At 41.5% G+C, this 144,179-nt stretch overlaps 2 protein-coding genes across 3 annotated transcripts; both read left to right on the top strand.

Annotated features, from left to right (window-relative positions):
- The first annotated feature begins 56,445 nt into the window (after nt 1-56,445).
- LOC124290600 (mucin-5AC-like) lies at nt 56,446-68,161 on the top strand. 2 transcript variants are annotated; one of them, XM_046727359.1, is made up of 3 exons: nt 56,446-56,523; nt 58,692-58,838; nt 63,227-68,161. In XM_046727359.1, exons 2-3 carry the CDS (start codon nt 58,714-58,716, stop codon nt 66,480-66,482), a joined length of 3,381 nt encoding a protein of 1,126 aa, XP_046583315.1. In that variant the 5' UTR covers nt 56,446-56,523; nt 58,692-58,713; the 3' UTR covers nt 66,483-68,161. The 2 variants fall into 2 exon arrangements, with proteins under 2 accessions (XP_046583315.1, XP_046583316.1); XM_046727360.1 differs by lacking the exon at nt 56,446-56,523 and adding an exon at nt 56,536-56,888.
- A 12,432-nt stretch (nt 68,162-80,593) lies between these two features.
- Nucleotides 80,594-142,064, top strand: LOC124290649 (epithelial cell-transforming sequence 2 oncogene-like). Its single transcript, XM_046727436.1, is given in 27 exon segments — nt 80,594-80,703; nt 87,341-87,533; nt 87,861-87,896; nt 89,112-89,351; nt 91,486-91,623; nt 92,207-92,300; nt 92,738-92,937; nt 92,939-92,983; nt 93,458-93,597; nt 96,188-96,317; nt 98,619-98,630; nt 98,633-98,736; nt 98,851-99,035; nt 99,882-99,971; nt 102,459-102,641; nt 103,117-103,220; nt 103,749-103,841; nt 104,328-104,487; nt 105,533-105,723; nt 106,532-106,677; nt 106,998-107,066; nt 110,903-111,127; nt 112,187-112,343; nt 112,559-112,624; nt 114,415-114,506; nt 121,979-122,151; nt 141,483-142,064. Coding segments are annotated over 26 exon segments (3,492 nt in total). The 5' UTR covers nt 80,594-80,703; nt 87,341; the 3' UTR covers nt 141,710-142,064.
- Nucleotides 142,065-144,179: the final 2,115 nt, after the last annotated feature.

Raw genomic sequence — 144,179 nt, 5'->3', positions numbered from 1 at the left:
GTGACGATACCAGTGTTCCTGAAACACACTGGTTGTACATCTGACAAACATATACTGAGTATATTTATCACACTTCGATTTATAATTGGAAAATGAATGGCGTTGCTTTACGGGGCAAGTGTATTCGATGCTGACGTATATGTGACACAGATGTCATTGTTGTTTTGGACTTAAAATTTCAACACTTTCGGCGACCGGTATTTAAACATTTCGAAAAACAATATTTATCATTTGACCAAACATATTTTTCGAGTGTAAAATTTCTTCTGCCCGGTTGTCGTCACTGTTTGGTCGTTGCATCCATATTTCTTCACGGTAATTAAATACATTTGCAGTATAGTGTTTATGAGCTCTTAAGGGTAAGAACGTCATAAAGTAGGGTTGGGTATTGCCAAAATCTTCGTATTGCGGTATATTGTGATATGTGTTGGCCTATTGTAATATGTATTGCAATATATTGTGAAAGTATATAACACATGGTTTTAGGTAATAAAATTACTGTTTCCTTTCTCTTGAAACAATGCCACTGGCCACAGTCAGGACTCAGATGTGATTGTACAAGAGATCAATTGAAAATGTTTCCAAATTGAAGACTTCACTTTAAAGTTTGGAACTCGAGAAAAAGCGATTGCAGCGGCGTCCACCATTTTGGTTTGCCGGTACCAATGTATTTTTTATATACATGGTTTAAAAGTCACGCAAATGCAGTTATATGAACAGTAAACATTTTCAAAACTATTAATGTATGATAATATAAAGAAAATACAAATGTTGTTAGTAGTTTTGACTACATCACGAAAATTACCGATCGTGTCGGGTGAACCGGTTCGCGGAACGTGTACCGCAATATATCGTATTGTGAAGTTCGAATTGCAATATACCGGTTAACCGGTATTATCGCCCACCCCTATCATTTAGGTCATAAGAAGCGCACATAGTGGTGACTGATAGTATAGGGTGGAAGTACTGGTTAGCCCAGTTTGCAATGGCCTTGTATTCCTGGGCACTAAAATAACCTGTGGGGTAGCCTAGCGGTTAAAGTGTTCGCACGTCACGCCGAAGACCGGGCCTAGATTTTCTCCTAGTGTTAAGATGGTCGTCAGTGCCATACATTAACATTAACTTACGACCATCTTAGCTCTAAGAGAGCTTCGAAAATCTTGCCCTGGATTCGATTCCCCACATGGGCAAAATGTGTGAAACCCATTCCTGGTGTCCCCCGCCGTGATATTGATGGAATATTGATCAAAACAGGCATAAAACCATACTTACTCACGTGATACTAATCTTCGGTATTTGTACTGAACGTACTCATGCGGACATTTCCAAAATCAACATTTTTAAATAATAACATATACTTTAAAAAGTCTTTCTTCGTGTGATACTTTAATGATAAACATTTTTTCAAATAATAACATATACTTTAAAAGTCTTTCTTCGTGTGATACTTTCCCTGGGTTATATTCAGTTTTATGATGAAAATGATTAAATACGAAATTTCAAATTAACAAGTTTGGCTGGAGGTAACTGACTTTCAAATAACGCCGAGATATAAGTTCTGCATGTGGGTATTTTCATCTTTCCCTGGGTTATATTCAGTTCATGTTTAGAAACAACATTGGCGCTGTTTATTAGAACATTATATTGAATTAATTTTCTATCATGAAATGATTGAATAATTCCGGTACTAAACGCTGATTGGGGGCGTTTTGTCCCCCTCTGTCAAAAATTTCATTTCAGCTTTAATTCATTTTAAAGGTGGTGTTTTCCATTGTTGTTTGGAAGGATCGCAGTCTGACAGGAAACCGTACACCTCCCTGACATCAAAGTCTGTGGAATAATAACGTCTTTAGCCCCTAACAGTTCGCCATCAAAGATAGATGACGCCTTCGCCTAACTTGGCGTGTTTCGCTTCCTCGCTCCAGTGTTCCCTATGGTAGTTAAACAATGCATTGGTGCGAGCGCTTTGTACGGTATCGGAGACCGTTAAACCTGGTTTCAACGAAAGGGGTAGGGCTGGGTTGGGCAGGCAGCGTTAGGGGTAGGGAATAGGTGGGGAGACTTAGAAGGGTAACCGAAATTAAGGAAGAACATAAGGGTACAATTGATCTTGAAGTCGGACAGGGTTTGGGTGGAGTGTTTGGTTTTGGTAGGGGGGTGAACTAGTTTCGGCGACAATGCCAATGGGGTGGAGAACGGGTGGAGAAGAGGTCTTGGGAAAAGAAAGGGATAGGGGGATTTAGGTTGGATTATTGGGGGAGAGGGTGAATGGCGACATGAAAATTTGTGGGCGGGTACAGATAAAAATGTTTGGAAGAATATATTATTTGTCGCGTTAATCGCGGGAGGGAGAAAGACGAAAAAGTAATTTAAAATGACTGAATTGAGACAGAATCACAAAAGAGGTCTTAGATCACTTAAAAACCGCTACTGTGGCGGGACGTAGGGATGCTACGGCAAAAGTCAATACTAAAGGATAAATGAATATTGCTTTGTAATGATGGTGTGTGTGCTTCTATTGCTAGAGTACAACGTGGTCGATGGCAAAATAACATAGATCTATTTGTGTTTTCCTCAGACCTAATAGGAAACATAAATAGAATATAACAAAATTACTTTAAATTATTTTATTTATGTTGATTTTCCACGTAATAATGCACGCTCTGATCTGTTAAATCTTACAAAGTCACTACTTTGAACATTAAACAATAAACTCTAACATACCTCAGTCTCTACCACGTTGATCCTAAGCGTTTGCCTTTCGGGCAATAATGCTTTGAATTTCATATAAAAATGATAGAAATTACTCAATATGCATATAATGGGACAACGTTTAAAGAGAAAGCAGCATACTAATTTATTAAGCGGCATGCATGTTCGCCGAGGCTATATACACACGAGGCTGTTATGTAATAATGGATGTACAAGGTGCAGGAGACTGGTATGCGAGTTGTTAGCATAAGACTTGATTGGTCCATTATAATGAAGCCACTCAGCTGTATGGTAATAGCTGGGGGTTATCAATCTACCGTCTTGGTCACGTGACAGCCCCGAGCACCCCTCCATACATCCGCTTGTCCCCTTTTTTCCAAATGGTGACTTATGACGTCACCTGTGATGATGACACACAGGCGTAGACCATTAATCATACGAAACAAGAGGCCAGTTGTCTCACTGGCTTTTTGTTGCAATTTTTTAAGGTTTCCGTTGAAAGGAAATTTATGAATTTGTCAGCGGAGCCCTGCCACATTTCATAATCTGCCCACCCAGTGTAGGCCCCATCAACAGCAGCTACGCTCGCACTTGATGTCCACCTCATCCCATCTCACGGCCATCAGCATCATCATCATCATAGCCTTAATATTCATCTACATCCTGTCCACTTCCCAAACCCACTCAAAGCACGTCGTAACTTCAATCTAACACCAACATCAATCTCAGCACAGACATCAACACCATTACCAACACCAACAAATTCAACCGAACATCAACGCCAACAAGTAACAGAAAACATTGACACTAACAACCAGCAACAACAACTACCAACCAGCACCACAACTAATACCAACATCAATCCGAACATCAATCCCAAACCAACACTAACATAAATTCCAACAGCAACACCAACATCAACATCAACACCATCATCAACACAACGTCAACACCAACATCATCAACACCAACATCAACACCATCAACACCAACATCATCAACACCAACATCAACACCATCATCAACACCATCATCAACACAACGTCAACGTCAACATCAACACCATCAACACCAACATCAACTGATACCAACAGTAACACCAACACCAAAATCAATCCAAAACCAACACCAGTATCAACATGAATCCCATTTTCTGTTCTCAATCCTCACCCCACGTCCACACCCCACCAACATCATCCCCACTCTCGCAGTCACACCCTTCTCGTCAACCATCCCGATCTCTTTTGGTTGAGGCCCTTGAAGGTCCGGGTTAGAATATTGATCTTCAGTAACCCATGCTTGTCGTAAGAGGCGACTAACGGGATCGGGTGGTCCGGCTCGCTGACTTGGTTGACATCGATTCCCAATTGCGCAGATCGATGTTTATGCTGATCACTGGATTGTCTGGTCCAGGCTCGATTATTTACAGACCACCGCCATATAGCTGGAATGTTGCTGAGTGCGGCGTAAAACTAAACTCACTCATCACTCTTTTGGTTGATCTACAAACCCTTGTTCTACCGTACATCATGACTGGCTTAATGGCTAGTCATTTCAATGCTCGGTTTCTCTAAAGGAACCCTATTGCATCAAACTCATTGTATTAGGTGGACAAACCCATATATCACACAGCACATGTAGACAGATAGCTCGGTGACGCCTGGCCACCTACAGCGTATATATACATAAGAATTTATTGGGTGGAATGAAAAGTTACCGAATATTATACCACCTCTACAGGAGGTTATGATTTATGCATATGCACTGTATGATATAATCATATCGACATAGGTAATATATTGTTAATATTTGATTTAAAACCATTTTTCTGTGAAATGAAAGGCAGTATGTTCATATCATACTGGGACCAGCAGCTGTGCCGGTTGATATTCGCATGTGAGCTTTTTTATGACAGACTCTAAAAGCAGTGGATTCGAAATACTGTGTACATTTCCAAGCAGGGGGAAAGGGAGGGGTGCATTTTGTAGCTACGAACTAACCTAAACACGTTCGACCCACATTTCTTTGATAAAACAGGTATCATGTCAACGATTTTTTAAGAGGACACTCTACAGACAACTTCATTTAACCTAAGAAGATGGAATTCGTTGTAGATGTGTGTATGTAATAGGAATGTCGAGCAGGTGTAAACATTTAATTCCCCGTTAATATATCTAAATCTGTAAGAAAAACTAAACGAAATTGTCTGTCTGTTCTTGCAGTGAAATTGTTACCTTTGTGTACAATATATATATATATATATATATATATATTTCCTTAGGTTATAATTCCCATCGGACAGTTTCCCAAAGGAAAATGTGTCCATGATATATTTAGTTTGGCAGTTTGTGTTCCGGATGAAACTGTTCCCGTGGCAACCGATCATCATGGACAAATACACATGATATACGCCAGACAGAAAGTAAACTGATGGGATTAAGAAATTACAAACCTTTGTTTGATAGCAGCCAAAAATGAAATGCCCCCCACAAAATAGTTTTCTGACAAAGGGGGCGGGGTAGCCTAGTGGTTTAAAGCGTTTTCTCGTCACGCCGAAGACCCGGGTTCAATTCCCCACGGTGTCCTTCAAAATAACCTTTTGATAAAACTTCTCATTTTAAGGTAAAATCCCATTTTCAAGAGTATCCATTATCTCTTTTTGCACAAATGATCTGTTTCCGGGTTTTTTTCGTGTTTTTTTTGTGTGTGTGTGTGTTGTGTGTGTGTGTGTGTGTGTGTGTGTGTGTGTGTGTGTGTGTGTGTTGTGTGTTGTTGTGTTTGTTGTTTGTTGTTGTTGTTGGGGTTTTGTTTGTTGTTGTTTTTTTTTTTTGTTTTGTTTGGTTTTTGTTTTTCGAGGGGGTGGGGTGGGGTGGGGGTTTGTGTCTGTTCTTTTAACACCACGCATGTTAAGTAGTTTGCTTTTCACGTGTCTTTATAATTACCTTATTTAACAGAAAATCTGTAACCGGTTTTCAACTGTATTATTGTATCCGGCTCTCAAACAAATAAACGTCTAAACACTTACACTTAAGCCATGTCTGCGGAAAAGTAGAGTTTCATTGAAAAAGTCGCCGGTTGTCACGGTAATGTTCAAATGTTTGGATGAAAAACATCGTAGCTGTGGTGGCGGATTGAGGTTTTATGTCTACTTTGTCTCAAGCCTTGCCGCTCCCAAGAAGAAATATAGCACCTTTGCTTGTCCTTGCATATATTGATAATGTTTATGCCCACTTAATTTCAAGTCTGTACGTTAAAATTCCCTTGGAGAAGTGTAGTATCCGGGTCCCTGTCGAGAGCTCATGATAATGTCCACTCTATGCATGTCATTGCAGGCGCCCCCGTCACTGAAGGCGAGACAGTGCGCCCATCTTGGCCTCATTAGTAATAACATGGGCTTGCTCGCTACTTCTTGTAATTACTGACCTCCGACAATATGTCCCGGTGTAAAACGACCATCTACAGAATATGGATTAAATAGGGGGCAGGGAAGTATTGCCATAAATTGGTCTGGGTTGTTGTGTCGTGTTGACGTCGGCATGTTCCGAGTCGTTTCGGCTGTCAAGGATGTATTGTGACTGGTTCTATTTAAGCACTCCGCGGACGCTGGACATAGAGTCGTGTATAGATGAGCAAATGGCCGTGCTAATCCGTGTCCACGTGGACGGTCCCGCCTCTGGTGATATATGAAGGATAATCCGTGTTAATTCCCCCTCCTCTAATCACTTGTTGTGGCTGACCCCCACCTGAACTGTCCCTCGCCCTCGACTGATAATACATACCCTCAAGATAGCTGGACTTAACTCGTCAAAATTTCTCTTTTTATCATCACTTATGCTGTGAAGTTTGCCGCACTCGCGACCTCAAAGACTCATCAAAGAGGGTTGTGTAGGTGATAGGCGTCATCGTGTAGTGCACATCTAGACAGAAGGAATCTATTTTTTTACAAAAGCATGAAAATCTCACACTGCACAATGTATGCATTACATTTAACACCTTTACTTATTTGAACGTTAGTGTTACAGGAGGAGACAGAATAGTTCAGTAAGGTGTCACGTACTTTACGACAATGTAATATACAGAGGAAAACAAAATTGTCGTACCTTGTACTGGAGCCACCCTGTTGCTAACGGGAGGCCGTAAATACTTAATACTTACCTGCCAACATGTCTGCTGGCCGGCCTGCCTACCTACCTCCATCCATCCATCCAGACACCACCTAGACGTGTCACGTATCATGTATATGAATCATAATAAAATCTGTTGTCCGTGCCGAATCATGCTACAACCGTTGTCACTGTCACTAGCGTAAATGTAGGTTCCCAGATAATACACGTTGTGGGAAGGTTGTAGATTGGTAACGTCATGACACAACGTTGTGGGAAGGTTGTAGATTGGTAACGTCATGACACAACGTTGTGGGAAGGTTGTAGATTGGTAACGTCATGACACAACGTTGTGGGAAGGTTGTAGATTGGTAACGTCATGACACAACGTTGTGGGAAGGTTGTAGATTGGTAACGTCATGATACAACGTTGTGGGAAGGTTGTAGATTGGTAACGTCACGACACAACGTTGTGGGAAGGTTGTAGATTGGTAACGTCATGACACAACGTTAGCATTACGTCATTTTATAACGTTATGTCACAACGTAATGACAACGTTGCACTTTTGCGTTGAGGAGACGTTATGGGCTCCTTACAACGTTACAACAACGTTTCTATAACGTCGTGTCACGATAGTTTTCTGTAGATTAATACTTTTCACTTGAGATTCTTTCTTCACTATTCAGCTACAACTTCAGAAAACGCACGACCAAAACAACATGCAAACTGACGAATAAACATTGAAGTGACTTTCGGCTTTGTTTCTTATGTACTGTTCACTACTGGGAAAACTATTCAAATGTTAACGTTAAATAGAACGTTAAGACGACGTAAAACACGTTAGCATCAAATAACTTAACCTTGTGGCGACGTAAAAGTGACGTATCATAACGTCAGGCCACAACGTTGTGACAACGTAAATGGGAGTCCACATAATAACGTTGTTAACGAAAGCATAACGTTGTGACAACGATGTGACAACGTAAAATTGTTAGCTGGGTTGTTGTGTTGTTATGGTGTATGAAGAAACCCGTGTAACTATTGATAATACTGAATAACTCCATGTCCAAACAATACTCCAGGTGTAATTTGTGGGTAACTTTACACGCGTACGCACGCACGCACGTACGCATTCGCTGGGTACCTTTCTTCGTGTTAAGGTAAACTTGTTCAGAGAAGACCGGGAAACATTTGAACTTGCAACTACCTGCCCCATGTTTGAAATGTGCATTTGTGCCAAGAGAAAAAGTATTTATGTTTAAAGATCGGATCTTTCTACAGTGCCCATTACGATTTTTCAAGCAATTTTACCAAATTATACATGATAAAATATTTTTTTCAAAATATAATCGTAAAAATTATTCGTTGAATGTCGACTTCTCGCCAGATGAAGGTCATTTTCTTGATATAATAACACTTACTGAAATGCATTTCAGGTGGAAATGAAAACATATGATAATATCAAATGAGAGTTATAGTTTTTCGTTTCTCCACTGTTTGTGAAAGCTTGTGTACGATACCCTGACTGCATGGAATCTCGATAACATCAATCATGTTGGACATAAATGTCAATCATATGCATGTTTCTAAGGAATGGGGAATTTCAAAATGTGTTGTGCTTAAACATCATAAACCCTACCCTAATAAAACTACATTAGCACGTTAATATTAACCGAATAAAACCGCAAGTTTGTCACATTCGGATCGGCCTTCAAAGCTCTCCTCTAAAAACTACCTCTAAGTCAAACACATTGCCCCAGCACGTGGCAAATCGTTTTTATGAATAGCCGATCACTGAATATTCTCTTTTGTGCGAATATTTCTCAAGCGTCTTCAAACGCAATTTCAGTATCTGAATAGGGAAGCAACATAAATATAAGATATAATACGTTAGTGAACTACTAATGTTTCATAAAGCTTTACAATAATTATTGGGCCTGTCGTCTAGAAGTGAAATAGGCCGGTGTATTTTCGAACTCCCATTTCTATAACAATGTTTTATTGCTATACTTATCTATGCATGAGGACGCGCCAACGTTTGTTATTACAGAAAAGTGAGACTTTGATACAGTTGAAAGGCTCTCATTTTCTTGAGCCCGAAACACGGCAGTCATGCATACACGATGTCTAACTTATTTCTCTGTATATAGTAGGTATAAATGTGACGTAGTCCGTGCCCGCCACGCGAGGCTCACGAGCTCGGGTCTAGCTGGAGGGCAAAGGGAATGGCGCCAGACGTGCGACGGGATTACAGAATATATTACACACTGACATCTCAGGTTTTCTGCTAAAAACCTACAGACATCCATGAGTCATGGCTCGGGACATACAGGTGGCTGCGTGGAGCTTGGTGACGACACGCTGCAAAGAGCTTATATCAATATAGGCCTGAAGCGAGTTGTCGTGTGAGATGGGTGGGTTAGACATGAATATATTTCACAAAAGAGGCGTGGTTACGTTACACCTCTATGTCGGGAATTTATTTTAATACATTGGGTAATCCATAGAAAAAGACATAAAAGTTATTTGTTATTCAAATCAAAATTTATTTTTTAAATAATGGTGTAATTATGTATCCTGATACACACAAATAACGGATATTCAAATATTTATAATATTTGTTAAAACTGCCACAAAAATTAAATATATTGTTGTTTTGTGACAAGGCATGATATATTGTTCTGTGCATTTTGTCGGTCATCTTCCTTGACACAAGGGGCGGTGGGGTAGCCTAGTGGTTAAAGCGTCCGCTCGTCACGCCGAAGACCCGGGTTTGATTCCCCACATGGGTACAATGTGTGAAACCCATTTCCGGTGACCCCCGCCGTGATATTGCTGGAATATTGCTAAAATCGGCGTAAAACTAAACTCACTCACTCACTCCTTGACACAATAGTAAATATTGACTGATAAAATAGTGTTCATATCAAATTATTGATAAAGTTGATATATTATGTGTGTCAGCGTACTTCGTTGGAAAGAAACATGTTAATGATGATGTCACCTAGTTGTTCCCGATGATGCACACAGACACACCGAAAGGCAAAAGAATCTTCCCACTCATTTTGAATGGCAGTAAAAGATTATCAAAGACATATATAAATTTAATTATCAGAGCCGGTATATTGGAATACTTCATGTTTCATAATATCACATTAGTAAGGAGTTAACCAAACCAACAATGACCCTCTAAGAAAAGACGTTTGAACACAGGTGGAGTCCAAAAAGACATTTTCAACATGGCATAGAAATAACAGGGTTTTTTTCTGTACAGCTCTATGTGTTGAGCTGTTTATATATGCTTGCCGTAAGAGGCGACCAATGGGATCGAGTGGTCAGGCTCGCTGACGTGGTTGACACATGTCATCTTATCCTAATTGCATAGATCGATGTTCATGCTGTTGATCACTGGATTGACTGTTCCAGACTCGAGTGTTTACAGACCGCCTCCATATAGTTGGAATATTGCTGAGTACGACGTCAAGCAACAAACATACAAATCTGTTTGGGATTTATAATGGGAAGTTATTTTTGCGCTTCAGTATATTCGAAATAGAGGCCAAACAACCATGATGTATGCACCACGCAGGTGCAGCTTCAGTGCTTGTTTGGTGTGTGACTTGTAGACATTAGATAAGTGTTATAGTTCTTTAATCTAAATATTTGATGCTTAAAGTAACTAAAGTATATATTATTTTCTAAAATGCAATGCATTTTGTATGTTTGCATATTTTCTATGTATATGTGAATATTTTCTCGTACTGTCTGACAGCTCTTAGTCATGGAAAACTAGGAGGAGCGGAAGCATGTTGATGTTAGAGTCACGTACTTTAGGCAACCAGCTTTAATAGCTGACGTGACACTTAAACCTGCAGGTGTAGCTGAAAGATTAATCCATAGAGTTAACTTCGGGAATGTGTTTTGTGATTGTAAATATCTTTAAGGTTGACTAAATACAATGTCTGTTTCTGGGGAGATATTTACTATCTAACGAGCACAAGCGTGGAAACCAGTTTATCATATGATGTCATTCTTAAATTCTTTCGTCCAAAAAATATACTCAGCTCTTACAAACAATTCCCAACTCTCGCAAGTTAATGTGTTCATTAACATATCGCATTTAAAGGTGCACGGACAATTGACAACAGCTGGTTCCAAATGAAACTGGTTTTTTGACAATGATGTAACTACCACACAGGCAAGAAAAACAACAAAAAACAACAACACACCATTGCTAACACACTGCTTCTTTATCTGTGACCTCCGTTCACGGCAATCTATTGACCCGACTGCTAGAGTTACTGCCCTTTACCAAGGGACGTTACTCCATTCCATGAGACGTCACGTTTGTTTCTGTCTCTCTGACCAATCATGACATAACACAGAGGTTGTAAAGTCCTGACATTGACACCCGTGAAAATCCGGGATAGAATTGGTCTTAAAGCAACCCATACTTGTCGTAAGAGGCGCCTAACGGGATCGGGTGGTCAGGCTCACTGACTTGGTTGTCATCGTATCCCAATTGCATAGATCGATGCTCATGCTGTTGATCAGTGGATTGTCTGGCCCAGACTCGAGTATGTACAGACCGCCGCCATATAGCTGGAATATTGCTGAGTGTGGCGTAAATCACCAAACCAATCATCCTGACATTCAAACTAATCCCGCTGGTGTCTTCGTTAATATAACATTGCTACACAATATTGATATTTCCAGACTCAGATAACAGTTGCAGTATATACACTGATGTTAGATATCTTAGCCTATAATTTGATAATGATTGCAGTTATTCCACTATTTTTTTTGCGATGGGTAATTGAGACAAGATCGGCGACAGACAAGGGTGACGCCATATTTGTAACACCGAAAGGGTCGAGTGCCTATCTGGCCGTTTATATTTGAATATTTATCCATATAAACTCCAACGGATACCTCTTATATGGGTTGGCTATATCCTGCCGAGGAACCAACGCTTCGTATGTTAAAGGCCATTTAAGATGTTCCCCGCAAGTAAGTCTAAACATGTGAATAAAAAATAATGATAATTATAATCATAAGAGGAATGCATATCAAAAGGTGATAACGAACAGACATAATAAATAAATTTGGACTTGAACATGTTAGGAATGTACGGCCTGGCTCAGCTCCAACCTGTACCACTGGGCTAATGTTTGTATCGTTTAATGAAATGATATTTGGTGTCTTTTGTGTAAAATCACAGCCATCTCAATTTCTTCAAATATTGCCCGACTTTTCATCCATGCACACACAAGTTGACAGGTAGGAGGTGAGAAGAGGACAGTGTATACTTCATTACTTCAGGACACTGCTGTCTGTCTGGAATGTACATTACATGGATCGGGAGTCGGCGTGTGTGGCTTGGTTGGGGAAGCGGTCAAGTTGATATTATCTGGACAGTAGAGGGATTCAGCCTTATGCTGGTCCGCGGAGGTGTGTAGGTATGACAGGTAGATTGGACGCTGTCAACCTACCTGTCAGGTTACCTCAGGTGTACCTGCGAGTTGGACAAACGACTATTTCATGGGACGATCATAAAGCGCGCTATTTCAGCCTTGAGTAAGCATTGATAGGTTTGTGGTCAGTTTGTGGGAGGCGGGCTGACGACTTGACAGTGGGGAGGGAAACTCATCCCCCTCACATCCCTCACCACACACGGGGATGCCCTCCCCTCACTCTCACCCCACGCTAATACATCGACCCACCCACACTGATACTGCTTTAAGTGTTTCCTATCTGGTTTTAGATCCATTAAACGCGGGGATCAAGATATTGGGTGTTTTAAACCAGGTTAAAACTCAAACCATCACCCTGTTCCCATTGATCACTTCCTGTGAAACCTAGACTATGTCCTCTGCATGCTTCTTGTAATATATCCACAACACAGAAATTATTCCCAGGCTGGTAACTTCTTTAAGTTCTGTATTTTCACAAGCAGTAACCTTTTGTTAATGTAATACCTTATAAAATGCAAAATGTCAAGTAAAAAGAGGCATATACACATCTGTCTCAAGTAATAATATTAATATTCACCACCTCCACCACCATCATCATTATCATCATCATCATCATCATCATAACAATAATATACTCATGCCAATAATGGTTGTCATCCCCTCCCACCCCAACCCCACATCACACCCCACACCCCTCTCCAATAAAAAAAATTGAAGGGGGTGACAACCATTATTGGCATGAGTATACTTGTGAAAATATTTATGTCATTGAGATTTTCTTTCCATTTCCTCATCATCTTTCTGTCACGAATGTGACTGACAAGAGTAAAGAGAAACATGGACAAATATGGGACCACGCTTATTGTATTTTACTCTTGTATCCAAGTTACCAAGCACCCAAGTACCAAGTAGCTTCCAATCTCTTGACTGACACTGGGAGAGTACCGGGTTTTGCTGCCAGGAACACAGCCCTTCTGGCACTCTGGGTAATGCAGTGCTTCGGAGTCTTTACATTCTCCGTCAAGTCCTTGGTGGGAGGGCGGTGGGGTAGCCTAGTGGTTAAAGCGTTGGCTCGTCACGCCGAAGACCCGGGTTCGATTCCCCACATGGGCACAATGTGTTAAGCCCATTTCTGGTGTCCCCCGCCGTGATATTGCTGGAATATTGCTAAAAGCGGCGTAAAACTAAACTCAGTCAGTCAGGAGCCTTGGTGGGAGAAGTCCTTCCTGGGAGTAGACCTTCCTGGGAGAAGTCCTTCCTGGGAGTAGACCTTCCTGGGAGAAGTCCCATACTGTCTGTGCTACGTGTCCCTGAGCTGCTGATGAGCCTTACCAGTCTGATTGTGCCAGGATCACCTGACCCTGTTTACTGCAGTCATTTATCTTCATCTGTAAATTTAAAACAATAATCATAATGACATTTGTATTGCCACAGTCCGTTCGCAAATTCCACTCATGGCGCTGCAGTGGCAAATATCCTATGCACCAAATGGAGAACACAGTTTATATTAGGAAGGGGTATTTCTCGATCAGACGTGTTTCCAATCCATTCCTGAAGGATTGAAAGGTGGGTCACAGCTTCTGTTCAAGTGGCATTTGGTTCAAATGTGTACCGGCCCAGAACTTGTATCATGACTGATATTTGTTCTAAATCTTCGTTCTTGCTTGGATGACACTGCACAGATATGCACGATGTTTTACCGAGCAAAATAATTTTATTAGAAATTTATTTAACATGCATATTTATGAAGGTATTTTATACTATCTGTTCGTTGTATATGTTGCACTAGGAATGGATGGGTGTTTCATAAGTTATATAAGTCTTAGTACAGAAGTTACTTGAGGGTGTGTACTGAATAAACAGTTACAGCTCATGCAATGGTGTATGGAAAGTGTTTATATATATTTCACCTTATCCACTATATCAATGTGGTTTTGCAGCTCGGGGCTTTTTGAAAATCAGACCGATACAAACCGTCGGGCAAATGAGTGAGTGAGTTTAGTTTTACACCGCTTTTAGCAATATTCCAGAAATTTCACTGGGGACACTACAAATGGGCTTGACACATTGTACCCTTGTAGGGAATCGAACCCGGGTCTTTGGAGACGAGCGAACGCTTTAACCCACCGCACCTACGTGAAAATGAAAGTATACACTCATGGTTGATGGTGTAAAACAAAAGTCTGACACAGGTACCATGGCTGTGGAGTTTCAGTTTAAACTTCTTGTGACTATTTTCAGTCTGTTGACGATTTGATAACGTGTGTCATGGTTCAGTCAAATCAAATCTATTTTTCAAGTTTACAGTTTATTTTCCCAGGCTGTTCAGTTCGTAAATTCCGCATTTCAAACGGGTTATTATCTGTTGATATGGTATGCAGTCATATCTGTCAGGTTCAGAATACTTGTGAAAAAAACGTATTCACTCGCATTCATCACAAAATGAAATCCACATCAGCCTGCGACACACGGAACAAACGCATGTCAACATGTATTCAGTTTTTGTCTGACACTTTCTGTGAAATTATTGTAGACTTTCGCCCATATTTACCCCTAAAACCTCCAAAATTATTTTCCGTGTTTACTTAGCACTGGTTGTATGATTGAACTCTGGTCAATCTGACAAGCCCAATTATTTCGTTGATAAAAACTGTAATATGATTTCTGAATCGCTTATGGGAGAGATTTATTTTCTGTTTATTTAGTGAGAAGATCTAGATGTGTCCGGTAGATGTGACCCCTCCCTGACCCCAGCCCACCCCCGCACTGACCCATCAGCTAGCAGTTAGTTTGACCGGAGATGAATCTGATTCATAAAACAAACCGAGACCATATACTGTTTTCGGCGCGGTAGTTGGCACGCGCAGATCACCGAGACTGTAGACTTGTGCAGTGTACACTTATCACACCGTCACACATGAGTGACCTCCCCTTGCCACGCGACCTCATCCATCATCAAAGTCACGTGGTATCACCTGTTATATCTACGTCACGTGATATGGACGACGCCTCTCTTTCCCCGATATAATAGTGAGCTCGCAACCTGTGCAATCTACATTTGAAGAATAACAAAAAAAACTTCAATGAATACATCTACATATATATAAATATATATGATGGTCACAATAGCATGTTTGTGTCACAAACATCAGAGCCATGGTATCTTTCGTTTAATTTTTTATATATTTAAATGCATTCCCAGTTACCACATAGTAGTCAGCTGTAATGTATATATTTAAAAAGGAAGTTGTGATATATAATTATATTTTAATGGGTTTGTCTGAGCCTGGGACATCTTATACTTGTTCAAAAGGTATGTTCAGCTATTTACCGTAACTAACAGAGCCTTTCAGTTATTTTTATGGATGGAACGGGTGCCCGAAGTGCAGAAGGTTGGTTTTCAATGCCAGCCATATCAAAACACGTTGAAAGATGGTACTTGGTGTTACCCTGCCTGGTGCTTGGCATTAAGAGGACAAAACCAAGACTGATCGGCTCGGTGTCAGTATAGTGTGTTTGAGTGGAGTATCTGTGTAAACTGGGTTAATGTATCTGAATGGGCCGACACTGTAGATCGACACAAGTCCAGACTTATACATGCAGACACAGGTAAATATAAGGAATGAAAGGCGATTACGTCATCAGCTGGGACAACTCGGAGATCCTTCTCCAAGTGAAAAGGCAGGGGAGAGAACTCTCTACAGCGACCACTAACCCGCCTGTTTTTAATAATTCGACAATCAGCTAAATCTAATATTTTAATTTTTGGATTCTTGTTTATTTCTGTTGGAGGTTGCTAGAAATTGTTATTCAGTTAGGCATGACTATATGTTCATGAAGGCTATTGTCCCCGCCACTTAGTACACAAACACATAATCGCGATTATTAATAGTTGCATGTGCGCCCATACTCATAGTCCTACTATAGTGGACAATTTCAGATTTTCTTTTAAACTGAGTCGAGTTTTTGAAAGTTTCTAAAATAATTTTTTTCAGATATGTGTCTAACAGTAGATCTTTCATAATGTACACCTACATGTCAGTATATATGAAAATGTGAACATTGAATTAAATATTCCGCTCTGCTGTAAGGTGTCTGTTTGTCAGAAGGACTTTGAAACCAGGCTGACATTTACTGCACGCGCAAAAACCAAACAACGCACGAGCGTCTTGTAAACACCATCGCTCAGACATCTCGTCTTACGGTCTTTGTTAAAACCACACTGACATCAAAGTAAAAGACAAAAAGCCTTTCTGCAACGTATTCAGACTGTAACTCACACTTACTGTTTTCCCCCTGCGTAGACAGGATATCATCTAGAATCTTTTTATGAGTTCACCACATTAACTTTTGAAATTTATCATCGTAATAAACAAGCATGTGGCCTATAATTGGGGTGCAATGGGGGAGTAGTTTGTGGTTACAGTTATGAATGTGGAGCGCGTGTTGCTAAGTAATCGCCTCACCATCCAGCGTTCTATCCGCCACGCGGCACTGCCAGTCTGTAGCTACCTGTTCAAGTTTTTTCCATACAACGCTCGGCTTTGTCACTTGTTACACCACCACATCTCGCTGTAACATATTAAAATTACTCGATTACGCCTTTCCACGATATGCCTATTTCAGGGGACATTTGATGAGGGATAGGACGCGCTGTGTGCCCCCTAAGGCAAACCACGCCCCAGAAGCCAAGACAGAGTCCCAATGCCTTGTTCTTGCCACCACGCGCCGTTACGCACGAGCGAGCTCGTTGTATGGCTCCACACTAGCGCTCATCTTTAACTAGACTCTTTACAACTTCAATCACATCATTCTCAACATAGCCTAAAATTCGAATCTTTTTTTCCTAAACGGTTGTGTAAGACGGACGAGCGAGCCTGGTTACAAGCGTGCCTAACGCTACCAGTAGGGGCGACCATGCAGGAGACATGGGCACTAGACTTCACTGTGCAGCAAAGGCCGGGTGGTACCCTGGGGCAGAGGGAAGGGCTACCTGCTGTCCCAGCAGAATATTATGGAAAGCATATCCGTGTTTGCTAAGTTATGACATAGTGCTGTACTATAATATACGTGTGTATCTTTATAATATAGTGTTGTATAACATACGTGTGTATTTTATAATATAGTGCTATGTTATAATACACGTGTGTATTTTTATAATATAGTGTTGTATAACATACGTGTGTATTTTATAATATAGTGCTATGTTATGATATACGTGTGTATTTTTATAATGTAGTGCTATGTTATAATATACGTGTGTATTTTTATAATGTAGTGCTATGTTATAATACACGTGTGTATTTTTATAATATAGTGTTATGTTATATAATATACGTGTTATAATATACGTGTATTTATAGTGCTTTTTATATATAGTGTTATGCAATACGTGTATTTATATAATATAGTGTATTTGTGGCCGTATTTTTATAATGTAAAATAGTAGTTGTGTCGAATCGATAATCAGTCTATTTTCAATAACAAAACTAAGCTTTGAAAAATATATAGTATAAAAATTAACGGACATCCATCTCAATAAACTGTTTAAGTGCATAACCTCTTGATAATGGTTATGAAAATTGAAACGAAATATTCATTGAATAATTAAAACAAAGTATGTGTTCTAGATTTGTAGGAAATTTCAAACGATTATTTATTGTTTAAAGACCAAGCTGTAATTGACTACGATAACTCATTGACTGATGGGAAGTCTTAATTGCCGTGTATGTTAATTAGGCGGACCAGAGGTTTCACCCTTACACCCTTTCACCTGGTGAGTGTCTGGGTGGTGGTTGTGAGTGTGGGTGGGTGTGAGGATAGAAGGGTGGGTGTGTGGGTGTGTGGGTGAGTTTGACGCATGCAAGAATGTACTTATGTGTGCAAGAATTGTGATGTATGTGCAAAATACATTTTTATTTATCTTAAATGTTTTTACTGTGATATGTGGCTCATAGGCCAAATGGCCGGATGCTATGTAAACGTTTTAATCGTGTCATCATGTACCGCATATTAGCATGTGACACAATAATAAAATATCTTTCTTCTTTTTCCTTTCACGGGCTTACACGTACGTAGCTGACTGAGTACCACACCGTGTGGCCATATTTGTCAGTTTGTTGTGATGTCAGTCAGTCACACTGTACACATGATAAAATGTGAAAAATAAGGATATGATGTGAATGTATACAGTTATGAAAATATGTAGATAAGCGTTATACATTCTGCGTTTTATTGTGGTCAGTTTTTCATCACATGTAGTTTCCGAAATACGAGGAGTTGGAAGACACGTGTGGGCTTCAGTATCTACGTAACGTCACCTGCTTTGTAACAGCCCTGTGTGTTGTACCTTCTATATCGTGCAAAGCCGGATTTAGAGAGGGGTGCCGTGGCCCCGCCCTTCAAATAAATACATATATTATCACTGATAGGTATAGTTTGACAGAATACATTATTTTGCGTTTGTGTTGTCAGATTTTATCATTACCTCATTTGTCACCAAAATTTCGGCATTGTTAATTTATCGCATACATACTGTAAGTATATGTATTTGTATATGTGGGTTTGACTGCGTGCTGGGTGTATGTATTTTTGTTCATGACGGTACGACTGTAGATGTAGACGTGAGCTTCTGTATGTGTTGGTACGACTGGTTGCGGGTGTATATATTTGTACATGTGAATTTAACTGTGGTTGTGGGTGTATGTATTTGTATGTGTAAGTATGAGTGGTGAATGTGAAAATGAATGTAGATACATAATACCTGTGCACGTGTATCTTTGTGCGAGCGCCACTGTGTTTTACCACTGATACTATGTGTGCACGTGCGTGTGCGTGCGCTCGCGTGTGTGTCTGCGTGTGTGTCATGCTTTTGTATAATTTTATGTAATTTATTAATTTTAATTATTTTATCCATCTCACGTATTTTAATGATTTTAAGTCTCTTATAGCCTTCTTGTGCATGCACAGCTCTATATATTTATGTGTATACTAGGGGTGTCACGATTGATTCACTCTCACTTCGATTCGATACGACTATCGATTCAATTCGTTCGATTCGATTAATTTCGATACGATTCACCAAAGCTGAGGACAAAGTCAAATTTGTTGTAATATCAGTTTAATTTGGCAAACTTTGGAAAATTGGCACAATTAGAGCACTGTCAAGACAAGTTGTCAACAAATACTCACTGAACAAGTGATCATGAAATTAAGTTTCAGTCACGAACTCTGGTGTCAAGTGTTCATTGTGACTGTAATGTCACTGTAAGTCATTTGGAATGATCATGTTCTGTGCAAGTAATTTTCACTTGAAAGACATGCCCTCTGGGCACTTACAATGCCTCCAGTGTGAAGCCCATTTCTGGTGTCCCCCGCCGTGATATTGCTGGAATATTGCTAAAAGCGGCGTAAAACTAAACTCAGTCAGTCAGTACAATGCCTCCAGCAGTGGAAAATACCCTCTCACTGGCCACACTTGTAGCAGCGAATTTGCAACATGATTTCTTACGAATTAAGGTGAAATAAACCCTCAGTATTAGAAAGTAAGTGCTTTATGAATCGAATCGAAATGGATGCATTTGAAATCGAGATCGAATCGTACATCTATTGATTTGATTTTCGATGAACCGAACCGAATCGTGACACCCCTAGTGTATACATTATCTGTATGTACAAGATGAGACTAACATAAACAAACAACAACAACAACAACTACTACTACTAGTACTACTACTACTACTACTACAACATGTATATACAAGGTCAAGTATAGAAATTGTGCATCCCCCCTCTCCTCAAAATGCTGCATCAGCCCTGTAGAGCGATATATGGCAGGGATTCTCAACAAGAGGCATCATAAATACGATACGTGTCAGTGTCTTGTTAACATAGATATAGCTTCCACAACTACTGGTCTAATGTTAAGTATTATCGATTTATGAAATAATTCAAATATTCATTTAAAGTTTAGGATAACTAAATCTCTGAAAGAACTTGGCCATTTTAAGTTCAAGCTATGTTCATTAATTTGGCATATAAAGTCATAAAAGGATACAAATTGAAATTGGTTTTTACATAGAATTAAAAGCGTCATAAAGAAGTTGCTACTATGACAACAGTCGCTGGAACACCGGTGACCCAAAACACAACAACTACACTCGTAGCAACTACACCACCAATAAATAAACCGTTTTGATTGTGTCATTTTAACCATCATAAACCATGGATGTCTATTTTCTATGTCTTGGCAGTTTAGAAGATTGTTATTATCGCACAAGCTGGTCAAACGTTTTCTACTTGACCTCGACCACACCTGATTGATTTTACCAGATGGTCATAGGTTTTCTGTTTCTATATTTCCCGTGATACCTACAACAGAATAAGGGTTTGTTTGACTACTACACCAACACCAGCCCACGTCGCGTGTCACTGATCCCGCAGGTGACATTTCTAAAGGTATTTTTCTTCCGGTTTCACCCTGACGAATTCATTCATCTATATTTGCATCAGATATACACCCAAGCCAGCCGTGACTCAATGTAGGAGCAGAGCGAGAAACAAACTGGCCCGTTTGTGTCCAGTGGACCAAGACTTACCAAATCTAATCCATTCATTGATAATACCATTCATTTGTTTGTTACGTTAAGACATAACGTTGTAGAACAGTTATTCTCGAAACGTTCGTAGCCCTAAGAATTCTTAAACTTTGATCGCAGCCAATGTGTTAAGAATGGGCTTAAGAAGATCGTAGGGAAACGAACGTTTCGAGAATAGCTAGCCAGGGTTCCGATCCACAAAGCATTCGTAGCGCTACGACATCCGTAAGTCTATGATAAACTATAGAGTTACGACCGGTCGTAACGTTACGAACGCTTTGTGGATCGCGGCCCTGGTGTAAATGACGTGAGTTTTCATCATTCTGAATCTGATTCTTTGTTGGTTTGCAAATAAACATTTTAAATGATAATCTCACCGAACTGTATATCTTCGTGCAACACAGTACACCATCCGCCCTCGTGATTCGGCATTTCAATTAGTTAGCTACCTGTACTAGTTTGTTTGCTCAACAATATTCCAGCTGTTAGGCGATGGTCTGTAAATAATGAAGTCTGGACCAGACAATCCAGTGACCGTTTTGTATACGAACGTCTTTATGGATTGGTAGGTCAGGTGACTTTGTTGACAACGTGTAAACGAATCCAGTCGTCGTTGTCATTTTCAATCACTGGATTGTCTGATCGAGATTTTTAATAGGCCGTCGTCATACAGCTAATATATTTCGGAATGCGTCGGTATACCAAACAACATTGACAGAATACAAAATTGACAAAAACGTTACAAGGATTTAATAAGACAAATAGGTGCATGGTTTTACATCCATGATTTAGACATACATGACTATTCCAGAAAATGTAGACTAATGCTTAATCTGAATATATACAACTTTGATAAAAACTATTCCTTTTGAATTGAAAATAAGCCCCAAGTGGACGGGAGATTCAGAACCTGAGGAGATCTAGACTTGCTTCATTTAGGGCTTTGGCATTGCAGGTAGGGTCAGGAAGAAGGGTGAATAATGTGGTTCGGGGACTGAGACACGCTACAGATGATGCACAATTGGATTGTTTCCTCCAAGGTTTATTTAAAAGATTGACGGTGATGAACTATTTTAGTCCACCAGATGACCATTTGGCAAGTTGCAATATATTATTATCGTTCTGTTTCATAATAGCATACTTATAAACGGATTTAATCCATCATGCCTCGCACAATATGTCATCACACTTCGCACAATATCTCGTCATGCGACGCACGATATCGCATAATATCTCGCACAATATACCTCCCACCAAATATCTTGCCTCACACAATATCTCGTCATGTCTCGCACAATATCTCGTCATGCCAGGAACAATATATCATGCCATGCATATCATTATTCGCACAATATCGCATCATATCTTGCACAATATACCTAAAACAATATTATGCCTCGCACAATATCCCGTCATACCTCGCACAATATAGCATCATATCACGCACAATAGATCATACTCCTACAATATATCATCAGGCACGGCACCAAATATATCATCGAACAGACCACGTGATCTCCCTCACTTATCCCAGATCGTTCTTGTTGATCCCTGTTTCATTTTGTGAGTGAGTTTGGTTTTACGCCGCTTTTGGCAATATTTCCAGCAATATATATAACGGCGGGGGACACCAGAAAGGGCTTTGAAATCCAACTCATCTACGGCATTTGCAAAGAAACTGTCAACGGCATAAGAGAATAAAATTACATATTATTGTATTAACGTATATAAAGAACCATCAAGCAGCTTTGATCATGATTAGGTTCTCAAGGGACTTTAACACTCGTCCCCAGCTGCAGTGGGAAACCATCACCTCCTAGCATCAGCAGCCACGACACACTGCCTTGTCGTCAACAACTGCTTCGGGCTGCAGTGGTTCACGTAAGACGCAATTAAGTGCAAATCAGAACGTGTATTTCTGTAACAAGCTCACAATGTCTCCTTCGTGGGTATTTAATCCGTGCCATCAGCGCCCTCTTATGGCAAGTGTCGCTCCGAGCCCATGCCCAATCACGTGATCTGCTTTCTGTGACTAATGAGAGAAATTACGACTTTTGTGACACATTCAAGAGCCCCATAAATAAATAGATAAATTATACATGATGTTGAATTCCCCCTCTCGATAACTGTGCCGTGGCCCTCCTCGTACACCTTTCCCAGGGGTAGCCCTGTGCCAATTACAATTCCGCTCTACTGTATTTTTAATTTTCTCTTTCAACACCGTCAGCTCCCTCTGTAAGGCCTTGGGGATTGAACTGTAAATTTAAAGTTGATTTGCATCATGTCAAAACCCAATTTATCGTGTGAATGGCAAGTAGTTTTCGATTGTGCGTCGACTTAGACGGTGTATAAATCCATCGACGTCGGCTGTCACTCAAACGATTTCCCATAATACCGTGCGACGACGGGAGGTTGTAATGGAGAGTCAACGCTCGCTTCAAGGGTCTCTGTAGCAAAGATCTCTCTACCGTTTCGTCACCTTTAAAATAGCTTTCAAACTTGTTTATATTCTTTAGAAAAGCTTTAATAAAACGGAACATAGTGGGTCGGAACTGCTTATTAGCATAGCAATTAAAACAGCACACGCGATGAGGAAGACCGGGAGAGGGTATATTTGGGGAACCTCTCCCGCTGTTCCCCTCGGTCCGAGTTTCGTCACGTGGTATGAGTACCCCCACTCAGGGCGGGGGCATTGCGTCGTAACGGGGGAATACAAACATTGAAAAAAAAGAAATATTTGTCACATTGAAAGTAGACATGTTAACAAAGTGAATGTAGCTGAGAGTCCCCGTCGCCGCTAGATGGCGCGGTTACAGCCGTACTGAGCAAACATTGCCACGACGACGCATACAACGAACAAGATGGAGACGCGGCCGTTCCAGAATAGAAGGCGACCTGTGGACAACGCGCCCTCCTTCTTATTGTCAGTTAACATATGTTTCGTACAACACAAAACCCTGGCAATGTTAGAAGAAAGACTTGAGATCAGGACACTGCAGAATCTACTTGCCATGTAAACACACCCTTATACAAGTCTCGCCCTTTCAAATCTCGTAACGACGAGATTTGTTGTAATCGTTTGACTTCACTTGTTACCAGATTGATATCGTAGTTGGGATCTTGCTTCACGCGGACATAAAATATTGAAAATTATATAAAATTGGTGTTTATTCACAAATCGGCCAACTCTATGTTTTCTCCATGGTGGTTCAGATTTAAAATAGGCCTAAGAAACCAATGTTAGTCTCAAGAAAGGACCAATTGTATTTGCTGGTTAGGTCCAGTTACTTTACAAGTGGTGGTTCACCATACATTGCTGCGAAGGTCGTTGCTCCTAGTGTCAATCACTAGATTGTCTGGTCTAAATCGATTATTTACATACCGTCGTTATATAGCTGAAATAGTGCTGAGTATGGAACAACGAACAAGTCATGTTTCATTACTGTCATACAAATCAGGGAGAGAGAGAGAGTTTATTCGCATAATGGCCTCATGGCCCAGAAAATACATACTTTTTTGTTTGTGCGCATTCAATACATATACATAAATATAGTACATCAATATATAGTCATACAAATCATGTCTGTCAGCAATCGTGATAGTATGAAATTCTTGAGTGATTCTTGTTTTGGTGTGGTTGAATGAAAAGCGACGCTGGTGGTTTCCACACGATGTATGTCCACAACGGTGTCAAACTGAGCGTTAATCCCACTTTAGTCAGACACGCCACGACATAACGACATGATTAATACGACAGCATTCATTATTTTGTGATTTTCCGATAGGACTCCATTCCCAGCCTGTTGCACTGGTCCTGATAGAGATACCATTACATTGTATCAGAAAGTTGTGATTTATTAGCGGTAACCGCTCTGCCACAGAAAATACTGTTGTGTTCAGTAATCAAGTAACGTCATGCCAACATCGGTAACCTGAAATAATTTTGTTTTTGTTTTTTCATAACCAGCAATGTATATTATATGTCATGAATAAGTGATAATTGTGTTTTAATTATGTTCGATTTTTTGGTTGCATGTGACCTTTAAGAAAGCACAATAGCGGGGCCTTGTCAGACGTAAGATGAAGCTGAGAAAACGTGATGGGGTTAGGTTATATTTTGACTCCAATTTTTCATGCTTTGCTATAAGACACTGGGAAAGAAGATAAAAATGTTTTTGAAACAAAGGCACTGAGGTAAGGTAATGGTTGGGACGAGTTATCACTTCTCTTGACCCCTCTGACATTGACCGTGTTATATAGTTGCTCGGCACGAGGTAAGAGGGTAGATAGCGTGAGTCTGCACGTGCGACAGCGTCACTGACGCCATCTAGTGGCCACAAGCACATGGCTCCTGAAATCTCCTCAGTCGGTTGAGGGGCCTCTCCACCCTCGATACGGGTTGACGGTGAAACGAATACGAGATTTGAAATCAGCACTCAGTAAATCATTTTCCGATTTAACAGTCTATTACAACATAAATTTACAATTGCTGCATAGTTGAGTAGCTTTATTTTAGCATTGTTGTTGAATGTGTAGGTAAATATGGGTTAATTTTCGTTTGCCTTCTTAGCCTAAAGTAGATATTTTACATAACAAGGATCCGATAAATCTAAACGCCAGAATCTAGTTTTCGAACTTTTATCAAGCATAATAGATTGGGTCGTTCATAAATAATTTATACAAAAATGTACATGAAATATGTGTGCAAATAAAATTATATTTGGCATTCGTAAAGATTAATTTCATCAAGTCAAGTATACGTTACGTCTACATCCTGCTAGCTAATATGTGACCACATCTGTGTAACTGGTTAAGTTTTAAGCCGTAATCTAATACACACGCACATTATGGCACTTTTAAAAATAAACTGCCGACGATAATTGGTTGTTTAAGTTAACATAGAATGTATATGAGTCTTTGTAAAAAGAAATTTTATGGCCATGTAACATTTACAAAATGCAATTTAATTCTTTTATGTATTTGCTCTTTAAACAGCGTCCATTACCATGAACATTTGGAAATGTTACCCAACCATATAAACCGATATATAAGTAGTTGGTGTTCAGATGGCTGACGCGCCAGGTGGACCCCTACAACAAACAAAAGTTTTAAACGCTCTCTTTTTCTTAAATTCTAAACGATGATTGTAAAGAAAAATGCATAAATGTTTTTAATGTGAAAATTGCTTTTCAGATTTCTGCATAAAACTTACAAACCATGTTCTTGAAAGGATGTTAAAATCATGTAAATTGTTCCATGCAATTATTGTTTCTTTTCAAATTCGTTTAAATAGCGATTTTTCAAAATGAAAAAAATATCAACAAAGAAAATACACAAAAGTGAAATATAAAATAAGAACCGTTTTAACTGAGAACCCTTTATGTTTGTCACTGAGACACCAATGCACTGGTGCCTGTTGTTTATGATTGAAAAGTGATATGTTTTGCATACAAAGATTCAAATAGTCTCCGAACAACTGAGTAATAAATAATCTTACGTGAGAGGCACGTGACGTTATCCAAATTGATTGGCTTTTCAACATTGATAGGAAATCAAACATAGCTAAATCAAATTTATTTGCAAATTTATTTTGTCTTCAATTTTCGCGTCCACACCCCTCTTCCTACCGTCTCTAACCCGTATGCTTCCTCCATGCCATTGGACAAAGCCATCTGCTCTGTCGGATATTCATTACGTCAAATTAACAAGCATTCATACAAAGCCCTCAAAATAAATTGAGCATCGAGGACTCGCCTATTAAGTTCTATCAACAAGTCTGTTTACTTGAACATATCGATTTCTAGCGAAAATAGCTCGACTTAGAAATCTCTCTCTCTTACGGCCCAGAGACACTTGTTGAAAGAGGTGCTCGAACAGTCACGTGACTTGTACACGAGTCGAACCAGCTGTATGAAAATGAAGTGGTTTTATCTTACCCCTCCCCCGTCCGGGAATACCCCTCCCGCTATAGTACCACTGCATTGGAAACCTGGGCAGCCTTACCCTAGCTGCCTCAAACCGGACCCAGGTCCCTGAGGGTGGGGACGGGAGGTGAGGGGAAGAGAATGATCTCCTGCTCCGCTTCCCTTTGCACGCGACCGCCTCGTGCCCTACATTTGCCCAGCTCGGTCATCCTCACCCCCCTTCCTATCTTGTCTTCTACAATGTGAGCCTATACATCCTGCAACTCACCCCAACCCCTAGATTCCATATCAAACTACACATAAATCGCAGCTATGCATTCTACTTAGACCCTTGTGACGTCGTATGTAACACAAATAACGATTTTCTGGAATCTGTTTATGCATTCTATTACCTGTTTATTTTGGGGGAAATGAAATTTTGAATCTTCTGAAATAATAATATATAAATGTTATTCAAGGTGTACAGCTTGGTCGCCATGGCGGACTATATCGACTACAGTGGCCAGAGCTATGGTGTGGTAGACGTCAACGCAAAAATATAAAAGTGTCAGTCGACCTCTAAATGCCTAACCACACACCCCACCCCTCCTCTGTTGCCCCTATCTCCTGCTACCTCTCCCCAGTGTGGCTTCTGGTTTACCAACCTCTTAAACTCTGCAGAAATTCAGCCATTTCTGTTTCTTTCTCAAGCCAAAACTGACATAATGTTAATGTTTATCACACAGCAGAATTATAAAGGCAGATAGCTTCTGGGTGTCTGTCAGTTGTGGCTTTAATTATATGATAGTGACCGGCCTCCATGCCCGGGAACGCTACATATTAGGTTGTGTTGAGTGTATGTGTCTGGGGCAGACTTTTAACAACATATCAAATCGTACATAACGTTTGGCATGACAAAACTTATAGTTTTACAATATATTTCTCTGAAATGTCTGAATTTGCATTGTTTACTGTCTTGACATTAACCTATATTTCTATTTCAAAATTCTTAATAAATTATAGTCTTTAATATTTTCACGTTAGCACAATGCCGAACGGAGTCTTGTTCTTGTATTCGTTATGCATTGTATCAAATTAAATCTTACACTGGGATTTGAAGGCATAATTACCCTGTACTGAATAGGGTGGTTTCTAGTAGCAATAAATCAAAAGTGATTTTATTCATGTATTGAACTGCTATGAATATAGATGATGCAATTTATGATACCCCGAACGTCCCCGCGCCAACCGCCACCTTTTCCTCGGCCCTGGTTGACCTCTGACCTCACGAGCCAGGCACGCGCCCTGGCCTACCGCCTCCCTCTCTGGCGCTGTGCCAAGCATGTCACGTGACGCCCATCTATCTATTTGTACCTACCCTACAGAAAGGTTAGAGACGCTTGCGCGGAACCGGTTTCTGCCCCGCGTGCTAGCCACGCGCTCGGTTATAAATAAATGTCGCGCCCGCTTACCTCTCAACGCTCACATATCACTGTTGTATCTTTCAGAACTGGTTTATCAAACGAAGACCCCTGCGGGTTTATCGGGCGAGGGAGATAGGCTTGCGATACTACAGGTTTGTCTTAATAGTCGATACATTGGAGATTGTGTGGTCAAAATGACTGCTATGTAAGGTTCTGAATAAAGACGGTACCATCAAATTTCAGTTGTTGCCTGTATGAAAGGTGGAGTGTCTTGCAGAGCTATATCTATACGCCGAACATTGTCACACTGTCGACCACATGTTTAGCTGCTCTCGGCTCGACTGGGGCACATCAATGACTCTTTCACTCTCATTTTCAGTTTGTTTCATTCTTAGAAGAACCCACCAACGGTGGTACATGAGAAAAGAACAATATAATGATCACTTACTCTTCAATCCCTCTGACACAAGGTCCGATTGATAAATGGAGGACAGAGCTATTCAGAAAGTGTGAATATATAAATACATGTATACTCATGGTAACGAATAAAGGAACACATGAAAGTACAAGTGTTCCTTATTCATTTCCAGAATTCCACCCAGAGTGCAGGACATACCTTGTGAAGAAACCTGGAAAAGAATAAAGGAAAACTTGTACTTTCATGTGTTCCCTTATTCTTTTCCATGAGTATATATATATATGCCTTTAGTACCTTACAATACATTTGATATACACGTCGAACAACAGTGAGTGAGTGAGTGAGTTTAGTTTTACTCGGCACTCAGCAATATCCCAGCTATATGGCGGCGGTCTGTAAATAATCGAGTCTGGACCAGACAATCCAGTGATCAACAGGATGAACATCGATCTGCGCAATTGGGAACCGATGACATGTGTCAACCAAGTCAGCGAAACTGACCACCCGATCCCGTTAGTCGCCTCTTACGACAAGCATAGTCGCCTTTTATGGCAAGCACATTGGTTGCTGAAGACCTATTCTACCCCGGATCTTCACAGGTCCCGAACAACAGGATGTCACAATTCTTTTCTTAACTGCCTAAATGGAAATAATCTTATTTCTTTGAAAAATGTTTTAACTCAAAGTTTTGGTTTAAATTTTGCTGTATGTTATGCACATGGGAGATGAATCTTTCATGTAAATAATGAATGAAATGGTAGAGGTACCTTTGTATTTAATGTCTCTTAAAAAAGAACCGTAAATATCTTAATGAGACTTTCTGTCAGTGTTTGTGTGTATTCCGGGTGATGTTGAGAGCGTTCATGTGGCAGGTTTGTTGGGATCAAGGTATTTGTTCATTGTTTGTTTGAACATATCATATTCAGTATTGAAAGGGATTGGGCACAATTCAACTTATTAAAGCCCGTTCCCGACAATTGCATGAACAGATTACATATGATGCACAATGAACAGAGGCAAGACATATTACGCATTAACTGAAACGCTTACTATGTACAATGAATTTATGGACGAGACTAAAAATATTTATAGTTTGTGGCAGACTAAGGCTGCCGTACAGAATGGTGTTAATATCTAAGCTAACTTTTAGGATTTCAAAGCTTTGTATCAGATCAAACCGGCAACTGACATACCTTTGTACATTTTAAAAAGAAATGATTGGCGTCTACTGCCGGAGCACCACAAAGGCAAGCTTTACTTTCAGATAAATTGACACGAAAAAGATCAGCATTTAAAGAAGTACATGAATGTCGTAACTTAATGTGTAGAAAATTAGTCTCCCTTTCACCAATTAGGAAATATTTAGAACTTTTGTCATGGTGTGCTTTCAGATTATTTAGATTTGAATGATGGTAATGAATTGGTACATTTTATTGTGGAGGAGAGATTATTCCATAAGCAATCACAATCATAGATAAATGACTTTTGAAGAAATGTGGTTCGAAACTTTGGAATAGCCAAATTAGACTTGTTACGCAAATTGCATTGAGAAATAGTTTCAGTAGATGGTGGAAGTAAGTCTATAAGATGATCAGGAGCTTGTATGTTAACAATTTCGTAAAAATGTACAAAGTGTCTTATGTGTACGTCTAATTTTTAAAGGTAACCAACCAGTTTCACCGTACAAACTAGCTCTTGAAGCGAAACATGGGACTATGAATTAAGCCATGCTGACATGTACCACTTACTCTTTATAGTCTAAAAATCGCACTTGAATTGAAATAAATGAGACAAAAATATTTAAAATCTGACATTCCATTTCAATTTGCCCATTAGCCCAGATAGAAAGCTTTGGAAGCCTCGAGACCGTATACCTTTGACGTCAGACTATTAAGGTGCCAGAAGGACATGAGTGAGTGGATGAGTATGGTTTTACGCCGCTTTTAGCAATATTCCAGCAATATCACGGCGGGGGACACCAGAAATGGGCTTCACACACTGTACCCATGTGGAGTAGGACAAGTGTTAAAATGTTTCACGTTAATGTTTCAGTATATTTAGTTAAATATCGCTGTCGCAAGTCTTCACGAGCTGACAAACGCGGGTTCTTGACACAAGATAGCTTTAACTATGGCAATGACGCAGTTTCTTGATGCAGACACGTCTTATCTTAATACTGATAATTATTTGGGGACTGGTTTCAGAGTGTGAAAAGATTGACGTAGGGTATTTGTTTTTTTGGCTTTTGTATTTTGTTTTTTTGTTTTTTTCATGGGAGGTTGGGCGTTGTTTGTTCTGTTTTTGTTGTTTTTAAGAGGGTAAATGAAAAATTATGACAGTTCCTTTCATTTCGTGGGATGCGGCAGGTGTTACAGAAGAGGGAGAGGTTTGGGAGCAGCAAAATATGGGATAGGTCTGAGGTCATCCCATCGGTCCTCACCCGACCCCCATGTTGACAAACAGTAGTCATTAATGACCTTTTCAAGGATCATGTTCGTGGGTTCACCGTTTTTATTCAAATGTTTCCCCAAACCCAACATTTACACCAGCTTCAAGTACCATGACGACATTTCCATCAACGTCAAATCCAGAATCCGTGTCAGTTAAATACGTATGTCCGTGGATCTAAACAAATCGTGTCATGGCCGACCACTGCTCGCTCATGCGCACAACACCTTAACATGGTCCAAGACATCTGACACTTTGATGGTTGATTTGACCACAGCACGTGTAACGGGTGACCGTGTGTGTTGTACGTTGGTATGTAAACTACGCGCACCTGTCCGTTCCCTTCACACGGCCACGGCATGTCGAATATACTACAATCGCTAGTCAAAATTTGTATAATTAAAGATGTTGATGAAAGACAAGCGCGACAACTCAAACATGTATCTGGACAATGTTTATGCGCTTAGGTTTCACTTCACCATTAATAGACGTCTAATATGAGACCATTTGTATGCCATGTAGTATGTTCATTGACCTCTTATATCAAGGACCTTCGCGGCAAATCCACCGTTTGAAACTGAGCTTCGTCTAGAAAGTTGTCTCTCTTCAGAGTAACCGAAATGGAATATGTTAACGTTGAGTCATTTTTATTGGGGTGTTATTGGCAAAATTGTCTATAATACATATAGATGCGGGTAGATCTTCTTGCATGTGGTGAACAAAATGAACAGTAGCTGGAATGTCCTGAAACGCCAGGTAACCATATGGAATTGCGTGGTGAGAGATTATCATGGCAATAACAGTGATATACATTACAGTTTGGGGTAGGTTGTCATGACACTACTTGTCGTAAACATAATAAGGTGTTGGAGTAACGATGACGAAGTGTAGATTACCTTGGCAGTAAACGCAGTAACCTTGACGAAGATTAGGGTAGAGCGTCTTGTCACTACACGCGGCAAACATGGCGATGTGTTGGGGGTATCTTCCCATAAGACAGACCTCCCAAAAGACAGACTGCTTAAAACAACACATTTTATGGTTGGTTGCATAAGGCTTAATTAAGCTGTACCCTTGATAATAATGGTATGTGCCCAGATAAAAAGACAACATTAGGTATTAACTATAGTTTTATCGTTGATGTAATGAATTATTATTTTTAAATTAAGACATATTGCATCAACGTATATGAACATCAACATATATTTTCACATTTACTTGTGAATATTATCAAAAACAATAATTTATATATATGTACATCAACATATATTTTCACATGTACTTGTGACTATTATCAAAAACAATAATTTATATATATGTACATCAACATATATTTTCACATGTACTTGTGACTATTATCAAAAACAACAATATATATACATGTACCTATCAAGCATATGAGACCAGGCACCATATTATTTTACGTCATATGTTTGTCAGTTCACATATAACACTTATTAGAAAGTCACTTCAACATCATCAGTGGCACTGGTAGGGAACTTGGTTACAGTGAGAGTGGAGTCTTTGTGACTTGTCACAGTCTTTGCAATGATATGTGTTATGATAAGATAAATGGTAATTATGGCTTTAGTTTGTGGTATTAAAGACTATAATATTCACAATGTATTCACTTGTAAACCAGGAGAGATAGGAATGTGTTGTTGGTGACTCTGGGTGAGCTCATTAATTACATAGGGGTGGACAGCATGGCTCAGCTAATTAGTGTACTCATTGAGTCTGTCTTATGGGAGGTCTGTCTCTTGGGAGTGAACTGTGTTGGGTAGACTGTCTTGGTACTACACACAGGTAACGTAAAGAAGAGTAGGGTAGAGTTGACACTACACGTGGCAAATATGGCGATGTGTTGGGTAGACTGTCTTGGAACTGCAGACAGTAAACTTAACGAAGATGAGGGTAGAGCGTTTTGACGCTACATCTGGCAAACATGGCCATGTGCTGGGTAAACTGTCTTGGAACTGCAGACAGTAAACTTAACGAAAATGAGGGTAGAGCGTCTTGTCACTACACGTGGCAAACATGGCCATGTGTTGGGTAGACTGTCTTGGAACTGCAGACAGTAAACTTAACGAAGACGAGGGTAGAGCGTCTTGACACTACATGTGGCAAACATGGCGATGTGTTGAGTTGACTTCTTGGAACTGCAGACAGTTAACGGAAAGAAGAGTAGGGTAGAGTGTCTTGTCACTACACGTGACAAACGTGGCGATGTGTTCAGTAGACTGTCTCGGAACTGCAGACAGTAAACTTAACGAAGAGCAGGGTAGAGTGTCTTGTCACTACACGTGGCAAACATGGCGATGTGTTGAGTTGACTTCTTGGAACTGCAGACAGTTAACGGAAAGAAGAGTAGGGTAGAGTGTCTTGTCACTACATGTGGCAAACATGGCGATGTGTTGAGCAGACTTCTCGCAACTGCAGACAGTAAACTTAACGAAGAGCAGGGTAGAGTGTCTTGACACTACACGTGGCAAACATGGCGATGTGTTGAGTTGACTTCTCGCAACTGCAGACAGTAAACTTAACGAAGAGCAGGGTAGAGTGTCTTGACACCCTGCACAGCGAATTGCTGGCAATTGAGCCGCCCGTGCCCATACTGTTCAGTAGACGTACGGATTAGAACTGGCCTTCTGCAACCTCCACCGAAACGACAACGTACGGATTAGAACTGGCCTTCTGTAACCTCCATCGAAACGACAGATAGTGTTTAGCAGTAAATTCGTTTCACGGTTCAATCACCTACACACGATGTGCCTCCATTTAACATTTGTTTTCAACATTTTTTTAGCTTAATTTTTTATTTTTATTTAACAGTGTCCCTATATGCAGTGTAGACGATAACGACCCTTGCCTATTCGGCTAATACACACATTGCATGTAACGAAGTTCATGATCCCTGTATTTCTGTGACGCTCCAGCTAACACAAAACACCTTTCTACATTAGGCGCGTTATCAATCGGAAAGACTGCTCAGGTAAATCCACCAATTAACGCACAGTTAACTCAAACCGCAGGCACAACCAAACATTATCAAACCTCATACCACAAAAAGCTGAAAAGGAACTATCGACCAGAAGGAATTATAAGATGTAATGAACCTAACGATGTGTGCAGGCAACCATCTCTTGGTTTACGTATTCCTCTTGACTTCATCAGCGTGCTGAAAGTCATCATGAGGTATCGAATTGGGAAAGTACTTAGGGAAAGGTTTCAAAGACGAAGGTGCATCTGCAAAGGGATAAACAAACATGAACGATCATTTTGTAAACGTTTCAACCGGGCCTAATGTAGCGGCGCAAGAGACGGCGACCGACGCCTTCGGAGAAAGCCACCACCTCCACGATCAAGCCTAGCGGAGTATGTATGACAGACACGGTCGCTGGTTACACAAGACCCAGACTTTTAATTATAGGCTGGGGGTTTAAGATTTTAGGAACACAATTATATTAAAACATGGCGTTTTTTAGAACCTCTTTCATTCATACAAACTGAGCACCGATGGTATTATTTGCCCTAATGATTTGACGGAGGATGGAGAAATGGGTAATACGGTTCAGGATAAAGCTTTCTTCCTCAAAAGACGTTTTTTTCTTCAGAAGTAGAGAGATGCAATAATTGAAGTAATCATGTTCAACAGAGATTCAAATCACGAACTGGAAAGCACCTCTATTCCAATGGCGACTTACAATACACGGGTCTTTGATACACAGATGTCAAATCAATATCGACTTTCTTCACATGCCATTAAATCAATTCACAAATTATAGATGTGATTAAATGAACATTTAGAGTCACGATATTGACGATTAAAGCAATAAAATGAAATAATATTGCTTTAATTCTAATTATTAGTTATTAGTTCTTTTTTTATGATATTTTCCTTGTCACCATGTTATTTTGTGTGTTTCCATTGCCTCCTTAAGCATTGTTCACATTTAAATCTTTTTCTGCACTTTGTAGACCCACCATGACGATCAGACAATACTTGAGTTGAATCTAACGTGGGAGGTCATGTGTCCTTATTTAAGTAATATCTATCATCATTGTGACACGAGACACCAAGAATGGCCTTCAGACATGACGAGAGACCGCTTTAACTCTTAGGATGACTTGAACAGTCGGTTACAATGGTTTCTTATGGCAGAAGTTCTTATTTGCAACTGGATTATATCTTTGGCAAGGAACATTTCGAGAATATTTTTTTCTGTAATCAAGGTTATACACCGAGCCTGTTTCCATGGGGATCTATCATCATGTCCTTCGACATACTTCATGGACCTGGTTCACTGATGACCTTCACAGATGACATTCACCTCGACCTCCGTAGGTGTGGTTCACATACGACCTATATTGGTGAGGGTTCACATACGACCTTCATAGATGCCCTTCATTGGTGTGATTCGCAGATGACCTTCATTGACATGGCACACAAATGACCTTCGTATATGACCTTCATAGCTGATCTTTATATATGACCTCAGATGTGTTTCTGTGACTACAAAAATTACCCCAAATTACCTCAGGAATTTGTGTCAATAGATTGGTTCATTTTGTCAGGTAGGTCAGCAAAGCATCAAACCAGGCCTTGTTGTTTCCCATTAGCCTGTATTTGGTATGCATGCATGCCCTCTCCATGCCTAGGGTAACCGTGGTGTAATTACGATAGAAGGCAATCCCCATCTTTCTCCAGACGGAAGCAGTACTACATTTTACTTTTTTCCAGTTGTGAATTTACCCAAAACCGACATCCAGAGTGCCCTCGAGGTCAGTTGGCTAGAGCGTCTTCACGCTCTTGCCGGAGATCGGAAAGTCAGGGTTCGATCCACTGCACCGTTACACTGAAAGACATTAAAGGCACTGTATCACACCACTCTTCTCTAAAAATAAATGATACATTTCTCTCAATAGTGATATCAGCCCTCAAGTACCTACCATATAAATTATTCCTCAAAACATTACGTATTTAGATTACAATATTAAATTAAAAAATTCGAATGAATTAATGCAACGTTGCATTAAATCGACTCTCGCGCCCTCTACCGGCCGAAAATTATTTCAAGCGACCCCCCTAAAGTTACGCCCCTTGGAGCGCTCTTTACGAATATCTTGCGCACAACTTGTGATTAAAGCCAGTTTGGCAAACACTGACAAACCCGCGTGCGACAGTTTCCAATGTACGGATCATTTCATATATGGCAAGTGTTCTCTGTTTGGAAGCTGTTCGCCTTGAAGTATCAATTATCGATTTCAGACAAGTCGTAAGGGATAATAAACTTTTCATTGCATCAATAGGAGGCTAAAGTGAGTGCATATGCCCCACTATATACAATATGGGCCAAAATATTGTCGAAAATGCCTTGAAGAGATGGTACTTTGTTACGTTGAATGGCGCTTGGAATCAAAGGGATGAAACATGGATAGTTATGCTCGACGTATGGTGTCTGAGTGCGGTGTCAACGTTAAAACTGCGACATGGTGTGGTGAGGTGAAATTGGGTTTAACGTCGTGCTTGAGAATATTTCGCTCATATGACGACGTGCATGCGTGTGTATGTGTATGTGCGGCTGCTTGTACTAGCCCAGACTTAAGCTGGTTTTATAGTGCTAGCCCACTGAGATACCATGCCGCAGTGAAGTATGAATACCCCACTCAGACACATTATACTGACTCCGAGCCGACCAGTCCTTGTTGTACCCATTAATGCCGAGCGCCAGGCAGGGACCAACAAGTACCATATTTTAACGTCTTTTGGTATGACGCGGTCGGGGATCGAACCCGCGATCTTCCGCTCTCCGGGCGGACGCTCTAACCACTACACCACGGAGGCGGTTACTGTGGCATGGTGCGTGCGTGTGCGTGTGCGCGCGCCCGCGCCGCGTGTCTCACACACACACACATCTGTCTGCACAAGCACGTAGCTCTGTAAGTGCAATAGGATCTAGAACGCGACGTTTAACCACTGTTCACCTCAACAAACCGCTTGTAAAACGTCCGCTTGATGGCTATCTTTTCTCCCGGTGTAGTTCAGATAGTTTGCCTCCCCCCTGTGTGGTCGTTTATAGTCCCTTCTGTCAACATTTCGTTAAGAGTAAAGTATATCGTTTGATATGTGATAGACATGTTTTCCAAGACATGCACCATATCAACGGAGCTACGCCAAGATCACATGTGGGGTTCACTTCTCTGCACCGAAAATAATACTTCGCTTAAAGTGGTGTCATAACCAACGCTATGGTCTGCTATCTTCTTTCATTTCTGGGATAATGTCACAGTCTTCAAGTTGACATTGTTTTTTGTGGCCTTCTCGCGCAGTCACAAAATATTTTGCGCGGGTGTATTTCCTTTGAAAATAAAGCAAAGCTTGTTGTCTCACGGCACACGCTAGAAAAGAGTGCATTTCACATATTCTGGCTATTTGGGGCACGTGCACTGAGGCATCGCGAGATTCGACGATACAGTGTCTGCAACGACAGGAAACGGCATCAATGGAAACAATTAGAGAACACATCAGCTCTTTTTTCGCTTCCTCTTGTGCAGGCTCACCCAAGCAACACATAGTGGGAGACATGCATCCGATACATCAATTCCCCTGTCTTTCACCACAATACACACATTGTAGTGCACGTGAGGTAGGTAGTATGGGGGAGGTGAACAGAATCGCCAGGTGTACTCGACGCTGAGAGCCAACAACTATCACGCATCCCAAGGTTGGGATAATACCCTGGGATGCTTAATAGATTGCGAATGAATGAATACGCCTAATGGTGTGATATTGGTTTCAATTAGGCTAAACAGTCCGCCTTAATTCAGCTGTCACTTTTCATCATACCATCACTTTAGAGATGGTTATTTATTCTGCAGATAAAACATGCCTTGAAATGATAGATGATTCGGCGCTTCCCTTGGAGAGTTGGAGAACAATGTATGTCTATTTTATATTCAAGCCCCACCCTCTCTTGGAAAGTAAAGGTGCGAAATTTGCAATTTCTTTAGGGAACGAGATACTTAATAAACATAGCGTATTTTTGTCTCCCACAAAGGTAGCGATTACCATAAAGCAGTTGTCTATGATGGGTTGTCTTTTTGCCGGCCAGAAACAAAATCATAATTACCACCCCCATGAAAAGATGAGAGTGTGTGTTTTGTGATTTGTTTGTGTTGTGTGTGTGTGTTTGTTTTGTGTTTGTTTGTTGATGCTGTGTGTGCGTGCGTGCGTGCGTGCGCGCGTGTGTGTGTGTGTGCGTGCGTGCGTGCGCGCGCGCGGACGTGTGAGTGTATTTTCGCCAATATTAATAATAATGTTATTAATAAAATGATGGCAATGATTATTTCATGTGCAACACGGCAACGGTGGTTTAAACGACTAAACGTATATTTACTTCTATATCCCTTATACGTTGTTTACAGTTATATGTAAATTCAAAAATGTAATTGGAAATATACCTTAATCGTCAAGGATTTTGTTTAGAGAAACATTCCGTATGCACACTCAAAATAACTTCAGGTTCTAGTTGCTACCAACACTTTGTAATAATCATATATAATCACAGATGAGGTACATATGGTGTGTGTTTTCAACCCAAGTCCTCAAAACCAAATATCGAGAAACATGTTTTGATCAACTTACTGAACAACAAACACGAGTTCCAAGTTGGCGCCTGTGTGGCGTGATCATTATATGGCGCTTCTTTCACTTGCGTCACGAAAACAGTAAAACCGGATTTCTTTAGCAGAGCCACGATTGCTATCTGAGATTGATGAGATTTTTGGGGGGACTAGTCGGTAATAAAGGAAATATAATATCCGCGCAACAATATCAGTTTCACATATCGCAAGGAATTCGAAGATGTTTTTTCTTGACAGAATTCAATGCGCCACAAGACGCGTGAGTAAACGAAAGCCTTTCAGTGCCCTCACAAAGAAACCATTCCTGTTTGTTTAGATTTTGGTCCAAAACTTAAATGCGATCATTAACAGATTTTTCAGACTTAAGGTACCCATTATCTCATGTTTAAATGTACGACACCTGTTGCACATTACAGAGTTCTGGACATTCTGTCTATATGTTTGTATTGTATGTAACAGAGACAGAAGTACTGTATTGATAACGTCAAGCATAGAGACACCAGACGTATTATTCCTGAAGCATGCTACAGGTATATAACGGTGGTGCCCAGACGCTACAGGTATATAACGGTGGTGCCCAGACACTACAGTTATATTGTAGTGGTGCCCAGACACTACATGGATAGTGTAGTGGTGCCCAGACGCTACAGGTATATAACGGTGGTGCCCAGACACTACAGCTATATTGTAGTGGTGCCCAGACACTACATGGATAGTGTAGTGGTGCCCAGACGCTACAGGTATATAACGGTGGTGCCCAGACACTACAGCTATATTGTAGTGGTGCCCAGACACTACAGTTATATTGTAGTGGTGCCCAGACACTACATGGATAGTGTAGTGGTGCCCAGACACTACAGGTATATAACGGTGGTGGTGCCCAGACACTACAGGTATATTGTAGTGGTGCCCAGACACTACATGGATAGTGTAGTGGTGCCCAGACACTACAGGTATATAACGGTGGTGCCCAGACACTACAGGTATATTGTAGTGGTGCCCAGACACTACATGGATAGTGTAGTGGTGCCCAGACGCTACAGGTATATAACGGTGGTGCCCAGACACTACAGGTATATTGTAGTGGTGCCCAGACACTACAGATATATTGTAGTGGTGCCCAGACACTACAGGTATATAACGGTGGTGCCCAGACACTACAGGTATATTGTAGTGGTGCCCAGACACTACAGGTATATTGTAGTGGTGCCCAGACACTACATGTATATAACGGTGGTGCCCAGACACTACAGGTTATATTGTAGTGGTGCCCAGACACTACATGGATAGTGTAGTGGTGCCCAGACACTACAGGTATATAACGGTGGTGCCCAGACACTACAGTGCATATATTGTAGTGGTGCCCAGACACTACAGGTATATTGTAGTGGTGCCCAGACACTACAGCTATATTGTAGTGGTGCCCAGACACTACATGGATAGTGTAGTGGTGCCCAGACACTACAGGTATATTGTAGTGGTGCCCAGACACTACAGGTATATTGTAGTGGTGCCCAGACACTACAGCTATATTGTAGTGGTATTGGTGCCCAGATATATACTACAGGTATATTACGTAGTGGTGCCCAGACACTACAGCTATATTGTAGTGGTGCCCAGACACTACAGCTATATTGTAGTGGTGCCCAGACACTACAGGTATATAACGGTGGTGCCCAGACACTACAGCTATATTGTAGTGGTGCCCAGACACTACAGCTACATATTGTAGTGGTGCCCAGACACTACAGCTATGCCTATATTGTAGTGGTGCCCAGACACTACAGCTATATTGTAGTGGTGCCCAGACACTACAGCTATATTGTAGTGGTGCCCAGACACTACAGCTATATTGTAGTGGTGCCTAGACACTACAGGTATATAACGGTGGTGCCCAGACACTACAGCTATATTGTAGTGGTGCCCAGACACTACAGCTATATTGTAGTGGTGCCCAGACACTACAGCTATATTTTGTCGTGGTGCCCAGACACTACAGCTACTAGTATATTGTAGTGGTGCCTGGACACTACAGCTATATTGTATTTGTGCCCAGACACTATAGCTATATTGTAGTGGTGCCCAGACACTACATGGATAGTGTAGTGGTGCCTAGACACTAAAGGTATATAACGGACACTACAGCCCAGACATATTGTATATTGTAGTGTGCCCCGACACTACAGCACTATATTGTAGTGGTGCCCAGACACTACAGCTATATTGTAGTGGTGCCCAGACACTACAGGTATATTGTAGTGGTGGTGAGTGGTGCCCAGACACTGCCCAGACACTACAGCTATATTGTAGTGGTGCCCAGACACTACAGACACTATATTGTAGTGGTGCCCAGACACTACAGGACACTATATATATGTGTAGTGGTGCCCAGACACTACAGACATTACAGTGCTATATATGTGGTAGTGGTGCCCAGACACTACAGCTATATTGTAGTGGTGCCCAGACACTACAGCTATATTGTAGTGGTGCCCAGACACTACAGCTATTGTAGTGGTGCCCAGACACTACAGTATTGTATTGTACACTACATGTAGTGGTGCCCAGACACTACAGGTATATTGTAGTGGTGCCCAGACACTACAGGTATATTGTAGTGGTGCCCAGACACTACAGGTATATTGTAGTGGTGCCCAGACACTACATGTATATTGTAGTGGTGCCCAGACACTACAGCTATATTGTAGTGGTGCCCAGACACTACAGGTATATTGTAGTGGTGCCCAGACACTACAGGTATATTGTAGTGGTGCCCAGACACTACATGTATATTGTAGTGGTGCCTAGACACTATATGTATATTGTAGTGGTGCCCAGACACTACAGGTATATTGTAGTGGTGCCCAGACACTACATGTATATTGTAGTGGTGCCTAGACACTATATGTATATTGTAGTGGTGCCCAGACACTACAGGTATATTGTAGTGGTGCCCAGACACTACATGTATATTGTAGTGGTGCCTAGACACTATATGTATATTGTAGTGGTGCCCAGACACTACAGCTATATTGTAGTGGTGCCCAGACACTACATGTATATTGTAGTGGTGCCCAGACACTACAGCTATATTGTAGTGGTGCCTTGGACTCTATAGGTATATTGTAGCGTAACCCAAGACTCTGCAGGTATATTGTAGCGTAACCCAAGACTCTACAGGTATATTGTTACGGCGCCCAGACACTAGGAAATATTTTGTAATGTACCAGCACATAGTAGCCTACTCTCCTCGTTGTTCACTGGGGAATATTGTAGCGGAGCCCTAGACTCTACAGGTATATTGTAGCGGAGCCCTAGACTCTACAGGTATATTTTAGCCGTCCTGGTAGATACTACTTGTACATTACTCTTGTACCCTAAACGCTGCAAGTGTACTGCTATGGTGTCCCCCATGCAACTAGTAAACACTATAGAAACCTGAGGCTCTGACCCACACTTACTATACAAACGCCTATCGGGTTGAGTTCTCGGATAACATTAAAGGTGCACTGCGGACCTGCTGTCCACAAGATGTCAAGTACAACTTAAACACTCTCAGGTGTTCCTCGCGGTCGCGATTTTATGTTTAATGTATGTTTGGGGTTTAGTCGGTGGGTCGAAAGCTATGCAACATTTCAGCGTGAATAATAAACGTGAGCGAGATTGTCATCTATGAGCGGACAGTTTGTCTCACTGCAATTAGGGAGCGGCTTGAGGGTAATACTTGTCCCGGTTGGAGGCAGGTTCGACAGACCTCCCCCGTGGCCAATCCCGGTCATTGTTGAGGGTCCTCGGTCAATCCACCCTGCAACACAATGGCATCATATTGTCAATATTGGCGCGCACAAACCACGCGTAGGGTAGAATCTATTCACATTTGGTACAAATTCATTGCTGGGCATTTGCAATGAATGTGAAAGGCGACTTGTTGACAGACCAATGCAATATTTGCGGTTTTTATGACTGACACAGGCTGAATACCTTTTATCCCCCCGAACCCCTGCCCGCCACTCCATCTACCCCCACCCCCTACCCCTCTCCCAAGGCACGCGCCATGCTCCCTAATCTTTTATCTCGTCATTCATCCCGTTCACAGACCGAGTCCACTTCGTTCTCTCTCTTTCACCGACCTGACCCCCTCCTGGTCCTGTCTCCCCCTCCCGCCCAATACCCGACCCCCAACTTGTGTTTGAGGGGAGTTGTGAAGCCAGCCACGCGACTGTCGGGATTTAAAGCCACTAGCACTGTGTTATGGGGAGGCTCTTATTCCGTTGATTCGTCGGCTGCACGCTACATTGCAGCTATTTTCGTCACATCGAACACGCACCTGTATGCAAATGAGCTGCTCGCTTCGTGGCCTACTTGTGCGCATGCCAGCACGGAAAACTACACTGTCATATTTTCAAACGGTTTCTATGAATTTGAAATAATTTTCAAAATTATTCCACTTTTACTACACATATGAAGAGTAATGAACCGTGGTACTAAAACTCTAATCCGCATATTTCATATGAAACATTCGGAAATCGTTCAGCAAAGATGTCAATTTCGTTGCATTTAGTTAAATATTTGAATATATTTTTTTCCTGAAAGGAATATATATTTATGTCATATAATCCTACATAGTTCAGAATTTTACTCAAAGTCTAGCCCTAAGGCGACTCTTATTTGATTTACATACGAACTTACACAGCTGTCTCGTGAACTCAGGACTACCGTTATTAAACTACAAAATAATACCTTATAAGGATATGAGCTGGACGATATAGTGCCCACTCATCTACTTATGCTGCACTTAATTGTACACATTTTACATCAACATGCAATCTTGTTTTTTTCCGAAACACGAAAAAATGTTGCGAAAAGGAAATAATTTTTGGGACAGAAAATATAAACCTGAAATTCTTCGGAATCATGGGAAACAGAATACAATTGTATTCGGAAAAGTGTTAACGAAATTTTTATGTAACGTACATATAGAATTGTATAAAATATCATAGACGAACATTTGGTGCACAGTTTTATTTACAGGTGTAAAGTTTTGTTTCAAAATTGTCAGGCAGTGTAAAAAAATGTCGCGAAAAGGAGCATTTACAACGACAATGACGGTTTTGTGCCAACTGGGCAGAAAATGTGTATATTTTATTGACTGCATGCATGACTGCACGGAAACAGAAGTTTATGATGACATCCTCGGAAAATCGTGTTAACGATACTGTATAATTAACAAGATGTGGATTTTATGTTGCAATCGGTAATATTATTTTTGAAGGTGCAGGGGATTACGTGCAGAAACGCATTAAATGGTGACATATTTTGATTTACTCAACTCGGTTCGTGGTCGGCCATAGAGGTGTTCAGGTTGTTGGACCACGTGACCTAACGGCACGCGAGAGGCAGGTGTGTCGGGCACACGCGAGTCAGGGTTGAGTGGCGAAAGGCGCGCGACTGTCACAGCCGAACAAGAGGATGAGTCCCGAAATCTGATTGGCCAAATATAATGATTACATAGCCAATGGGACGTTTTGGCGTTGTGCAGCGATGTAAGTGTGTAAGGAGGGTAGAGACGAGGGTGGGGCTTGATTATTACACTACTAAATGTAAAGGTATGTACGAGCAGGGGACGCTATCTAGGATGAATCTGGCCCCTCCCCATTGTGATTGAAACCAGATAATTGATGGCACGGACATGGCGTGTGCCTCGGTGCAATCACTCACGAGCTCTTTGTCCATACCCACAACGTACATACACCTCTCTGGCCTTTTATCTGCTAAGATTTCAGGTCATCACTGAAATTAAATCCGCTTCTATACTGGTTATATCACCTGTGACTGCAAGCGCTTCTACCCATCTCTTTCATCACAGCTTCCGAGTACTGCCGGACAAGAGCGTCTGGAGCCAAGTCTGTGGTCACAGGGCAGGTGCTTGGTCGAGAGAAGGGTGGCAGGTGTGGGTCGGGCCTGCTTTGTCAGGGGGCTATACCGTTAGAGATTCCTTCAGTCGGAGGATCAAACGGAATCAAAATTTCATTACCGTATGGCGATAGTAATTTATATCGAAAACAGCTCAATTGATCATAAAGAAATTAAAAATTCACAGTCAAGCGGAACGCGACAATGGGTGCTTGGTAGCGTTAATGTCTTGTTGTAGCTGGGGTGTTTACAGGGAGGTTACCTAGACGAGTAAGGATGCAATATCAAAGACCCGGGTGAGCATCACACGCGGATTTTACACTTGTCCAGGTGTAACACCAGCAGTTAATGAGCGTCACCAGCATCGACGCATTCTTACAGTGGCGCTCAGAAATGTGAGAAAAATATTTACATTTGCGGTTCTTCGGAAAAGCAGAACAAGCTGATCAGAACATAACCGTTCAAGTGTCCATATGGGGGAAGATTTCCTTTGTCCCTCAAATGAGAGGGGCGCGCATTTTTAACGCATTCATGTATGATCTTTATAAAGTACGTGTCCTCATGTGTATAACTGTTTTGGGCTGTTCGGTAGTAGGGATTAGCCAGGGCTCACCACTTGTACAAAGTGGTTTGAGCGCGAAGACTATGAAACTTTAAGCACGTGAATCAATAAAAATATTTCAGTTAAGACTGAGATAAAAATACTAAACTTAAATACGAAATTACGACAAGGGACTCAATTGTAGATTCGGTGCATCGTGCGAATATGAGTCTCGAAGTTTTATATATACACATTTAAATATATTTGCGTATGGATACGTGTGAGACCGAGGGTATGGTTCGAGATAGATGTGACAATTTGGAGACTGGAGTTTGAGACAGAGATCCTGGGATGTACATGTCTAGTGTATATGAGAGTAAATCAACCGCCATATGGCCGAGTACAGCATTAGACAATGAACAAAAAAATACGAGTGCTAGTCTTAGTGAAAAGCCGATTTGTTCAAGTGGAAATATCTCCTGAATACTGCCCACAGAATTTATGACAGCTACAATACCGAAGCAGTGGATTTGTAAAATGCGTGGCATATAAATGCTGCAGTGCTGCCATTGCTATGCCATCGCTTTTTCCGGTATCACTGTATCACGGGGTGTTATCACTATTATGACATCACTGCCGTGCAGCTACTACTGTTATCACAATTGACATCACTTCTGTGTTTCCACTGTTGTTATCACTATTATGACATCACTGCTTTGCTACCACTGTTGTGTTATCACTATTTCAACATCACTGCTCTGCAGCTACTACTGTTATCACTATTGACATCACTGCTGTGCTACCACTGTTGTGTTATCACTATTACAACATCACTGCTCTGCAGCTACTACTGTTATCACTATTGACATCACTGCTGTGCTACCACTGTTGTGTTATCACTATTATGACATCACTGTTGTGCTGCCACTGTTGTGTCATCACTATTACAACATCACTGCTGTGCAGCTACTACTGTTATCACCATTGACATCACTTCTCTGTTTCCACTGTTGTGTTATCACTATTATGACATCACTGTTGTGCTGCCACTGTTGTGTCATCACTATTACAACATCACTGCTGTGCAGCTACTACTGTTATCACCATTGACATCACTTCTCTGTTTCCACTGTTGTGTTATCACTATTATGACATCACTGTTGTGCTGCCACTGTTGTGTCATCACTATTACAACATCACTGCTGTGCAGCTACTACTGTTATCACCATTGACATCACTTCTCTGTTTCCACTGTTGTGTTATCACTATTATGACATCACTGTTGTGCTACCACTATGTTGTGTCATCACTATTACAACATCACTGCTGTGCAGCTACTACTGTTATCACCATTGACATCACTTCTGTTTCCACTGTTGTGTTATCACTATTATCACTCTGACATCACTGTTGTGTGTTATCACTATTATGACATCACTGCCACTGTTGTGTTATCACTATTACAGCATCACTGCTCTGCAGCTACTACTGTTATCACCATTGACATCACTTCTGTTTCCACTGTTGTGTTATCACTATTATGACATCACTGTTGTGCTGCCACTGTTGTGTCATCACTATTATGACATCACTGTTGTGCTGCCACTGTTGTGTCATCACTATTACAACATCACTGCTCTGCAGCTACTACTGTTATCACTATATGACATCACTTGACACACTTCTCTGTATTCCACTGTTGTGTCATCACTATTATGACATCACTGTTGTGCTGCCACTGTTGTGTTATCACTATTACAACATCACTGCTGTGCAGCTACTACTGTTATCACCATTGACATCACTTCTCTGTTTCCACTGTTGTGTTATCACTATTATGACATCACTGCTGTGCTGCCACTGTTGTGTCATCACTATTATGACATCACTGCTGTGCTGCCACTGTTGTGTCATCACTATTACAACATCACTGCTGTGCAGCTACTACTGTTATCACTATTGACATCACTTCTCTGTTTCCACTGTTGTGTTATCACTATTATGACATCACTGCTGCTCTGCCACTGTTGTGTTATTACTATTATGACCACTGCTGTGTTACCACTGTTGTGTTATCACTATTATGACATCACTTCTGTTTAAGTTTAGTGGTTATAGTTTTCACTCGTCACACCGAAGACCCGGATTCGATTCCCCACATGGGCACCATGTATGAAGCCCATGTCACGTGTCCCCCGTCGTCATATTGCTGGAATATTGCTAAAAGAGGTGTACTTTCACTTTGGACCAGTCCTTACTACTCTAATCCAATATGAAGCAAGTCTCCATTTACCGGAGGTTTAGTTGGAATCCCCGATTTCACTGACGCTTTTTTCTAATTGGAATTTAATTGCCTCATTCAGTCAAAAATCACTGTTTTCTAAAGACATAGTATTAGTGTGTGTACCTCAAATCCGTATAGAAACACTATTTCATGAACAGTACGACTACCAAATGGACTCCTTGTAATGCTTGATTTCTTGATACTAAAATAATTTATTCAGAAGTAACCTTCTGAAGCTTGTTCCATATTTCAGCTTTTGTTGTCTGTAATCAAGAGTGTTTAATTTATATGCTCAATTTCTGATTCTGTGGAACCCTGGCCCCGGAGTCTTTTGTCCTGCAACAGGGAAGCAGACATAGCAGGGTCACTTACAAAACAAGCTTGCAGCAGTGAGGGATGCCTCATTCACACAATGGGGCCTACTCTCCTTCCCAGAGTCCTTTGTATTCCCATAACTTACCTCGAAGCTGACATACTCTCAGCTGAGTTATGTGGCCTATATACTGATTAGTGGGTGAGTGTGACTTCACACCGCTTTTAGCAATATTCAGCAATATCACGACGGGGGACACGGAAATGGGCCTCACACATTGCACCCAATCGGGGAATCGAACCCAGGTCTTCAGTCCGACGAGCGAACGTTTTAACCACTAGGCTACTCCACCGCCCGTATACTGATTAAACTGGTGTGCCAGTCTTGTACCTCTGCAAATTGACAGAGAGATGTGAAAATATTACACATATTATTCCGACCATTTAACAAATCACATAATTTGGGTCTATTTTATTTTTGAAACGTCTGCTCATTGAATAAACTAGTCATTAAATTACAGCTTTCAGTCATGTCCTTAAAGGTAAAAAGCTTTTTCCTTCTTTTCATCCTTTGTTCATTTTGGTTGAAAGTTCCACGTCAAGACATCGAATCCGTGTGAAGAAATAGGGCAACTGACATTGATACGTATAGACACTATCGACAAACAAGAAGGGAACAGGTGAAATGAGACGGAAGGTATAATGACAATAAATATCTGTAAAATTAATTTTAATTGATATTAATTAGATCAATATCTTGTGTGTCTAAAATGTTGAGCGATGCATGTACGAGACCGTGATAACCTGCATCTGGTTGCCCATGGTATTGCCCGCCATTCCACCTGAAGAAGAGTGGGTGAGTATGGTTTTACGCCGCATTTAGCAATTTATATTCCCGCAACATCACGGGGCACCAGGCATGGAATTCACATATCGTACTCATGTGGGAATAGAACCCGGGTCTTCGGCATGACGAGCGAACGCTTTAACCACTAGGCTATCCCACCGCCCCATTCCACCTGAAGAACTTCGGGTCTTCGGCGTGACGAGCGAAAGCTTTAATCACTAGGCTATCACACCTGAAGAACTACCCAAAGCTGGTAAACGTTGACGGGTCCCGTGTCTCTGGCACCCGGTCTCATCCCGAGAACATCCAGGAAAGGCTGTGTTGGGGATATGTTGGGAGTCTTAGTGGGCCAGTACGCTTTTTAGTGTGACCTCGTTTAGTCGATGGCGACCTGGGAATGACATTGTAATTTTACAAAAATCTCGTTCAAAATATTTACTGTTTATTTTATGGAATGGAACAACTTATGTTATCATTACGGTGCAAAATTCTAGATTCTGGAACCGACATTAATCTTGATTTGGTTCGAATTTCTATTTCGGGAAGCCATTCGTTTTGCGTTTGTTTGAAACAGGTTCTCGCAAGGGACGTGGTCAAAGGGAGAGCACTCTTGCTTAAAAGTCGGCGAACGGCGGGGAATGAATACAAAAATAAAACAAAAAACGCCAAACAGTGAGAGAAAAAATATGTTATCGTTTTTCATTTGGATTTCAAATAAAACATTTACATATATTTCTACATACAAAAAAATTAATCCTTTAATTCAATAAACTTCAGTCGGTTACATTAACTGGGATTACACAAGCATCTTTGACCATGTTACACAGTAGACTTCGTTTTGCCGACACTAAGTTGGTATGTCGTGTATATATTTACAATCGGATTTTCATATTTTGTAAAGTTCTTTTTGAACATATGACACATTAAAAACTATTTCTATTCTACATAGTCATATTTTTAACCGAACCATTTTCAACATCGATCAGGGTCTACCCTTTTAGGAGCCAAGCGTTGTTGTCGACAAGCCATACGAGTTGTGTTTCTGGAACATAGGCTACACAGAGTAGATTATGTTCCTGTACAAGTACAACTATATCCCGTTAAATGACTTTGATGTTTGTGACAGTCCGCATCTGTGGAGCGAAAGATGCGGACGTATAATATATACGTGCAAGTCGATTTTCCAACATGGAAACGAAACTGGAGAGGCTCGTCTCTCAGTCTCCCTTGATGCAGAAGAGTTACCCCCCTTACAAGTTTCATTTCTGGGTTGCCCTCAGCATCTTTTCTCAACTAAACACGCCAGAAACTGGAGAGAATTAGAGATCCGTACTAGCATTGCAAATACGGTACTCTCATCTACGGTATATGGAAATGATGTACTAGTGACGGACGGAGGAAACATGGTCCTACATAGTGCCACTGCAGAGCCGACGTCAATGAGCGCGCGTGGGTTCGCACAGTGATTACTAGTACGCTCAGCGCTCAGCACTCGAGGCACTGTTACTGAACACGCCTCTCGAACCGATTCTAGGAAACCAGTCGTCACATCGCTAAATTGCAGGAAAAGCTTATGGGTGCTACTAAAATGGAACGGATTTTCCAATTATGCTATTCGAAATTATGCACTGAAGTAGTGCAATTGTGCTCTATTACGTGTAGCCTTGTTTTCAATTGAATTGAATTGATCAATAAAACCACAGAATGTGTTTAAATTAGAGATTTATAGCATATTCGATTTCCGCATTAACTATGAAGTAAAGCGGGACAATTATTTCGGATTACCCACAGTCACGTGGCTCGTAATTTGCTACAGCTATGTTCATTGGTCATTTGGAATTGCCACAATAACAAAGAGACTAAGTATCATTGGCTGAAAGTTCATTTTTGAATAATCCAAGTGTTTTTTGTAGGGTGAAATTTGACGTGAGAGGCAAATCCAGCCAGGTTAAAAGGTTTGCGCCTCCAACTAATAAGCTTCAGCCAGTACTGTGTCGGGCGACTATTGTAGGCTAGTTAGGACGGTGGATCGAATAGGAAGCAGTCTAAATATACATGATTAGGAATTCCGATACTTTCTCAAACCGTCCCGAGGAACAGATAAACGAAGTTATGGCCTGTCTACATTTTATGGAGCTTCTTTGAATTCACACACGCGCCCACGGTTTTCCAAACTTGTATAACAGTTTTGTGTGTTTGTTGTTTAACGCCGTAATCAGCAATATTCCAGCTGTATGGCGGCGGTCTGTAAATGATCAAGTCTGGCCCACGCAATCCTTTTATCAACAACATGGACATCGATCCACGCAGTTGGGATACGATGACATGTGTCAACCAAGTCACCTGACCACCCGATCTCAGAATAGCAGTGTAATGTTAAATTCATGTGTTTTATTTGGATACTGGTTTGTCATTGATATAAAAGTGTACATTTTTGCGCATCTATACTGATGGCCATGGAATTAAACAAGAAAATTGTGCAGCAAGTCTCCGTTGGTACATTTAACATTTCAGTATTTCTGGGATTCGGGGTTTAGCAGCGACATTTCCTAAAAAGAATGGCATTAATAGCCGAGATTTCAAAATTTGTCTGCCTTTGTCATGACAGGACTCGTTGGTTATGGGTTTGGGTTTTCCGTGCGATAATGACCGCACTCGGTAAAGATTATGGCTCCTCCAAAACCTTATCAATGTCTGTCCGGAGAAAGGCAGGACATACAAAAAGATGTTAAAGTTTGAGTTCTTATGCATTAAAGTAATTAACATAATCTGTACATGGTCAAATTAAATTTGCCAGATCCTCATCCCTGTGTACAGCGTTAAACCAGCAGCTTGCATTCAGCCCACACTAACCTTTTTATTAATATAACTTTATTTATAAAAAGCATACGCTGTGTCGTTAATCAAAGACTTTTGCAAACAACTTGACGTTTTTAATTCTAAATACACTCGTTTATTTACAAACCGAACATGCTAACAAACATATGTTTCTATTATTTAAATTATTATGCAAAGGCAAGTCTTCGTTTTGCTTAAAAAACCTACACGAAACAAAAAAATAGCCAAACTCTAACTGACCATTTTCCCCACCCTTTACCTCTCATACGCTGGTACCCGTGAAGATCCGGGTTAGAATTGATCTTCAGTAACCTATGCTTGTAAGAGGCTACTGACGGGATCGGGTGGTCAGACTCGCAGATTTGGCAGACACATGTCGTCGTATCCCAATTGCGTAGAACGATGCTCATGATGTTGATCACTGGATTGTCTGGTCCAGACTCGATTATTTAAAGACCGACGCCATATACATGTAGCTGGAATATTGCTGGATGCGACGTAAAACTAAACTCACTCACTCATACGCTTGTACCCCAATGGTTTCCTGGGTAGAACTGGTCCCTTTTCAGGGGTTTATAACAAGGACATTGTTAATTGTTGTGGCAATAACGTATTGCAGGACAATGTCTTGCATGGACACATGTCAAGCCAATTTTCAACATGTTTAGATGGATTCGACTAACGGGATCGGGTGGTCAGGCTTGTGTTGTTTCTGCAGAACAATATTGATATTTTTAAATGTTTGTTGTTTGACGCCGTACTCTTGACGCAGTTATATGACGGCAGTCTCTAAATAATAAGAGTTTGCACCAGACAACCCAGTGATCAACAACATGAGCATCGATCTTGGCAGTTGGGATACCCGTGAAGATCCGGGTTAGAATTGGTCTTCAGCAACCCATACTTGTTGCAAAAGGCGACTAAAGGGATCGGGTGGTCAGGCCCGCGGACTTGCTTGACACATGTCATCGTGTCCCAATTACGTAGATCGATGCTCATGCTGTTGATCACCGAATTGTCTGGTCCAGACTCGATTATTTAAAGGCCGCCGCCATATAACTGGAATATTGCTCAGTGTGGCGTTAAACAACAAACAAACAAATCTGTTTGGGATTTATAAAGGGAAGGTTTCTTGCCGTCAAAATCGCACTTGGGATGGGATTACGTTTGTCAATCAAGTCAGCTAGCCTGACCACCCTGAAACTGAAGACCAACTCTAACCCAAGTCTAACATATATTAATTGATTAGATAGTAATTCAATAATTGGAAGTTTAAAAAAAAAGAAGAAAATATTCTGTTCGTATCTAGTCCTCTTGTCGCTGTATGTCTGGATCTCGTTTGTTTCTCGGTGTGTCAACATGAAAGCTTGTTAGTTGCAGCAAATCGGTAAACGTCACAGACTTGCATCCATGGGAGCTTTCATCACCCATTACGATGACTGACTGACTGAGTGACTTTGGTTTTACGCCGCTTTTAGCAATATTCCAGCAATATCACGGCGGGGGACACCAGAAATGGGCTTCACACATTGTACCCATTTAGGGAATCGAACCCGGGTCTTCGGCGTGACGAGCGGACGCTTTAACCACTAGGCTACCCACCGCCCCCGATCATGATGTGATAGAACTGGAATACTGGTGAAATGGTGCTGAATACTCCCAGATTTCACCCATTCATTGTAAGCATTATATAGATTATATGGGACGTGGACTGTATCTCTATGGTAGTATCAAATCTTGTATATTTGATTATCTATATGGTTTTGCTTTCTCCACATCCTTCAGTTCAGATACCCCCTGAGTTAAACAAACCACATTCCCCCTTAAAACCAGTATGATCAATTTCGTAAACCTCTCGAACAGAAAAGTGCCCTTTCCCAGACTCCACCCACTAAAGTATTAAACCCACGATAAATGTACAATGTTCATTTGTTTTTAATAGGTTTTGTATATTTTCTAAGCTGTGTACTTAATAATGAAACCCTCCGAAACTGCGTTCAGTATATCGTGGAGGCCTATATTATTTTATGATTCGTTATGTTTTGTTACCTTGGCTTTTTTTAAGTTTTTTTTTTTTTAGAATGACTGCGAAAACCTCCAGAATCAGCCACGTCGTCGGTGACAGCTTGCTACGACGTCCTTGTTCAGGCATTACGTGGAGGATACCTGACAACGGTAACTGATACAAGCAAAGCTTTGAGGGGATTGTCTGCCTCAGTCACCAAATAATCCTAAAAATGGATAGAAGAATTTTGAAACGAAACGTATACCTGCCAAGCCCTCCCCGCAATGCTAAAGCCCTTAATGAAGTAAGTCTAGATTCAGGGACTAAGCGTTTGTCTAGTGATGCCTGACCACTTTCCGTTAATACACGAACGCGTCGAACCGCCCAGGGCGACCCGTACTTGTTAGAATGTTGTTTTCTTCTTGAAATAGATATTCGCCAATATCAAACGAACTGACATAATACGTGTTAAAAATGTTAGAGCACTTCCAGCACTGTCAAAGTTATGATTTTAGAAAAGTCTATACGGATAACACGTTTTCACTATGAAACTAACGCGTTTGCATACTCACTGTGGAAGCAGGTATTTAAACATAATCCACTAAAGAGTTACACCTGCTTCATTTAATGTATTGATGTATTCAGGGCAGTGTTATGAATATTCTTGACAGCAGTGCAGGCTTTGGAAACTCTCAACACCTCAAATCAGAAACAGAAATACAATCACAGGTGTATCGGGATGCGGACAGATTGAATTGTACAAGATGTACATACGTACCACATCATATTGTCATATTACATGCACATTGGACAAGACATCCGAAATTTTTGTAGGTGGTGAAAGTCAATTAAAAATCATATCTGAATGATTGGAAGGGCTTAGACATTACATTTGCCCAAATACCATTATGTAATGACGGGAATCGTAGTATTTCACGCAGAGAGATAGGTAGGGGGGGTATCACATGCATACGTATATCGGCACGTGAATTTAATACTTTTTTGATCACCTTACTGACTTATGTTAATGTACGGTGTATGACGTTGGTGTGCTTTTATGTTATCAATTTAAACCGTATTTAAAATTACTAAGTAGATATTACTAGTTCCAAGATGCTTTCTGTTGACGCTATTGATATTTTGCGCGCCCTGAGCAGGATATTGACCCTGGAAAGGCGCGCCTTGAGCAGGATATTGACCCTGGAAAGGCGCTATACAAATGCTATATTATTATTATTATTATTACCAGCTTGGTAGCCTGTTACCTGGTATTTCTTGGAGAAAGCAAAAATCTTTTGATTGCCTTTCACAAGTAACTATCCCATTTCATCCGACAGTCACATTTCTCCTCAACTCCATGTCGTTTTCATCATATTCAATGTCTGTGCTTCCTTAAAAGAAATGGAAAATAAAACTTTAACGACCATATCCTTTACCAAAGATAGCCAGGGCTAACCAGTGCGCAATCTTATATCGGGGTCAAAAGTAGACAAAATCGCCATCAGACATTATATTCTTTTATTGAAACAGTTGTATACTTCAACACGAGAGTTGTGTTTTATGAAGAAATATGGAGCGAAAACCGCCTATCATTTCCCAGCGCATGCCCCCCTCCAACCCCAACAATGTTATTCAACTCTCATTAAATCGATAACCCAGCGCTGATGAGTCCCATTCAAGCTGGACGTTCGGTAAAACGAGGTTCCGCGGTACGAACGAAGCATGTGTTCCGTTTGTCAGTGCAAACCTGAAATCTCGTCCAGCTAACAGGACGAAAAGGGGCCACGTTTGTGATCACACACAGACTATTTCATTTGCTGATATTCACCTTTAATTAGGCCTGAAATTACATAAACAGGTTATTTCACAGCAAGGTTGATACTTGTCAACATACAGGTACGCGTGGTTGTCACTCACGGTAAAACATTTTATATTGGGCATCTGAAATTTGGAAGACTAAATCTTTATAATATAATATATGGCCATGTGGTTGTTGATTAAGGTTTATCATTTATCTACTTGTCACGAGGAATTTGAAAGACATGAAAGAAACACGTTATTTTTTTTCTTTGTTTTTAATCACTTATCACCCAATGATGGATAAATATAGGTAGCCATGAAACGTTGTCGTGACAGAAAAAATAATCACCAAAAGGCTCCATATCAGGTGTTCAGAAATTCATTAGTCACTTTATAACTATATTTTTCCCAAAGGGTTCGATAAAATAATATTACATAATAATCCTGATCAATTCATGACTCCATTTATCATGATTCAGTGAAAATTATTGTTCAAAATATGTTTACAAACTGTTTTCATTCCACAATGTAAATAATCATTACAAATCAAGCAAAAGCAAACAAAGCCCCGCACCCTGACAGGCTATCAACCACTGACTATAGATCTACCACAGCGTATTAAAGATTATGATCTACAATACTTAATAGACATCTGCATACATCCTCCATGGCTTCCAGCCGCCTTTCCGGTTATATATACACATCGCCACCCACCCACTGCATACGACGCGACTGAGAACCTGACAGCCCAGGACGGGAGACGGTATCTGCCGACACGGGATTGAGCGTCCGCCATTTTGTTTACACGACACAATACATCAACCTGGTTGAGCGGCTATCGAGACACCATGGCTTGTTCCGCAATGTCCTGCCCACGAGGGTTATGCTATTAATAGCTGATCGGGCCCTGCTGACCATGGGTGGCTGCGCATTGTTCACCAAATTGCCCTGTACACGGTATGTCCACTTGAAGTTAAATTTGTTTCACTCTCGAAGACACAGCCGCATAGCTTCCCTAAACTACTTCCTCTGTTCTCACTGCGCATGTGAGCCGGTGTTCGTAGGCTCGATTACCCATACAAGGCGTGTTGCATTCAAGTGTGATAGCTTAGCTGTTCCAACGAGTTATGATCATGCGTACAGCGGATTTCCGCCTGACAAATGCATGATGGTTACAGGAATGGACGCCATTTTACCGAATGTTCCCGAAGTTTTTGTGTTCTGAATTCATACTAATACATACTTTAACAGATTTTGAAGTAAGTCCATAGTTTTGCAGAACTGACTTGAAGGTTCTTATTGTTTAAATGTGCCACAAGATAACATGTTTCAGACATCTGCTTGTGATTTTTAGAGAACCTATCTCTGCCATGTGGAAGACCAATGGCAATATCATATTTCGTTCATATATTTCGACATAGTTATAACCAAGTTACCAACATACTAAAATTTAAACTTGCGCGTCGTCAAGAACGGACTGTGAATTTATATTTCTCATTCAAAGTCAGTTTGCCTGTCTGAAATGCCGTTAAGATTATACCGGAAGTTCAACAGTTCAACAAATGGTTACCCACAAATGGGGGATACTTTTCAGATGAACCGTTAACCTGGACGCAGCTGACACGTAAGAATTTGTTACTTGTGTAAGAAAATTAATTGGAAAATTCAAAACAACAGAAATATATGTGTAAGAAGGGCAACCATTTTGAATATTTCCAGAGTAAAATGCAAGATCATATTTTTATTAGCTTGTTATGAAGTACCACCAAATTATATATTGTATGAACTGTACCCGCTTTTAAATTCATCAAATCACTAAAATTTGATACATAATTGTTTATTACCTCCGCAAATCCGAAACATGTTAAAGTATAGGAAATTAATTTTCAGTGTTTCTATATTAGCACCATGGGGATCATCTTTAGTTATGTAAGTGAAATTTCGCTTTTGATTCATTGGCTTTATGTCACGTAAATATCATCATAATATATACTTCACAACCGAGACGATGCAATTAAAACAGATATCAATTCAGAGAAAGTAACATATTCTGATTCACACGTGCTGTGTTATTTTCGAGTGTGCCTCGAAACGATTTGTCAGTTATGTACATGTTTGGACCATAGATATTAGCGCACCCTTACGTAGACATTTTGATTTAAAGAAAATCAAATGCTCAAGGGCAGTCATGGTACACACCGTCGACTGGGTAGACTGTCAGTGGTCATAAGATTCAGTTAGTTTTTCATTTAACATTATGTTTAACTTTCGCCTCAACGGTCATGGCGGAATGGTGTTCCCAGCATGCTCGAATCCAAAGATCGTTTACCAATATATGCATAGCATTACGGAATATTGTTGAAGTTATTTTTGAACAGTGAGGTGCATTCCTGAATTGTTGCCGTAATATTTTACAAGCAATTGCACAATCAAAGTTTTCTGTATTTTTCATGTCACATTTGTCGTGTCTCTCATATATGTCTATCACCCGTGAAGATCCCGGTTAGAATTGTCTTCAACAACCCATGCTTGTTGTAAGAGACGACTAACGGGATCGGATGGTCAAGCTCGCTGACTTGGTTGACACATGTCATCGAATCCCAATTACATAGATCGATGCTCATGATGTTGACCACTGGATTGTCTGGTCCAGACCCGATTAATTACATACCACGGCTGTTTAGCTGGAATATTGCTGAGTGCGGCGTTAAACAACAAGCAAACAAATTTATCTGTCTGTCTTCATACATAAGTGTGATAGGTAGCCATATTTAAAGTCGTGCTTCGTCCCAGTTCACACTTCAAACATACCAGGTTTCATTGCCAGTGACTTTCTACTAACCAGGTAGGTGTGCCCCATCTTACTGGAAGAAACCTAGTAATCAACGATATTCCAGCTGCATCACGGATGCTTGTAAATTGTAGTGTCGCGCCACAGACCCGGGTTCGACTTTCAAAATGAGTACAATGTGTGAAGCCAATTTCTGGTGCCCCCTGCCGTGATGCACCTGGAATATCGTTGATTGCCAAACGCGGGGTAAATCCTTATTCACTTACTGCATTTATCTGCATGTAATCTTTAAGAAATGAATTGCCTGTCGGGTGGTTCTACGGCCATATAGATATTTGGTCGGTGGCACACGTTCAGTTCACAACTTCACACCTAGGACTATGCCTGCCGTGTATGTTCAACCGTTAGAATCTGGATCAGTGAAACTAAAGGCTGATGCAGTGAGCACGGATGAGGATGAACAACTTGACGAAGACTCAACCTGGTCACGGTCTGTCGAGGTGATCGTTGATCCAAGTGAAAATCATACACATCATCCATTTTGTCCATACAATACACCCAACGACAAGTCGTTTTATACCACTAAAGTCACATCAGTATATACTATACTCTGTCATTTCTTTTTTCTCTCTTCAGCTGAGTTGAGTTTTTTTTATCTATGACGTCCACCTCTGTGACTGCACCAATGAGCACAATGACCATGCTGACCCATGGCAAAGTAGCGGCAAAAACAACAGCGTCCACGTCATCTTCCACAGCGATGTCATCATCTGCAAAACCATCGTAAGTGCCTTGTCAGTGAAGTTTGGTTCAACGCCGCTTTGAACAGTATTTCAGTCATTTCACGGGGCGGTGGGGTAGCCTAGTGGTTAAAGCGTTCGCTCGTCATGCCGAAGACCCGGGTTCGATTCCCCACATGGGCACATTGTGTGAAGCGCATTTCTGGTGTCCCCCGCCGTGATATTGCTGGAATATTGCTAAAAGCGGCATCAAACTAAACTTACTCACTCACTCCCTCATATCACGGCGACTTAACTTTATATTGAAGTTAATAGAGATTTGCTGACTGACCATGAGACATAACTGGGTATAACTGGGACTCGAACTCACAGTTGAAGGATTCTGACACGTCTAAGGACCGCAACTTTGCATAGCGAATTCCAGGCCTTCGACTTCTGATCGGGGTTTGCCTCCGGACATGAGAGGATAGAACACTATTGCAGGGGGAAACGTCATCATTACATGTTTTCATGTATTATTTTATTGAAAAGTAAATAACACGATTCTTACACCCATTATAATATTCATTGGAAATAGTGAGAGCTTAGTTTTACGCTGCTTTTAGCAATATTCCAGCCTGCAGGACACTACAAATGGGCTTCACACATTGTACCCTTGTAGGGAATCGAACCCGAGAAGCTTTAACCTCAGGCGATACCGCCGGCCCTAATTTGCAATAATTGTCTATTGTTCGCAAGTTGCGGAGACAGCCACAAATGTGATACGGTTAGAACAGCCAGGTAATCAACAAGCGTGTGCAGTGAAATTTCAGTTTAACACGTACAACTCGCACACCAGGCTGTTCTACCAGCAAGTGGTCTTCCCTCCTAAGAAATAGCGAAAAGTGACAACAAAATAATGACCGTTTGTTAAACAACTCTTTTATTCGGGTGTCCAAGATTATGAGACAACTCAACAGTTTTGTTGCAATCATTAGATTTTGTGTTAGTGAGCAATTCATCGGTCTCAAATGAAGTCAAACGGACTATAGCTGTGAACAATTAGTATTAATGTCGTCGGTTAAGATTTTTTGAAAAATGTATGTTTCAAGAAGGTTGAATGCGTTATGTTATTGAAACCTTTCCGCCGTGATGTTGCTGGAATATTGCTAAAAGCGGCGTAAAACCAAACTCAGTCAGTCAGTCAGTCTTGAAACCTTTCGAGTAATTCCTGTAAGGGAAGTACCGAGGCAACAAGTTCTTCAGTTTCGTTGTTTTTTGATACCTTGAATTAGAAAATTACTATTACATAAACCAGTTTAGAGAGTATGAAAGAGTGAGTGAGTTAGTTGAGTTTTATGCCGGTATAAGCAGTACTACAGCACTGTCAGAAATTAACACATTGCACCCATGCGGGGAATAGTGCATAACTTGTTTCCATTTTGCTGTGCACAGTTAGAATATAAGGTTGTCAGCCAGACCTTTCTACCTCGTTTGCACTCTCAACATTTTAGAGAAACTGCGAGCTTCATTATGCTGTAACCCTTCACGAATCGATATTGTATCGTTTCTTAAAGAAATGGCAGCCATTCCAGAAATTGTATTTTATTCCATTGATATCAGGTTACTTAGTTACTTAATATACAAAGTATTACATATGGGATGTATATGATATGATGTCTTGTGTGCATGTTCGTATTTATAATCCTGCGATGAATTGTGAATGTCGTAAAATCATATATCCCTATTCATCTAGATTTATGTTTATTGCAATCTCCACCTGAAAACTCAATAAATTGGAATCTAGAACTCAATCCAATTTACGGTTTGGTTGTCATGGCGACCCTATGGAGAATGACATTTCCAGCCATTTTATCAACGGATTTACTTAAGTGTCATCATTCACACTTGGACAAATATATACTATTTGTTGCAATACAATCCTTTAAAGAACATAACGATTTCAATGAGTTTTGTTCAGAGTTTAGTTACGCTGTTAAAGTTTGATCCGGTTGTTCGCATCAACTTTAATTTGTTCATGTTTCTTTGAATGTATATGCCGTCCTGTTGCACAGAAACGTTCGTTAGTTCTGCATATTATTGTGTAAGGGTTCTACGTAAACAGGGGCGGTGGGGTAGCCTAGTGGTTAAAGCGTTCGCTCGTCACGCCGAAGACCCGGGTTCGAATCCCCACATGGGTACAATGTGTGAAGCCCATTTCTGGTGTCCCTCGCCGTGATATTGCTGGAATATTGCTAAAAGCGGCGTAAAACTAAACTCACTCACTCATTACGTAAGCAAATACAATTAGTCAACCCATGCATGTCGTAAGATGGGCACAAAGTGTGAAGCCCATTTCTGGTGTCCCCAGTCGTGATATTGCTGGAATATTGCTAAAAGCGGCGTAAAACCCATCTCACTCACTCACTTGTCGTAAGAGGTGCCTAACGGGATCGGGTGGTCATTCTGCCGGACTTGGTCGATGCATGTCATCGTATCCAAAACACGTAGATCGATGCTCATGATGTCAATCACTGTATTGTCTGATCGAGATTCGATTACGTACAGACCGCTGGAATGCTGCTACAGTAAATAAACAGAAGGAGAGCTGACACTGTTTCCCCCCTCTCTCTCTCTTTGACAGATCTGACCACCAGATCTAGATCTAGGTTATAAGTTAGTTATTTCGAACCATTCTACCAATCACACGACTGTCTGGTCCAAACACAATTGGTTGAAGCTTCAGATAACAAGCAAACACATTTTATGAAAAGTCTGTGAGTGGTTGATGAGAGCATCATTTACATTACATTTGAATTTTCTATGAAATAATCACGTCGCCCCATAATTCTGTGTACTTCTCACTTCGTTATGCTCGAATATTGGTCAAATGATATCCTACAAAACGTCTGTATAATGGAGAGCACAGTTTCATGCTAGTTTAATATTAGTGAATCAAATAAAGCAGGTTAGTTAGTGAGACACACTTGGTTACTGTATGATGTGATATAACATCATCACCGCAGAATAACTCCATTATCCGACAAAAACGATTACATTGGCTAAAAGGCAAATTAGCGGTGAAAACTATGAATAGCTCAATGAAGATATGTTAGGAGAATGTCCTATTAAAAGCTGATGAATTTTTCAAAATGTCCAAATGTCATTTGTCTTTTGACATCTCACTGCTGCGTTGAACTGGCGTTGGTCTCGTTACCAATGGTAAAGGGGGTGCAGCAACTGGTCACGGGAATAAAACTATTGGTTAAAACGTTGCAGGTGTTGGTCACTTGAGAGCAGCTATTGGTCATCCGGCGCAACATGTGCGTTGACTGGCCCGACGAGTATACTTAATAGGTATAGGCCCCTTGAAGATCCGGGCTAAATTGGTTTTCAGTAACCCATGCTTGTAAGAGGCGACTAACGGGAACGGGTGGTCAGGCTCGCTGCCTTGGTTGATACATGTCATCGTATCAAAGTTGTGTAGATCGATGCTCATGAAGTCAATCAATGGATTGTCTGGTCCAGAATCGAGTACTTAATTACGACCGTCGTATAGCTGGCATATTGTTCAGTACGGCGTTAAACAAATAAAGGAAATTGATACGTATAGCATAATATAACCCTAAGTATAACCCTAATATATAATTCCTTGCCCTTGTTGAAGTGCAGGTACTGTGTCGCAGTGTGCGAAATACCCACTGGCCCGCTAGCCCGTGGCTAGTAAAAATCCAGTCCGGCCTGTAAATCTCCAGTCACTGGTCCGACTGGCTAGTGACTTTTCATGGTGTCATTTTTTAAACATATTATCTCAGACTTGTTAAGTTATAATACACTTTATATCATACAAGATTATGGCCTGCTAAACGATGGTATTTTACATTTTTGTAAGTTTTGCTTAGTTTCTGCATTCAAATTCGGGCTTGTGAATTATTTTGTGGGCTAGTAACTTTCAGGCATAGCTAGCCCGAATGATCATCAAAATTTGGAAACTATTTCGCACATTGCTGTGTCCATTCATGCACCTTCCTTAATCAACTGTCCCCATCCTAAATAGCCTAGCAGACATGCAGATTTCCTATATGGATTTGTTCTTAACACTCCCCTTTGCAAGATCAAATATGTCGAGAAAAAACCGTGGCCATCAACTCAAGAACAAGATCGTAGTTTCCGACAAATATTGCACACATGCAACTATTTACGATTTTCAGATGCATAAATGAAATGAGTTTTAACTGTATTACGTTTTGTTGGTAACTAAGTAGCAATGGTGGCCTCCTTCCAAAATACATCTTGTTTGAATGGGTTTGTGAAGCCCGACATGTTTACTAAGAGCAGCGAAAACCCCAGTCACTTTCTGCGATAGATATTATTGTATATGTAGATTGCTTGATGCTATTGTAGCTGAATATTTGCTGCATCATGTTTCAGCAATATTATTACCTTTTGCAGATCCACAAAGGCTAGACTGCTGTTTAACTCTGACGGAAGTGTAAAACTGATGGGAGACATCGCCGACTTCCCTGGGCTAGGGGCAGACAAGAACAGTCACACCCTGGTTCCCACTGTGGGTCCCGATGGCAAAATGACGATGCTCCTCGCTCCATCAGACGGACGTGGGAAAACGTTCATACTGAACCCAACCAACGGTGGAAGTCTTCCCAGTCCTAACGTTATTGCAACACCAGACAATCTAGTTGGGGGCAAGTCAACCTCACTCCTCTCATCCTCAACACATTATACTCAAGTGCTTCCAACACCCACACAGGTGGCCAGTAGGACTCCGACAACGCAGATTATACTATCAAGTGATCAGTTAAAACCTGCTTCCAAATCTCAAATATCTCTTCTCTCCAGTCATAACGGTACGCCAGTGCCTGTTTCCAACGCGCAGTTTGAGACACATATGAGAATCGATCCTTCAGGATCCGTTACTTCTACAGTCAGAATTCCATGTTCCAGTACCCACAGCTCAACTTCCACAACTACTTCTACGAGTCAGTCAGGTCCAGGTGCAACCGCAGTTTTGAAACAGCTGGCTGATAAGGTAACCACAATTAAGAAAGAACCTGAAGGCATTACATGTCATAATGATGTAGATGGTTCAAGGTCTACTCATCCAAAGTCTAAAGCTCCAGGTGGAACCGAGCCCAAGTTGCCCGAGGGTAAAGGGTGGACTAGACTTCAAAGCGTTCTGTTAACAGCCCCTCCTTCCACGATAGTCATGCCAAATCAAAGTCAAACAATTGTGGGTCATAGACTCGCGAGTGCTTTCCCCAAACCGTTTACTCAGAGATACATGATAATACCAAAAAATTCATCTGACATTATAGCACCACCTGACGGGGGCTCCCAAGCTGCACCCAGTACGATAGACGTCTTCCCTATAGCCCCCTCCTCCTCCTCCTCCTCATCATCATCATCATCATCATCACCCATGACCTCTAGTGCTGTACCGACGATGATGTTTCGCCACAATTATGCTGCAAGTTTGAGTGACAAAGGTGCCTCTGTGGCGCCCACTCCCATCTCTAATATGACCCTAGCTCCTCAAGCCCCTCACCTATTCAAGACCACCACCCCTCAGAAGGTTGTGTATCCCGTGAACTTCATCAAACCAGTGACGGATGCTGTTAACGTTGCTCCTGTAAAGCGAACACCGTCTGTTGTGAAAGTGCCATCTCCTGACCAAACAGGTTTGTATAATCAAGGCAGTTTGATTGGTGGATCTTCATACATCTTGGATGGTAAGTTAGGATGTCTGACAAGTGTGGCACCTGGCCCAAAAGATGTGTGTAATCAAGGCAGTTTGATTGGTGGATCTTCATACGTCTTGGATGATAAGTCAGGACACCTGACATGTGTGGCGCCTGGCCAAAAGGATGTGTGTAATACGGGCAGTTTGACTGACGGATCCTCATGTATTGTGGATGCCAAGGCAGAATGCCTGACAGGTGTTGCGCCTGACCCAGTTCAGCAGGACCCCGACGATGGTGTTTTATCCATTAAAATAGACTCGGTATTTTCTTTGGCAGTGAAAGAGGAAGAGAAAATTCAAACAAGACAGAAACGTATAAGAAACAAAACTACAAAGTGTACTTCAGGAAATAAAGTTAAAGACGATTCTCCAAAGGAACCCGAAATTGTCATCAAGAAAGAAACTGGCGTGGAATCGGAAAATCGACTCCCGACAATTAGTGAACCCGAAATTGTCACTTGTCCCCCTTCTTATGTTGTTCTGGAGCAGTTGTCCCTGAAGCAGATTGAAGACCCGAAACGACATATCATCAAATGTTCAAACTATTGTCGAGTGAGGACTCTGAACTTTCTGTGCAAACTTGGCTTGGTAGACTGCGAGCCAACAGTGCACATTAGAAAATGTGTATCTAAGTGTGAGTCAAATGAAAGTGTGAACTCTAAACATAAGGAAATGCAGAAGGCTAAACGAAAACAACAATCAGAGAGTGATTCGTCTCCCCAAACCAAAACATCCACTCCTGAACAACCATCCGATCCTAAGAAGGAGTCCTTGGCTGCAGGTGATGGTTCTAAAGTTAGGAAAATAGAGTCCCCAGCAAGTCCAAAGTTGATCCAAAAGGTGATCAAATTTACAAAAGTTGACAACGAAAGTTCATCAAAATCAGAGACTGTTTCTAAATCCGCTACTCCAGCACCACCACCTGCTACAGCCTCTATGTCCAGTACTTCAGTCACCACGAAGTCCGTAATTCCTCCAGCATTCTCAAACCCAAACAGTGTACCATTACGACCTCTGTTGAACACAGCAACGAACACTTTGGTTCTAGGTAAATCTACTCTGAGACTTCCATGCAGTATCGCATCCAAGCCGCCGGCTTTATCAGACGGGGTAAATGCCAACAAGAAACAATATTATCTGTTCACAGTAAATGGACAGAATGTTTTGGTTCCCGTTTCCAATGATGTTTTGAAACCGACTGCGTATATGTTGAAGGGAAACACATTAAGCGCATTATCAAACACGACAACCGTCACAACGAACACGCCTACTGTGTCGAATGTTGGACCGGGAAACAATGTTTTACTTCGGAAACTTACAACTCTTCAAAGTCCGGCTCTAAAACGCCCGACCGATACCGTTCCTCAACAAACACCGCCTAGTAAAGTATCTAAAGTAACGGAAGGAAAGGTGGAGAAAGACAAACCAGCCACAGACCTACCAGCAGGGATTCGGATCAAATCCGAGCCTGTAACGCACGGGTATGGGGATGAAAAACCCCTTGAATCAACACACAAGAAGAAAATGAGAGAGCACGAAGTCAAGATCAAGCAGGAACCTGTTAATGATGAATGGCAGGAGGTCTGGAGCTCCAAGGTCGTGCCTGTTGAGAGTCCTGAAACTGCGCCGTCTCTGAAGAAACAATCACCAACGTCGACAACGGTGCCAAAATACGGACCAGGAGACTCTCGGGCGGAAGGGGATGAGACCATGCCCACCCTTCCCATGATGCAGCTTCCCAGCACGAAAGACAGAGCTCACAAGATGGCCGCCCACAATGACCGAGTAGAGAGGCTGAAGGCGGTACTGAAACAGAAGGAGAAAGAAATTGAGGATTTGAAGAAGAAAAGAATGGAAGATGGAGCTGCCGCGGATGACTGTTATGGTGTTCAAGACACAAACTATGACACATGCACGACAGAAGACAGGGAGCCGCCAGGACCTCTGTGAAAATTGAACCCGTGTCCTGATACACGTGTCAGTCTGAATATGACCGGACTTCCTTACAATAATGTTATTTAAATGGTCGAATAGCATTTTATCAATACTGGCATACATCCCAGTGATTTGATGTTATCGTTTTGAGTAATATCTGTGATACCTTTATTATTTTATCATCAGTTGATATGACACAATAGTTCCATATAAACGTGTATTTGGTGACAGATACGTCCTGCTTATGAGGTATTATGAGGTACATGTACATAATATTTCATATTAAGGATTATGTTACGATTATGTTCTTATTGGCTTAAAGGAATATTTAAACAGTATAGACACATCACAGTTACGTCACATGCAGCGAAGAGCTGATCGTTGCAACAAGGTATACAACAAATCCCTCCCAGTCTAAATACCAAAGATAACATCGACTATTATACTCATCGCAGCCATAGAGCTGGAACATTGCTCAGTAAGGCGTCAAACAAAGAACCCGTAAGTCTAAGAGGGTCATGTGATTGTGTAGACACGAAGAACGATGCTATGTATGTACACGTATATTGTTTTCTCTGATGAATGTGCTGTCTTTGCGTACAAGCTGACCGCTCTGTTCATGTGGTCACATATGAATGCACTGATACATATTGTGCTTTGTCAAGATGATTGTTTTCATAAATAGTATATATACGCAGGGAAACAATTAAGGGAACATGTGAAAGTACAACTGTTCCTATATTCCTTTACAGGTTTCTTCGAAAGGTTTGTAAAGCACTGTGGTTCAAAATCTGAAAATAGATATAGGCATACTGTGATGAAGTGGTGTTCCCCTATTTGTTCCCCTCAGTATATTTCAACTTTTCCGCACAGTTATACTCCTTATCCGTTCCCGGATCCGCTCATGCCGATTGGCCTCGATTATGATCCTTGGTATGTGGTTGTCTTTGTAGTTACAGCTGATATGTCGTGAAATAGAGAGTGAATGAGTTATGTTTTCCGCCTCTTTGAACTGTATTTTAGTGACGGCGTGTATGTTTGTGGGTGGAAATTCCGAGGTGAAGATGTTGTCAGACGTTGACCACTTAGTTGACACCCACGAGGACGAGCGTAGTAATTATTAACCTCGAAACATTATCATGACATCGTTAAATAGCTGAAACAGCTGGAAGATGATGATAGCTGAAAGAATATTGTGTCGGTTGTATTCTTCCGTGATGTTTCTTTTTCTCACATTTTAGTTTATATTTTGTCTTAGCGCACCTTATAGCTCTTTCTGTATCAGATAATTGCATGTAATTATTGCCACAATTACACTGCCAGTGTTTCGACAGAACAGTCTGATTTTATTTAGTTCTGTATGAATGGTTCAAGTTGTTTCCATTCATAAAATTTGTTACAACCAATGTATGTAAATTATAAGCAATTATAGCTATTACAAATATGTTATGGTTATAACATGTGTTGTTTATATCGTGCAGTACAGTACATATGAAGCTGATATACGACAGAAGCGCTGCATGAGGATCTTGCGCCACGTTACCTGCATCATCCAACACCGACCCCGTCAAGCTGGATTCTTGCCATCATACTTTCACATTCCAATTATCCATTAATCTGGAGCCCACAACTTAATATTGGTCTTACAAACAAACGCGACAAAAATATCTCAATATTAAAATCATATTTCATTACACGATTCCGACTGTTTTTCTGAATCACCATGGTGAAGACAGCAGGTGCTATCGAAAAAGTGCCCAAACGTTGTCACCCGTCATAAACACACGCAAAGGCAAGACGACCGTTCACCTGTGAATTCCGAGTCCCGAATCACTAGCAACATGACGTCACCAAAATGGTTTGAAAATAAAACAAGATAAAACCAAGTTGATGGACATGAAAGAGAAGAAGATTGGACCATCCTCAGATAAAACTTCCATGTTTGTGCATACCATTACCAAACATATACACTATCAATGAGAATTTCAACGTCACGTAGATCTGTGTGACATGGTATCCTGTAACGCCACCTGGAAGGACGTGAAAATATCATACAAATCTCAAATCTCAAGTCAGATCTGAAATACCCTCCATAGGATCTGGTCTTGTTAGCCCTGTTCGAAATTTGACCGTCAAATCAAAACGAACTTGGCTGCATTTTCATCCGATCAGATTTATAATTTTGCTTAATTAGGTCTACACGATCCGTGTTCAATTGCAGTTTTTGTTCGGTACGTTTCTTTCCCACATCGCTGAATTGGAAATGGCGAAAACGATAACCCACAAAAATACTTACGTTCCCTCGCTAGTATACTAACGCGACTGTTCAAAGCATATTGTAGCCAATATAAATATCCATTGGGGACTGACCGTTTACGTTCACTTTTTGCGATACATATGCCATATGTCTATCTGCTTCGCTCCCACGTAAAACGCAATAGAACCTTCTCCGCTGACTCCGTGGTGGATTCCGGAGGTGGTGTCATTCGTCGGATCTTTTGTCATTGTTTGGGGCAACTTCTGTGAGCAACAGAAAAAGATCTTATTGTTTTGAAAGTCAGTCTCAAGGCACAACGGTACGTTAATGAAGTAATTCTACCAGGTTTTCATCCGTACTTGCAACAAAACCCTCGGACCATATTCCAACAAGACAAAATCCTGACCACACATAGTGCGGATCACCCTGAACTTTCTCAGCACCAGCAGTGTGAACATTTTGTCAAGGCCAGCTGTACATGAGTTACATCTTTTCGGGCGTACAAATTGGAGCAGGACAGGATCGTCCGATACGTAGAGAACGTTCGCAAGCACCACCTCAATGACCGACGTATTCGCCGTCACGAGACAGCCTGTATCGATGATCGTGATGGGCACACGACATTAACAACATTTGGAACATACATGCCACCATGGCTGACCTTTATTAGTTTACCAAAAACCCAGCTGACTGATCAAAAACTTACCCCACGTCACTGTCCCCGTCACTGTCCCCCCGTGGATGCACTTCTATAGAATGAAAACACTGATGTATATCCCGCATGCACGGGTGCTGGTGCAGGTAGGGCAAATCAAGTTTGTCAAGGTCCATGTTTCGTTCCTCAAATTGCAGTGCCTGAGGGACTGTCTACCCAGCCCCCTTAAAGGAGGAGTAATGTGCAGTAAGTGCCCGTCACGCTTTTCGTAGATTAGACATGCATCGCTGTTGTGAGATGCAAATGGAAGGTCATCTAAAACAACGTTTTAGCAGAAGTATGTTTTGAAGGTATACTCTGTTTGACATGTGTTGTTTACTGATTACTCTAACACAACCAGCCATACGGAACCATTGTCCCAAACCACAAAGCGTTCGTAACTTTGCGACAAATCGTAACTATATACTATATCATTGGTTTACGAAATGACGTAATGCTACGAACAGTTTGGTGATTGGGTCCTGTGAACTTCGTTTTTCTCTGCGTTAATAGGTTGCATGAACGTGAAGGTGATATTGCTAACAGACAATGCAAGACGTGGATGTGCTGTAGGGTATCGTTAACAGCCAATGCAAGACGTGGATGTGCTGTAGGGTATCGTTAACACCCAATGCAAGACTTGGATATGATGTAGGGTATCGTCAGCAGCCAATGAAAGACGTGGATGTGATGTAGGGTATCGTTAACAGCCAATGAAAGACGTGGATGTGCTGTAGGGTATCGTTAACAGCCAATGAAAGACGTGGATGTGATGTAGGGTATCGTTAACAGCCAATGAAAGACGTGGATGTGATGTAGGGTATCGTCAGCAGCCAATGCAAGACGTGGATGTGATGTAGGGTATCGTCAGCAGCCAATGCAAGACGTGGATGTGATGTAGGGTATCGTAACAGTTTGGATCGTTAACAGCCAATGAAAGACGTGGATGTGATGTAGGGTATCGTCAGCAGCCAATGCAAGACGTGGATGTGATGTAGGGTATCGTCAGCAGCCAATGCAAGACGTGGATGTGATGTAGGGTATCGTTAACAGCCAATGAAAGACGTGGATGTGATGTAGGGTATCGTTAACAGCCAATGAAAGACGTGGATGTGATGTAGGGTATCGTTAACAGCCAATGCAAGACGTGGATGTGATGTAGGGTATCGTCAACAGCCAATGCAAGACGTGGATGTGATGTAGGGTATCGTTAACAGCCAATGAAAGACGTGGATGTGATGTAGGGTATCGTTAACAGCCAATGCAAGACGTGGATGTGATGTAGGGTATCGTCAACAGCCAATGCAAGACGTGGATGTGCTGTAGGGTATCGTTAACAGCCAATGCAAGACGTGGATGTGATGTAGGGTATCGTTAACAGTCAATGAAAGACGTGGATGTGATGTAGGGTATCGTTAACAGCCAATGAAAGACGTGGATGTGATGTAGGGTATCGTTAACAGCCAATGCAAGACGTGGATGTGATGTAGGGTATCGTTAACAGCCAGTGCAAGACGTGGATGTGATGTAGGGTATCGTTAACAGCCAATGAAAGACGTGGATGTGATGTAGGGTATCGTTAACAGCCAATGAAAGACGTGGATGTGCTGTAGGGTATCGTTAACAGCCAATGCAAGACGTGGATGTGATGTAGGGTATCGTTAACAGCCAATGCAAGACGTGGATGTGATGTAGGGTATCGTTAACAGCCAATGAAAGACGTGGATGTGATGTAGGGTATCGTCAGCAGCCAATGCAAGACGTGGATGTGATGTAGGGTATCGTTAACAGCCAATGAAAGACGTGGATGTGCTGTAGGGTATCGTTAACAGCCAATGCAAGACGTGGATGTGCTGTAGGGTATCGTTAACAGCCAATGAAAGACGTGGATGTGATGTAGGGTATCGTTAACAGCCAATGCAAGACGTGGATGTGATGTAGGGGTATCGTTAACAGCCAATGCAAGACGTGGATGTGATGTAGGGTATCGTTAACAGCAAATGAAAGACGTGGATGTGATGTAGGGTATCGTTAACAGTCAATGCAAAACGTGGATGTGCTGTAGGGTATCGTAACAGCCAGTGAAAGACGTGGATGTGATGTAGGGTATCGTTAACAGCCAGTGAAAGACGTGGATGTGATGTAGGGTATCGTTAACAGCCAATGCAAGACGTGGATGTGATGTAGGGTATCGTTAACAGTCAATGAAAGACGTGGATGTGATGTAGGGTATCGTTAACAGCCAATGCAAGACGTGGATGTGATGTAGGGTATCGTTAACAGCCAATGCAAGACGTGGATGTGATGTAGGGTATCGTTAACAGCCAATGCAAGACGTGGATGTGATGTAGGGTATCGTTAACAGCCAATGAAAGACGTGGATGTGATGTAGGGTATCGTTAACAGCCAATGCAAGACGTGGATGTGCTGTAGGGTATCGTAACAGCCAATGCAAGACGTGGATGTGATGTAGGGTATCGTAACAGCCAATGCAAGACGTGGATGTGATGTAGGGTATCGTTAACAGCCAATGCAAGACGTGGATGTGATGTAGGGTATCGTCAGCAGCCAATGCAAGACGTGGATGTGATGTAGGGTATCGTTAACAGCCAATGCAAGACGTGGATGTGCTGTAGGGGTATCGTAACAGCCAATGCAAGACGTGGATGTGATGTAGGGTATCGTAACAGCCAATGCAAGACGTGGATGTGATGTAGGGTATCGTTAACAGCCAATGAAAGACGTGGATGTGATGTAGGGTATCGTCAGCAGCCAATGCAAGACGTGGATGTGATGTAGGGTATCGTTAACAGCCAATGCAAGACGTGGATGTGCTGTAGGGTATCGTCAACAGCCAATGCAAGACGTGGATGTGATGTAGGGTATCGTAACAGCCAATGCAAGACGTGGATGTGATGTAGGGTATCGTTAACAGCCAATGAAAGACGTGGATGTGATGTAGGGTATCGTCAGCAGCCAATGCAAGACGTGGATGTGATGTAGGGTATCGTTAACAGCCAATGAAAGACGTGGATGTGCTGTAGGGTATCGTTAACAGCCAATGAAAGACGTGGATGTGATGTAGGGTATCGTTAACAGCCAATGCAAGACGTGGATGTGATGTAGGGTATCGTTAACAGCCAATGCAAGACGTGGATGTGATGTAGGGTATCGTTAACAGCCAATGCAAGACGTGGATGTGATGTAGGGTATCGTTAACAGCCAATGAAAGACGTGGATGTGATGTAGGGTATCGTTAACAGTCAATGCAAGACGTGGATGTGCTGTAGGGTATCGTTAACAGCCAATGAAAGACGTGGATGTGATGTAGGGTATCGTTAACAGCCAGTGAAAGACGTGGATGTGATGTATGGTATCGTCAGCAGCCAATGAAAGACGTGGATGTGATGTAGGGTATCGTTAACAGCCAATGCAAGACGTGGATGTGCTGTAGGGTATCGTAACAGCCAATGCAAGACGTGGATGTGATGTAGGGTATCGTAACAGCCAATGCAAGACGTGGATGTGATGTAGGGTATCGTAACAGCCAATGAAAGACGTGGATGTGATGTAGGGTATCGTTAACAGCCAATGCAAGACGTGGATGTGATGTAGGGTATCGTCAGCAGCCAGTGCAAGACGTGGATCTGCTGTATGGTACCGTTAGTACCTGATACAGAACCTGATGTCAGCTGAATACTGAGCAAGTGTACGGTGAGTTAATCTATGGGTACAATGGCTGGGATGAATATACAAAGATTAGCGATACCAATTCATGAACCTTGGGCAATGATGATTGTACCAGTGTGACAATCAATGTGTTCACTAAACGCTATTGGCGACGGTACCCTTTCGTAGCTCAAGTCGTTGACGTGATTTAGGGTATCGTTTGTAGCCAATGCCTGCCGATCATGTGAAATGGGTGTTGTAGCCAATCCAAGACATTGACGTGATTTAGGGTCTCGCTTGTAGCCAATGCCTGCCGATCATGTGAAATGGGTGTTGTAGCCAATACAAGACATTGACGTGATTTAGGGTATCGTTGGTAGCTGGTGCAAGACATATGTAGGTTACCATTTAAGATGCAAGGCGTTGATGTTATGTAGAATACCCTTGATAGCAAATTAAAGATGATCATGTGACGTAATTGCGGTATTGCGGACGACAGAAATGTGTTTGTGATGTTTTTTGTTGATGGTGTAACATGTTTGTTTATTGTTGGTGTTTTTGTTGTTCATCATTGTTGTTTTGTTTTATTGGCACACACAAAGACACATCTCAAAGAAATCACCAGTCCCTAACCACTATGTCCATGTTTACAGTGTGAAGGTAATGGTTGCCATTGCTCTAAGATGGTAGAAGGCAATAGCGGTATCACGTTATACTGCTGCCCTGTGATCATCGTGTGGCATCATGGGAATCAGGGCTATTCAAGATCAATAGCCTTGTCTGTACTTGCAGGGGCGTAGGAACAGGGGATGGGGGGTTGGGGCTTAGCCCCCCACTTTTTTCAAGACGAAACCAAATCTGCCTTACCATAACTACAACTTCGGCTCTGAAAACCGTTCCTACGCCCCTGACTTGTTTGTTGCTGTGAAAACACATGGAACATTTTGACTCGGATATTGTGTTACTTAACAATTATGTTTCAAAGAGACATTGGGCCACCCACTGATTATTACCAGACCACTGGTGGGCTCTTCAAACTCGTTATTCCCCATTGATAGCCATTAAGATAAGTCGGGTGTTTGGAATTACACTTGGTCTTTGTGGTCTATTGTACGTACGCTTCAGTCACGCAAGGCAAAGGAGGGTGTGTTGAGGCTCTGGAAGGTGTCGACATGGCACATGGTGTAGTCAACAAAAGTCATACATATGTGTTTATTTACTGATTAGCGTTGCAAGCCAGATTCAAGCAAAGTACGGAGGTCTGTAAAGGTTGACCTGAAAAACTTAAAATATTGAGCAACGTCTCACGTTCTCGGTATAACATGACGAGGTCACTTCGGGCAAAGGTCACTGGGTATCTATTCTAACCCGGAATCCCCCAACAGTACAATAAAGTCAAGGTATAATAATCCCCCATTTTGACTCATGAAGCTATTGCCAGTCTACCATCTTGCTACAGGGTGACTATGTGTGGTCCTATGCATCGAGCTCCAGCGTGTTTCTAGGACTTCAGCCCTGTCCATCAACGAAGCACATTTGATACATGTGGTCTCACCTTAGGCAAAGTGAGTTTGTTCAAAATTACCTCTGTTCACCCAGCAGAAAAATGGGTACCCGGTGGGATAAAGTCATGTGACGAAAACCTTCTAGCTCCTAACAGGCAGCTTGTTTTATCCGGGGTAATAATCATTCGTAACTACTCGCCTCTTTCCGTGACCTACAATCCGGCCCAGTCGGACTGACACGAGTTGTTACGAATGAGGTAATAATGTGTTAGCCCTTTGGGCATGCACCAGTGTGCGGAAACAGGCGCTTTATGAATGGCCATTATTATTATGCTCGCCCCTCACATGACAAGGCTTGGAGTCTGAGATACCCCCATATTGTTTTGAGGAATTACGTGTTCGGGTACTTCCATATTTCAGGATAACATGATTTCTTCTCAGACATAATTGAAACTATGAATACACAGTGCCTTTATGTGACATATTGTATTTGGAAAACAGACTTCCATTTTTGTGGAAGGTGCGGTGGCAAATGGGCTAGATCGCTGACCGTGTGTGCTGAGGATTAGATGCCTTACTCTAAGAGTATGGGTTCGAATCCCTGTCGAGACTCAAACCCGAGTTCTAGAATCTGTACTTTACTGAGAATGGTGTCATCTGTGAAGCTGACGTCTGACGTTGCAGATGTTGAGGTGTGTTAATGTATCACAGATGTATAGTTTCCCCACAGTAAGATTGGATCTAATATACTATAGACTCAATATGGTTTTGGTGCAGATAGTTGTTGCGACTTTTCTCCTGTTGTCTGGATAATTTTTGACTCGATGGTGTGGTTGGTGTTGACGGTGTCAGTGGGTTGTTGGGGTCTAATTACTTTCTGACTATGCTCATGATGTTGATCACTGGATTGTCTCGTCCTGACTCGATTATTTACAGACCGCCGCCATATAGCTGGAGTATTGCTGAGTGCGGCGTTAAACTAAACTCACTCACTCACTACTTTCAGACTGGATAATCCATTAAATAATGTAGAAAACAGTTAAAGAATAGACTATTCCTTCACATTACTGTAGCTTGGCATGACAGAATAAATCGACAAATATGAAAGAATCAAGTGTTCTTTAACTTTTTGTGTGTAGCAATAGCAAAGACTTGTCGTAAATGGCGCTGGTGTTATGGCCATTGGTGTTTGACACCAGTTGATGGTTCTGCCTACAGGTGCCGCTGTGTTTGAGGTTTCTAGGAGTACAGAATTAGTTCTGTGTTAAAATTATTTTCCAACATTAAGACAAAAGCAAATTATGAGAAAGTCAGTAACAATGTTTGAACAATAGACTATATGTAATAATAAAAGAGAAAAGATGGATATCACTAGCACAAATTGGTTTCAACAATGTCCATGTTTATGTTTTTCACATATGGTGGGTTTCATTACCATGCAAATACACTATGTTTACATAAATCGAAAAAATGACATTTTAAAGAAAGGTACTCGTGGGTCTCTCAAATCGTTTGATGCACGTGCTTCCCGCACAGTGTTCGCTTTGAAGGTTTCATCACTGAAACAAGCGGTCACTCGAGTTTCTTTTACCTTACAAGCCATCCAAAGGAGCATTGAACGTTGGAGGTCATCACTGAAACAAAACATCTCAATTAGCACTGACCATCTGAAGGGTGAATTATGTTGTTTTCTTTGTTACATTGTTACATCCAGATTACTCAGGCCACCTTGGCAAGGTCACTGAACATTTCATATAGGGCCATACAACAGTTTTGGCACAGATACCAGCTGCAGGCACGCAGATCAACTAATCGTCTGTAGCCCCGTCCCATAACTGTTGAAAGTCTATGTGAAGTTCCGAGATGCTTCGCGAAAATATATAATGCTATCCTGCGATGAAGTACGCTTTTCAGATACGACATAACTGGCCTTCGAAATGTTAAACTGCAACAGTTCCGACGGGCAAATCTGTACTTTATTACATTACATATGGAGGAGAGCAAACTCATTTCTTACGTAAATATTCATGAGTTACATTTGGCGCTGCGATCCTCTGTGGGACGGACCCTTGACCGCTGCATCCGCTGGACCGTTGCGTAGCGGTATCTTCATACCCCCCCTCTATCACTTCTGCAGTCTCCGGGGCGGTGGGGTAGCCTAGTGGTTAAAGTGTTCGCTCGTCGAACCCGGTTCGAATCACCATATGGGTACAATGTGTGAAGCCCATTTATGGTGTCCCCTGTCGAGATATTGCCGGAATATTGCTAAAAGCGGCGTAAAACAAAACTCACGCACTGCTGTCTCCTGTCTGAATCCCCAAACAGACCATCAGGAATTGTTTGTGGGAATCGGGAATGAAGGCTCAGTTACCTGGCATTATTCTGACACCAAATGACCATGACCTTCAACTTCAGTGTTACCGAATTCACGCAGGTGTACATAGACCAGCTTAGAGGCCGATATACGGCCCAAAGGCAAAGGGCAGTATCAATTCCCAATTTATTTTACTTTTTTTAAATCCACATTTTTCTAACCGCTAACTTAAAAATGCTTGCCACCAAAGAGCCTTTAAAAGATGGGCATGTTTGGTGTGTCATTGTTAAGTGTTAATGTGTTGGCTACCATCTTTCATTCTCGAAAAACAACCCTCGTGGACGTCCGAAGCAACGTAACACCAGTTCGTTACAGAAAACACATCTTTCGCACACACGTCATTCCATTCACGATCCAACTTATACGTTGTGTGTTATACCCCCTTCACACTTGAGCCGGAATGAGCCGGAATGCCGTCGGAATGAAAATTCCTGGAAATTCGAACTGCATTCTAAAACTTCTTACTCTATTCCGAATGCTCTCCAACTATTCGTGTCAATTCTTTTAACATGCCAGAATGTTTTGAGCATGTTCAAAACTTTCGAGGTACATTCGAAGTGGAAAAATATCGAACAACATTTGAAGTGTATTCTAACTGCATTCTAAGTATTCTTACTGCATTCTAACTGCATTCTAAAATTCTGTACGTGTTCGAGGGAGAATCGAAAAGGCAAGCCACTTCAAATCCTGCAAGAATGTCCCGAATGCGCCTCAAATGTATTCCGATTGCTTGTGGAATTTAGGTGGAATAGTCTTTAAAAGTATCGGAATATTTCGATTGCACTTGGAATACAGCTAGAATGTGCATCGAATACACCTCGAATACAGTCAGAACGTCCCGAATGCTCTTCAAATGAGCCCTGACGTAATCAGACCACCGCCGAATCGCATGAAAATGTAGCCACCTGTCACTGAAACTTCAGATATCACTCACATCTTCAAGCTGCGCAAGTTGTCTCCAGCCTCCTGGCACCACATTGTGCTGCATCTTCCTCATCCACCATACCATTGTGGAGATTAGGATAACGAGTCCTCATCACGTTGTGCAGGCAGACTCAGCATTCAATGATGTCCTTCACAACGGAAGGCCTTGGCAGCATGGTGGTGAGGAGGATTTGCCAACTCTGGGCCATGATTCCAAATGTATTTTCGACTTCCCGTCGGCCCCTGCTGACCCTGTAGTTGTAGATTCTCTCGTCTCTCTGGATAGTCCTATGACCATACGGTTTCATCAAGAAGGCCCTTATTCCGAAGGCATTATCTCCCAGAATAAAGCATGGCATACGCTCGTCAACTTGGGGTAAGGGGAACGGATCAGGACACCCATGCTCCCGTCTTCGAGGCAATCCCTGAGCTCGCACTCGTTGAACTTCTGAGCATCAGACATACTTCGGTAAGCACCAACGTCCACCCTCAGGAACTTGTAATTTCCATCCACAAGGGCCATGAGGACCACAGAGAAGAAGCCCTTGTAGTTGTCGTACAATGAGCCGCTCTTGGCAGGTTTCTTAATGGCCACATGTTTGACATCTAAAGCTCCTACGGCATGAGTAATATTCCACCTGCTTGTGAATACCTCTTCAATGGGTGCCCATTCTTCTGGAGTGGTAGGGCACATGATAACCTCATCCTTGTATTCCTCCATAATGACCATACATACTTCTGGGATGATCAGGCTGATTGTGTTCCTTGCCACGCGGAAGCTGTACATGATACTGGGGTACCTATCACCTGAAGCCAGGAACCACAATGTGATGGCGAGCTCCAAGCCTGGAGGTAGCGCCTTTCTCATCATATATGTATCCTGCTTCTGTATTCTTGGTGCCACTTTCTGCAGCAACTCATCAAGCATGGCAGGCTCCACCCTAAGGTAGTTGAAAAATGACTGCGTGTCCTCAACTCTGAGCTCCACCATCAGTCTTGTAATGTCCATACAGCCTCCTCCTTTCCTCTGTCAGTCATGGTCTGGCCACATCTCTTTCATCAGGGCTTGCTGGAGGACAGCAATCTGAAGCAACGCAACATGGTCCAGGGGGTCCATACTGTATAGGCGTTGGGCAGAGACTGATGAATAGTCCAGATTCAACAGGTTTTTATACCCCATCGTGGAACATTCCAGCATCATTCTTGATGCATTTCGGACATTCGTGTTACATTCTAGGTGCATTTGAAGGACATTTGAAATGTTCAAGCTGCATTCTGTTTTAATTCTTTAACATTCTATCCATATTCGGGGGGTCATTCCAAGAGGGTTCTGAATGCATTCTATGCAAATTCGTACAGCATTCGAGGTACGTTCCAACTGAAATTCGAGTGCTATTCACGCAGCAATCGAACCGGCCTCGTACGGCAGTCGAAATTCATTTTAAGTATTCTTAGTGTATTCTAACGGCATTCTAATTATTCCTACTGTATTCCGATTCATTCGAGCTGCATTCGTGATCTAGTACATTTGGAATGAGTAAGAATCATTCGAGGCGGTTTCAAAGTGCGTTCTAAGTATTCCAACAGCATTCATACAAGGTTTGAATTTTTATTTTATTTTGACATTCTCTCCCGAATGCGGTTCGAATTTTGGAAATATTTTTTTTCTGGCTGATTCTCCTTGATTCCTGTCAATTCGAAATAAGCGTGAAGGACCCTTTAGCTAGGTATCTAGTGGCAACCCATTACATATGCAGATCGCCAGATTTGGTCTAAACAGTAGGGAGGCGTATATACATGTAACGTCACTATGTAACCTAGATTGACCCTCAGACATTGTGGAACTTGGAGTTAGTCTTGGAATGCGAGAGGAATAAAATTCCATCGGTCGGCTCGACATAGTCACTTATATTTGGATTGTCATAGTAACGATATTGATACGCTGTGTCCTTGACCCTTTTAACCCAGTGGCATTGCTAAGTTTACAGTGTTAAATGAATTCATGAATCCCTCAAATTGAATTCAGTTATACATTTAATCAGTTGCATTTTATTAAATAATAATTATCATTGTTTATTTCGGGGTTTTTTTTTGTTATCATTATTATCTGATTAATTTACGTCTGCGCCGATCGACTTTATACAATCTCATACGCAGTTTTCTTACAAGACAAACTCATGCTAAAATTTTAATTGGATTCAAGTTACAACATAATACAACATAATATATATAAAATGTACAATAAAATATTAAAAATTCAAGTTTTCTAATCAAATATATGATTTTGTGAAAATTTAATGTGTCCTTAAATTCTTAATTGGCTATTTCTATTTTTTTTAAATTTCAATATACTGTCTTGAATGGAAGTTTGGATGGTTCTCAAATTGTGAAATAAGTTTGTATTTTATAACAACCATTTAAATAGTGGTTGATTTTGAAGCGGTTTCAGCCATCTCGTGGTGTAAATATTTATGCCTCTTCGTGATGACTGGCTTCGGTAACAAAGCATCGTTTGTTTTCACTGCTTCATTATGCAGTAACTCCAACTTGTATCCCCATGATGCCTACATTTGTAAACAACACTATTAATTATGCAGGCAATTCACAGCCGAAGGTCACCAGAGAGCTCCTTCCACTCTCTCCGCGCACCTGACAGCTCACTCGTTGTCGTCATACCAACACCACGCTACGCATGCGCGATCATGCTCGTGTAATGGCGGGTGTTTGAGTGAGTTGTGTCAGTGAGTCGACAGTAAAACAACAAGGAGTTGACAGGGGAGTTTACGAACATCGAACAGAGCGCTTGCAGTCAGGTAGAAGTAATAGAAAGCTTATTACCATTCGAATTATTGTTCTAACAATATTGTCCGTGAGCTATAAGTTTGTGTCTTGAGTTTCCATGCAAGTCAATTCATGAGATTGTCCTGTCACTCGCCAAGAATCGATTTCTCCTAAATAAGGACTGGTAGGGTCGAACTAATGTACCTAGTACACAGATCGTGTAGATAACAGATATATGCTATAAATCAATTACAAGTGTCACTGAGTACACTACCTTCGCCGTGTCGGACACTGCGTTTATGGTCATGGCATAATTAATACAGAAAATATTCTCTCATTTGATGCTTGACTGCTGTTTTTGACTGGACAAGATGAGGAAAAAGTTCCTTCCGTTCCCCCAACTCTAAACCTAACCCTAAACCTAGCCCTAACTTAAATTTTGGACTTTTTATCATTTTGTGAGTTCTCTAGTAATTGTTGTGGTAAGTTTTGTTTATAATTCTAGAATATTTATCCATATTATTTGGGATGGGGGAACGGGAGGAACTCTCACCCAAGAGGATTACATATTTTTGTACACAATTACTTCAACTTATTAAACTGCTGTTTCCTTGTGTTTGGGGTTTTATATTTGTAATTCAGTATTTGTGAGTGTGCAAGTAAAGTTTTATTATGTTAGGCAATAGGCACATTTATTATTGTGTTTGTTTGTTATTGAATATTGAACACAAATATACAACTCACCTACACAATGATCAAGCTCCTGATATTATGGCATTGTGTGAAGAATAGTCAGTATTTATAGATATCAGTCCTAAGGTTGTTGCAACAAGTAGGAACAGCTAAATCCAATAGGGCCACCTCTGGTCAGGGCTTCAGCCTTCACACAGCAGTACAAAAGTCCATTAACAACCTCATGAGGCAAACAACACGTACACCTGGACCAATGAAAAGAATATCGTAAATTCATTTATGGATGATGTTAAAGGAAAACTGCAACAGCAATCATTTCCTGCTTGTTTTCCTTTCAAACACCAAGATATGTACCCATGTTTATAAACACAGGGATTTATCCAGGCGTCTCAACTTCATGCCACTGGCAAGCATATAGGAAACATATGAATGAGGAGAGGTATAAAATACTACTTTTCCTCTGAATAATACATTTTTATTCAAAATTTCGGATAATCTTTTAGTTCCTTGTATATTCAGATGTATTTTGTATTCTGAGATGGTATTCAGTGCCCTGATCTTAAGCTAAGCATCCTTTAATGGATATGTTATCAGTGAAATACTGGTTACCTCTTCAAAGTCATATTTTAGCTATTATTACCACTATAAGTATGTTTTTTATGAATTGGAAAATTTTAGTTCTGGGCATTTTTACTGATATTTACTGCAGACTTGGGCCCCAACATCTGCCCAGGTTTTAACACGGCCAACCCTGAAATACACAATTAATGTGTATTGTGTTTTTATGTAAAGGATCAAAACCGACTTCGAGATTTTGTTTGAAAATGTAAGCCCGCGGCAGAGGGAAATTGGGGAGGACCGACAGGCCCGACCTGATTTCCTGAGGCCAAGGGCTTACTTTTTCAAACAAAACCGAGAAGGAGGTTTTGATCCAACTTATGAACCGACCATAGATATACTTTAGATATAATTTTAATATTTGGTATTTACTGTTGAAATCAACTGGGATGCAACTGGCAGCCGACACCATGCCTTGCACACGCAATGCACATGTTCTGCACGCACTACCCGTGTCCTGCACATGTGCTGTCCGCACTACCTGTCTTGTGAGGAACATACAGTTCATGCTGACAAACAATCTCATTCTTCACAGCGATCCTTCGTAGCCTAGTGGATAAAACTGCCAAGCTAGTAAGCGACAGGTTGTGGGTTCAAAACAAGGTTTCGGCACTATATATTGGAAGTTTTTAATAATGTGATATTTTACGATTGTATTCAGTGATAGCAAGACAAAGTTATATCAATCTTCAAAACAAGTATAGTATGACCAGAAATTACTGAGAATTTTAGAAATATGTTTAATTGGATTTCTAGTATAAACAACCTTGACCAGCTATCAAGTGCTTGGTTTCATTCAAGAGAGAGAACTCTGTTAATCCTTTTTCATTAGTTTGTGAAGAGTTACCCCCCTTTGTTTACTTGCTAGCAGACGACATTTTCAGTGATCCTCAGTATGGATGATTTAGAGAAAAGACAGTTGATTTTAGAGTATTATAACAAGGACATCAGATCAGCTAAAGTGATTTCAAGTAGAACAGGCATCCCTTTGTCCACTGTTTATCGTGTTTTGAAAAATATTGCAAATGGATATGGCATTGAGCACCAGGGAGGCGCAGGTAGGCCCATAAAATTGACTGTCGGTGACAGGAGGCGGCTTGGTATTCTTGTTTCTAAAAACAAATGGAGGAGTTTAGAAAACTTAAGGCTGGATATGATTGATAGAGGAACTGTGGCTGTCTGTAAGGAGACAATTAGAACTGAGCTGCATGCAATGGGTTGGCAGAAAAGTGGAGGAATTCCATCACCGATCATGAAACCTGAACAAAAGGAGCGAAGGTTGAACTGGTGCTTACAGCATGGATATTTTAACTGGGACAATGTGATTTTCTCAGATGAAAGTTCTGTGTGGCTGTTTCCTAATACACTGAAATTCTGGACCAAACAAACTGAAAAACCTTTGTATCAGCACCCAAAGTACAGTCCGAAATTTAACGTGTGGGGTGGCATATCTGTGTTAGGGGCAACGCCCCTCTGTGTATTTGAAGGGAATATGAACCGTAGCGGTACACAGATATTCTCGAGGGACAGTTACTTCCATCTGCTCACGTGTTCTATGGAATTGTTTTGATTTTCCAGCAGGACAACGACCCAAATCATCGTTCAAAACATTCACAGGCCTGGTTTCAGACCCAAAATATGACATTATTAGATTGGTCAAGCTATAGCCCTGACCTAAATCCAATAGAAAATGTTTGGGGACTTATGAAGGAAAGTGTCTATAAGGAAAATCTAAAAAATATTGCTGAAATGAAAGAAGAGGTGATCCGATATTTGCACAGCATGGACCACGACTTTCTAACTTCTTTGATCAGTAGTATGCCCCGCCGCATTGAAGCCTGCATTGCTGCCCATGGTGACTTGACAAAATACTAACTGTTCACCTGTCTTTGAATCTGGAGTTATGTTCTGCTAATATTCACATTTAATACGTGAGTAATGGGTGAAAAATAATTTTTGTACAATCTTTAAATTCTCAATAATTTCTGGTTGTTCTGTAATAATTTAAAGTCAAGGGCTATTCCTTAGAAAATCCCTGGGATGCAGGCAATTCTGTAGAAAATCCACAGGATTTCTTGGAGAATGCCCGTGAAACTGCCTGTAGAGGTTTACTCAGGCGAGACAATAGAGTCACGTCACTGGAGGTTTATAAGCCAGAGTACAAATCAACTTACCGGGTAGTCCTTTTCTTGAGCTGTAAAGAGATCTTGTCAATTTTATGTTAAAGAAAGTGAAATCACATGAATGATAAAAGTACTGCTATCAGAAAACATTGGAATGTCTATATTTTTCACTAAATTAATTTTAGGTAAAAGTTTGTATTTTGCATGTTTCAGATAAATAAATGTTCTGTAATCATGTTGTTCATCAGTGAAACTGTTGTTTGTCATTCATTTGTTTGTAAGACAACTCTGTTGTCATTTAAGCATTGGATATGGACAGAATGTGGTTTGAAATAAAACACAAATATGGAATGTGAATATTCATCCCTGGTAACATTAGAAGTCATTTAACACTTGATCTGCATCCTGTAGATGTGTAGTGAGTGAGTGAGTTGGGTTTTATGTCGCCTTTAGCAATATTCCAGCAATATCACTGCGGGGAACACCGGAAATGGGCTTCACACAATGTGCCCATGTGGGGAATCGAACCCGGGTCTTCAGCGTGACGAGCAAATGCTTTAACCACTAGACTACCCCACCGCCCTCAGTAGACATGTAACATGTAAGAGGTTAGTTTCCACTCTCTCACACACACACACACACACACACACACACATGCACACCTCTGAACATGATATAAACACTCCGTGGCACACCTCAAAACCAATGCATGCTCGAGACATATATATCACAATTTCTCTGAATAATAACATGAAAGTGTTGCCTTGACAACGGTTTAAATCAAATCTCTCATTAAATATGGATTGGCTGGAGGGTTAAAGCCCAGCGTGTACTGTACAAGTGCTCCAGCTTCTGTCATCTTGTAATGCTGTAAATAAGTAATGTGTTCGGTGAAGTGTGATACACTGCCTGATGTGATTGATGAGGTAACAGTAATTGTCTTCATGGAAATGAGCACTAATTTGTTATCTAACAAAACAGATAATTAGAGGCTGTAGCATGCAAGTTAGGGTACGTATGGGGTTGCGCGATGCAGCGTGACAGACAGCAGTTAATTGAGGACCAATGTAGGACGGAATGAGATTGGCAGGCAATAAGACAAATTATTTATGGTGGATGCTATAGCCAAGAGCCATGGAAGAAATCTGATATTCAAATTGTTTGTTCAGCGTTTCATTGGCATAATATGTACCTTGGCTATTCTAGAATTATTTTTATATCAATGAATGTGATATTTGCTACATTAAGCAGCTCTTTAGACAATAGGGCGGTGGGGTAGCCTAGTGGTTAAAGCGTTGGCTCGTCACGCTGAAGGCCCGGGTTCGATTCCCCACATGGGCACAATGTGTGAAGCCCATTTCTGGTGTCCCCACCGTGATATTGCTGGAATATTGCTAAAAGCAGCGTAAAACCCAATTCACTCACTCACTCTTTAGACAATATTTTTAGCATGGTCTACAAAGACTGAATTGGATGGTCTCCAGTGATGGAATAGGGGTCTTTTTCATGATAGTATTAACTTTTTATATCAAACTATCACAACTGAGATATGCATCTAAAAGTGGCACCTATCATTATAACCAGATAACTGTTTTATTGAGTTAACCATCGACATCTATTATGTCTTGATGCTGTTTTCAGCAATGTCCATTTCCGGTTACCCGACCGACCCTATCCTAATCCCCCCGACCCTAAATCTTTTTTTTTAACCAAGTCAAATTCATGTCTGATGCAACTCATAATTTTCATCCAAATCAGTAGGATATTTTCATGTTTATCAGTGTACTCGCGTAGGGCTAAAATGGATTGCATTGAATTGGCATAATGGGTTCTCACTGACAAAGTGCAAATAAATAACATGTATAATGATTTCATATAGAAATCTTTCAATATTTCACAAGGCATTGTAACAACATGATATGGTATCCTTGGAGACAGTCTCAGGTGCCCAGCTGGTACTTCTAGAAAAAAAAAAAAAAAGAAGAAGATAAATTCGACCCACCTACCTTATTTTTAAAAAGCATGTAATAGGAAACGGACACATATTTTTTGGGGGGCCTTTATGATACAGGTGGCTAAGTTGTCTAAGGCATCACAATTCACTTTGACAACCTATGATTGTAGTTTCTAATCCGTGATTTGCCTTGGCTATATTTCAAGGTCGGTCAATCTCAGACCCTTCTTGTAATGTATGTACCAAATTTGAGGTGAGGTGAGGTGAAATTGGGTTTAACGTCGTGCTTGAGAATATTCCGCTCATATGACGACGTGCATGCGTGTGTATGTGTATGTGCTGCTGCTTGTACTAGCCCAGACTTAAGCTGGTTTTATAGTGCTAGCCCACTGAGATACCATGCCGCAGTGAAGCATGAATATCCCACTCAGACACAGTATACTGACTCCGAGTCGACCAGTCCTTGTTGTACCCATTAATGCTGAGCGCCAGGCAGGGACCAACAAGTACCATATTTTAACGTCTTTTGGTATGACGCGGTCGGGGATCGAACCCGCGACCTTCCGCTCTCCGGGCGGACGCTCTAACCACTACACCACGGAGGCAGCGTACCAAATTTGATTGTTAAAGACAAGTATCAATGCAGGTTTTCCTCCAACTACAGACTGAAATGTCAAAACATTACTGATATTATTTGGACTGAACTCAATCATCACAAAGCAGTGGGGTAGCCTAGTAGGGCTGCAACAATTCAGTTCGATTCATCGAATTCGAATCTGACACCTTAGTTTGGATTTTCGATAACAATTATCACTATTTCGATTCCATATTTGAATACCTATTGAAATCATTTCCACACAGCCAGAACATCATTTTGACTCCAACTCGAGCAGTTGAAAGAATGTGAAACGTGATTGGTTAACAGCGGACTAATTATCCAATGAGAATTGTTGTTAGTAGACATTGCCAAGTTGATGATGGATTTCATGCTAAAAAAGCAAACTCTGAGAGTTATATGAAATCTGAAGTTTTTATTTGTATGAAGAATCAAATTGAAAATGATTGAATCGAAGGTCCAATATAGAAAATCGAATCAATTTGAGGTCAGGGTTAATTGTTGTAGCCCTATACCCTAGTGGTAAAAGCTGTTAGCTGGTCATGCTGCAGACCTGAGTTTATGGGTACAATGTGTGAAGCCAATTTCTGGTGTGCCCGCATGATATTGCTGTAATGTTGCTAAAAGTGGCATTAAACTAAACTCACTCACTCACTTCAACACAGGATGACGACCCCCATGTACAGGACAAAGAAAGTTCCCACTAAACTTGCCATCACGAGCAATGACAGCAAGATCCTGGGCCGGACCACCTCACTAAGGAGGGAGAAGACAACCAACGACAAAGTGGGCACGCTGAAGATGAGAACATACAACAGTGCTTGGACACCTGTTGTACACAAGCCGTCCAATGAGCAGGTAGGATAGTGTTGTAGGTACTGTACATATCTACCACGCACCAGCTGATGGAGCACACACTACTGATGGCGATACATTAACATGTTTATTATGTGGTCAGAATCATACAATGGACTAGAAGAGGCTTTCATGGCTATGGAAAAGATTTGCTTTTATTTGAATGAGATTTTATAGCATACAATTTTGAAAGTGAAATTTCATGATCTTTTGATCACAAAAATAGAGGTTGAAGTATTGAAAATGTTTTAAGATGTTAACAATCACTGCTGTTACTCTTTTGTCACACCAGCCATGATGCCACCTTCATGCTATGATTATTTGTTTCAGATTTTCAAAGAGAGAAGAGATCTTGTTTCACACTGGGTAAGGCAGTAGAAATTAGGGTTGGGTATTGCCAAAATGTTCATATTGCGATATACATGTATTGTGATATGTGTTGGCGATTTGCAATGCGCATTGCAATATATTGTGCAAGTATAACACATGGTTTAAGGTAATTAAATTACTGTTTCCTTTCTTTTGAATCAATGCCACTGGCCACTGTGAGGACTCAGATGTACAAAAGATCAATAGAAAATGTTTCCAAATTGAAAACTTCGCTCTAAAGTTTGGAACTCGAGAAAAAGCGTTTGCAGCGCCATCCGCCATTTTGGTTTGCCGTTACCAATCTAGTTGTTATATACATGGTTTAAAAGTCAACCAAATGCAATTATATGAATATTAAATATTCTCAAAACTATTAATGTATGATAATATAAAGGAAATACAAATGTTGTTAGTAGATTTGACTACATCATGAAAATTACCGGTCGTATCGGGTGAACTGGTTCGCGAAAAGTGTACCGCAAAACATCATATTGTGAAGTTCGAATGGCAATATACCGGTTAACCGGTTTTATCGCCCACCCCTAGTAGAAATATACTTTGATAGCATGGTTAGTGAGCATGATGAGCTGTTTGATTGATCACCATAGGTTGTTTATATTATTATGTAAGAAATGGTGTCATTAACATGATTATGTTGCATTGAACTCTGAATTGGTTCAACCAGTTGTGAGTTAGGTTAAAACTTCTGTAAACTTGTAAATGTCTGTAGGAGCCAGATTTTAAAAGCCAGCAGAAAAACTATTGGAGATGACTAGAACTCTATACATTTAGACAATATTAAAAACTTGACTTTCAGTTAGCCTGGTTCCCGTGGATTACATTTGGTTTTTAGCATACCACACTTGTCGGACGTGGTGGTGAAAGGTATAGTGTTGAGACTAATATCATACCACACTTGTCGGATGTGGTGGTGAAAGGTATGGTGTTGAGACTAATATCATACCACACTTGTCGGACGTGGTGGTGAAAGGTATGGTGTTGAGACTAATATCATACCACACTTGTCGTACGTGGTGGTGAAAGGTATAGTGTTGAGACTAATATCACACCACAAACTACCTAGATGGATGAACGTGATTATCTTCAGTCACTGAGTGTCTCCATAGCTCAGGGTGCTAAAATTGGAGTTGCTTGTGCCTCATCTTCTGTTGAGATACTCACTGTCTATAATAAGGTTATTTGACATTTCAGTATGACTTGTGGACTGATTCACAGAGAAAACGTTTCCTTGACATCATCTTCCATCAGAGTAAACGACCTCAGAAGAAGTTTGTCCAGGACTGGTTCCGCGAGTACGTTCCCCTGCAGCATCTTGACTTCACCTCCGTCCTTCCCAGAATCCTGTCTGTCTACATCTTCTCCTTCCTGGAGCCCAAGAGTCTTTCTCGGGCAGCCCAGGTGTCCTGGCATTGGAAATTCCTCACTGAGCAGGTCTGTTTGTGTCCACTGCCTCCTTAACAAAGAGATCGTAGCTACGACTGTGTTACGTCTATAAGTTCCTCGCTGAGCAAGTTTGTTGGTGTCCACTGCTTCATTTAACAAAGTGATCGTAGCTACGACTGTGTGACGTCTATAAGTTCCTCGCTGAGCAAGTTTGTTGGTGTCCACTGCTTCATTTAACAAAGTGATCGTAGCTACGACTGTGTGACGTCTATAAGTTCCTCGCTGAGCAAGTTTGTTGGTGTCCACTGCTTCATTTAACAAAGTGATCGTAGCTACGACTGTGTTACATCTATAAGTTCCTCGCTGAGCAAGTATGTTGGTGTCCACTGCCTCCTTTAACAAAGAGATCGTAGCTACGACTGTGTTACGTCTATAAGTTCCTCGCTGAGCAAGTTTGTTGGTGTCCACTGCTTCATTTAACAAAGTGATCGTGTTACCGTGTTACGCCTAAGTTCCCTCGCTGAGCAAGTATGTTGGTGTCCGATGCCTCCTTTAACAAAGAGATCGTAGCTACGACTGTGTTACGTCTATAAGTTCCTCGCTGAGCAAGTTTGTTGGTGTCCACTGCTTCATTTAACAAAGTGATCGTAGCTACGACTGTGTTACGTCTATAAGTTCCTCGCTGAGCAAGTTTGTTGGTGTCCACTGCTTCATTTAACAAAGTGATCGTAGCTACGACTGTGTTACGTCTATAAGTTCCTCGCTGAGCAAGTTTGTTGGTGTCCACTGCTTCATTTAACAAAGTGATCGTAGCTACGACTGTGTGACGTCTATAAGTTCCTCGCTGAGCAAGTTTGTTGGTGTCCACTGCTTCATTTAACAAAGTGATCGTAGCTACGACTGTCTTAAATCTATAAGTTCCTTACTGAATGAATATGTTTTTATCCCCCCAGCATGTAATGCGGGGGGATGTAGGCGACGCCACGTCCGCCTGTCCGTCCGTCCGTCCGTCCGTAATCATTTGGTTTCCAGAGTACAACTCAAAAACCTTTTAATATTTTTCAACAAAACTTGGTAGATATATCAAACAGAACCTTAAGTGGTGCCTTTTGCTATTTACAGATTTTTGGCATTTTTATTTTTCCCGGTTTCTATTGAAACGATTCAGACTTAGTCTTGAAAGGGAGGGGTGGGCTTCGTTTCCGGAGCACAACTCGAAAACTTCTTAATATCTTTCAGCAAAACTTGGCAGATATATGAGGCAGATGCCAAAAGTGGTGCCTTTTGCTATTTGGCAGATTTTTGGCAGATTTATTATTCCCGGTTTCCATGGAAACGATTCGGACTTAGTCGCAAAAGGGAGGGGTGGGTTTCATTTCCGGAGCACAACTCGAAAAGCGTTCAACATCTTTCAGCAGAACTTGGCACATATATGAGACAGTGGTGCCTTTTGCTATTTACAGATTTTTGGCATTTATATTTCACGTGATTTCCATGGAAACGATTTGGACATAGTCTAAAAAACAAATCAAGCTGGACTTGATTTGTTCTTTCAAATTTGGGGGGGCCGGGGGGATTTGTCATCTTCTGATGACTCTTGTTTATTTTTGGTGTCCGCTGTTTCATTTAACAAAGTGATCGTAGCCAAGACTGTCTTAAGTCTATAAGTTCCTCACTGAACAAGTTTGTTGGTGTCCACTGCTTCAGTTAACAAAGTGATCGTAGCTACGACTGTTGTATGTCTGTAACAAACAATGTGATCATGGCTTATGAAAAGTCTATAAGTTCTTCAATGAACACTTCTGTTGGTATATATAGTGCCTATTTCACAAAGTGAACATAGCTACGACTGTTGTAAGCTGTCCAGTGTGCATGTCTCTTTATGTCTAGTGCAGATATATCAAAGTGACTGCTATGTCTGTCGAAAATCTGTAAGTTCTTTAATGAACAGGTCTGTTGGCATACAGTGCCCATTTCACTAACTCATCGTAGCTACGACTGTAGTAAGTCAGTAAGTTCTTCCATTAGCTTGTCTATTTTTGTCCAGTACCTCATGCAACAAAGTGTTTGCAGCTCAGTAGTGTAAGTTCTACACCGAGCAGGCCTGTTAATGTCTCATGTTAAAAGTTGACCTAGGACGTCACATGATTTAAAAAACTGACCAATGGGTGTCGTTTCTTAGGACGAGGTGTGGGCGAGCAAGTGTCTCAAGTACGGCTGGTTCCTGCCTTACACATCGGCAGACAACGAGTATGGGGCATGGAAGAGACACTATATCGCCTGTGTCCAGACGCTTGACTACGTTTCGGGGAGCGGCATGGTGAGGGAACCCAAATTCACTCATTGATTCATATTGTGCGTATTGCTATGGCAACCAAGTCTTTGTTGAAGCATTTTATCTCTGAGAATGGCAAGCTTGCCTTTATTTAAAATTGCCGGTTGACACATTTGTGATAATGAAATACCATGTATTCCTATACCATATGTATATTCTAAAATTATAGAACTTATAGTTATAACTAATTTAGGACATTAATCTGCAATCACTGATAATAAAAAATGAGAGTCTTGTGTGCTTAGTTTTACATTATTTCACTATAAATGTTTGAAATAATTGAGAATTTACGAAAGGTAAACATCAAATATAATTATCTTTGTCCGATTCTGGTATTCTAGAACCCTATATGTTAAACAGAACTAACTGGAAGATGCATATTCAAACTGCACAGAAATGTGAATCCCAGAAGAATTTCATAATTTTGCAGTGTCTGCCAGGGATGGTGGTGTATTTCAGTCTTTTTTTCAGAATCCTATGTTAGGAATTTTACTCCAGACATAGGGCTTTATGTCGCAGATGAGGATGAATAGATAATGAATGTAGACTAATCCCATGATTCTGTCAGGATGACCTCTACGGCACAAGGTCAGATGGTTCCCGCTGGCAAAACAAGAAGAATGTCCGAACGAAGCCCAACCGACTTGACTCATCAGACAGTCGTAAGTCACTATGTAATAATAATAATTGGCTTGTAGTTGTATAGCACCTAGTTTCCATCACAGAAATGTGGTGTGACATTGTGCCTTAATTTTCTAAAACATTTTAGTGCAAATTTGACAGGTGATAGCCATGTTTTTCCGATTCCTGGATGTTGCTTTCGTCAGATGTTCTCAGACTGGACTTTGCTACAAGCTTTAGTCCTCATTTGCAGTTTTAGCACAGACGAATCAGCATTAAAGGTCAAGTGCCCACACTTGGCTTTGATATTGGCTAGTTGACACTCTTGCCTTGGGAGTATGAATGTTACATGGTGTACGATACAGTAGCATGAAACAAGACATTTATTGGTTTAGTCTTTGTTGTAATTGCATGATGTTTTGGTAGGTTTTGAAACTTGCTTGTGAAGATATGACTGAGATAACTGAATGGTTGGTAGGTCGGTTGATGGATGTGCGGCCGCCATGGCAGGGTCCAGACTACAAGCCCCAGGACCTTCAGAAGTCGCACATCGCCATGGTAACCGAGAAGAACCCAAATGACCCTGACCTTCCCAAATCAGCTTTGGTCCTTCATAATCGGTGGGGCATTATACGCAAACAACACGAGACTTCCGTGTCAAAGTCGCTGGATTTTGAGAATCGGTTTAGACACAAGTCGCAGGAGAGAACGACATCGACTTATTGTGAGTTGTGTTTGGATACGTTGCATTATCTCCCTTTATTGACAGACCATATTTTCATGTTAATGTTTCAGATCTGTTTTAAAATAAATGTCATGGCAGAAAGCAAATATCAAAAATATTTGAACTAATTTGTTCACTACTGTTTCATCTCTGACGACAAACATTCTGTTTATACATTTGATGTGCTTCCTTTTGTGTCAAATGTCTTTTACAGAATCCAGTGTGCTAATTATTGTGAATTTGATACATTCATTTCATTAAATATTGGAAAGCAAACAGTAGTTTATATATTTCATCATGTGTACTACATATTCATATTACCATCTGAGATTAAACCGCCTCTCACCTTTTCATGTACTTTTCCATATTCTGCCTGTATTGCAACACATTTGGAGAAATTTTCATTCATTATGTTCCAAAACTATATTGCTTTAAAAATGAACATACTTAGATGTATTTTATGTTTGATCATAGTCGGGAGCGGACTATGATCCTCGTAAAGTCAACAACCGTACACTGTCAGAAGTTATCCACCTGGAGAATATAGCCGAGACAAGGTTTCGAGAACTTGTGGAGACAAATGGTCTGCCTCCAAACAGGACAGGCATGAGAAGGTAATCGATAAGGGAGAGGAAGGTGTGGTCAGAAGGTGGGAGGATGGAGAGGAAGGTGTGGTCAGGGGTGGTTGGAGGGAGAGGAGGGTGGGTGTCATCAGGAGGTGGGTGGAGGAGGAGAGGAAGGTGTGGTCAGGAGGTGGGTGGAGAGAGAGGTGGTGTGGTCAGGAGGTGGTGGGTGGAGAGAGGGAAAGGTGTGGTCAGGGGGGTGGAGGGAGAGGAAGGTGTTGCCAGGAGGAGGGGTGGGTGGAGAGAGGGTGGGGGGAGGTTGGAGGAGAGGGGGAAGGTGTGGTCAGGAGGTGGGTGGAGGGAGAGGAAAGGTGTTGCCAGGAGGTGGGTGGAAAGAGGGGAAGGTGTTGTCAGGAGGTGGGTGGAGAGAGAGGGAAGGTGGTGGGTCAGGAGGGTGTGTGGTCAGGAGGAAAGGTGGAGGGAGAGGAAGGTGTGGTCAGGGAGGGGGAGAGAGGAAGGTGTGGGAGGGGAGGTGGGTGGAGGGAGAGAGGAAGGTGTGGTCAGGAGGTGGGGTGGAGGGAGAGGAAGGTGTGGTCAGGAGGAGGGTGTAGGGGGAAGGTGAGGTCAGTGGAGGGAAGGAGAGGAAGGTGGTGGTGGAGGAGGTGGGTGGAGGGAGAGGAAGGTGTGTGGTGGAGGGAGGGGTGTGAGGGAGAGGAAGGTGTGGTCAGGAGGTGGGTGGAGGGAGAGGAAGGTGTGGTCAGGGAGGTGGGGTGGATGGAGGGAGAGGAAGGTGTGGTCCAGGAGGTGGGTGGAAGGAGGGAGGGGAAGGTGTGGTCAGGAGGGTGGGAGGGAGGTGGAGGTCCAGGGAGGTGGGTGTGGAGGGGAGAGGAAGGTGGTGGGAGGTGGGTGGAGGGAGGGAAGGTGTGGTCAGGGGGTGGGTGGAGGGAGGGTAAAGGTATTGGAGGAGGGAGGAGGTGGAATGGAGGTGGAGGAGAGGTAGGTCAGGGAGGTGGGTGGAGAGGAGAGGAAGGAGAGGTGGTGGGTGCCAGGAAGGAATAGGAGGTGGGTGGACAGGGTGGGTGGAGGGAGAGGTGTGGTGGAGGGGAGGTGAGTGGGTTGTGGAGAGGAAGGTGTGGTCAGGAGGAGGGAGGGAGGGAGAGGAAGGAGTGGTCAGGAGGTGGGTGGGAGGGAGGGAGGAGGGTGTGGTCAGGAGGTGGGTGGAGGGGAGAGGAAGGTGTGGTCAGGAGGTGGGTGGAGGAGAGGAAGGAGTATTGTCAGGAGGTGGGTTGGAGAGAAGGAAGGGGTGTGGTCAGGAGGAAGGTGGAGAGAGGAGGGAAGGTGTGTGAGTCAGGAGGAAGGAGGTGCGGAGGAGAGAGGAGGAAAGGTGTGGGTGGAGGGAGAGGAAAGACATGTGGTCAGGGCAGGGTTGGGAGGTGGGTGGAGAGGGAGGAGGAGGGTGTGGTCAGGAGGTGGGATTGGAGAAGAGAGGAAGGTGTGGAGGTCAGGAGGGAGGAAGGTGGAGGTGGGTGGGAGGAGGAAGGTGGTCAGGAGGTGGGTGGAGGGAGGGAAGGTGTGGGTGGAGGGAGAGGAAGGTGTGGGTCAGGAGGTGGGTGAGGGAGGGAAGGTATTGTCAGGAGGTGGTTGGTGGGGGAGTCGGAGAGGAATGTTGTCAGGAGGTGGGTGGGGGGGAGGAGGAAGGTGTGGTCAGGGGGTGGGTGGAGGGGAGGGAGGCAAGGAGGAGAGGAAGGGGTGGGGATCAGGAGGTTGGTGTGGGAGAGGAAGGTCAGGAGGTAGGTGTAGGGAGAGGAAGGTGTGGTCAGGAGGTGGGTGGAGGGAGAGGAAGGTGTGGTCAGGAAGGTGGGAGGAGAGGAAGGTGTGGTCCAGGTCAGGAGGGTGGAGGGTGAGGAAGGTATTGTCAGGAGGTGGGTGGAGGGAGAGGAGGGTGTGGTCAGGAGGTGGGTGGAGGAGGGACAGGAGTGGTAAGGTGGTGGAGGAGGAAGGTGGAGGTGGGTGGAGAGGGAGAGGAAGGTGTGGTCAGGAGGTGAGGTGGAGGGAGAGGAAGGTGAGGTCGGTGGAGGGAGAGGTGGTCAGGAGGTCGGTGGAGGAGGTGTGGTGGGGAGGAGAAGGTGCTTACGTCCAGGAGGGCGGAGGGAGGAAGGTGTTGACAGGAGAGGTGGGTGGAGGAGGAGAGTGAAGGTGGTCAGGAGGGATGGGAGGAAGGTGCAGGAGGTGGTCTGGAGTCATGGTGGGTGGAGGGAGAGGAAGGTATTTTCAGGAGGTGGGTGGAGGGAGAGGAAGGTATTGTCAGGAGGTGGGTGGAGGGAGAGGAAAGGTATTGTCAGGAAGTGGTCGGGATAGGAAGGTGTGGTCAGGGGTGGGTGGAGGGAGAGGAAGGTGTGTGAGGAAGTGGGTTGGGGATAGGAGGGTGTGGTCAGGGGGTGGTTGGAGGGAGAGGAAGGTATTGTCAGGAGGTGGGTGGGGGATAGGAAGGTGTGGTCAGGGGGTGGGTGGAGGGAGAGGAAGGTGTGGTCAGGAGTGAGTGACTGAAATACTGTTAACTGGCATTAATCCAGACTCGTTGTTAAGAAAGTGTGTGAACGTCTTTGCTAAGTTAATTAATGGCTCTCAACTAAAACTACAGATCTGACCTGTCGGGAGGTGGAGGGTATCCCATCCGTAACAACCAGGTGAACGCACTTCCCCCTGGTGGCAGTCAGGTGATGGCAACACCTCGCATCGTCTTCATCTCATCCAGAGTCCCTGCAGCAGAGGTGAGGTTACAGAACATGTTGGAATAATCCGTGTCATTGAGATGTACAAGTCAGTGTCTGATGCTGGAGCAGTTGTATGGGGTGCAGGTGCTTCAATCTCTCTGTGCCAATTGGGATACGATGACATTAATCTCTTAGACATGGCTCTGAGCATTATTTTCAATAGTAGTAGTATATCTGTGTTACATGGACTACTGAGCTTAGTAGACCAAACAGACTTTGACTAGGTACAGGCTTTGGACTAGTGGCTAATCTTGCCGACTGATGAATACGTTGTCTCAATTCTGTACAATCTGTGTAAGTTGTGAGGGTTGATATTGTCACACTCATCAATATCCCATATTGACGGCGGAGAGAAAATATATAGCGTCTTGACCAAACTGACTCACATTTCGGGCTACATTCGACTTCATTTGGGGTCCGATGAGATGGTATCAACCACATCACCTGACCACCCTTCAGCTACATCACACTGTTATGTCAGATGTTATGGTCAGTTAATGATTTCAGCCAGGTCAAACTGTGGAGATTCTTGCTTAGAAATGATCTCCACGGATTATTGGGTATTCTATGAGTGAGTGAGTGAGTTGAGCTATATGCCTGCTGGTATTGTACGAAGTGACTTACTGGATAAGGTGGTCAGACTTTGTGACTTATCAGATAGTGCAAATAGTGTGGATTGCTTTTCACAATATACAGCTTTGGTTTCTCTTTATTTACAAGCCACTGTTGTGCAGCTAGAATATTGCTGAGTCGGTGTTAAACTAAAACCGAGCAGATTGTCAACTTGTGTGGTTTGTTTTGTTTGTTTGTTTTTTAACGCCACACTCAGCAATATTCCAGCCATATGGCAGCGGTCTGTAAATAATCAAGTCTGGACCAGACATTCCAGTGATCAACAACATGAGCATCAATCTACACACTTGGGATACGATGACATGTCAACCAAGTCAGTGGTCTGGCCACCCGATCCCATTAGTGGCCTCTTACGACAAGTATGGGTTACTGAAGACCAACTGGTGTCTGTGTCTGTGTCTGCATCTGTGTCTGTGTCTGTATCTGTATCTGTGTCTGCGTCTGTTTCTGTGTGTGTATCTCTTTCTGTATCTGTGTCTGTATCTGTTTCTCGTCAGTGTTTCTGTATCTGTCTCTGTCTCTGTATCTGTTTCTGCATTTCTGGTGTCCCCGCCCGTTGATGTTGCTGGAATATTGCTAAAGCGCGTAAAACCAAACTCAGTCAGTCAGTCAGTATCTGTTTCTGTCTCTGTATCTGTGTCTCGTCTGTCTGTATATGTGTCTCGTCTGTATCTCTCTCTGTATCTATTTCTTCTCTGTATGTCTGCATCTGTGTGGGATCTGTAACTCTGTCTGCGTCTGTTTCTGTATCTGTTTCTGTGGATCTGTGTCTGTCTCTGTCTCTGTATCTGTGTCTGTGTCTCTGTCTCTGTATCTGCGTCTAAGTCTGTATCTGTATCTGTCTCTGTCTCTGCGTCTGTATCTGTATCTGTCGTCTGTATCTATCTGTGTCTGTATCTGTCTCCGCGTCTGTCTCTGTATCTGTCTCGTCTGTCTGTATCTGTATCTGTCTGTCTCTGTATCTGTCTGTTTCTGTATCTGTTTCTGTGTCTGCGTCTGTCTGTGTCTGTATCTGTCTGTCTGTCTCTGTGTCTGTATCTCGTCTGTATCTGTATCTGTATCTGTCTCTGTATCTGTATCTGCATCTGTTTCTGTATCTCGTCTGTTTCTGTCTCTGTATCTGTCTGTTTCTGTCTGTATCTGTGTCGTCTGTGTCTGTATCTGTGTATCTGTGTCTGTATCTGTGTCTGCCTGTATCTGTCTCTGTATCTCGTCTGTCATCTGTATCTGCATCTGTTTCTCTCTGTATCTGTCTGTATCTGTATCTGTATCTGTCTGCATCTGTCTCTGTATCTGTTTCGTCTGTATCTGTATGCTCTGTCTGTATCTCTGTGTCTGTATCTGTGTCTGTCTGTCTGTATTCTGTATCTGTCTCTGTGTCTCTGTATCTGTTCTGTATCTGTATCTGCATCTGTGTCTGGATCTGTGTCTGTTTCTGTATCTGTATCTGTTTCTGTATCTGTGTCTGTCTTATCTGTGTCTGTGTCTGTGTCTGTATCTGTTTCTGTGTCTGTATCTGTGTCTGCATCTGTGTCTGTTTCTGTGTCTGCATCTGTTTCTGTGTCTGCATCTGTGTAGTCGGGATCTGTATCTGTGTCTGCGTCTGTGTCAGGGATCTGTAACTCTGTCTCATGTCTGTTTCTGTATCTGTTTCTGTATCTGCAGCTGCTGTGTGATTCGCTGTGATGTTTGGTGTTATCCCCATCGTGTACGAGTACGAAGGAACGAGCACGGAGACACTGATGCATCAGATTGATACAGTTCTACAGGGCAGGAATGCACAGTATGTACTCTCAACAATTCATTTATTGCTTGAAAAAAGATTTATGTTGATGAATCTTTAACCCTTGCCAGTTAATTTTATATGTATTACTTTTGTAACCATCACTGTTTTCAGGAGTGTTGGTCTGTTTACACATTCGGATGAGCCAGGCAACATCTGTCTTGTCCATGGCTGCACAGTCAACATCAACAACTACGATGCCTCAGAGTCCTGCGAGTTCTTTGAGACTGTGGCCAACCACATCCTCCCCTCCAACATGGGGGGACAGCTGGATGTGTTCGCCCCCCTGGCTGCGTCAGGTGAGAGGCTGATGTATTCCAAAGTCGCTTCATGACACTATACGTAGATTTGCTGGTTTTTTCCACACTCTTCAATGTTCCAGCAATGTGACAGCGGTCTGTGAATAGTGGAGTCTCAGTTAGACAATCCAGTGATTGACATCATGAGCATTGATGTATGTAGTTGGGAAACGTTGACATGAAAGTCAGCGAGTCTGACCACCCGGTCCCAGTAGTCACTTCTTACAACAAACATTGGTTGCTAACATCAATTCTAAAACAGATCAAGCTTTTGCTCGTCACGCTGAAGGCCTGGGTTCGATTCCACACATGAGCACAATGTGTGAAGCCCATTTCTGGTGTCCCCCGCCGTGATCTTGCTGGAATATTGCTAAAAGTGGTGTAAAACCCAACTCACTCACTCACTCTAACCCAGATCTTCACTGGTCACTTTGGGCAGAGCACACCACAAGACTGAATTTGGACAAAACCATTCAGCTCGTTAAGTAGTTTCCCACACTTGACATGGGTATGGAAGCTGAGTGTTGAACCCAACAGAGGAAGCTTTGACCACAACATCTGCCCTCCTTGCCTTACATCATTAAATTAAAGGACCCTTTCACCTTCATCCATAATTTCTGTTGGTTCATTTTACATATCAAACTTTTGACTCAATTATTATCCAGTTATGACTCTTGGTCTTTCAGCATATATTACAGTCTATGCATGTGTAGATTTTAAACAAGCAATAAGTGTCAGACTTGAAATTGTGCTTTAATCTCATGTAAAGTTGATATGCTGTGAGAATATGGTAATAACTGTTCAATATAAAGAAGCCCACCTCACTGAGTGAGTTCCATGTTACAGAGGCTGGGATGGAGCTGATGGTTCAGCTCAGTGTCCTCACGGGGATTCAGTTCTCCTCTCCAACCGGGATCATTGGCTCCTACAATCATGGTGAGTCTGGGTTACATCAGCTCCTACAATCATGGTGAGTCTGGGTTACATCAGCTCCTACAATCATGGTGAGTCTGGGTTACATCAGCTCCTACAATCATGGTGAGTCTGGGTTACATCAGCTCCTACAATCATGGTGAGTCTGGGTTACATCAGCTCCTACAATCATGGTGAGTCTGGGTTACATCAGCTCCTACAATCATGGTGAGTCTGGGTTACATCAGCTCCTACAATCATGGTGAGTCTGGGTTACATCAGCTCCTACAATCATGGTGAGTCTGGGTTACATCAGCTCCTACAATCATGGTGAGTCTGGGTTACATCAGCTCCTACAATCATGGTGAGTCTAGGTTACATCAGCTCCTACAATCATGGTGAGTCTAGGGTTACATCAGCTCCTACAATCATGGTGAGTCTGGGTTACATCAGCTCCTACAATCATGGTGTGTCTGGGTTACATCAGCTCCTACAATCATGGTGTGTTTGGGTTACATCAGCTCCTACAATCATGGTGAGTCTGGGTTACATCAGCTCCTACAATCATGGTGGTGAGGTTTGGGTTACATCAGCTCCTACAATCATGGTGTGTCTGGGTTACATCAGCTCCTACAATCATGGTGAGTTTGGGTTACATCAGCTCCTACAATCATGGTGAGTTTGGGTTACATCAGCTCCTACAATCATGGTGAGTTTGGGTTACATCAGCTCCTACAATCATGGTGAGTCTGGGTTACATCAGCTCCTACAATCATGGTGAGTTTGGGTTACATCAGCTCCTACAATCATGGTGGAGTCTGGGTTACATCAGCTCCTACTACAATCATGGTGAGTCTTGGGTTACATCAGCTCCTACAATCATGGTGAGTCTGGGTTACATCAGCTCCTACAATCATGGTGAGTCTGGGTTACATCAGCTCCTACAATCATGGTGAGTCTGGGTTACATCAGCTCCTACAATCATGGTGAGTCTGGGTTACATCAGCTCCTATAAATCATGGTGTGTTTGGGTTACATCAGCTCCTACAATCATGGTGAGTCTGGGGTTACATCAGCTCCTACAATCATGGTGAGTCTGGGTTACATCAGCTCCTACAATCATGGTGAGTCTAGGGTTACATCAGCTCCTACAATCATGGTGAGTCTGGGTTACATCAGCTCCTACAATCATGGGTGAGTCTGGGTTACATCAGCTCCTACAATCATGGTGAGTCTGGGTTACATCAGCTCCTACAATCATGGTGAGTCTGGGTTACATCAGCTCCTACAATCATGGTGAGTCTGGGTTACATCAGCTCCTACAATCATGGTGAGTCTGGGTTACATCAGCTCCTACAATCATGGTGAGTCTGGGTTACATCAGCTCCTACAATCATGGTGTGTCTGGGTTACATCAGCTCCTACAATCATGGTGAGTCTGGGTTACATCAGCTCATACAATCATGGTGAGTCTGGGTTACATCAGCTCCTACAATCATGGTGAGTCTGGGTTACATCAGCTCCTACAATCATGGTGAGTCCTGGGTTACATCAGCTCCTACAATCATGGTGAGTCTGGGTTACATCAGCTCCTACAATCATGGTGAGTCTGGGTTACATCAGCTCCTACAATCATGGTGAGTCTGGGTTACATCAGCTCCTACAATCATGGTGAGTCTGGGTTACATCAGCTCCTACAATCATGGTGAGTCTGGGTTACATCAGCTCCTACAATCATGGTGAGTCTGGGTTACATCAGCTCCTACAATCATGGTGAGTCTGGGTTAACACTGGCTACTGCAATCATGGTGAGTCTCATGTAACGTAATCAATCTACTCGAGTAATCAATCGTGATGAATCCTGGGTAACATTGGCTACTTCAATCAATGGAAGCCTGGGTAACGCTGGCTACTTCAATCAATGGAGAAGCCTGGGTAACATTTTACTTCAGTAGTCAATGGTAATTTTTGGGTAACATTGGCTATTTCAATCAGTGGTGAGTCTTTGGTAACATTGACTAGTACAATCAATGGTGAGTCCTGGATAACATTGGCTACATCAATCAGTTGTGAGTCCTCGGTATAAATCAGTGGAGAGTCTCGGATAACATTTGGTGCTACAATCAATGGTGAGTCTTTTCCACAACCTTGGTGAATATTGGGTAACATGGGCTCCTACAATGAATTTAGAGTGCCCGGTAACATCAGTTTCTTCCATTTATGGTGAGTCTCAGCTAGACTCACCGTAATTTTGATAGAATAATTAACTCCATTTAAATATATTTATAAAGGAGCCCCAGCAAGATGGGGAATTCAAAACCTGAACCTGAGCTAACTTTAGAGTTGCTTCTGTTAGGGTTTTGGATTATGTAAGGGCTGTGTGGAAAAGGGAAATGCTATGGTTCAGGGAAAGTGAGACTGACGGAGTCTCAGTAAAAACTGGCTCCAACTTATGTGACATGAACTCCTACTGTTGTATTGAGATTGACTTTCCCTCTCTATTTGTTTCAGTGAACACGGAGTGGCTGATTCCATACAAGGACTGCCAGCCCACAGATAAGTATTTCTGTCCCAGCAAGCTCCGGGTGTGGGCAAATGTGGCTGATCAGGCCCTGGAAGCAATCACAGACTGTCGGCAGATCATGGCGCCGTACTTCGAGAAGGTCCATCGAGACATTGCAGCTCAGCTTACCGGTCAGTACACAGTTCAATAAATATGGTACACCTTGTCTGTTACAGTCTGTCACTCAGCAGTATACAAGCTACTGGTGGTAGGCTGTTCATAACAATGCTGGACCAGACAATCCAGTGATTGATGTTATCAGCCTAGTCATACAGTCTGGTAACTGTCATTTGAGCAATCACTCTTTCTCTCTCTCTCACTCTTGCTTGCTAACTCTCACACACTCTTGCTCACTCACTCACTCACTCCTCCCTCCCTCTCACTCTCTCTCTCACTCACTCTTGCTCTCACTTTTTCTCTCACTCACTCACTCACTCAGTAGAGTATTGTCCATAACCTCTGATATAAAATTACTGAAACAATCACTGATTACAATAATAAATTTTCTCTTGATCATTCATAGAGATTCAATGCTGCAGAAATAATTTTTATATCACAATTATTTTCTTGTTGATGTATCTGAGAATAAGCTATGTCTCTGTTCAGGTCAGGTCATGTTTGACGCACTGGGTCAGACTGACATCCAGGGGACTCACTCAATCACACAGGCCCTCACTGACGGACTCGTAGCCCTAGGGAGTCAGAGCAATGTACGTTCCCTTCTTCTTGCCATCAATATTTCAGTAACTGTCAAGGCACAATCCAAATTTAGATTCGATTATCCAGATGACATTTAGCATGTTATTAAGTTTTACACTTCCTTGTCATTTTATGCCTTCAAGCCAAAAATCTAAACTTATTTAGCTACAAACAGTAACTATTTCCACATCAGTGTCATTGAAGCTATATGTTTTTTCACAAATATCATGTCACATTTTGTACACGACATTGTTGTATAACTTACATGTATTTGAAAAATGTTTGATTTTATGCTTTAGAGAATGTCACAGAACCTATAATATGTTTTAAGACATCACGATAAAACAGGATTAAAGAGAACCAGGCAGAGTTAGGAATTAAGGCTGGAATGGGGTCTTCTTTGATTTGAATCGAGGGATTCCCTTACTCTTTGATTTTAATGTCAGGGTGATGACGTTCACGCTTCATTTCAATCCGCATCCAAGCACACTGCTCTGTTCATGGATTTGTATAGTAACTCTTGTCTTCCTTGCTTCTAGGTTCAACCTCTAGAGTACCTGGGTCAGTATCTCCTGGAGCAGGCAGGGGTCACAGAGATCTCCATGACAACGAAAGCTGATAACTTGGCTCGGGTCAGTATTTATGTATGTAGAAAAAAACAATGACTGTTTCCTTGGTCCTGGCAGTTCTACTATCTCATAGCTGGGTATCCATGTTAAACAAGATATTTCAGTGAGTACTATCAAACTTAGTCCAGGCTCACACACAAATTTTACATTTAAATCACTAAGCAATAAATATATATATTGTGTGTGTGTCTGTCTGTGTGATTACACAATGCCATTTAGAAAGTGGTCAAATGTAATATGTTATATTTGGGATTACACTTTCTTTCTAAAGTACAGATTCTAGTACTTTTGGTTTGAGTCCCATCCGGGATTCGAACCCACACCCTCAGAGTCAGGCACCAAATCGCCAGCACACAAAGTCAGCTGCCTAACCCGCTCAGCAACCACGACTGCCATAAAAGTGGGAAAATGGCGTGGAGCCAATTTACACTTGGGAATGAAGTGACTTCTTCGTTTCATACCTAATCTTGACATCTGCTTTATGCACAGACACGACAAGCAGAACGGCAGAACGGCGCGGTCGGGACACCACGCCAGGACGTGAAGGTGGCGCTGACTCCTCCCTGGACCGTGAGGTGGAACAAATCACCAGCGACCACTCCCAGCAGGAGGATGAGGATGAGAAGGAGGACCGCGGGGAGAGAGGTGTGTGACTGATGTCTGGTAGAGTGAGTGAGTGAATGTTGTTAAACGCTAGTTATATCATGGCTCCTAACTAAGTCTCGGCAACCATAGAGGAAGTATAACCAATGCTTCATTTGATGGATGATCATGACATGTCATGTGATGTATGGATCATGACATGTCATTTGGTGTATGGATCATGTCATGTGATGTATGGATCATGACATGTCATGTGATGTGTGGATCATGACATGTCATGTGATGTATGGATCATGTCATGTGATGTATGGATAATGTCATGTGATGTATGGATCATGACATGTCATGTGATGGATGGATCATGACATGTCATGTGGTGTATGGATCATGTCATGTGATGTATGGATCATGTCATGTGATGTATGGATCATGTCATGTGATGTATGGATCATGACTTGTCATGTGATGGATGGATCATGATATGTCATGTGATGTATGGATCATGACATGTCATGTGTATGGATCATGACATGTCATGTAATGTGTGGATCATGACATGTCATGTGATGTATGGATCATGTCATGTGACGTATGGATCGTGATGTAAGGATCATGTCATGTCGCCTGATGTATGGATCATGTCATGTGATGTGTGGATCATGACATCATGTGTATGGATCATGACATCATGTGTATGGATCATGTCATGTGATGTATGGATCATGTCATGTGATGTTTGGATCATGACATGTCATGTGATGTATGGATCATGACATGGTTCATGTGGTGGGTAGCCTAGTGGTTAAAGCATTAGCCAGTTACATCGACACCCTAGTTCGATTTCCACCAAAATACCAAGCTGTATTACCCAATCTGCGAAATCGGGTCCAAACTGATTTTGGGTGCCCCCTGCCATGATATTTCTTGAGTATTGCATGAACCATACACTATCACTCCCTCCCTTTCTCTGGATCCTATAAAGTGTGATATAATGGAGCTCTCTTTACTAGATGTATAATTTTCAGAATGTGACCTATATCATATAATGTGAAGTGCAGTTGACATTGTCGCTGTTGTTGTTGTTGTTGCAGATGACCCACAGATGGACCCGGCTGAGAAGTATGACAGCCAGGAGAAGATATCAAAGGATGAGAAGAACATATTGCGTCAACAGGAAGTGACGATGGAGAGGAAGACAGTCACCCTCAAGACGCAGGACCTCAGGAACAAGTTCGGCACCATGACGACCGGCACCCTCCGAGCAACCAAGTCCCAGCGGCTGGTGAGTGAGTGTGTGAGTTTAGTTTTACGCCGCTTTTAGCAATATTCCAGCAAATATCACAGCGGGGACACCAGAAATGAGCTTCACACATTGTACCCATGTGGGGAATCAAATCTGGGTTGTCGGCGTGACGAGCGAACACTTTAACCACTAGGTTACCCCACCTCCCTAGCGGCTGGTAGTTTCTCTAACATTAGTCATGATATTTATACCAGTAGCCTCAGTGTTGACCAAAACCAACAAAACAAAAATGATAACAAGACTGTAGACGTGGAATTCCATATTATGGGATGACAGCTGTTTGAGTCATAATATCACAAATTTTGCACCAACTGCTTGACTTTCATAAATCAGCAGGAAATTCCAAATCAGGGAAATATTCAAAAGAGATCGGTAACATCACTGATGGTGTCTGTACAGGATCTTAGTGTTTCTTGAGTTAATGCAATCCTTTTAACATGCAACAGGCAGTGTTATGTATTAACTGGTGTGACTCAACCACAAGTGTTCACGTGTGAGCAATATGTTATTTGATACGGTTACTAAGAACAAAGACACCTCATAGACCATTAAGACTGGTGTGAACTAACAGACCCGTTTGACACAGTTCCCTGCTAGAGACATTAAGTCTGAAACTTTGTCTTTCTTACCATTGTTATGCATATCTATGTTAGCATGTCAAGATGAAACTGCATCACTTTTATCAACCCAAGCAAGGGTTGTTCAATACAAGTGTTTGTACACACTTCATGATCTTCAGTAGACGTGTTGTGTCCTACATTCACCATGTCTCCCGTTCTCTGTCAAGACATCCCAGCAGTTCACTGAACACCCTGAGAAGCGGACTCCGATAGCGTTCGAGATTCTCACCAGTGAGATGGAGTACAACCGCATGTTACGAGCGGTCCGGGACGTCTACTACAAGCCTCTCAAGTCAGCTCTCACTGCCAACAGGTCAGGCCATGTTACAGTGATTGAGAAGAATGGTTTAACAGTGAATAGAAAAGTATATATTCAAAGGAATCATAGTCTTTTTGCCAATAAACTTTAACCTTGGTCATGGGTGTCTCTGTGGTATGAATCACGATCAGCTGGGTGTGGGTTTGAATCCCACATTTGATGAGATTATGAAGCTTGGTTTGTCATTATGTCGATTTTCTTGGTTTTACCAAAGTTTCACCCATAATGGCATGTCATGAGATAAAAGACGGATATACTTTGTAAAGCCAACTTGCTCACCTTCTGTAAGATTTCCTGTTTGTTTCGTTTTCCAGGGCAATCATCAGCAGTCAGAATCTACATGTCATCTTCACCGATGTCATGGCCATCCTCACCATCAGCAGGTAAACTCGCCATTATCAGGTCAATTCTTACTCTCAAACTCTCACTGTCAGTTAAACTGACTGGGTGATGTCACCTTCAGCTGATAAATTCACTCTATAGGTAAACTCAGCATTACTGGGTAAACTCACCATCAGCAGGTAAACTGGATATTACCAGGTCAATTCTCCATCTCATGTAAACTCACGATTTAACGGATAAACTCACTCAACATCAGCTGGTAAACTTGTCATCACTGATAAACTCACACTCAACAGATGATCTCACTATGTATGACATGAGGTAATCTCACCATCAGCTGGTAAACTTGTCATCACTGATAAACTCACACTCAACAGATGATCTCACTATGTATGACATGAGGTAAACTCACCATCAGCTTGTAAACTTGTCATCACTGATAAACTCACACTCAACAGATGATCTCACTATGTATGACATGAGGTAAACTCACCATCAGCTGGTAAACTTGTCATCACTGATAAACTCACACTCAACAGATGATCTCACTATGTATGACATGAGGTAATCTCACCATCAGCTGGTAAACTTGTCATCACTGATAAACTCACACTCAACAGATGATCTCACTATGTATGACATGAGGTAAACTCACCATCAGCTTGTAAACTTGTCATCACTGATAAACTCACACTCAACAGATGATCTCACTATGTATGACATGAGGTAAAGTCACCATCAGCTGGTAAACTTGTCATCACTGATAAACTCACACTCAACAGATGATCTCACTATGTATGACATGAGGTAAAGTCACCATCAGCTGGTAAACTTGTCATCACTGATAAACTCACACTCAACAGATGATCTCACTATGTATGACATGAGGTAAACTCACCATCAGCTTGTAAACTTGTCATCACTGATAAACTCACACTCAACAGATGATCTCACTATGTATGACGTTGAGGTAAAGTCACCATCAGCTGGTAAAGTTGTCATCATTGATAAACTCACACTCAACAGATGATCTCACTATGTATGACGTTGAGGTAAACTCACCATCAGCTGGTAAAGTTGTCATCATTGATAAACTCACACTCAACAGATGATCTCACTATGTATGACATGAGGTAAAGTCACCATCAGCTGGTAAACTTGTCATCACTGATAAACTCACACTCAACAGATGATCTCACTATGTATGACGTTGAGGTAAACTCACCATCAGCTGGTAAACTTGTCATCACTGATAAACTCACACTCAACAGATGATCTCACTATGTATGACATGAGGTAAAGTCACCATCAGCTGGTAAAGTTGTCATCATTGATAAACTCACACTCAACAGATGATCTCACTATGTATGACATGAAGGAGTAAAGTCACCATCAGCTGGTAAACTTGTCATCACTGATAAACTCACACTCAACAGATGATCTCACTATATATGACGTTGAGGTAAACTCACCATCAGCTGGTAAACTTGTCATCACTGATAAACTCGAACTCAACAGATGATCTCACTATGTATGACATGAGGTAAACTCACCATCAGCTGGTAAACTTGTCATCACTGATAAACTCACACTCAACAGATGATCTCACTATGTATGACATGAGGTAAACTCACCATCAGCTGGTAAACTTGTCATCACTGATAAACTCACACTCAACAGATGATCTCACTATGTATGACATGAGGTAAAGTCACCATCAGCTGGTAAACTTGTCATCACTGATAAACTCACACTCAACAGATGATCTCACTATGTATGACATGAGGTAAACTCACCATCAGCTGGTAAACTTGTCATCACTGATAAACTCACACTCAACAGATGATCTCACTATGTATGACATGAGGTAAAGTCACCATCAGCTGGTAAACTTGTCATCACTGATAAACTCACACTCAACAGATGATCTCACTATGTATGACATGAGGTAAACTCACCATCAGCTGGTAAACTTGTCATCACTGATAAACTCACACTCAACAGATGATCTCACTATGTATGACGTTGAGGTAAAGTCACCATCAGCTGGTAAAGTTGTCATCATTGATAAACTCACACTCAACAGATGATCTCACTATGTATGACGTTGAGGTAAACTCACCATCAGCTGGTAAAGTTGTCATCATTGATAAACTCACACTCAACAGATGATCTCACTATGTATGACATGAGGTAAAGTCACCATCAGCTGGTAAACTTGTCATCACTGATAAACTCACACTCAACAGATGATCTCACTATGTATGACGTTGAGGTAAACTCACCATCAGCTGGTAAACTTGTCATCACTGATAAACTCACACTCAACAGATGATCTCACTATGTATGACATGAGGTAAAGTCACCATCAGCTGGTAAAGTTGTCATCATTGATAAACTCACACTCAACAGATGATCTCACTATGTATGACATGAGGTAAAGTCACCATCAGCTTGTAAACTTGTCATCACTGATAAACTCACACTCAACAGATGATCTCACTATATATGACGTTGAGGTAAACTCACCATCAGCTGGTAAACTTGTCATCACTGATAAACTCGAACTCAACAGATGATCTCACTATGTATGACATGAGGTAAACTCACCATCAGCTGGTAAACTTGTCATCACTGATAAACTCACACTCAACAGATGATCTCACTATGTATGACGTTGAGGTAAACTCACCATCAGCTGGTAAACTTGTCATCACTGATAAACTCACACTCAACAGATGATCTCACTATGTATGACGTTGAGGTAAACTCACCATCAGCTGGTAAACTTGTCATCACTGATAAACTCACACTCAACAGATGATCTCACTATGTATGACATGAAACTCACCATCAGGTAAACTCACCATCAGCTGGTAAACTTGTCATCACTGATAAACTCACACTCAACAGATGATCTCACTATGTATGACATGAGGTAAAGACACCATCAGCTGGTAAACTTGTCATCACTGATAAACTCACACTCAACAGATGATCTCACTATGTATGACATGAGGTAAAGTCACCATCAGCTGGTAAACTTGTCATCACTGATAAACTCACACTCAACAGATGATCTCACTATGTATGACATGAGGTAAACTCACCATCAGCTTGTAAACTTGTCATCACTGATAAACTCACACTCAACAGATGATCTCACTATGTATGACATGAGGTAAACTCACCATCAGCTGGTAAACTTGTCATCACTGATAAACTCACACTCAACAGATGATCTCACTATGTATGACATGAGGTAAACTCACCATCAGCTGGTAAACTTGTCATCACTGATAAACTCACACTCAACAGATGATCTCACTATGTATGACATGAGGTAAACTCACCATCAGCTGGTAAACTTGTCATCACTGATAAACTCACACTCAACAGATGATCTCACTATGTATGACATGATGTAAACTCACCATCAGCTGGTAAACTTGTCATCACTGATAAACTCACTCAACAGATGATCTCACTATGTATGACATGATGTAAACTCATCATCAGCAGGTAAACTCGCTGGCAAATTCACATACTTTTCTCTCAACATTTGGCTCCAAGCACACTTTGCTGTTATGACATCATGTTGTTCTGTGTATAGTTGAAGCATGTTCTTAATAATATTCCATGAAGATATTTTACAGCATAACTTTAAATATATATGACTAGCATATTCATCAGCAAAATCATAATTGTAACTATTGGCTGACCAATCAGAATACAGGATTATCCCGTGTCCAAACTGACAGATTTATGGACATAAGGGAGTTTCCTTTGACTATTCCACCACATTGAGTGTTGGTGGTCAGTATATGGACATAGTTTTACAAGTCGTTGACATGACCTTGAAACTGCTCTCTTCCAGACAGCTGACCGAGGATCTGAAGAACCGGTTGGCGGACTGGAGCTTCCAGCATACATGCATCGGCGACATCTTCGTCAAGTTCTGTCTGCAGCTCAAGGCATACACCAACTTCATCAACAACAACGAAGTCATTCTCCGTGCAATCGAACGCTGCAAGGAGCAGACGCCAGAGTTCCGGGCGTACCTCCTTCGCCACCAACACATCCCCGAAACCAAGATGCTGACGTGAGTGGCACAAAGACTTCACCTGCTTTGATGAATAGGAGGGGCAATAGAGAAACATTAAGTTGAATTTGCTCAATGGGTTGTGTTTGTGAAGGAAGTACAGAAGGCAGGAAATGTATTGTTAATACTTTTGATACACAGTGTGGGATTTGTTTTGCACTGACTGATTGTAATTAATAAACCCATTTAGTTTGAAAAGGAGCCCAGGGAGACCAGAGATCTGGGGAAATCTAGACTTGATTCATTTAGGGCTTTAGCATTGCAGGGAGGGCTAGGCTGTAGGGAGACAGACTAACAGTACAGTGTAATCAAGTGAGTGAGTTAGTTTTACACCGCTTTTAGCAATATTCCAGCAATATCACGGCAGGTTACACCAGAAATTGGCTTCTCACATAATCGAAAGGAGATGAGGTGGGTCAAATTGAGCTGTCAACAGTAGTTCAGATATGTCAGTGGATGTTATCTTAATGGATGTATAAAATTGCTGAACATTCATTACACCCTTGGACCTTTACTTTAATGGTATACAATCCCATTCAGCTGGTAAAATCCTGTCCACCCCGCTAGTGGTAATTGTATGTCTAGTATCAGATGTATTGTCTTCCTCCTCCTCGCCCTCTTTCTCTACCTCTTCCTCCTGCTCTACCTCCCACAACCTCCAGGAGCTCCTCATCCATCCTCCTCTCTCTTCCTCTTCCTCCCTCCCTCTTCCTCTTCACCTCTTCCTCCTTTCCTCCCACAGCCTCCAGGGCTCCTCGTCCATCATCCTCCTCTCCCTCTTCTTCCTCCTCCCTCTACCTCCTGCTCTCCTACTCTTCCTCCCACAGCCTCCAGGAGCTCCTCGTCCATCCTCCTCTTCTTCTTCTCTTCCTTCCTCCTCATCCTTCTGCTCTTCCTCCCACAGCCTCCAGGAGCTCCTCGTCCATCCTCCTCCACTTCTTCCTCCCTCCTCTTTCTCTACCTCTTCCTCCTGCTCTACCTCCCGCAACCTCCAGGAGCTCCTCGTCCATCCTCCTCCTCTTCTTCTTCCTCCTCATCCTCCTGCTCTTCCTCCCACAGCCTCCAGGAGCTTCTCCTCCAGCCGAGTCGCCGGATCTCTGAGTATGTCACCCTGCTCAGCTGGTTTGAGCTCCACACACCACGCAACCATGCAGACCGCGAGGACCTGGCCAATGCCATCGCCACAATGCGGGAACTTGATAAAGGCATCAAGGAGGTGAGATACAGGAAAGGAAAAGAACAACACTGAGTGTTCTGCATGTTCTGCGGCAAGGTGTTCTGCCACTAAGTGTTCTGCATATTCCAATGTTTTGAGAGAGCATTCTGCATTTCCTGACAGTAAGTGTTCTCATGTTCTGCGGAAGGTGTTCTGCCACATGTTCCATGTTCTGAAGAGAGAGTGTTCTGTGTGTTCCAGTGTTCTTATGGAAGGTGTTCTACGTGTTCAGAGGAGAGGTTCAGCTGGTCACACTTCAGAAGAGAATCATCAACTGTCCGGTAGGTCCTGTCTCATCACACGCAGTAGCCACACATAGGTCTGTTGGCTGAGAAAGTACCCTTGTCTCTCTTTCATAAAGTGAGGAGATTGTTTAAGTGAGTGAGTGAGTGAGTATGGTTTTAAGCCGCTTTAGCAATATTCCAGCAATATCACGACAGGGACACCAGAAATGGGCTTCACACATTGTACCCATGTGGGGTATCGAACCCGGGTCTTCAGCGTGACGAGCAAACGCTTCAACCACTAGGCTACCACACCTCCCCAGATTGTTTAGAAAAGAAGCAGCTTGTTATCCCCCACAGCTGCGGGGATATAGAAACGAAGTTCCGCCCCATCGGTAAGGCCCATCCATGTGTCCGTGACACTTTGTCCAAAGCATATCTCCTAATCTACTGGTGATAGCTTAACCAAACTTGGTACACATGTCAAGCATGATCCCTAGATGTGCCTTTTGGGTTAAGCCCAGATGCGAATTTATTTTTGTGGTTTCCATGGAAACATGACTTATGCTGTGACTATGAGGATGTCATCTTGTCCTGAGCAGATCTCCCAAATTATACATGCTAGTTTCATCAAACTTGGTACATATGTAAAGCATGATCCCTAGATGAGCCTTTTGGGGGTTAGACTCAGATATGACTTTTATTTCTTACGGTTACCATGGAAACGCGACTTAGGCTGTGACTATGAGGATGTCATCTTGTCTGAGCAGATCCCCCAAACTATACATGCTAGCTTCATCAAACTTGGTACATATGTTAAGCATGATCCCTAGAGGTGCCTTTTGGGATTGGACCCAGATATGATTTTAGTTTTTGTGGTTTCCATGGAAACATGATTTAGGCAGTGACTATGAGGATGGCAACTTAGGCTTAAACTTGGTGGTCGTTCTCCTTTCTGGAGCAGATCTTAAAAACCTTTCAATACTTTGCTGTATACACTCCAAAACATTTGACATAATCATAACTAGAAGACATATTCATAAAGAGTATTTTGCCATTGCGGGGGATATTGATGACTTTGTCTTCTTGTTTTGTCCTTAACTTGATGTTGGTTGATGTGCTGCTGCCAAATGCATCATGTAGTACTCTGGAGACTAAACTAGATTCCAGCGTGTATCTTTACGGAGCTGGCCATTACCACTGTGGACCACAATTTTTATCTCATTTTTGTTAGAAGCAACAAAATATATGCAGATGAGAGCATGCAAATGTGAACCAAAAACAAAGACACCTCTGTTCTGACATGGAATATTCATGATGTCATTTTGTCAGTGGTTGCTGCTGACATAGTGGTCAGATTGATGTAGTATTACTCAACCAGATGAGTTTCCGTGCTGTGGCTGTGTTTGTAATACTAGACAAGTTAATTACTAGGGCTGAGACGGGTAACCCGGATACCCGGGACGGGTGGGTAATGAGTTGGACCCGGGTACCCGTCTCTATACCCGGACCCGTTATGCTCATGTGATTAATAGATTAAACAATGTAATATGCTATTCTTTCATGATTAAAAGGTTGTATTGTCTTTGAATATTTAGACATAATTTACAGTCACTTTTTTAATATAATGCATAGTTAAGATATTGAAAAACACGAAATTTTAGCTTCCGAGCGGAAGAATATATTGCCAATTCTTGCAAATTTGATGTCTGGAATTAACATAACGGGTATCCGGGTAGGGTAGGGTAATAGGGGGTGGGGTACCCAGGTAGAAAATCGGACCTGTCCCAGCCCTATTAATTACTGACTAAGTGATTATCACGATGTTGTCTGTGTATTGTCTTCAGGCACTGCTGGAAGCTAACCGCTACCTCATCAAGCACCAAGATGTGGCAAACCTCAAACCCCCGGAGAAGGACTCTGCAGTGCCGGAACGCAGGTGAGGGTCATTTTCTTTAGGAACTTTAGACGGATGTTGAACAACTGAACATGCTTTATACCATTCTAGGAGACTTAGAGGTCAGTGGTTCTACACAGGGTTGGCTGATACCTGGAGATGTTAAAATACGGGACCGTCTCCGTAGTATAGGGGTTAGAGCGCCCACCCTGAGGGCGGAAGGTCACGGGTTCAATCCCCAGCTGTGTCATACCAAAAGACGTTAAAAATATGGTACTTGTTGGTCCCTGCCTGACGCTCGGCATTAATGGGTACACAAGGACTGGTCTGCTCGGAATCAGTATAATGTGTCTGAGTGGAGTATTCATACTTAACTGCGGCATGGTATCTCAGTGGGCTAGCACTATAAAACCAGCTTTAGTCTGGGCTAGTACAAGCAGCCACACTTACACATGCACGTCGTCATATGAGCAAAATATTCTCAAGTACGACGTTAAACCCCATTTTTACCTCACACATGTTAAAATATGGTAGTTGTCACCCTGCCTGGTAAGTGGCATTAAGGGATGGAACAAGGACTGGTTGGCTAGGAGACAGCAGACTGTGTCTAAGTGGGCATCCGTGTTAAACAGCAGCATGGTGTCCCATGGAGCAGTAACGTATGCATGAAATAATCTTGGATGTGATGTTAGTCCCTATTTTACCACACCTGATACCTATCAGCTGTATTACATCCATAGCTCTGTGTATATGGTTGAGTTTATGCCTGATGATCACATTGTCGATGGCATGAGCATGTCCTTGCTGTTAAGGTAATGTTTTCATATAATCCATATGATCTAGGTAGCTGACAGTGACTGGGTATATCAGGGACCTTGTCTGACCTGAAATCCCCGCCAGCTGTGAGTGCTGGGTGTGTAGTTGACTCCAGTCTCTCAAACCTGACAGGACCAACCCTCCAGGTTCAATATACAGTGGGATTCTAGATACATATACAAAACATGTTGCCGAACAGTTTTTAGATATCCTGGACCCATTTTACAATTACATGTTCCTATTCTATCTCTCTCTCTTTTTTTATTTAACCCACCACACCTGAGAAATTCAGAAATAATTGTGTTTAGGCCAAATAAAAAAAAATGTTGTGTTTCCGATTACAACTCTTTAGAATTTAGGGTAGGTAGGTAGGTAGGAATTTTATTTTTTTTTACCTAAAAGGTAGGAATTTTATTTTTTTAAAATTTTTTTTGGTTTATTAATCAAGCTTGAGGCCATAATGTTGACTTTTTCTATCAGAAAGACCGATGTCTGTCGGTGCTGGCAAAAAACAACGGTACCTGAAAGTTTATTTTATTCAGACCGCTTAAAAAATATAGGGTCGGCACCACAATTCAAGGGTCGGTCGGGTAATCGGAACCACAACTCTCTTTTTTTGAGCCCTTACATTCCACAAAGACAGAACATTGTGCGATCATTATAAGAACTGATAATACAGCTTGACAACAGTTTGGTAGATCATTAAATATTATATGTCTGTGTGTGTAAAAACTGTTGAAAAAGATATCATTGTTAGAGTGTGTCAAGTAATTGTTGTCAAGCTGAGAAATGTACCTAGTTGTATCAATTCAAAATTCGACATTATGTGTAAGGAGAAATCTCAAAGCTTGAGAAATTTGTACAAATTCAGTTTGACTTGTGTGAAGGATGGGAGGGAATTATTTGCTTGTCAAACCGAAAGCCTGGTTGTCGTTCTACAAAGCAATCCTAGCACTACGTTAAACGTTAGCCTTAGTTTAAGTATGGCTGTTACAATCACCTTAGTGCTAATATTGCTTTGTGAACAGGATCTATAGTTTGGCCCTCTCATGGGTACATGTCCTGTTTCTGGTGGTGATGGTGATGGTAATTCTGGAGTATTGCTAAATTTTCTCAGAGAGAATATGGGACATGGACCAAAGTTGGAAATCCAAGTACTGTAGAAAAAAGGGAGATAATTGCTAAGGTACTCTCAAGGTATTTTATGACACTTCATACTGTAGAGGCTTTCTGTACTGCAGTGATAACATACATGTTCTGATGAAACGACATCTGAAGCAAATACTGGGGACATATTATGTAAGGCTTGATAGATGTCTTTGTGGATTTCTTACTGACAAAGCAGATAGAAGTATTTTTTGAAAATCAAGGACTGCAGATGTTTCTTTGAATTGTCATGAGATAGTGAGAATGATTGTGTGATTGTGGGTGACTGTGTGTATATATGGAACTAAAAATGGTAAATAAAAAGATTTTGTATGTATTGTGGAGCTAGAACTTTGTACTTTCAAGAGCATGGGATGAATGACTGCCAGTACTATGGTAATCTATATAAAGATCAGGTATTTAGTTATTTATCACCCACTAATTAATATTTCCCCCTGTGACAGCCTGTAAATAACCAGTCATGTGATTGATATTAAGAGTAACATCCTATGCATTTTTGGTTCAGTGTCACAATGACACACTGAACCTGACCTGCCATCCATAATGTCACCTCCCACTACTATCCTAGCCGCTGATTACACAATGTGTCACAATGACACACTGAACCTGACCTGCCATCCAGTATGTCACCTCTCACTACTATCCTAGCTGCTGAATACACAATGTCAATTAGACAGTGGTCACATGTAACATTGGTTATATTTGGGATTACACTTTCTCAGTTGACTACAGATTCTAGTACTTTCGAATCCTGGATCTCAAAAGTCTCAAAAGTCCGGCACCTAATTGCCTGCACACAAAGTCAGCCATCTTATTCTATCCCACTCAACCACCAGGGCTTCCACAAAAATGTCAGACAACTGGAAGTCTAGTTTTGACATTTGACCACTTTCTAAATGGCATTGTGTATTCATTGCTTTCGACGGTGGGAGCCATGCCAATTTACATTGTCATAGGAGTACACAAAGTCTGTGATCTAGACTACCAGTTATCTGACTTCCATGTTTGTGTAGAATCCCACCCCGCCTTGATTTGCGTCACCCCCTTCTCCCATCCCAATTTACAATCAAAGAGCCCAACCCAGCCCTGAGTTCCATTACCACCTCCCCTACCCCCAATGAACATCCGTAGAGCCCCACCCTGGCCTTAGTTCTATCACCCCCTTCCCCCACCCTCATCAACAACTAGAGATCTCCACCCCACCCTGAGTTCCATCGCCTCCCTTATCCACAACCAGAGATACCCCCCACCCTGAGTTCCATCACCCTCTCCCTCCCCAATCTCTCATCAACAACTGTAGAGCCCCACCCCCAACCCGCTGAGTTCCACCACCCTCCCTCACCCTGAAGTCCATCACCCTCCCCCATCGCATCATCTGTAGAGCCCCACCCCTCTGAGTCCCCACCCCCACTCCTCATCAATAACTGTAGAGCCCCACCCCACCATGTGTTCATCATCCACCCCCAATCAACAACCAGCTAGACCGCCCGACCCCCATCAGGACCTTCGTGTCATCATGATGTAGTTATCACCGTCTTATGACCACATTTGTCTGGGTCCAGAGCGACTCTGCTTTGATCAATCAACCACAAGTTCAATAAAACAGGCACTTGTGCCGCCCACATGTGTATAGGTTAATTAAGGTCTATCAGTTATTTCAAGTCAATCAATACCCTAGGATATGTCTGGGTGAAGCATTCCTTGGTAAGAAAACCATCTTCCTTTTACTACAAACTATGTTGTCAGTTGCCAGTAGTCTGGGGTCTGTCAGGGGACCTGCAACTCCTCCAGCTAATAACAGCCAGTATAGACCTGGCTATCACCGTCTTAAAGGCCAGTGCTTGTTTAATGGGACCTGCAACTCCTCCAGCTAATAACAGCCAGTATAGACCTGGCTATCACAGTCTTAAAGGCCAGTGCTTGTTTAATGGAAAATTGACCGCAAACTGTGTCTGTGTTTAAACTGAAGTCAGACTCTTTGAACCGATATTGACTGATATAAAAATCTTTGGTATTCTGAAAGCTATATTAATCTTATTTGTCAGAACTATCTTTGAAGTTAACAGTTTATTTGAGCATCGTCTGTGAGATGTGTATACAATTCAGATAGGCATCTTTGTGTTGATGAAGACCGATCAGTTTATGAGCAAAGAAGTTTCCTCTTGACAAATTCCTATTAAATCAAAGCAAAGAGTACTAGAAAGAGAAGGGTTTTTTCCATTAAAAAATCATGTTATGTTGGCAGGGAATTCTCAGGACGTGATTAGAGGCTGACATTCAGACCTAAATCTGCAGCAATTGTACATAATCATTCTTAGGTGGAATTTGCCATTTCCCAGTTCGTGTTGTCTTTGTAAGGTTCCTTGTACTTCACTAGCTGGACCAGCATAGAGGAAGAGGCTTTCAACTGTTGTATAACATTATTGCAGGTGATGCTTTGTTTAAATTCAGTGATATAATACCTTTGAATTTAGGAAGACAAGAATGTAAAAAAAATAGAAAAAAAAAAAAAAATGGATATTTTAATTTCATTTGAACAAATGAATTATATTTCCAGTTGACCTGCAAACCGCTGTTAATTTGGAATCCTCAATAAATCCCAAGGTTCAATGTTTAATTCCAGTTTGGGAATTTTGCTAACACTTGCTCCAGACTTTACACCTAGTTTATGGTCCTCCAAACAGATCTACATGGATCCCTGTTCACTGCATGATGGAGATGCCCATCAACATCAGCAGCCTAAATTACAACTCACTTACACACCTGAGTCATTTTGTAGGTAACCTGTTAAAAACCGGGTTAGAGTTGATCTTCAGTAACCCATGCTTGTCGTAAGAGGGTACTAACAGAACTTGGTTGACACATATTCCTGTATCGCAATTGCGTAGATTAATGCTCATGCTGTCAATCACTGGATTGTCTGATCCAGAGTCTATTATTTAGACTGCAATTATATACCTGGAATATTTCTCACTGTGGCTTTCAACAACAAACAAACATTGTAGGTTGTGTGAAGATGTCAGATTGGGTTGTGCATATTGACCAGTTAATCTTTATATCTGTATCAACTACTGACGATCCAGTCCAGCTACCGTCAGACAGACATGGCCTGAGCCACCTTCCTGCTCTATCTTCTCCAGCTTCCAGCCATGTGCTGCTTCTGGAATTTCTTTGGAGCGAATGATTTGACACTTTGTCAATTGAATGATTCATTGCAGTCCAGCCAGTTACAGCATTTTGCACATTTTGCTGTATTAGCTCTGTCAGTGAACATAACATGACAGTGTAACACTACTGAATTCAAGTCAGGTTGTTGTTTTTTTTTTTGTTTTTCCTTTTCATATAGTGTTGTGTACAGTAATCGTAACCCCTGAAGATCCGGGTTAGAATTGATCTTCAGCATGAGGCGGCTACCATGATCGAGTGGTCAGGCTTGCTGACTGGGTTGACACATGTCATCGTAACCCCTGAAGATCCGGGTTAGAATTGATCTTCAGCATGAGGCGGCTACCATGATCGAATGGTCAGGCTTGCTGACTGGGTTGACACATGTCATCGTAACCCCTGAAGATCCGGGTTAGAATTGATCTTCAGCATGAGGCGGCTACCATGATCGAATGGTCAGGCTTGCTGACTGGGTTGACACATGTCATCGTAACCCCTGAAGATCCGGGTTAGAATTGATCTTCAGCATGAGGCGGCTACCATGATCGAGTGGTCAGGCTTGCTGACTGGGTTGACACATGTCATCGTAACTCCTGAAGATCCGGGTTAGAATTGATCTTCAGCAAGAGGCGGCTACCATGATCGAGTGGTCAGGCTTGCTGACTGGGTTGACACATGTCATCGTAACCCCTGAAGATCCGGGTTAGAATTGATCTTCAGCAAGAGGCGACTACCATGATCGGGTGGTCAGGCATGCTGACTTGGTTGACACATGTCATCGTAACCCCTGAAGATCCGGGTTAGAATTGATCTTCAGCATGAGGCGGCTACCGTGATCGAGTGGTCAGGCTCGCTGACTTGGTTGACACATGTAATCGTATCCCAGTTGCGTAGATTGATGTTCATGCTGTTGATGACTATATCTTCTGGTCAAGAATCGACTGTTTACAGACTGCTGCCATGAAGCTGGTATATTGCAGAGTGTGGCTTTAAACAACAAACAGTCATCGTAAAATATTTGTCATCAAAGTGTCAGGTCAAAGTTCACCATGTAATATGACCATAAGTTGATTAACTATGTACAGTGTGATTGTATGAGATAAAGATATCATCCTCCATTATTGCTTTTTCCATTCAATCCCATTTATAGTGAAAGAAATTATTATTCTCTTACATTTTGCTAGAAACAAGTCAACAAGCCAACATAGAAGTCTTTTAGCGTTGGCTCGTCACGCGATATCCCCACATTCAGTGTGTTATGATTATATTTGCCTAAAAGCGGCGTAAAACCAAACTCAGTCATTACTTGAAAACTATTAATAGTTTTTTAACATGATCTCAGTGTTCGGCGATTTTTCATCAATTTTTTTATCCTAAAATCAACATGTTTGAGTTTAATGATTTTGTTAAAATATAGTACTGGTGCTAAACCTGTTTGACTGGAAAAGATCAGGTAACAATTGGAAGTTTCGGTCTCCTTTGTACTAAAGTGCTAAATACACGGTCTGTTTGGGTGCAACAACATGCTGGCAGGTATACATTCATCTGATAACAAAGATCTGCTTATTCGTGAGTTTGAATCCCAGGTTATAATCTTTGTCAGCTTACGGGTGGTTAGGGGTGGTGGGGTAGCCTAGTGGTTAAAGCATTGGCTAGTCACGCTGAAGACCTGGGTTTGATTCCCTACATGGGTACAATGCGTGAAGCCCATTTTCTGGTGTCCCCCGCCGTGATATTGCTGGAATGTTGCTAAAAGCGTCGTAAAACCATACTCACCCACTCACTCATAAGATGGTTAACAGGGAATCCTTCCACATTTGGCATCTGTAGTAAGACTACTGTACAAATATCATCAAGCCAAATTCAAGTATTTGCTCAACACTTGGAAAGGTGACCTGACCCTTTTCTATTAAACACTTTTGGTGATATATTTGTTTTGAAGGTACATATAAAGATGTAAAGGTTTCACTTGTACACTTTTACTACCCAAATAATGTTTTGATAGTGGTGAGTAAATCATTGTGCAGAGTTGCCTCCCTTCGACTTGCCAGGATCAGTGGAGGGTATTTCAGATTGATTCGATTAGTTTCCCTGCTTATTCCTTGGTTTCACCAAACATGTAAATGAACTTACCTGTTCAGATTCATCCACTGGTTTGTCTGCTCCAATACTTGCCTGTTTAGACGGGAGACATGTTTTTGTGTTGTTCTGTTGTTTATGCATAATGTATCTGTGCTATTACTGTTGTTTGTGTTGAGTGTGTTTGGGTTTTTGAGTTTTTGAGTTTTTTTCCTTTTCTATGCGCAAAGCATGTCTGTGTTTCTGCTGTTATTCCCTTTTGTGATTGTGTGTTGTCTTTGTTGCAGAGCGTACCAGCACACGGAGATGCTTGGTTTATACTTGTACAACGATGCCCTGGTGGTGACACGACGCACATCCAAGCATTTCCCGTTCTCCCGCGCCGTGGAGTACACGTACAAGTTCGAAGCCAGCGTGGGATTGACTCGCCTCTCTGTGACGGAAATACCTGATTCCAAATGTGAGTACACTCATTAGCTTCCTTCAACAACATCACCTTGTCACAGACCACTGTCAGTTCTGTGGACAAAGTCGGTATTTATTGATTTTTTTCCTCAGATTCTCTGACTTCCTGAAGATTTCTGATTTCAAGATTGTGGGCATCCACGAAGATGCTGCATATAGTGTGATTAGTTACAATGTTATGGATGAGAACTGACAGTTCAAATTGTATTGATATAGGCTGTTATCAGCATTTCACCTCAGCTATGAACACCAGGATCATAATGACTCACTATATGTTTTCATGAGTCATGAGCACAGTCTAGAGGTTAAAGCATGCGTAAGCTTTTAATGTGCAATTTATTGACTACAAAATATAACTCAATGCAGAATATTCAGTCACAGTATATATAATGTACATTCTCTTCTTTGGAGCATGTTGTGATGAAAAAATAATTGTTATACAGTTCCATTAGATGATTTGTTGGACTATCAGCTATTACATGACTGTCAAAATATGATCAGCTGAAAGACACATCAAATATGAGTTGTATGATCAGATTTAACACTCACTTGTGTCTATTGCTCTATGTATGCCTATTTTTTATACTCAAAACAAATATTCTCTGCATAAACTTGAAAAAGCTGAACTTTGTATGAATGATACTGACCATGAACAGGTTAAGGTGTGTTGTTTCAAACGGGTGTCAAGTGGGTGGGCTTGTGGTTAATGTGTTCACTTGACTCGACACAGGCTCTGGTTCAATTCCCAACATTGTACAGTGCGTGGAGCTGTAGTGTTCCATCAGGTTATATAGCTGAAATATTGCTATAAGCAGCGAAAAATCAATCCAACCAACCAACCAACCAACAAACAAACAAACAAACAAACAAACACATTCTCCTGTTAAGTCTACTTGACCCACTGACAACGAAGTTGTAGATTCTTACACCACAGCCCTATTTGATTTTATCGGAAAATTTTGTAATTGTTCCCAACTGTAAAGAAATACTGACTTGTATTTGTTCAAGTGATCAAAATTCTAAAAATACGTTTTTAATTTTAATGACAATCACTATCAAATTAAACAATATTCTGTAAATATTTAGGCCATTGGGCAGCCATAGTGTATATAATGTGATACAACCAGGGGTTACCTTGTATATAGAGCGGGGCGGTGGGGTAGTCTAGTGGTTAAAGTGTTGGCTCGTCACGCCGAAGACCCGGGTTCGAATCCCCACATGGGTACAATGAGTGAAGCCCATTTCTGGTGTCCCCTGTCGTGATATTGCTGGAATATTGCTAAAAGCGGCGTAAAACTAAACTCAGTCAGTCAGTTGTATATAGAGCAGTGTAACGTATGTCGGCATGTTGTATGGACTGATGTTTTCGCTTTAATATGTATGTGGGCTGTTTCTTTGTGTTGGTTTTTTATGTCAGAGGTACAGTTAAGCTGGGTATCTGCGTACATTACTCAAATATTTATGTGAAAACTCAATTAAGTCTATTACGTGCAAGTACGCTTGAATTTTTGTAAATACTCAATAAATGTGATCTTACATGCGTACACACAAAAATGTAAAATCTTAGTTTGCGTACCGGGGATTAGATAAAATAACTGAGGTATACTGTGAGGTTCTATTTCAGGAAATGAACTTCACAACTTGCAGTTTTTCATAATACAGATAAAATATCAATAACAAACACTAACATTTAAACTTTATTATAACTTTAAAATTAATGGAAAAGGGCAAAATACCCAATTGAGTTTGAGTGAGGTGAGTACAATCTATTTGGTTTGCTTAAAGGAAAATGAGGATACCCAATTGAGATGAACACAAGCGAGTACATAACTCAATGACCAAAAAAGTTATCTGTAGCTCTGTATGTACACTACTAACTACTGCCATCTAGAATTATTAACAGCCTGGGTTTTTGTTTTAATTTCCTGAGTAATTCGAGAAGAGTGTAGATTTAACTGTCTTGACTGCTTGTTTTCAGGTTGTGATTTATTAACAGTGTAGGGCTTCTTCTCATGCCTCCTGCCTAACATTATCACACATTGTGATGAGTTGTTTGTTTTATGACCACAAACCTTCAATCCTAGTGAGATGAATCATAGAATAGCAAGCGTTTCTTGGGCTTAAGTACAATTTACCGTTATATATAACTTTGCAACACCCTGGATAAGAATGGTAACAAATCCATAAATTAGCCTTAAAGAGAGGCTATGTAATACCAAACAGATTGCAATATCGGTTTTCCAAATATGGTTAAAATTCTGAAAGACATTTTTTGCACATGATTTATCTGATAAGCATATTTCCATGTCATGTCATCTGAAACCTGATTGGCTGACACTGATGTAATCTCTAAGTCCGGAAAACACGACCACCATCTGAAGATCTTAATGTGTTTTTTATAGTATGGAGTCAAATATGTAATCTGCTTAAACTATGAGGGAATGTACAGAACCTGAATAGTCTTTAGTTTACAAATATACATTGTGGCCAAAATGCTTGCTGTGAATTATAAGACTTTGTAGTTGATACTGTACCGTTGTATATGATACTGTACCATTGTATAGTTTTGTATATGATACTGTGCATGTACCGTTATATGATACTGTACCATTGTATATAATACTGTACCATTGTATAGTTTTGTATATGATACTGTACATGTACCGTTATATGATACTGTACCATTGTATATAATACTGTACCATTGTATAGTTTTGTATATGATACTGTACATGTACCGTTATATGATACTGTACCATTGTATATAATACTGTACCATTGTATAGTTTTGTATATGATACTGTACATGTACCGTTATATGATACTGTACCATTGTATATAATACTGTACCATTGTATAGTTTTGTATATGATACTGTACCGTTGTATATGATACTGTACTGTTGTATATGATACTGTACCGGTGTATATGATACTGTACCGTTGTATATGATATGTACCGTGATATGATACTACCGTTGTATATGATACTGTACCGTTGTATATGATACTGTACTGTTGTATATGATACTGTACCGTTGTATATGATACTGTACCGTTGTATATGATACTGTACTGTTGTATATGATACTGTACCGTTGTATATGATACTGTACCGTTGTATATGATACTGTACCGTTGTATATGATACTGTACCGTTGTATATGATACTGTACCGTTGTATATGATACTGTACCATTGTATATGATACTGTACCGTTGTATATGATACTGTACCGTTGTATATGATACTGTACCATTGTATACTGTACGTTGTATATGATACTGTGCCATTATATGATACTGTACCGTTGTATATGATACTGTACCGTTGTATATGATACTGTACTGTTGTATATGATACTATCACTGTATATGATACTGTATCACAGTATACTATTTGGTGGAGTATTCCAAGTACCAAGGTGAAGGTTAAGTATGATTTGACTTAAGAAAACTGTATGAAAGTATATGTGTGTTATCTGTAGTATTTTTAACATCTTTTGTTTCTATATTTGTTGAAAGGTTATTTTCAAGAGGGTTTTTCTTGTAAATTTACCTTAAATCACAGTGACAGTTGGGGGTTTTTCATATATATTTTCATTGTCTGTATTTTTATGCCCCCGCCATATATGGCAGGGGCATATAGGGTTACCCTCGGTGTCCGTCCGTCCGTCCGTACGAAACAGGGAATGTATTCTATCCACTTCTCCACCATAACCGCTCTGTGGAATTCAATGAACTAATACATGGGTTTCTTGGGACTCTAATGGTGTGCATCTCATATTTTGTTTTTTTATTTTATTGTTTTTTTTGGTAAGTTTAGAGACATTTGAACTTAGGTACATTTTGCTGAATTTCTCTATGATGATAGTGTAATAGGGGATGAAGTCTATCCACTTCTCCACAAAAACTGCACTACAAAATTGAATGAACTTCTACATGTCTTTTGTAGGGACTCTAAAGGTGTGCATTTCATAATTTTTTATGCAATTTCTTACTTTTGTCACTTCTACAGATGTTTGAACTTAGTTGAATTTTGTTCTATTCAGTCAGTGTTCGTTCCATCCAACAGGGGGTGTACGTTATCCACATCTCCTCAAAAACTACTTTATGGAATTCTTTTAGATTACACATGTGCTTTATAGGGACTCTAAAGGCGTGCATCTCATATTTTGATTTTGTATTTTATTCATTTTTCCAATTTTAATGCCGTTTGAACTTAGATCAATTTTGTTGAATTTCTCTCTGAATATAGTGTTGTAGGGGGTGAAGTCTATCCACTTCTCCACAAAAGCTGCTCAACAGAATTGATTGAGCTTCTACGTGTGTTTCATTGGAACTCTAAAGGTGTGCATCTCATACCTTGTTCATCCAATTTCTTAATTTTGTCGCTTCTACAGATGTTTGAACTTAGTTGAATTTGGTTCTATTCATCCAGTTCGTCCTATACAACAGGGGGTGTACTTTATCCACTTCTCCTCAAAAACTACTTTATGGAATTCATTTAGATTACACATGTGCTTTATAGGGACTCTAAAGGTGTGCATCTCATATTTTGATTTTAGATTTTATTTATTATTCCAAATTTAATACCGCTTAAACTTGAATAAATTTTGTTGAATTTCTCTCTGAATATAGTGTTATAGGGGATGAAGTCTATCAACTTCTCCACAAAAACTGCTCAACAGAATTGATTAAGCTTATACATGTGTTTCATTGAGACTCGAAAGGTGTGCATGTCATAGTTGCATAGATTTTTATTGAATTTTGTTCAATTATTGATCTTTATATGTCTTATGAATGTCAGCGGGGGCATCCGTGTCCCTGGACACAATTTTTTCTTGTATTAATCTAAATGGGACACAGCAGTCATTTTACAAGTGTGGGCAAATTTGGATGTGTAAATTGTAAAACAATTTACTGAGGACACACGCCAAACAGGATCTTTCTCCTTATTAGTGCACAGACACCCCGCTGATGTGAGGCCTTTTCCCCAATTTTAAACTGCTTGATCTAAAATATGCAAGGCTTTACCTCAACTTGCAAACATAGGGGGCCCTAGGACCTGCACTTACCGTATATGACCGACTATAAGTCGGATCCGACTATAAGTCGGGCCCCTTTCTCAACCCTCTAAATTCTTGCCAAAACCATGTAACTCAAGTATAAGTCGGCCCCTTTCCCCGTACGAATCGGTATCGCCGCCTCAATCTTCACGCTCGGACACGATGTTTAATGCGAAAATATATGCATGAATCATTTTTGTCACAGGTCATAACCTAGCACGATACATCAAATAAATCCCATAATTTACGTATAGGTAGCGATTTCTTGCTTAATATGTTCAGAATAGCATTATTTTACCCAAAACTTTCGTCTACATCTAAAGTTTTCGTTTACGAGGATGGTATCCATTGCCGTAATATGATTGGCTGCCTTGGGTCACGTGTCTGGTTTTGACCAATCACGACCCTTATAGCAGACTGTGGTGAAAAAGCGTCATTAGAAACCAATTTTTATCCAATAAAATTGCTTCTTACAAGTGTGAAAAATACTCTCGGCAAGGGTACAGTGATATTGTTGATATTCAGAGCTTTGAACGATGCCCGACATCAAACGATTAAGCCTGCATGTTATTGTTGTTAAGATGTCCAAGTTTGATGAAACAAGTAAAAAGCACAATCCTTCAACACACCTGTTAAAGTAATTTAATCTCTAACTGTTTGTGACAGGCAAACAAAACCCAAACCAGGAGAGAAAAATGTATCTAAGGTTTGAAACTAATTTTTATACCCATCATTATGTGAATGAAGTGAACACATCATTCTACAGCTCCTTACTCACGCCTGTAGGAAATATTGACTAGGAGGACATATAGATAGATCTCTGAATAGCAGAGTATGTTACACACTGACAACAATGAGCACTGGATAACCTTCTTCCAGTGTATTCCATATGGAGCAAGGACACTCTATATTCTCATGGTAATTGAAACAATACAGTTGTAAATGATTAAAACACTCAGTTATTCAGGGTAGTGAGACTCAGTTTTGTTCATTAAAGAAGGCAAGTTATTACTGGTATGTGTGTGTTACAGCTAGACACAGGTGTCTTATGTAGCTATACACTGGTGTGTGATACAGCTATACACAGGTGTGTGATACAGCTAGACACAGGTGTCTTATGTAGCTATACACTGGTGTGTGATACAGCTATACACAGGTGTCTTATGTAGCTATACACAGGTGTGTGATACAGCTAGACACTGGTGTGTGATACAGCTAGACACAGGTGTGTGATACAGCTAGACACAGGTGTGTGATACAGCTAGACACAGGTGTGTGATACAGCTAGACACAGGTGTGTGATACAGCTACACAGGTGTCTTATGTAGCTATACACAGGTGTGTGATACAGCTAGACACAGGTGTGTGATACAGCTGGACACAGGTGTGTGATACAGCTGGACACTGGTGTGTGATACAGCTAGACACAGGTGTGTGATACAGCTAGCCACTGGTGTCTTATGTAGCTATACACAGGTGTGTGATACAGCTAGACACAGGTGTGTGATACAACTAGACACAGGTGTGTGATACAGCTAGACACTGGTGTGTGATACAGCTAGACACAGGTGTGTGATACAGCTATACACAGGTGTGTGATACAGCTAGACACTGGTGTCTTATGTGAGCTATACACAGGTGTGATACAGCTATACACAGGTGTGTGATACAGCTAGACACAGGTGTGTGATACAGCTGGACACAGGTGTCTTATGTAGCTATACACAGGTGTGTGATACAGCTATACACAGGTGTGTGATACAGCTATACACAGGTGTGTGATACAGCTATACACAGGTGTCTTATGTAGCTATACACAGGTGTGTGATACAGCTGGACACTGGTGTCTTATGTAGCTATACACAGGTGTGTGATACAGCTGGACACTGGTGTCTTATGTAGCTATACACAGGTGTGTGATACAGCTGGACACTGGTGTCTTATGTAGCTATACACAGGTGTGTGATACAGCTAGACACAGGCGTGTGCTACAGCTGGACACTGGTGTCTTATGTAGCTATACACAGGTGTGTGATACAGCTATACACTGGTGTGTGATACAGCTAGACACAGGTGTGTGATACAGCTATACACAGGTGTGTGATCAATCTAGACACAGGTTTCTGATATAACTTAACACAGGTGTGTGATAAATCTAGACACAGGTGTGTGATACAGCTAGACACAGGTGTCTTATGTAGCAATACACTGGTGTGTGATACAGCTGGACACTGGTGTCTTATGTAGCTATACACAGGTGTGTGATACAGCTATACACAGGTGTGTGATACAGCTAGACACAGGTGTGTGATACAGCTATACACAGGTGTGTGATACAGCTATACACAGGTGTGTGATACAGCTATACACTGGTGTCTTATGTAGCTATACACTGGTGTGTGATACAGCTAGACACAGGTGTGTGATACACCTGTACACAGGTGTCTGATGCAGCTAGACACTGGTGTCTTATGTAGCTATACACTGGTGTGCGATACAGCTATACACAGGTGTCTTATGTAGCTATACACTGGTGTGCGATACACCTATACACAGGTGTCTTATGTAGCAATGCACAGGTGTGTGATACAGCTAGACACTGGTGTGTGTTACAGCTAGACACAGGTGTGTGATACAGCTAGACACAGGTGTGTGATACAGCTAGACACTGGTGTCTTATGTAGCTATACACAGGTGTGTGATACAGCTAGACACAGGTGTGTGATACAGCTGGACACTGGTGTGTGATACAGCTATACACAGGTGTGTGATACAGCTAGCCACTGGTGTCTTATGTAGCTATACACAGGTGTGTGATACAGCTGGACACAGGCGTGTGATACAGCTGGACCCTGGTGTCTTATGTAGCTATACACAGGTGTGTGATACAGCTATACACTGGTGTGTGATACAGCTAGACACAGGTGTGTGATACAGCTATACACAGGTGTGTGATAAATCTAGACACAGGTGTGTGATATAACTTAACACAGGTGTGTGATAAATCTAGACACAGGTGTGTGATACAGGTAGACACAGGTGTCTTATGTAGCAATACACTGGTGTGTGATACAGCTAGACAGGTGTGTGATACAGCTAGACACAGGTGTGTGATACAGCTGGACACTGGTGTCTTATGTAGCTATACACAGGTGTGTGATACAGCTAGACACAGGTGTGTGATACAGCTAGACACTGGTGTCTTATGTAGCTATACACAGGTGTGTGATACAGCTGGACACTGATGTCTTATGTAGCTATGCACAGGTGTGTGATACAACTATACTCTGGTGTGTGATACAGCTATACACAGGTGTGTGATACAGCTGGACACAGGTGTGTGATACAGCTAGACACTGGTGTTCAATACAGCTATACATAGGTGTGTGATACAGCTATACACAGGTGTGTGATACAGCTATACACAGGTGTGTGATACAGCCAGACACAGGTGTGTGATACAGCTGGACACTGGTGTCTTATGTAGCTATACACAGGTGTGTGATACAGATAGACACTGGTGTGTGATACAGCTAGACACAGGTGTGTGATACAGCTGGACACTGGTGTCTTATGTAGCTATACACTGGTGTGTGATACAGCTAGACACAGGTGTGTGATACACCTGTACACAGGTGTGTGATGCAGCTAGACACTGGTGTCTTATGTAGCTATACACTGGTGTGTGATACAGCTATACACAGGTGTCTTATGTAGCTATACACTGGTGTGCCATACAGCTATACACAGGTGTCTTATGTAGCTATACACTGGTGTGCGATACAGCTATACACAGGTGTCTTATGTAGCTATACACAGGTGTGTGATACAGCTAGACACTGGTGTGTGTTACAGCTAGACACAGGTGTGTGATACAGCTAGACACAGGTGTGTGATACAGCTGGACACTGGTGTCTTATGTAGCTAGACACAGGTGTGTGATACAGCTAGACACAAGTGTGTGATACAGCTGGACACTGGTGTGTGATACAGCTATACACAGGTGTGTGATACAGCTAGCCACTGGTGTCTTATGTAGCTATACACAGGTGTGTGATACAGCTGGACACAGGCGTGTGATACAGCTGGACCCTGGTGTCTTATGTAGCTATACACAGGTGTGTGATACAGCTATACACAGGTGTGTGATACAGCTAGACACAGGTTTGTGATACAGCTATACACAGGTGTGTGATAAATCTAGACACAGGTTTGTGATATAACTTAACACAGGTGTGTGATAAATCTAGACACAGGTGTGTGATACAGCTAGACACAGGTGTCTTATGTAGCAATACACTGGTGTGTGATACAGCTAGACAGGTGTGTGATACAGCTGGACACTGGTGTCTTATGTAGCTATACACAGGTGTGTGATACAGCTAGACACAGGTGTGTGATACAGCTATACACAGGTGTGTGATACAGCTATACACAGGTGTGTGATACAGCTTGACACTGGTGTCTTATGTAGCTATACACTGGTGTGTGATACAGCTTGACACAGGTGTGTGATACACCTGTACACAGGTGTCTGATGCAGCTAGACACTGGTGTCTTATGTAGCTAGAAACTGGTGTGTGATACAGCTATACACAGGTGTCTTATGTAGCTATACACTGGTGTGCCATACAGCTATACACAGGTGTCTTATGTAGCTATACACTGGTGTGCGATACAGCTATACACAGGTGTCTTATGTAGCAATACACAGGTGTGTGTGATACAGCTAGACACTGGTGTGTGTTACAGCTAGACACAGGTGTGTGATACAGCTAGACACAGGTGTGTGATACAGCTGGACACTGGTGTCTTATGTAGCTAGACACAGGTGTGTGATACAGCTGGACACAGGTGTGTGATACAGCTGGACACTGGTGTGTGATACAGCTATACACAGGTGTGTGATACAGCTGCCACTGGTGTCTTATGTAGCTATACACAGGTGTGTGATACAGCTGACACAGCTGGTGATACTGGCTGGACCCTGGTGTCTTATGTAGCTATACACAGGTGTGTGATACAGCTATACACAGGTGTGTGATACAGCTAGACACAGGTGTTTGTGATACAGCTATACACAGGTGTGTGATAAATCTAGACACAGGTGTGTATAACTTAACACAGGTGTGTGATAAATCTAGACACAGGTGTGTGATACAGCTAGACACAGGTGTCTTATGTAGCAATACACTGGTGTGTGATACAGCTAGACACTGGTGTGTGATACAGCTAGACACAGGTGTGTGATACAGCTGGACACTGGTGTCTTATGTAGCTATACACAGGTGTGTGATACAGCTAGACACAGGTGTGTGATACAGCTAGACACAGGTGTGTGATACAGCTATACACAGGTGTGTGATACAGCTGGACACTGGTGTCTTATGTAGCTATACACTGGTGTGTGATACAGCTTGACACAGGTGTGTGATACACCTGTACACAGGTGTCTGATGCAGCTAGACACTGGTGTCTTATGTAGCTATACACTGGTGTGCGATACAGCTATACACAGGTGTCTTATGTAGCTATACACTGGTGTGCGATACAGCTATACACAGGTGTCTTATGTAGCTATACACAGGTGTGTGATACAGCTAGACACTGGTGTGTGTTACAGCTAGACACAGGTGTGTGATACAGCTAGACACAGGTGTGTGATACAGCTAGACACTGGTGTCTTATGTAGCTATACACAGGTGTGTGATACAGCTGGACACTGATGTCTTATGTAGCTATGCACAGGTGTGTGATACAACTATACTCTGGTGTGTGATACAGCTATACACAGGTGTGGGATACGGCTGGACACAGGTGTGTGATACAGCTAGACACTGGTGTTCAATACAGCTATACATAGGTGTGTGATACAGCTATACACAGGTGTGTGATACAGCTATACACAGGTGTGTGATACAGCCAGACACAGGTGTGTGATACAGCTGGACACTGATGTCTTATGTAGCTATACACAGGTGTGTGATACAGATAGACACTGGTGTGTGATACAGCTAGACACAGGTGTGTGATACAGCAAGACAAAGGTGTGTGATATAACTTAACACAGGTGTGTGATAAATCTAGACACAGGTGTGGTAAATCTAGACAGATGTGTGATACAGCTAGACACAGGTGTCTTATGTAGCAATACACTGGTGTGTGATACAGCTTTACACAGGTGTGTGATACAGCTATACACAGGTGTGTGATTCAGTTAGACACTGGTGTGTGATACATCTAGACACAGGTTTGTGATATAACTTAACACAGGTGTGTGATAAATCTAGACACAGGTGTGTGATACAGCTAGACACAGGTGTCTTATGTAGCAATACACTGGTGTGTGATACATCGTGACAGATACAGCTGCACACAGGTGTGTGATACAGCTATACACAGGTATGTGATAAATCTAGACACAGGTTTGTGATATAACTTAACACGTGTGTGATAAATCTAGACACAGGTGTCTTGTGTAGGAATACACAGGTGTGTGATACAGCTAGACACAGGTGTGTGATACAGCTGGACACAGGTGTGTGATACAGCTCAACACTGGTGTCTTATGTAGCTATACACAGGTGTGTGATACACCTATACACAGGTGTGTGATACAGCTGGACACAGGTGTGTGATACAGCTAGACACAGGTATGTGATAAATCTAGACACAGGTGTGTTGATACAGACACCACAGGTGTGTGTGATACAGCTGTGATGACACTGGTGTGTGATACAGCTGGACACTGATGTCTTATGTAGCTCTGTGTGATACAGCTAGACACAGGTGTGTGATACAGCTGGACACAGGTGTGTGATACAGCTGGACACTGATGTCTTATGTAGCTATGCACAGGTGTGTGATACAACTAGACACAGGTGTGTGATACAGCTAAACACAGGTGTGGGATACAGCTAGACACAGGTGTGTGATACAGCTAGACACAGGTGTTCGATACAGCTATACATAGGTGTGTGATACAGATATACACAGGTGTGTGATACAGCTAGACACAGGTGTGATACAGCCAAACACAGGTTGTGCTGATACAGCTGGACACAGGTGTGGGGCTTTGGTATGTAGCTAGACACAGGTGTGTGATACAGCTAGACACAGGTGTGTGATACAGCTGGACACTGATGTGTGATATAGCTAAACACAGGTGTGTGATACAGCTAGACACAGGTTTGTGATATAACTTAACACAGGCGTGTGGTGAAGCTGAACACAGGTTGTGAGGTACAACCATAGTAGCATTGTTAAAAACAACATTCACTCAACCATGCTAACATCGTTTACATTCAGCAGCTCACTTATGTTATAGCCTGTAACGACTATATGCAAGTTAAAAACAACAATTACTTCTGCAACCGAATGCTTATCTAGATATACATCACCTGTCCTTACCTGCGAGGCTCCGCATCATTTGGAAAGCAATTTTCTCTTCGCTTCACTGTTATTAAACAATAATTATAGGATAATATTAAGTTATTAATGAGTTTATTTCTGTCTGCTAATGAATATTCTCCAATAGAGTAATTTCACTAGTTGAATAATACGCTGCACATTAACATTTCGTATTTTTAATTTCACAAATCCTATACATGACTACAAGCAGAAAGTTGTACAGTGATGTTATCTGGTTCATGTATTTGACAGTAATTTATGTCCACTCAGGTTGATCTAATTCATTTCCATTAATCAAGTCTCCTTGATAGGTATGTCATGCTTGAAACAGAATGCTTTAATCCAGGCATTGCTGGGTTCTGATTAGCAATGATATTTCTGAAGGGGTATTCATTGTATATTGTATGATATTGTTCACTGGCCTGATCAGCACTGTCCTCTGTTTCAACCCTGTGAGCAATCTGAATATTATAAATGAAACTATTATTTGATGTACAAGTGAATTGATGTATTTGTGTATAATGGCCCTTTTACCTGTGAGTCCCCGAATTGAAACTAGTTGTGTCTGAAAATCAGCTACGGCTTACTGATTTGGTTGATGTCTTTAATCGTATCCCCATCGGGTAAATATTCAGCTCTTGATCTCAAATACTGGATTGTCTGGTCCAGAAAAGTTTATTCAGGGACGAACATGATACAGCTTGAATATTACTGAGTGCAGCATTAAACATGGGTGGGTGGGTTGGTTCTGGATGCATGGATGGATGGATTGGTGGGTGGGTGAGTAGATGGATGGATGGGTAAGTGGGTGGGTGGGTGGATGGATGGAGAGATTGATGAATGGACACACACGGTCACACGCACATGCATGCATGTATAATAGAAGACTATTGCTTAGTCCCTGAATACATATATCAGTGCTTAATTTAGAGCTTTGTTACTTGCACTGGTGCAACCCAATATTACAAAATACAACCTAGCTATGAGTCTATCTTGCACAAGGATGCAGAGTGGAATTGTTGAGAAATAAATCAACAATAAACTGTAAACAGGGATCATGTGCTAGTGTATGCCAGTCCATTTTTCTTCTAAACTTTTGAATAGCTTTGGCTGGTGGCATGCATGTATAATAGAAGACTAATGCTTAGTCCCTGAATACATATCACTGATTAAGGTTGTGTGCATAGTAACAAATATGCAACTGGAATTTGGCCATTTGAATTGAAAAGTAGGTTAACATCTCTTAAATCGAGCCCTATGAGCTGGTAAAATTCAAGAACCTGAGGAAATTCAAGAATCTAGAGTAAATAGAGTTTCTATTTAGGGCTTTAGCATTGAAGGAAGGCTAGGCAGTTGGGAATATAATGTGGTCCAGGGACTGTGAGACAGACTAACCCTGGTATTACATTCACATTTTATTAATTTGGTCACAGTTTTACTATAAGAAATCAGGTGAACTTACATGTACTATTTTAGTCCATTGATTTATGGCTTTGTGATCCTGGGTGTCGTGAGTTGCCCCACATTCTACTGACCCCTTGAAACATTGCCACAGGCCAGCACTGAAATCAAGACATTGCATATCAAATAGAGATATATTCTTTTAAGATATTTAAATCTGATATTGCACTAAGTGTAGGGTCTAACATGACTAATGGCACATCCACAGTATAAACATACTTCCCCAGTCCTTCTGTGATACAAGATCTGCAAATCTGTCTTAATGAAACCCCCTCTTGGGTAATAGATACAGCTTCTTCTCTTTTTTTCTTTTTTTTTTCTTTTTTTTTCTGGGGAAGGGGGTTGAAAAGAATGAATGGTGATTGTGTAAAAACATTTCATGACTTGCAGTCACATTAATGTTGGATGAGCCAGCATACATACCGGTATATGTTGGACTATGTACATATTACAGATGACTGCAGAAGTCACACTTATAAAACCAGTGAGGCATAGGCGGATCCAGAGGAGGGGTGCAGGGTGCGAACCCCCCCTTTTGTGCTGAAGGTTTGTTAAATGACCATTGAAACTCGGGTGAAAATGAAGTGTGCACCCCTCCTTTTCTCAATAGTGTGCACCCCCCTTTCTCAAAAAGCTGTATCCGCGCCTGTGAGGGTCTATATAGAACCACTGGTTCAGTGATCAAGCTTAAGAGTCATGTCAGGAACTGGTCTGTCCTTTTACCAGCCCATGGACATATAGCATTTAAACAGAAGTTAAAGAACACGATTCATTTCCATAGCTACAGTTAACCTTCCAAGCCAGATTAACTTTAGTAAGTTGGGAGAATCACCTGTTCTATGACTTATTTTGAGTTACGAATTGGATATTTACAAGACCTGACAGATGATCAAAGCGTTTAATAAGTAAACGCTGGTGTGCTTTTTGTGTTAATTCGCTGTGCTTGTCATTTTCTGATCATTTCCATCCTTCGGACACAAATTTGTTTATTTTACTGCTTGTACTTCGATCATTTCCATCTTTGATCAAATTTCATTTATTTATATTATTATTTATCATTTTCTACTAGAGATCTGCTTGTAGCTTGATCATTTCCATCTTGGACACAAATTTGTTTATTTATATTATTATTTATTTATTTTCTACTGGGAGATCTGCTTGTAGCTTGATCATTTCCATCTTGGACACAAATTTGTTTATTTATATTATTATTTATTTATTTTCTACTGGGAGATCTGCTTGTAGCTTGATCATTTCCATCTTGGACACAAATTTGTTTATTTATATTATTTTTATTTTTTTTCTACTGGGAGATCTGCTGAAAGATTTTTTTTTTTTTTTTTTTAAATTCTTGCACAGGTATTCATATAATCATTCATAGCTGTACAGAAATATCTTTGTACATTTGCACCATTTGCATGGTGATAATACTGCTGTAATGATTTACAATAATAATCCTGCCACATCAACAAAATCCGGACACAAATAACTGGAACGTTATTGTGTGTTAAAGCGAAAAAATACACACCAACAAAACACATATCTCACAGAAACAATGACATGTTGGTGCGTCTGATATATAGGTGGCCAAAATGTTGCCAGGCAGTAATGAAGTATATTTTAACCAATGGAGTCAGGTTTCTGACAAGGAATATCATCTGGCTGGTACTTTTAATGTGTTCCATTTGTGCATCACAGTCAGATTAAATTTGGATTATGGGTAACATTTGGTGACTTTCGATTAAAAATTTAAGATTTAGCCATGATGGACCGTCTTGAAAATTTAGAACAGAATAAATTAATCTCCATTCCACCATGACTAAGTTATGTTGTTTTAAAACACTGTTTCTAATACAGAAATGGGCTTCACACAGTGTACCCATGTGGGATATCGCACCTGGGTCTTCTGAGTGACAAGCAAGCGCTTTTAACCACTAGGCTGCCCCCACCACCCCAGTTTACTGTGATATGCACAAGAAAATACAAACAGGCATTTCATATGGAAATCTATAATGTAATTGCTGGGATGATGTTTTTATGCTACTGTCAACAATATTCCATTCCACCTGCATGGCTGACTGCCTCCGTGGTGTAGTGGTTAGAAGCGTCAGCCGAGAGCGAAAGGTCATTCTCATCCTATCGACGCGTCATACCAGAAGACATTAAAATATGGTACTTGTTGGTCCCTGCCTGGCGCTCGGCATTAATGGGTACAACAAGGACTGGTCGGCTTCGAGTCAGTATAATGTGTCTGGAGTGGGGTATTCATGCTTCACTGCGGCATGGTATCTCAGTGGGCTAGCACTATAAAACCAGCTTAAGTCTGGGCTAGTACAAGCAGCCACACATACACATACACACTGCGCATGCGGCCGTCATATGAGCAAAATATTCTCAGAGTCACGATGTAAAACCCAATTTCACCTCACCTCCACCTGCATGACAGAGGAATGCAAGTAATCAAATTTAGCATGTGGAATCCAGTGATGGATATTACAGGCACTGAGTTTGGTTTTATTGATGTACCCGTTGAAGATCCGGGTTAGATTTGGTCTTCAGTAACCTATGCTTGGCGTAAGAGAGGCGACTAACAGGAACGGGTGGTCGAACGTGGCTGACAAGTTGACACATGTCGCCGCATCCCGGTGTGTAGATCGATGCTCATGCTGTTGATCACTGGATTGTCTGGTCCAGACTCGATTGTTACAAACCGCGCCATACAGCTGGAATGTTGTTAGCGTCGCGACTTGAAAACTAAACTCCTTACTCATTTCACAATCACCCATGTTGGTGTTTCCGGTCACCTAATGTGCCTCTTGCAATGAGTGAGGGTGAGGTGAGGAGTGAAGTGGTTTAACGTCGTGCTTGAGAATATTTGGCTCATGTGACGACACGATGCATGCGTGTGTATATGTATATGTGCGGCTGCTTGTACTAGCCCCAGACGTAAGCTGGTTTTATAGTGCTAGCCCGCACTGGGATACCGCCGCAGAGTGAAGCATGAATACCCCATCAGACACACATTATACTGACTCCGAAGCCGACCAGTCCTTGTTGTACCAATTAATGCGAGCGCCAGGCAGAGACCAACAAGTACCATATTTTAGCGTCTTTTTTGGTATGGCGCGGTGGGGATCGAACTCCGCGACCTTCGGCTCTCAGGCGGATCGCTCTTCCCACTACACCAGGCGGTCTTACAATGAGTGGGCGTAAATAACCTCAATGGTTAAAAGCGTTGGCTCGTCACGCAGACCGGGTTCAAATCCCACATGGGCACAATGTGAAGCCCATTTCTGGTTGTCCCCTGCCGTGATATTGCTGGAATATTGCTAAAAGGCGTAAAACCATACTCAGTCAGTCAGTCAGTCTTACAATGAGGCTACAGGTTTGTAGGAACCTAATTTCATTCTAAATCCCAGGTTACTGCTAGTTTGAAACACTGCCCTAAGCAATTTTAGGTCCATGTGTAAACAAAGTGACCAGAGTTGTAGTATTTTATATTTAAAACCATAAAGAGGAAATAAATCTATGAAATGGTTATAATTCAGATGATAGGGAAAACTGTGCTTCCAGTTATACACTTGTCGCTACCGCGGCTGTTTTATATGCATGCTTGTACATTGCCTCTAATCTGCGTGTCATATTACAGCATTGTGCTAATGAGTTTATATTGTGTGTTTGTGCACGTATTTCCGAAAATTAATTTATTATTATTTCTTTAACGGAGAAACAAGTTTTATATTGTATATGAAGCTGCAGTGTTTAATTGACTGTATCTCTTCAATCACAATTATAAGTCAGCTGGTGCTGTTCATCTGCAAACTCAGCAAAAATTACAGGGCTGGGTCACTGCAACCTTGTGGAGGTCAGAGGTGAAGGTCATACCTGTCAGCTGTAAGGAGGGGATGATGTGTCAACACAGTGGTGATGTGACTGGTGTGACACATCTCCAACTCCTGGCAACAGTCTGCACCAGTCTCTGATGCTGTCATACCGTCATCCAGACCACTCGGTCTAGAAACAGACACCTGTGAGCCTGCTGCACGCTCAGTTATGATAACCACGAAAATCATGGGGCGATTGGGTTTTATATTTAACGTGTCAGCATTGCAAATAGCTTTAGTTTAACATGAACTTGTGGCATGGAATTACTTTTAGCCCTAATCATTCATTTCAGATATTTCTATTTTGATCATTACTGAACATGAGGCATTGCAAATAGCTTTTAGTTTAACATGAACTCGTTGCATGGAGTACTTTTAGCCTTATCATTCATTTCAGATATTTCTATTTTAATCATTATGAACATGATCCATGTTTTGGCCACGGATTATTTTTTATCAAGATATTTAGACAGGATTTTTATCAACCCATGCGGCTCACTATGAAATGTCCCCATACATCCAGGGTATTTGTTTAAACCTTTAGGAACCACGATCCGCGTTTTCGGCCAGGTGGATTATTTTTTTAATAACATTAATACTCTTGTACTTTTATAATGCAGCAGAGAAAATGCTGGAGTCATAGATAAGACAATTGATATATTCTAAAATATATCTTTTGATAGAAACACATACCCTATTTGAACTAAAAAAGGAGATCCAGTGAGCTGGGAGATTCTTAACCGGGGGACTTGTTTTGTTTAGGAGTTTTTACATTACAGAAGGCCCGGGCAGAATGGAAAATAATATGGTTTGGTGACTGAGACAATTGACATGAATGTATGTTTGGGCCTCTGCTCCTGAGAAACATTCCCACAGGCCTGTTGCTGATATTTTATTAGTCCACATTCTGTGGAAATTTCTCACTATCTCAAAGACATTAGCCTTGTATGGATTAATTGAGACAAAGGCTCTCTAATATATATTGCTCCATCCAGAGGCAGGGAGAATTGATTAATGTTTACATGGATATAATGTGAGACAGACTAACTCCATATAATGTAGAGATACTTGTTTGTTGGTTGGTTTCGTGATTTAAAAACACATTCAGCAAGGACAGCAGTGAGGAAATATTTGAGTCTGAACCAGACAATCCAGTGACTAACACTATGAGCATCATTCAGCTGGTGACCATCCAGTCCATTTAATTACCTCTTATGACAAGCATATGTTGGTGGGGATATATTCTCAAAAGTTCCACAGGTTTTTAAGGGTGAAAATGTTTCCTGTTACTATGGTGGATTTTATGCTTTGGATTTTTATTATTTTTCCTGTTTTTGATATGGGGATCTATACTCTAGAACATCAGTTATTCTGTTTTTGTATACCTGCTGTGATATTGTTGGAATATTGCTAAAAGCAGTGTAAAATTAAATTTCACTCACTCATTATTTTTCTGTATGCATAAATAAGTTATGTCTGAATAAACATTTTTTTATCATTTCAGATGTGAAGAATGGCTTTAAGATGTCTACCCCAAAGCGTGAATGGGTATGTTCCACAGAGCTCAGATCAAAGGCTGAACTGGATCAGTCTACTAGAGAGCAATCAGAGGGGGTTGGAACACTGATCACACACAGTTGCCCTGAAGTCAGAGAGTCAAAATATAGCTTTAATTTTTCAAAATATTTTACACATCAAGTATTACATGGTGTCATTAAAGATGTCCTTTAGCAAGCAAATATTGAAACCATATCCTCTGTTCAAAGTGTAGTTTCACTTATGGAGTTTTTCTAAAAATCTTCACTTTGCAGAGTTCTTAAGAAAATGTTTGCAGGTTGTATCCAGCTTTACCATTGCTTGGAGTATTTTGCAGGGATGGCAGTTATCTTGGCACAGAGTTATGATAACACAATGTTGGACAAGTTTTGTACCAAATTTCCAAAAAGGAACAACAGATCCATTTAAGGTCCAACCGTTTGATTAGATGCAAGGGACTCAGAACAAATGTTCACAAAAATATTAATTTTACACATGAGGAATATTCTGAATGCATTTCCCATTTCAGATAGAATTGAATTTAGTTTTAGTGCAAATTATGAGGACCTAGTTATCTCCCTTTGGAGGTCAGATAAAGATCCACAGGTTCGAATATATTTATGTGATTGTTCCCTGAACTTTCCCGTACTGTTCAGCTGTGGCTAACATCGACACACTTGTGAGGACTAGGAACAATGCTGGTATTCACTGTGGTCCACACAGGCTGGCATTTTTCAATATGTAAGCTAATAATACCTGGGTGATATTGAACAGGACTGGTGACACACTGACAGTGTTTATAGACACAAAGCACCCAGTACATAATAAGCTGTTGATTCCATTTTTCCTGAACATGGTTTAGGCCCTATCATGGAGATATTTAATAAAATTACCATAATATTATTTTAGTGCGTGAATTTTCTGTGATTTCAAGTTTTTGCCATACATGTTAACTGTTGCAGTTGTGGACATATTCAGTCATAGGAAATTATATAGATTTGGAAAGGGCTGGGAAAGCGTAGCTTATAGTCTATTATTTTAGATTATCAGAGCTAGTAAATTGAGTTTTATTTGTTATTTCTGTGATGGACATTAATTTTGCATTTTGCATTAAAATCAAACATATATTTTCAAGTGTTTGAAAACAGAGTGATATAGAATTATTATAATGTTTGAGTCACACTGTTTCCAGATTTTAGGCGCGGCATTCTAGAGTTTACCTCTTTGCAGTTATTTCTATCAGACAGCTTTTTCTGTTTGGTGGTGGTAAATAGTACATTTGTGGATTATGTGTTGGTTGTATGCGATATTGTATTTACAGTGACACAACGTTTGACAATACAGGAAGAGCATATATACGACTTAAATGTAAAGCATGGAATTACTTTTGAATGTGAGTGCAGTCAATTTTTCATCGTAATGCCAGTTTAACTGTAGTCAGATTAAAAATTAAGGTTGTTTTAAAGCTTCTTTTTTGGGTAGTGTATGTGCAGGCAAATGTCTCTGAGGACACAAACTGATGTCTCCATTTTAACAAGTGTTTTTTACCAGTTGCATAATTCAGTGTCAAACAGGACTGATATAAAACAATCGTTTACACAAACAACTGCCACAAGTGAATGTAGGATCACTGGGTAGTGTTTCAGTTATCTCATAGTAGTGATGTCAGCTGTATTATCCCAACTCCAATCTCACCAACCAGGAGTGGGGGAAAAAAAAGAAAAGGTGTGTTTTATCCACTAAGTGTGGGACTATTTTTATGAAATTTAAAATTTAGATCACTTGGTAATCGTCTTCAAATCAATTTAGGATGTTGATCAAGTGGCTTTGATTCAGAAAATGTTTTTCAAAATGTAGATGAACCATCAAGATGAAGAGGTAAAGGTATATATTGCCACAGTGGTGGAAATTGGTCGATAACATTTTATTATCACATTGGAATGAAAATTCAGGGCTGTCAAAAAAGAAAGAAAAAGAGAACAGCCTAAGCTGTCTACTGGTATATGTGAATATGGTTGTCACCTGACAGTATTTCAGTTATCTCACAGTGTGTCAGCTGAGTAAGGAGAGGCATATAAACAACATAGGATTTGAACCCATAACAGATAACAAAGGGAAGTAACTCTATGAATTGTAATTACATCTCACTGAGATACTATTTGCAGAACAGATTCTATGCTGACCATAGTAGTGAATTATAAGGCTTTCAGTGTTCAGGTCTGATTATAAATAAGTTTGCTGGAAACAAACGTAAGTGGAGGAAGACCAAGCTGTCCTGTTTTTTGTCTTTCATGAGTTAGAAAGGATAAAAAGAATATATTTTTCTGATGCGAGGCATAAATTACCACAGTTGTGTGAAACTGAGATTTAAAAACCCACTTTTTCATTTCATATCGAGGCCAGACCAATTTTATTTCTTGTTTTACGGATCCACCAGGTGTATTTTTTCAAAGTAAGAAAAAATATAAATTGATTTTCCTGCTCAAAAATGTAATCTTAATGTTTGTATTGGCCCAAAGTGTAAACTTAGAAGAAAAACTGAAAAACTGAAACTCAGTTTTGGAAATACTGAAAGAATATGGAAAGCCTAATATTGGCAGGGAGCAGTGTTGCACACAGCTCGCTCAGGATAACAGATGGAAACTAGCATCAGCTACGCGGTGTC

Source organism: Haliotis rubra, unplaced genomic scaffold (assembly GCF_003918875.1).
Source record: "Haliotis rubra isolate DU_JTF1 unplaced genomic scaffold, ASM391887v1 Scf47, whole genome shotgun sequence".
Classification (NCBI taxonomy): domain Eukaryota; kingdom Metazoa; phylum Mollusca; class Gastropoda; order Lepetellida; family Haliotidae; genus Haliotis; species Haliotis rubra.
Note: the sequence above shows the minus strand (reverse complement) of the source record. Positions and strands in the feature narration are given on the sequence as shown.

What these genes read in the sequence shown, in the direction of transcription:
- LOC124290600 (XM_046727359.1), top strand. Translation starts at nt 58,714, where the DNA reads ATGACGTCCACCTCTGTGACTGCACCAATGAGCACAATGACCATGCTG. An exon ending in TCATCATCTGCAAAACCATC is followed by an intron (nt 58,839 to 63,226) that starts GTAAGTGCCTTG and finishes TACCTTTTGCAG; the next exon opens with ATCCACAAAGGCTAGACTGC.